We start from the raw sequence: 144,179 nt of genomic DNA, 5'->3' as shown, positions 1-144,179 counted from the left end.
TTTGTAGAATCCTGTCAGATTTTTCCTCATATCAGGAATTGATTGTCTAATAGTGTTCACTTCCTGTCGGGAAAACGGGACGTGAACAAATTGTGATACATAATGTGCGGGAATGTCCACAGCGGGTGCGCCTGTCCCAACGTTAGCACGAATCTCTACCTTTGGGACAAATGTCGGAGGAACCTCTCTCGTAGGCAACTGAGATATAGGTAACTCCGACCGCTTCCTAAGCAACAGAGCCAGGTCGAGCGCTAAGGCAGTTGAAGAAGTGTCGAGCGAGAAAGCCCTCTTACAAATACCCAATAACTCTCTGGGACAACTAACCTTCTTCCTTACACATTCATCCTGCAGGTACTCCACCATTACCTGAATCATCTTCCTCTGCATTTCTACTGTATACTGACTATACGTGTCATACACTTCATCTGGCGGTATCGATGAATCCGAGATCCATCGAATCGCATCTTTTGTACAGATTCGTACTTCCTCAGATGCTGATTTACGACACGGAAGGAATCGTTTCTGTACATACATACTGTCGTCTTCATCATCCTCATCCCGCAAATTTTCCTAAGTTCCTCCTATATTCAAATAACCTCTCGACATGTCCATGTACTTTCTCCTCAGTGTCCCTTGAAAGCGCTAGAGTATTCAGATCCCTCAACCCTTGTGGGAGATCTGCGTTATGTAATCTACCCCACATTACACATAAATGAGTCCCCAAACCTTCAATAAAAACATTTTTCTCAGGAAAATTGTCCATATTTGATAATGTGGAAAAAACATTAGCTTGATCATCTCTCTCCATACAATGTTTAGCCCATGCAAACAATTCCCGTTTCAACTACATGATGACGCCAATCCGGAACCCCACCACACCACCCCAGGTAAGATACAACGCCGCACATATTGCAACCAGGGCCATAGTGGAGCGCACATTCGGAGTGCTCAAGTCACGTTTCCGCTCCCTTGACCACTCTTGGTGGGCAGCTACTCTGTGCACCCCCAGTAGTGTGCAGGATCATTGTGGCAGCATGTGTTCTGCACAATGTTGCAACACCGCAGGGCGTACCGGTGGACATGGTGGTGCCCCCACATCCCCAACGACAGGCACAGGTGCTGCACATGGGAGGGGATAGGGCACGTGGCGAGGCAGCCCGGACCCAGCTTGTGGCCACATTTTTCACCTAAACTCCCAACCCTGCGGACTGCACACGGGCCTGGCACATACCAGGTGACAATCGATGATGACAAAGAGACAGTCAACTGTCACAACCTTACCACCCTGAGATTGTTGCCTTGGAATTGCCACATTGTGTGCATCCCTAGCTACTTAAACACAAGCAATCCTCTGTGACCAAAAGGCACACATGCAAGGTGTCAATCACACAGACCTGCAAAACAGGCCATGACTATCGCTGGTATGTCACTCAAACCCTCCCAAACCACAACATGACATGGCAAGCAATAGCCATACACCAACACAGTACCAATAAGGTACACATTGCCATGTCAAAAATGTAAATTGGCATCAGACAATGATGCCTGACATGGAATCAGATGAAATGACTGACCAACAACCTGCCACCCAAAATAAGTCATACCCAAATGCATTCCAAAAGTTGAAGTTGTAACATAACAATGAATGCCTGTCTACATGCACAATGTGCATTGCAAAATCAACACTGCAGCTTCTGTGTGCCGTGTCCACCTCCTGCAACACACTGCTAAGTGCACAGCACAGTGAACAGCCATTGTGTGTGATGCACACCCTGAGCATCACATCTAAGCGACAAACTAAATCAAAAAGCAAATTAGGCATGTACAGCATCCACAATTGTTCATAGAACATGTGCTGCAGGGACACAGTGGGCACCAGAAAGCAAACAGAGTGTGCACGTGGACATGGAAGGGTGGTTATACATGTAGTGGATAAAAGTGCAAGTGTGTGGGTCAGTAGGGACATGCACTCAACATATGCATGTGCAATCAAGTGACTATCAGTGTCCTCTACACATCACATGTGAACATTCACCATGTGTATACCCCAGCATGTCAAACCACAACTATCCCCTCACACCTGAAATGTAAACACAACACATGAACAGGCATTGATCAGCAGAATACATCATGTACATAGAATACCACAATTACAATGTCAGGGTGCCCATCACACTGCAGGGCAAGGCAACTATCAACAACAAAACACCCCCCCTCACAACTCACCACGACCCACTGAACAACTGCACCTGGGTTATTCAGCCTCATCCTTTAATTTCACCTGGCCACAGGATCACCCTTCCCCTTTGTCACCATCTCCCACCTTGTGTGTAAAAAGTTGCCACCACCCTCCGAGTCCACCTTGATTTGCAAAAGCACCAAATCCAAGAGAACTCACATGCGCATGTCGGCACCACCAAACGTGTCCAGATTCCAGACGTCTAATGGCCCATGTCTCCTGACAAAGGTGGTCTGGAGGCTCATCCCCCTGCAGAAAGGCCATGAAACACATGATTAATGCTTTAGATTCATCTGTGTGTGTCTCTTCAGGCATTTCATGACTGGACCATGTCAGAGACGTACATCAGAAATCACACCATCAGTCCGTCTTTCACAGCCAAAGTGCGGAACACACTATCTACGGCATGAATTGTAACAAGCACATGTACAGTAAAGATAAGAAACATACTACACAATGCATAGCAATGAATGTACACATGAATCATGAAACACCCCATCTAGCAAAAGAAGAACAGAGGTCAGTTACACCCCAATCATCTCCACTAGGGGTGTCAACACAAGTTCCACAGCAGAAGACATGCCACATATATGACAGTCCAAAGCCCTTGTGTAATAGGCTGTTACACTGAACCATCCTTGCGAGCCCATGGATAAGGGAAGCAGGAGTGGCATATGTGAGTAAAGGACCCCAAGCAGAAAACACATACACAAGACAAGTTTGAAGGGCCCAGCTGGAACAGACAGTGGATGCTTTCAAAAGCCACAAAGCACCACACCATCACATGAAAGCACAATAGACAAGCAATTTTAAACTATATTAACTAATTACACTAACTATGAAAAACCTACATTACCTATTTAAACTAACTATCAAACAGAAACTTTAACTAAACTAAAAGAAAATCAAAAATGGCCACATACGACCGGGGGGGGGGGCACCCAGGAGCGTGGAGGTACAGGGTGCTGCTCAACACCCACATGTGTTGATGCTGAGGAAAAAAAAACCTCCATGGGCTCAACGCCTGCACAGCCTGACCTATGCGGGAGATAGATTGTCGTCTGAGTCTGGCTCTTCCTGGAAAGGAGGACGTGGCACAGGAGCATGACCACGCCTAGCCGCAGCTTGCCCCTCGTCGGCAGCAAGTCTGCTGGACGGGTGAGCCTGGTTCTGTGTGGAGATGACAGGTAGGTCTGCATGCAGAACCTCCCGTGATACACGTGCTTCCTCTTGCAAGGTAGCACGTGTAACACAGAGTTCCTCCTGCAAGGCCTGGCTGGACAACCGCTGCACCTCCCGGCAAGCATGTAGCTCAGCCGAGATGGTACACTCAAGCTGTGCAAACCTCTCCTCTGCCCGCTCCCTCTGGGACATCAGAAGGACACCCAGAGTGGATCTGAGGGAAGCATACTCCTCCCTCAGGGCCTCCATGTGTGCCTCTGCGTGAGCAGCAATTGCTTGACGCAGAGATGACATTTCAGCCTGGCGTGCCCTGTCTGAGGCCGCCATGCCCAGCCTGAGCGAGCGGGTCGTGGACCGTGCCGCCTGCTGCTGGAGAAGCACCTGCCTAGCAGGGGGGAGTACGGATTGGGCCACACGCTCCATGCTCTCAGCGATGTTCTCCATTGCTGCCCCCTGGCGTTCAGAATCGGCAGTCATATCTTGCTCCCACTCAGTATACAGCAGTTGCGCACGGCAACCGCGTTGCTGGGCTAGACCCCTGCGGGACCCAAGGACCGGGTGTCCTTGTTGTGTTGGCACTGCCTGCGGCCGCACAACTTCATGCCCCTGTCGACGTGATGTCCCAGGCACATCAGTGACTGGTGTGGAGGGTGACCCTGCGTCCCGATCCACCATGGGCGGAGGTTGCAAGACTGTCTGACCCCTCAGTGCAGGTGTCACGGACAGAGGAGTGTCCACATCAGAATCACTCACCCCTGACATATGGACCTGAGGCTCATCCAACTCGACATGGTCGTCAGAGTGTTCATCATGGCTGGACTGACAGGCAGCCAGAGACAAGATGGACTGTAGCACTTGGGGGTTTTCCTGGCCTACCACCCCACGACCCCCACTTGTGCTGGGTTGATGTAGTGATAACAACCCTGTGCCTGGCATGACAACACCATCCTCCGGCTCCATTGCGTCATCACCTGAAGAAAAGAGAGAAAGAAGGTCACTACACATGTTAGAAGCACACAACACACACACACCCCGACACCAAACACATCAGGCAGACATGTGACACACAAAATAGAACCTGGCATGCATGCTGGGTCAACTTGAAATTGCTTCTGTGATTAGACCTGTGGAAAGGTGGCAGTTTGCACTGAAGTGGGTCTATGCAGTGCAGCAAATATGTATGTTACTCACTATCTACATGTACAAGGACTTCATGGTGTGTGTCAGAATATGTGAAGGCAGTGCAAGGTCAACTTCAGGCATCACGTGCAATGTGCATTCAATGGGTAGCATGTCTACAAGCAAACCATCCCTCCCCCCAAGTTCAAAAGCAGGGATGACTAGCGTGGTATCAAAAGGCTGACCATAGACTTGTGTATTGACAGACAGTTTTGACTAGCATCAGCAGCATCATGTGAGTCAAGTGACAACACAGCAAATGATGATGGGACAGTAAACAGGACACATGATGAAACCTCTGGAGTACACCTACGTGTGAAGAAGACACTACACCAGTTGGACAGAGTCATTGGCCATTAAACAGGCTGAAACCTATGACCCACACAGATTGTCAGACCCTAAACATGTGTGCAACGCAGTACTGAGCCACAGTTGACATGGGAAGGCAGGTGAAATGCCATGCAATATAGGTCATCCAGGACTTGTATTACAGTGATCATCCAGTCATGGACACATAGGGGCATGCGTGGAATGCACATGGAGCATGAATGGGCACTCATGTCCCTGCGGGGCATCTGACCTCTGCACAGTCCAAGTGAGACACCCTGCATCAAGTACTAAGGATGTACCACACAGCATATGTCTGGCAGATTGGCCACTGGATGTTAGCATGTACACAGGAGGCATGAACAGGGAAGTACCCAATGGCAATATTGTAGCAGACCAGTGCTAAAGTGGAATTGGGGTGCAGAGCGGGGGGTTGAGGGGCAAAGGAGCATGCCTACATTGAGTACCCGCTTGCAGGCAGAGGACAAATGCACGTCAGTCATGCTATGCATAGTCCCTGGGCTGAGACGAAGGTCACCCCACGCTACATGCAGAAGTGCCAGTGAGCTGGAACATGGACCGGAGGGGCATACTGGTAACCAGCATTTGAGTAGGGTGCAATAGTGGTGATGTGGACAGTCCCCGTCTGCTCCACATGTCCACCATCCAGCAGAGTAGACATGCATCAGGGAAACATTGCATTACTTGCACATCAGAACCATGTACACGTGACATATAGTGGCAGTCATGCACAACACATCACACAAGTAAAACACACACGTCCTCGACAAACATGCATCAACACTCACTGGACTGGGCATCAAAGTCCGGCATCTCTCCCACTCCTTCGACCGATTCAGATGGTATGAACTCCGCAACGAGTGACTCATGCGGAGTGAGGGCTTCCTCCTCTGGTGCAGGCTCACTGCGAGTCACCAGAGTCAAGTTGTAATTTGAGGCACGCTTAGCCTTAGCGCTGCATTTGAGGTCATTCCAACGCTTTTTGCACTCTTGCACCGTACGCACCTCATGTTCCGCAACTTGCTTCCAGTGGGTATCACGGTGGGCAGCCGTAGTCTGACAATTAGCACCCACTAGCATGTCACGGCTGTGGTCCCGCACATAGTCCACGAGGAAGTCCAGTTCCTGTTTGCAGAAAGACTTCTTCCTCGACATGCCGGAGGTCGTGGCTGTGTGTGGGGTCCAAGCCTGTGCTGCAGGTGCAAACTTCCTCCTCTTGGATTGTGGCGCAGACCCTGGCTTGCTAATGCCGCCCTGATCAGTATGGCCAGTGGGTTTGGTGGATTGAGCCAAGGGAGTGGCAGGTGGAGGGACGACCAAAGGCCTGACTTGTGTCAGTGGCAGCTGGGTGCCCTCTAATGGACCATGCGCAGCAACATCTGCTGTGGCAGGGTCATTGACCGCAACTGTCCTGGTTGGCAGACTCACAACTGGGTGTTGTTGGGTGCATCTGCCCCTGCACTTGCCAACACCCGGCTGTTCGGGGCAGCAGATGACATAACTGCCCCAGGGACACGTGTCTTGGTCAGGGCATCCCTGTGTGCCCCTACGGTTTCCCTCATGGCCTGTTGGAAATCTTCCAAGGGCTCTTCAAGTGCCAACGCAGCCTGCGCTGGCAGACCCTGAGCCTGGGTGGTGGTGTCCACAGCTGCACCTGCAGCTACCACTACCCATGGGCCCGTGGCAGTCGATTAAGCGGACTGCCGGATCACACGGGCGCCAGTGCCAGATGCAGAAGCTGCATCTCCCGGAACCACAAGGGGTGGTGGCATGACTGCACTGACACATGGCACAACATCGTGCTCAAGTGGTGCACCCCTGCCTCTTCCCCCTCTGCGGCCACCCTGGGCACCCTGGAGTCCCCCTACTCCCTGGCCACCCTGGCCATGTCCCCGACCACGCCCGCCATAAGGAGGATGCCCAGCTGAGGCGCCCCTCACCTTTGGTGGCCTCCCAACCATGTCACAGATGTAGTAGTACTGGCACAGATGGAGTAGTGTCAATGGGAGGTGTACACCACAATTGACCTGGGCAATTGGGGTGAAGGGGGTGGGATGCAAGATGTTAACAGCCCCCATGCACCTGCAAGGCTGTATGTGACCCCGGTGATGAAGTGATGAATCACGCAACGCTCAGGCACCCCAAAACTGCAGTAAAACCGTGCACGCAACCCTGCAGCCTACATGCGTGGAATCAACCTCCCGCAGTACGCGGTGGCACCCAGTAACACGAAAAATGCATACGCGTGGGACACGCAGGCTACTATGACCTCAAAAATGGGTGCGATACACAGGGGCACCTGCAGTGGGAAAAATAGCATGCGCGACTCACCGTCTGACTAGCGCGATGTAGAAAAACACACGTAGCCAATACCCCCGGCAAAAGAAGAGATACATCCTTGATAGCTGTGAAGTGGTGATGGCGCGCGAAACAACACGAAGCAGCAACACACGTCGGTCTCCACGAAAGGCACGTACAGCGAATTGCTGGCCCCGCTCACCTTTAACCCGTGCTGAGGCAAACGCCCGCGCGCGTCACGTCATTTACGCGCGTAGGCCCTTTCCTCGGATTACACGCATTCACACGCGGACATGCAGTTTTTTCACGCGCGCTGAACCAGTATGCCCACGTCACGAGGGAAACGCCTGTGCGAGTCACGTCACAGAAGCGCTTACGCGCTAAGGACCTTTGGTCCAATGAAACCGCGTACGTGTACTGACGCACCTACGCGCGAAGGGCCTTTCCTCGAATTACACGCTGACGTGCAAGATTTTCACGTGCCAAATCACTCCGTATCAAGCTGGCCACGCAACAACACACGGAAGACCACGCTCCTCCCTAGAAGGCTGAATTACTGCCCCCCAGAGCCCCGAGCATGCTCCCACCTGCCATCTGCTGCTGCCTGACTGCCTGCTGCCCACGTGCCCTGCTATTTGCTGCCTGCACGTCAGCCAGGGGTGCAGTTGCTGTGACCACCCTTGCTGGAACCGAAGACTCCCGACTGGGATACCATCGCTCCACAGCCCAGCCCCAGGACCCAGTTGCCCACCCACTCCTGCCTCTGGGGTTGCCATGTCGGGCACACCACCATCTGGCACCACTGACAACCCCCAGCCAGAGAGGCAGAGGGCCACCAGCTTCAGTGCCAGGGAAGTTGGTGTCCTGGTGGAGCAAGTCCTGGGGCAGTATGATGCCCTCTTTGGAAGTTCACGCGCCGACAGTGAAGGACGGACCAGGATCTGGATGGACATCGTGACTGCCATCAACGCGGAGGGGGTGGCAGTCCGCGATTTACAACATGCCAAGAAGCGCTGGGAGGACTTCAGGTCCAGTACCCTCAACCAGGCCCGGCGCCTCTTGAAGGCAGCGGAGGCCAAGGGGCGCCGGGGCCACCTGTCTGACCACCAGATGAGGGTCCTGGAACACATATGCTCAGCGCTCCACATCCAGGTCCTTGAGAGGCAGACCCGTCTGGAGTCGAGCGGTAAGTGTACATGCATACTGATTGGACGCTGTGCGTGTGGTGGTGTGCCAGTAGTGTGCAGGTCGCACATGTGTTTTCGTAGGGCCATGTAGGGATGTGTATGAACAGGGGTGTGAGGCTGCCACATGTGAGTCCTCTTAGGTGTGAGACACATCGATGGTGTATGTGTTGGTAAGCATGCTGTGCAAATGCAGGTGTGGTAGCACAAATGTTTGAATTTCTGTGTATGTACGTTGGCATGGATGTGGTGTCACACATGGATGGTGGTTCCTGCTGCATGCATCTGCACTGTGTACATGTGCATGTGTGTGTATTTGACAAGTGTGCAACTGTGATGCAACATGGATGCACGTGACACTGATATGTAGAAGGCTGAATGCCAGATGTGACATGTATGGCGATCGCATCACTGCGACAGTTGGAGGAGATGCAGACATGCATGTAAGTGTGGTGGCGTGTGTGCATGTTTAGTGCACTCCCTGTGTTTCATGTGATGTCAGGCTCGCCTTCGGCTGTTTATGCTGTTGTATGTGTATGGATGTTGCTGCCTGGTGCAATATTGCTGTGGAAATGCTCATGTCTGTGAGTTGAAATTACATGTGTGTCGTAGAGTGTTATGCCATGTTTGACTGCCACTCATGTGCAACTGTCATGTGTGTATCAGTCCATTGTACAGTGCCCTGATGTCTGTGTTTTATCTCTCCCTGTCTGCAGCGTCAACTGATGAAGAGGGCAGAGAGGGTGCTGTGGAGCACAGCGGCAGGGATCGCACCACCAGCCGGAGACGCAAGGCCCGGCTCCCCTCCCAGATTGTCATCTCGCCGGGCAGTGAGGAGCCTGGTGCCGCGTTCCAGGCCGCAGCTGCCGAGGGTATGTCCAAGAGGCAGAGGTCGGAGGTGGACTCATCGGCAGCAGAAGGAGCAGATGAGACCCCACAGGGTCCAACGGAGGAAGATGGCACGGAGTCATCCAGGTTGGTGGGGGGTTTGGTGGAGGAGGAGGCCACGGAAGGGACACACAGAGGGTCTGGAGGTGGGGATTCCACTGGTGCTAGTGGTGCAGTGCAGGGGCAGGGACAGGAGGCAGCACAGGCAGCTGCGGAGGTGCCTGTTTGTAATCCTGTCACTGATCCAGTCACTGCATCATCTGGCACCAGCAGGGATGCCTACGTCCAGACCCATTTTCAGGGAGGGGATGAGTGCACAACAACTGGCCTTCCTCTCCCTGCGGACGTGGCTATCCGGGACCGTGTTGAGCCTGTCCTGAGTGGGATAGCATTGCGTCAAGGGGGCATGCGAGGTGACCTACAGTCTTTTTGTGGAGAGACTGCACGTCGTCTCACATGCCTCTTTGACCACGTTGACCTACTGGGACGGGTCACCGGTGCTGGATTCCTCCGTGTGCAGGACCTTCTTGTGACCCCCTCCTCACCTGAACCCCCTACGCGCCAGTCGTCCTCCATGCCATCTTCCCACCCATGTATCACCTGGCTACCCTGTGGAGCTGCCCCTGACCCAGCGGCCAGGCTGGTGGAGGACACATCCCTGCCACAGTCTGGAGTCGGACGTCCAGCAGGGGTGGCCACCACGACAACTGCACCCCAGCCGGAGGAGGACATGCAGGCAGCAAGAGCCAGGGCGCAGGCACAGCAGCAGCAACATGGTGGGAGCAATGATGACTCGGGGCCTTCAACATCAGAGGGGCAGGCATCGGCCATAGGGCAGGAGGACCCTGGATTTCAAGTGTCTTCTGTGTGGCAGCGGTTGGGCCACGCCATAGATGTGGAGCGGCAGCGGGCAGAAGAGGCACGGCTCACAATGGTCAGGGCGGAGAACTCCATGCGGAGGGCCCTGAGGCGGGCCGAGTGCCTCGAGGCAATTCGCAGGGAGTTGGAGGTGAACATGTCGTCGTCCCTGCGAACCCTCGGGGCCATGGAAGAGGACCGCCTCCAGGACATTGAGCTGGAGTTCGATGATGCCCTGGCCCGGGACATCAAAAAGTGAGCCGTCGGAGTAGCCCGCTGCCATTGTAAATAGTTAGATAGTGTTAGGTTTCCTTTCTGATTTTGTTTATTTTGGGCCGCTTGGACAATGCACCACATTTTTGTATAAAGTTCATTATTAGGTAGGTTTCATTTCATTTGTTGGGCTCATGGACCCTGGATTGGTGATTGGTATATAGTTGAACAGTGGATGTTTCTCATTTTTATTTTAATTTCACCATGGCGCAATGGATTTCATATATTTTTTTTTTTGCTTTGTTGGACTGAGACTTTGGACAAATTTTCATTTGGAATTCTTTGGATTCTGATTTCATATTTTTTATTTTTTTCTGGACCATTATTGAGTTATTTTCTTTCCATTACATTCATGTTGTGTTCAATAAATTTTAGTTTCATACTTCGATGTGTGGTATTCTCTCATTGGTTTCATGCATGTCATGATATGGGTTTTCACATTCACTTGCACCCATTGTGTGTGTGTGTGAGACGGACATGTGTTCATGTACATACTTGCCATTCGGGTTGTATCATGTAATGGCCATTTCTCTGTGGGTGGATGCAATACTTGTTTGGGTCTTTGGGCTGGGGTGGCGTGGGGTGTGATGTGGGTGGCCATGAGGCCCATGATTGATGATCGTCATGACGTGGGTGCTGGGGGGCATGAGTGGGACATGAGTGGGGGCCTGCTGGCAGGTGCGCCTGACTGTTGGGGGGTGGGGGTGCTGGGGGACATGAGTGAGGGCCTGCTGGCAGGTGCCCCTGACTGCTGGGGGGTGGGGGTGCTGGGGGACATGAGTGGGGGCCTGCTGGCCGGTGCCCCTGACTGCTGGGGGGTGGGGGTGCTGGGGGACATGTGTGTGACATGAGTGGGGGCCTGCTGGCAGGTGCCCCTGACTGCTGGGGGGTGGGGGTGCTGGGGGACATGAGTGGGGGCCTGCTGGCAGGTGCCCCTGACTGCTGGGGGAGGGGGTGCTGGGGGACATGAGTGGGGGCCTGCTGGCAGGTGCCCCTGACTGCTGGGGGGTGGGGGTGCTGGGGGACATGTGTGGGACATGGGTGGGGGCCTGCTGGCAGGTGCCCCTGACTGCTGGGGGGTGGGGGTGCTGGGGGACATGAGTGAGGGCCTGCTGGCAGGTGCCCCTGACTGTTGGGGGGTGGGGGTGCTGGGGGACATGAGTGAGGGCCTGCTGGCAGGTGCCCCTGACTGCTGGGGGGTGGGGGTGCTGGGGGACATGAGTGGGGGCCTGCTGGCCGGTGCCCCTGACTGCTGGGGGGTGGGGGTGCTGGGGGACATGTGTGTGACATGAGTGGGGGCCTGCTGGCAGGTGCCCCTGACTGCTGGGGGGTGGGGGTTCTGGGGGACATGTGTGGGGGCCTGCTGGCAGGTGCCCCTGACTGCTGGGGGGTGGGGGTGCTGGAGGACATGAGTGGGGGCCTGCTGGCAGGTGCCCCTGATTGCTGGGGGGTGGGGGTGCTTGGGGACATGAGTTGGTGATCACTAGTGCAAGGTGACATGTGGCATGGCTGGGGGCATGCCTGTGGTGGATGGGCTGCCTGCGGGACATGACCAGGGGTGCAGGGTAGTCCCCTGTGGTGTGGGCTGCCTGCAGGGGCCATGGAGGGTGTAGAGGGAACACCTGGGAGGACCCACACTGCCAATTCATGTGTAGGACTCCCCGCGCAACCCCGAAATTCACGTACCCCACTCTGACAGCAAAATCGCGTGTGAAACTTCCCACGAAGCCCAGTTATTCACGTACCCCACTCGCACAGGGCCTATCGCGTGTGAAACTTCCCGCGAACCCCCGAAATACACGTTCCCCTCTCCAATCGCGTGTGAAACTTCCCGCGCACCCCAGGAATACACGTACCCCACTTGCACAGGGCCTATCGCGTGTGAAACTTCCCACGCAACCCAGGAATACACGTACCCCACTCGCCAGGGCATTTCGCGTGTGAAACTTCCCGCACACCCCCAAAATACATGTTCCCCTCTCCTATCGCGTGTGAAACTTCCCACATACCCCAGGAATACAGGTACCCCACTCGCACAGGGCCTATCACGTGTGAAACTTCCCGCGCAACCCCGAAATACACGTTCCCCTCTCCAATCGCATGTGAAACTTCCCGCGCACCCCAGGAATACACGTACCCCACTCGCACAGGGCCTATCGCGTGTGAAACTTCCCGCGCACCCCTGGAATACATGTACCCCACTCGCACAGGGCATTTCGCGTGTGAAACTTCCCGCGCACCACGAAATACACGTTCCCCTCTCCAATTGCGTGTGAAACTTTCCGCGCACCCCAGGAATACACATACCCCACTCGCACAGGGCATTTCGCGTGTGAAACTTCCCACGCACCCCCGAAATACACGTTCCCCTCTCCAATCGCGTGTGAAACTTTCCGCGCACCCCGGGAATACACGTACCCCACTCGCACAGGGCCTATCGCGTGTGAAACTTCCCACGCACCCCAGGAATAAACGTACCCCACTCGCACAGGGCATTTCACGTGTGAAACTTCCCGCGCACCCCCGAAATACACAATTTCCTTCTCCAATCGCGTGTGAAACTTTCAGTGCACCCCAGGAATACACGTACCCCACTCGCACAGGGTATTTTGCGTGTGAAACTTCCCGCGAAACCCTGTTATACATGTACCCCGCTTCAATCGCCTGTGACACTCGCCGTGCAGCGGGGTACGTGTATTCGGAGGGGTGTGCGGGGAGTTTTACAGGCCTTTTCGTGGTTGAGGGCCTGTGCGCCATGTACGGGATTTGTGCGCTGTGCATGGTGCACGGGGAGGGGTTGGGGGCATAACTGGCGCTGCTGCAGGGTCTCTGCGCCACTCTGCACCACGGCTGGTTTTGAAAGCTAAAATCCATGAATACGCTGTGCGCGGAAATGGATTTTAGGGCACGCGGCTGGCGCAGTAATTCACACGCGCACACTGTGCGCTAGCCACGTGCGCCACTTGTGCGCTGAATTCTATGAATTACTCCCTTAGTGTTTTTCTGAAGGTTGGTGATCTTTTGTTGTTCTTATTTCTTTCGGTCTTGAATTCCATAGGCGATCAAACAAGAAGATGCGGTTCCTCTGAATTTCCTTTTCTCGTAGTGTTTAGTTTCTTTTTAGAGGTCATTGCTTGATCTTAGGTTTCTTCATGGTTGGTAGTGGTTAATTTTGGCTTGGAGAAATGTGGTCACTTGTACGTGTAGTGATTTGTGAGTGATGCAGAGGGGTTTAAAGTTAATGCATTCTTTTTAAACTGGAAATCAGTCTAGGCATCTCAGAGCTGGTGTGATGTGGTCGCTTCGGTTTAGTCTCAGGGGTAGTCTTGCTGCAGTATTTTGGATGCATTGGAGTTATTTGTGAGGTGTTCTGTCATTCGAAGGTAGAGACTGTTTGCATAGTCTCTTAGAGATATTTATGCAGCAACCATCAATGCAGGGAATTCTTTCCTTACCCAATCAAAAGCACCACACCAATTATCCCTTTTCTGTTCAATCTAGTCCTGTATGTGACTCATATAATACCCTGTAGGTCCTTTATCTGTGTGCCACAGATAAGCCACGAAGCAGGCTGGTGTACAGAAAGAATATATATTTATTGAGAAATAGGAAAACTAATATTTGCACGAAATAGCAACAAACGCCACCTCACTCTGTGGCACAAATGCTTTTCTTTCTTGTAAATTCAAGTTTCACAAATTAAAATCATCACTGGTTTAGTTAATTCAAATCATAGACTCTTTAACCCCACCATATGCACAGTCAAAACACTTTTTGGGGGTTTGCTTTTAAAATATGTTGCACCTTGAAACATGACCAGATCATAAGCCTGGCACTCTATAATAGGAAGTTTAATTTAAGTTATAGGCAACAAAACAATTTCACACATGCAGCCCTTTGTATTTTTAATTTCCCTGCACACTTGAAAATGCTAGCAGTTTTGTTTAACTTAATCACATCTAAAAGCAATTTTTACTGGCGCTGCGTTCTTGACAATGCTGGCAGTTTTATAACACAACAAGCTTTTCAGAACAAACACTTTTGATTTATATTTGCAAACCTTTTTCTTTTACCACTATTCAAGACAAAGGGCCTCATTACGACTGAGGCGGAACGGGTTAACGGGCTCCGCTAAAGGAGGCGGACCCGTGAAACCCATTCCGCCTCATTGCAAGCTCCCATCGCGGGACCCGGTAAGTAACGCGTGGTCAAACCAGACGTCCTTACTGGTTCCCGCAAGGGGAAGAGGCAGCAAACAACGGGGCTCAAATGGGAATGGGGAAGGTCTGGGCCCGGGTTCTTGGAGGGAGGAATTACCGGGCCCTCCGAACTCGGAATGACCCGGTAATTCCCCATTCAGGGAACCCGGACCCGATTTTGGCGGCAGCCATGTCACCAATAGCGGCATGGCTACCGCCAAAGTCGTAATGAGGCCCAAAATCTCCCTTCTCTCAGGAACCACTTTCTCACTCCAATAGAAGGTGTGCTTTGAATCAGTGACTCTACTCTGTTTAACTTTGGGAAGACACTGTCCCGTCCCAGCATACAAACCCAGGTATGCAATTGATCATTTGGAACCCCTCTGCTTTAAGACAGGTGTAGAGGAGCCGACAAGTATGTCACTAATAGACTCCACCCCCTCACCTCCATCATCATATTGGAACAACAGTAGAAGAGCCCTATGTGTGAGACCTGGTATTATCCCAATACCGCACTGAGTTTATGAGAGACGTTATGCACTTAGACAACCGTATAGAATGTGCTCCTGCTCTGAGATGGTAGGAGGATGTCAACATACAGCTCGGCTGCAGAGTGATATCGTGAAGGAAAGACACTAGGACGCGCTGAAACGATAGGCAAATACTTAAAGAATAAAGATGTAACTGAAGTGACAAGAGAAACATTTAATCAAATATGAAGAAATCATGTGAGGATAGACGAAGTGAATGTACTCATGCAGAAATGCAAGGTAGCTGAGACATATAGGAGATTGCAGCAGAAGAAAACATAACATTTCTAAAGCGGCCATGAGAAAAAGATGGACGTTAGACTTGTATTAAACCAATCGAGCTACCTCAGAGACAGTCCAGGGCCTCAGAGTCAGGAGATGCTGGAAAAACAGCTTTGTGTGAGGAACAAAGAGGAGTCTATTGGCCTGGCATCAAGGATGCTACATCAAATAATAATTGCCAGGCATAAGGGGAGTCAAAGAGGATAAGCAATGTATGTAAGACATATTTCTCTTAGATTAAGCAGAAGCGAAAAAAATCTACAAGTGCCAAGTATTGGACCATCGAGGATGCAAAAAGCATATGTAAGATGGAGTGATCAAGTCTCCAGAGGCCAATAAGAGTAATAGCCCACAGCACAATTAAATAAAATGGCAGTAAATAAAAGGTCAAAATTGACAAAATCCTGGTCTCCTCACACGTGACTCATAAGTCGAAAACAATGGCTATTCATTAAGCTGTAGATGAAGATAATGGTGTACTTAGACTCCCTGAAAAGTTCCAGAGCAGAGAACAGACTGCAAGGTCAACTATAAGGAAGACGTCTTGGCTTGGGGCCTGACCGATGTGAGATGATGGACTAATTGAACAAATGGGAAGTAGTCTGATGTTGTTCTCTGCACCAGAGTTTCATTTTGCTTACGTTTTGCTGTTAACGAGCCGAAGGTCCAAGGTTGGGAGAGAATGCCAACCAATCCTAAGGGTCTATTTAGCAACATGCTATACAGTGTTGCACAAACCAATCCACTGCTGTTATTCTGCTACACTCTGTATTATATGTATTTGGAGGTGGTTCGAGTCGTGCCTACCAGATAAGCGGCACCCAGTAATATTACTAATATTTACATGATATATAGGTCCATATGCTCCCTTAACCAATCCCTCTCTTAAATAGTTTTATAAGTTTGCCACATAGGATGACTTCATAGCTAACGTACATTGAGGTATAAAACCTTTGTGTAATCAAAATTGAAGTTTGAGTGTGTGGATTGCAGCTCGTTATTCACCAGATTGCCCTACTTTATTGAGCGGATAATAAAATAGTACTTTGCCATATTCTTTGAGTCTGTCCGGTTATTTGGGTCTGAGATCATTATTGCTAATTCCATCGAGCACAAGAGAGATTCAATGTGCTATTGCACACAGGGTTCAGGGGAATGGGAAGCAGTAGGGAATTTCGTTTTTAATGCACCCCTTCCTTTAGGGAATTTTGGGGTTGGAAAAAATGAGGCGTAAACAATTAGCTTACATACTATATTTTTATCCACATTGTGAGCAATGTTGTTAATTTGAACAAAATCACCCCATGTAATTTGGCTACGTGAGAATTAATTAAATTATTGTTTTAATAAAAATACTAATGATCAACTTTATGTGCCCGCCCAATCAATAATGGGAAAACTATTCACTGAAACAGATCCTCACCAAGCGGGGTGTGGATGGACAAGTTTACTTACATAAATATATCTGGGTTAGCGCTCAGGCAAACGGACATCAAGGCTCGGGTCATCTTACAGGTACAGGACAGGTACCATCAGATACCACCATTAGTCATGGATATTCTCCAGGCTTGATCTCTCTATTTTGCCTCTCCTTGGTCATAGATTCCAGCCTCAGTCTCCTCTTCTGGTTTCCTCCAGCAATCAACAGTTCCAATCCAGGTAATTTCAGGCAGTCCCCCTTGATTATCATTGTGTGTCCCCTTGTGAATCTTAAACTGCACCCACAACAATGTCTAAACAATGACATGCCAGCTCATTGGTCATATATTTTGTACAGCTATCTTCCATCCCCTTATTCAAGCCTTGGCACTTCCCTTTTGATTGGTCCCTTCAATTACCATGTCCACATTTTGTGAGGGATGGGGCCACCCACTTGAATTAGCATTTTTACACATATCAATTTTGCACTTCAAAACTGTAACACGGCAAAACAAATTATTTTACAAATAAGCACTAAAGGATATATATATCAGATTTCATTCCGTCAAGAGAGCCCTCTTGTCGAAAAAGTGAGCCGTACTACACAGCGTGGGAGTGCAACGGGTATCAATACAGGGTTTATCCTTGAAAAGAACAGGTTGCGAACCATCTGTTTTGCAGTACAAAAGTGTCCTTTATTTCACAAAATTCCATTCAATATTTAAAATCGAGGGTTAGCAACCCCAGCCCGGCATCAAAACAATGGAGCCCAACAACGGGACGACACGTTTCGCTACTTCCTGTAGCTTGATCACATATATACACACAAACACACACACACACACATTATATATATATATGTATTAATCTAATCATGTCGGACATAATGAACTATGTCCCTTTTTGGCACAATGTTGCAGGTTCAACTAACACTTTTTTGTGAATTACTCAAAAATGATAAAAGTCAGTTTCACCAAATTTGACATACAGTTAAATTATTCACTAAGCTACTAGCTCCCCAAATCTGACATTTTCTGGGGAGCTAGCATTACATTGTGGGTTGTAGCTTGGGTGCCGACAGTCAACTCTGGATGAGATATGAATCATCAAAGAAGCCTTGTCTTAAGTTTTCCAGCGCTATTTGTTCCATTATTGTGTGATGTATTGTTTCAGAGAAAATCCTAAACATTCGATTCTACATACACTTCTAAACAGAAAAATACATGGTGGGCAAATATGCATATTTTGACTTCAATTGCACATTAGATTTTGTTTCCCCACTGAACATAAGATCCAAGCCATCTGCCTTGTTGTTGACTCTGTCTGCAATTAATCCATTAACATTCTTTCTCCCAGTGCTAAGGCCCATTTAGGTCCTCATCTTTGAGAACAGAAAGGCCAGCTTCACATCCGGTCATCATGTGTTGGTCTCTACAGCATGTCACTTGTCAGGTAAGCGCTGAAATACACCATGAAACACATTTAAATACATGTATTTTTAAGATTTAACTTCCATTAACTGAATTTTCTTTCTATCTAAAGGGTCATCTGTTTACCTCAGAAACCCTTAGGCACATGCTCTGTCCATTTGCTTGGCTCCGTGAGCTTCAAGGAGATCATCTTTCATATAAAGATAGGGGGAAGGTATGCAATGCCTGGGCCTTCAACTCTCATGAGAAATTTAATTTTGGGCTAAACACAGCTTATTTTCATGCGCAAAACTCAAACTTTGAATGTTACAACTACATCACACATGATAATAAAATATAATTTCATCTTGCCATCAATGTTATTTTTTCAAACACTATATATTCACCTTACTCTGGCAAGGTACATTTGGTCTCCGTGTGTTCATTGTTTTAGGCTGTGAACTGCACACACTTCCATGATAGTTGTTTCTGATTTTGTAAAGTTCCACATTCAATAGAAATTAGGCCTCCGGTTTCGGGCCTTTATCATTTCAACACAGGGCCAATTTAATTTTGTTCATACTCTTTCTTGCTCTGTAAAAGCATTTTGATGTGGGACAGTTGGGAATGAAATGCTGCCCTTTCGATGTGATGGTCATCTGTGTGTGTTTTTAATGCTCTGCATTTTAGGCCAAACGTAGCCAAATGCAGTTTCCTTTTTGCCCGGGGCTGCCTTTGAACCCCACAAGTTTAGTCTTGATGTCTTGATAATACTAAGAAGATGATGGTGAGAATTCTGTGTGGTAAGGTGAAGGAAGGAAGTATCCCGCTGATTAATTGCAGGATGTAGAAGCATTTCTTTACTATTTTGTTGACTTGTGGTTCTGGTGAAAGCCCATTGTCCATGAGTATTCCCAGGTTTTTTAATCGCAGTGGATGCCTCTGGTTGGGTTCCCATGCATGGTGGTCACCTCAGGTGTGTGGGTGTTGTTATCCGCTGGGGGAAGTGTGACAAATCAACTTGCGGGGCACAAGGGGTCCAGGGATGAATATCGCTTTCTAAACCATCAATCAGCCCCACACCTCTAGTACACCAGAAGGGATCCAAACAGATTGTATCTCTATCACCTATTTTTTTGGGCAAACTCATGGAGATGCTGGTCATACCCAACTGACCCTCGACACCGAAGTGGCTGGCTGCCTACATGACCACCAGTCCAGTTTCAGGGCAACCAGAGGCACAGAAACTGCTCTCCTGAACACCCGTGAAGACCTACTCTTTAATCTGGACTCAAACACTCCTTCTGTTCTGATCCTCCTTGATCTTTCTTCCGCCTTTGACACAGTCAAGCACTCCATCCTCATAAACGGCTCCATGATACCCTAGGAATCACGGACAGGGCACTGGCATGGCTTACCTCCTTTCGTTCAAACAGAACATTCCAAGTGCAAATGGGTCCATTTCTCTCCTTGTGATGAATCAACTTCCGGGGCACCAGTGGACCAGGGATGAATATCAGTTTCTAAACCATCAACCAGCCCCACACCTCTAGTACACCAGAAGGGATCCAAATCAATTGGAACACAAGTCAATTAAAAACCTCCTAATCCAATTTTTGGTAATGTGGACGGAATGGCAGGCTCATCTCCGCACGGTCGTGGATCGTTGGTTAGTTGCAACACAGCAAAAATACAATTATTAACCAATGTTAAAAGGGACGGTCCAGTCAAGGTTGTATAATAATACCTACTTTATTATTACAATAACAGACAGTTCTAGCACACTACAACATACAAACCACCCTGTAAAGGAACACAGAGGACAGACAGTTTCACGAAGGAAAGGGATGCACTCTGGATACTGATAGGTGGGTAGTTGGTAAAGTAATCAGTCTTACTGTTCAAGGTTATCTGGTTTCAGCACCAAGGGCAAAGAGTTGTAACTGTCTCTAGGGGCCTTCAGAGAAGGACCACGGGGCAGAACCACAATGTACCTGGTGCTTAAGAAGTTCTTGATGCTCGACAGCATCAAGGCAGTTCCAGAGCCCTCACAAGCTCCTAAGACAGAGTTTGAGGCGGGAGACAGCTGCGGGTATCAGGTGGCAGGAAGTTCAGCCAGCGAGGCTGAACAGACGGCTGCAGGCTGGCCGGCGCGGTGACTCAGGGCCAAGAATCTCTGTCTCTGTGCTGGTTTGCGGATCTGTAGATCTGGTCGAGGTGGCTCAGACGGCTCTTGTGACTGTGGCGTGATAGTCAGCGGTGCAGCCTGATGCAGTTCAAGAACTGGACTGTCTCGAAAATTACCTTCAAAGATGGACGCTGAATGATGCTTGTGTGGCACTCCTCCTAGCTTCATCTCAGGGCTCGTGTCCTTTCAAGGCGGACGGCCCAAAGCTCAGGAGAGTGATTGCAGGCAACGGCCTTGTCCTTAGTTCAGATACTATCCGGCACTTCCCACCTAGGAAGCTTGCTGGCAGAACCTGGAGGGCACGTTGTGTGCTGGCTGGGTATCGGTTCTGGAGCTGCTGGATGAGTCCTGTTAGTCCGGCATCTCCCTCTGTTCCCTGGGAGATGTTTAGGGGAGGGATCTTACTTCCCCTCTTGGAACTCCTGGCCTTCCTTCACTGTGCCAGAAGATGTAAGGCAGACTGTACCTTCCGCCCGAGTCCAAATGAGTCTTTCTTCTTACTCTTGTCGAAGTTGTCAAATTATCTGCTAAGTGAGGGATTCAGCCCTCTTTTAAAACCAAATGGGCCCCAGAGATTGCTGCAGGGTAAGCCTACCTTAATGAACCAATCCTGGCCCCTCCTCTGTTATGCATGAGATCAGGACCAGAGTGCTCTGCAACAGGAAAAGGTAAGGGTGACAACATATACCTAAGTTCCACCAATTTTCATGTCTGTTGTAGATCAAAGTTTCTCTCTGGTTAACTGATCCCTCTGTAACTCTTGATTAAAGTGCAGGTCTCCCTTGAAATATGTGGCAAATCACATATTTCTCCCCTCTGAAAGGGGGCAGCTCTGCAGGGGCTTGTCTACCATAAATCGTGCCTCCAGACATGCATTTCACTGCCTTTCATACAGAGGGGTGGGAACTAGCTTCAAATTGACACATTGCATTCCAAAGGGGTGTTAGCCCCACTTACAGTTGTCTGGCCAGCAACCAAGCCTCTTCTCTAGGCTTGCCTTAATTATCTCTCATTAGTATGTACTGCCACCAGTCAGATTAGACAATATGAAAGCAGCTCCATGGGGTCTTTGATATTTAAATTAGGCTGCCCATGGCTGGAGGAAAGTGTGCCTTCCCCCTTCTTGAGATGCTTTTATGTACTTGTGGCTGTCCCGTCCCAGCTGAATATGATAGGGGAAGACAGCACCTTTAGGCTATGTTTTCCCGGAGTAAATTTGACTATGAGTTTCGTGCGGTAAGCAGATAAAATGGGTGCAGAATGGCTTCACACATTTCTCGGAGGTTGATCTCCCATCATTTATTTTTATTATAAAAAAAAAAAAAATCGAAAAAGCCGAGGCGAGCCCGCTCCCCACATGCGGATGGTTGAATTCCTCACAGTCAGATCATTATTTCTGTTTTGGTCGGGTTTAGTTTAAGATTGTTGATCTCATACAGGTGTACATGTCCGTGAGGCACTTGTTTAGGGTGTCTTATGGGTCTTCATTGGAGGTTACCTTGAAGATGAGTTGGGTATCATCTGCATAGCTGTAGGCGGTCAGTCCATGGGTTTGAATACGTTTCATTAGTAGGGACATGTAGATGTTGAAGAGGAGTGGGGAGAGGCTAGATCCTTGTGGTACGCCGCAGGTGATGTTTTTGATTTTTGGTGTAAATTGCAGTAGGTATGTTCTTTCAGTTCGGTTAATCCATTGAAGAGCAGAGTCCATTTTGACGCATTCTTATACCCTCTAGAGTAGTGTTGTGTGTCTGTTTGTCTCATGGTGGCCGATATGTCTAGTAGTATGAGGGCCAGTTGGGTGCTTTTTGTCTGCTTTTATTTCTATGTCATTTCATACGGATAGAAGTGCTGATTCTGTTCCTCTTGTGCATCTGAAGCCAACTTGGGAGTGGTCTAGTTTTCCATGGCTTTCCATGTGGCTAAGTAGTATTTTGTAGATGTGCTCTCCAGTAGTTTCTCTGAGCAGGGAAGGTTCAAGATCGGCTGTAGTTAGATGCGTCTTCCGCAATGCTGTTTTGTTTTTTAGTAGCGGCATGATGCATGCTGATTTTAATGTTTTAGGTACTATTGCCAAGTTTATGAATAGGTTCTTCAGCAGCCGGAAGTATGATCCTATTGTTCTGTGGTTGAGGATTTCTTTGATGATTTTAGGTGGGCATGGGTCACTGGAGGATAACAAACTATTTTAGCAGCGTGTATGTGTATTTTGTCATGTCCTTCTACAAGTGTTAATGGAGCATGGAACCCTATATTAGCCAAGCTCTAATTGGGCCAGGAGTTACATACAAAACCTCCAACCTCCAAATACCTATCTGCCATAACCACAGTGGAAACAATGTTTGCTTCATCAACCTTAATACAGGTAGATGGGTTTTGTTCACTCAAAATAGACCATTCTCCTGTCATTTACTGCATGGCAGGGCAGTTGACAAACTCGGGCAACACGCGCATTCCATCTGCCTGAATCAGCAAAGGTCGAGCCTTGGTAATCCTACCATGGGAGAGTGCACACACCAACGTTGTAAAGTTACAAATTATAAGTAGTTGCCTATTAAACAAAACACACAATCTTGTTTTCGCTCCGGTGGATAGCTGATCGAGTAAAGGGCCAACATTGACCTGCACTTAAAAAGTTGAAAACCCAGTATGGCTGACTCGGCCCTTTATTCATCCGTGTTCGACAAATTGAGTAGCATTAAATTGGGTAATAATAACAGCTACTATTACAGGACTTAGTAGTGGGAGGAGTCCAAAATTAAGCACTATATAATGTCAGTTATGGGTGCTTATTAATGAAATTATTAATGAAATAATCGTGTTCCTTGACTAAACTTGTTTGCAAGCACTAAGGTTTACATTTCTTGAATGCAATAACGTTTTTACATAATATATGGGATAAAGTGCCCCCTACTGTACATTATAATGATATCATAAGTCACTAAGGAGTTTCAGGACCAAATAGAGGAATGAGGCCGAATGCTGAGTTTCTTATAAGGTCACGGAACTCCAAGGTGACTTGTAATATCCTATTTATGTAGGGATGGGGATATTTCATTCCTCTTAATACATGGCTACACTGCTATTCCCTTTAAATTTTCATCTCTTGCATAATATAATGTAAAAAAAATTCCATTTGCTGATCCATATAAACAATAGAGAATCTGGATTTAAACAAGCACAAATGTAGCTCCTATTGTGTTGCAGAAAGCTCGTTCAAGCATTTTAATACATTGGGCCTCATTACGACCGTGGCGGTCCGGAAATAACGGTGGCGGTAAACCCGCCGCCACCGTTGTTTCCGGACCGCCTGATCCCGACCCCTGCAGGCGGGAGGTGATGTTCCCGCCAGGTCTGACCTGGCGGGTTTAACACCGCCCGCCTGCAGGCGGACGAGGAAACACCGGCAGCATTACAAGATGCTGCCGGTGTTTCCATGATCCCGATTCCCATTGAGTCCCATAGGACTCAATGGGAATGGGGATTTACACCATTCCGCCTCCGTGATTCCCGGTAAACCGGGGTTGTGATGCCCCGGTAATTCCGGGAATCACGGAGGCGGAATGGTAATACGAGTCCGGCGTTAACCAGGCGGTTTTACCGCCTCGGTTAACGCCGGACTCGTAATGAGGCCCAATGCATCGAAAAAACGTTTTCAATGTGTGCTTCAAAATAAGTAATGACATGCTGATTTTTGCTCACATGTGTTTAATTCCAACAGTGCACAAATTAAACATTTTACTATACGCATGTCATGCCTGTAAAGAGACACAGGGCCTCATGCCAAGTTTGCCGGTCTGGAAATAAGGGTGCCAGTAAGGTCACCGGCACCCTTGTTTCCAGACCGGCAAATTACAGGTTTGCCTGCTGGAGCCGATGTGCCAGACAGGTCTGACACTGCCGGGCACATCGGTCACGGTAAGCAAAGCCACCACGGAAGCACCGGCACTGTAAACAACGTTGCCGGTGCTTCCGTGTCCCCACACCCATAGAGGCCCACTACTGGCACCTGACTTCCCACCCACCGGACATGTAATAGCCCGGTGGCACCAAGAAGTCAGGCAGCGGTAATTTTATACAGATCCGGCGCCTACCCGCTGGTAGCACTGGCAGGGTTACCGCCGGACCTGTAATGAGGCCCACAGAAAGCTATTTTGCAAGCAAGGAATTTGAAATGCTTTCCATGGCTATAATTGAGTGCTGCAGTGACAGCTGGAGTTCTCTCTGCTGGCTCAAGCAGCAGGCATTGTGATGTCATAACTGTAGTGCAATAACTGATCACAGAGCAGTTGTGATGTCATTTTATCATTACATGTCAGTTGTGATGTCACAACTAGCCAGTAATAGAAGCATTAGTGGCAGGCTTTTATACAGAAATTGCAGGCTGCCAGGTATTATAATGAAATTGCGTAAAGTGTCCAAGGTCGTGGGGAAAACTCCTCCGGGGCAGAGATTTGTTATGAAACACTTGTGTATAGGCGCGTTATAAATGTCATATCATATCATATCTTGAACATTAAGAAATGACCCCAGATATCAAACCCAGGTGAACTTTATGCGGGAGGGTTGTGCCAAACAGAGGCCTCATCAGGCAGTGCCTCTGCTTCTTATCAGCAAGCATGCCGCCTTGGTCTCTGTTGCAAGCAGACCTGAGTGGCGCCATCTATATCAGTAAGAAATAATAAAACAAAGAAAAGTGGCTCTGGCTAGGACGTCTGATGCACTACCTTTCTATCTCCAAAGGAGTCCAAAATGTTTCTTTGGTAGCACCATTTGGGAAGAGGGGCATGAAGGTGCTCCTATCATGTGTTCTTCTAATGCAGAGTACATTCTGTTTTGTCCCGATCTAACTTTATATGATTCATTAATACATATGATTGATCATTGACTGATATATTTTCTTTTCACTGTCCTTCACTTTTTTCCTTATTTGTATTTATTTATTTATTTGCATGCATACATAGCTGCACACATCAATACAGGGAAACAAACTCTTTTGGTCACAACGGAGGGTACAAAAGGTAATATAGCAAATACATGGGAGGCAGTGAACCACTTACAATGGGGAGAGTTTGGGTGTCATGAAGACCAGGTTTGAGATGGGGTGTATTGGACAGATACTTGGAACAATAGAGTGAACAAACTTAGGACAAGTAAGTTTCATTGAGTAGCCACTCTAGCAAGCTAAGCATGAGCTGTGACCTCAAACTATTAAGTACTAGTGTGGTGGGAAAAAGAGAGAGAGAGTTCAGTTAGCAGTGAGGGAAGGTGTAAGTAGTAAGACTGGAAAGGTGAGTCAAGTGTATAGCTCAGATGGGATTTCAATTTGCTTTTGAACCCATCGATGTGGACCATGCATTGTTTGTAGTATAGAATTATTAGATTTTATTGTATGACGTGTTCCTATTTTATGAATCTTTTACAACATTTATTGTTGCTGTTTGATGCCAGTTGATCTGTGTGAGAAACCTGAGTGTTTTCTCACTCCTAAATCCCCTGGATACTCTTCTCAGGTGGTATGGGAAAGGCCATTGATATTGGATCCCGACCCTGGGTGTGGAGAGTTGAGGAAATCACCTAGGTGGAGGGTCCTCTGAGTTTGGGAGTAGGGTACCCACGGGCAATACATGGTATCCCCCCTTTCCCTAATCTTGACCAACCTAGCCCTCCTTGTGAGGAATTCGACCATCTGCATGGGGAGAGTGCGCTCGCCTGGGCTTTTTGATTTTTTAAGTATGAATGATGGGAGATCAACCTCCAAGGACTGTGTGAGTCCATTCTGCACACAGTCCATCTGATTCCCGCAGAAAATGCATAGTCACATGTACTCTGGGAAGACACAGACTACAGGCGCCGTCTTCCCCTGTCCTATTCAGCTGGAATGTGACAGCCCTGGGTACATCAAAGCATTTCCAGAAGGGAGAAGGCATACCTTCCTTCAGCCATGAGCAGCCTAATTTAAATACCAAAGGCTCCATGGATCTGCATTTCCTTTGTCCCCCGGCTGGTGGCAGTGCATACTAATGAGAGATAATTGGAGCAAGCCTGAAGGGGCTTGGTTGCCGAAATAAACAGGAAAGCTGGGATTAACAACTCTTTGATATGCAATGTGTCAACTTGAAGCTAGTTCCCACCCCTCTGTATGAAAGGCAGTGAAATTATTGGTCCACTATTTACCGTAGGAAAACCCCATGCAAAGCTGACTTTCAGAGGGGAGAAGTATGTGGTTTGGGGGAGTAAGGGAGTCTGCTCCCAGCACAAACTCCAAGGGAACCCTGCGCTTTAACCAAGAGTCACAGAGGGCTCTGTTAACGTGAGAGACACTTTGATCTACAACAGACAGGGAGATGGATGGGACTTGTCACACCCTTATCTGTCCTGTTGCAGAGCACTCTGGTCCTGACCTCATGCATACCTGAAGATTGTTGGAGGGGACCCAGGATTGGTTCATTAAGTAGGGCTTAGCCTGCACAAATCACTGGGGCCAATTTGGCTTTCGAAGAGGGTGAAACCCCTCACTTAGCAGATCATGTGAAGATTTTGCGAGGAGTAAGGAGGACTCATTTGGACCCGAGCTGAAGGTACAGTCTACCTTACATCTTCCGCCAGTGAAGGAAGGCCCGGAGTTCCAAGAGGGAATCAAGATCCCTCCCCTAAACATCTCCCAGGGAACAGAGGGAGGAACCAGACTCAGAGGACCCACAAGTAGCTCTAGACCCAGTACCCAGCCAGCACACAGCATGCCCTGCTAGGTTCTGCCAGCAAGCTTCCTAGGTGGGAAGTGCCAGAGAGTATCTGAACTAAGGACAAGGCTGTTGCCTGCAATCACTCTCCTGAGCTTTGGGCTGTCCGCCTTGAAAGGATACGAGCCCATCGATGAAGCTAGGAGGAGTGCCACACAAGCATCATTCAGCGTCTGAACTGCATCAGGCTGCACCGCTGACTGTCACGCCGCAGTCACAAAAGCCGTCCGAGCCGCCTTGACAAGCATTCCAGATCCGCCAACCAGCACAGAGACAATGATTCTTGGCCTGGGCCACCGCGCCAGACAGCCTGCAGACGTCCGTCCAGCTTCGCTTGCCGAACTGCCTGCCGCCTGGTACCCGCAACTGTCTCCCGCCACTAACTCTGTCTCACGGGCTGCAAAAGTGCCCTGGAACCACCTCAATGCTGTCGAGCACCAAAAACTTCTTCAACACCAGGTACATTGTGCTTCTGCCCCCTTGGTCTTTCTCCAAAGGCCCCTAGAGACAGTTACAAGCCTTTTCCCCCTTGGTGCTGGAACCGATTAACCTTGAACTGTCAACTGATCACTTTACCAACTACCGTCCTGTCAGTATCCAGAGTGCATCCCTTTCCTTCGTGAAACTGTCTGTCCTCTGTGTTCCTTTATAGAGGGGTTGTAACTGTAGTGTGCTAGAACTGTCTGTTGTAGTAATAATAAAGTAGATATTTGTATACAACCTTGACTGGACAGTCACTTTTATCATTGGGCAATAATTGTATTTTTGCTGTGTTGCAACTAACCAACTATCCACGACCTTGCAGAGATAAGCCTGCCGTTCCATCCACGTTACCAAAATTGGACATGGCTGTCTTTTAATTCACTTGTATTCCAGTCTGTTGGGATACCTTCTGGTGTACTAGAGGTGTGGGGTTGATTGATGGTTTAGAAACCGACATTCATCCTTGGACCACTGGTGCCCAGGAAGTTGATTCGTCACACTCCCCTAGCACCTTTATGGGTTATTGCAAGACCTCTCCCCTCATTTCCCCACATTTAACATTTGAAAATACTGGGAGGAGTAAGAGGAGACTAGGAGAAATGAACACTACACCTTCATTTGAACACTCTGGTTTTGAGACAAGGAAGCTGCCTGCAAAGTATAGAAAGAGACAGGCATGTGCCCTTAATCATGATCAGGCAAGTCTAATTAAGCATCCACACTTGCAGCCTGTCAAGTGGATGCAGTTGTATGGAGGGAGACCACTGAAGAGAGAGAGAGAGCGCAACAGGGAGACCTGTGTAGGAGAGACTAGGGGACCCTTTCAATGAAGAGGCAGCCATGGTGGGACCTGAAGTGTGACCAGGATGCCGGCTGACATTCCCAAGGTGTGGGAGCCTCCATGAGAGAGATTGAACAGCTGGGAGCTGCGAACCATCAAAGGAGAAAGAGAGAACGCTGTCCAGGTTCCCCCAGATGCAACAGAGTTGCCGGCGCATGCAGAAGTCAAACCGCATGCGAGCGGGGCTCGCAGAGGTTGGAGCGCCAGACTGGGAAGCCAGTGGAAGCAGCAAGAGCCACCAGAGCAAGACGCAGCAGACAGGTTAGTATTGGGGATAGACACTCGGAAACCGGGGCGCTCCGGGCGGGCTGCGCACAACAAATGACATGCATTATGAATGAAAGCATCAATGCAAGATGAGTTACATACCGAAATTAATGTACAGTTTTAAATAGGGTTACAATATATATATTTTGAATACCAAACTGAATGGAAGATAAAAATAGCACTAAACTATACTTATTGAATTCCAACTGAGTGGAAGTTGAAAACAGCACTAAAACTATATTGAATACCGAACTGAATGAAAGTTTTTAAACAGTGCTAAACAACACATATGGAACGCTGAACTTAATGAAAATGTAAAATTGTACTAAACCATGCAGATTGAATACCAAATTGATTAAAAATCAAAGCAATTTATGGGGAAAGAAACAAGTGTGAAGAAGTACAATCAAAGGTGGGGCATGAACAAGACCTCCACCAATTGAACTTTTTGAGTAAATGCAGTGCAGCAAGGCCAATGACTGGAAAGAGGTGTGTGACACATTATGGCAGAGCCACACGGCTAATCGGGAGAAGCCAGAGGAGTGTAAATATTGCACAGAAATCCAACAGGCCAACAAAGAGAAACTAAAGGAACATGACTTTGTACACAGAGGCAAATGCAGAAGAACCTGTGTGGGCCGAAGAGCCAAGGGATCCTGGTTGCGTGACCTGTGATTGGTGGACCATGTGGTCTGACAACTGCCCCTAGACTAGTGAACCCTACATCGAGACATGGTGAAACTAACCAAGATATTGATATTGATATTTTATTTCTATCGCGCTCGTACACAAGTGTTTCAGAGCGCGACAAAGCAAGGTAGGGGAACATGGGAGAACAAAACAACGATCTTACTAGGCCCAGTGGCATTGAGAACGTGCAAGTGCATGGGAGAGGGGGGAGGGGAAAAGTGCATGGAGGGGGGGGAGAAGTGGAGAGTGCGAAGCAAAGGAGAAACAGATAAATAACAAAAAATAAATAATAAAGGCAACAAACGGTGGTAGTGCAGCCAGCAATTGGCCAGTGCTGGGTTCAAGGCAGCAGACAGGCAGCAGACAGGGTAGGTCTGATAAGTGCAGGAAACAAAAAAGGGGGGGACTGTATGGGTACAGATACAGACCCTAGTGCAAGGGGTGGACTGGAGTCAGTGCGGGAGGGTGGCAGGGTGAGCAGGTACATGGGCCCAGAGGACAGGGTGGCCAGGTGCACGATGCCAAGAGAGAACAGATCAGCAGGGGAGAGGGGGAGCGAAGGCAGAAGCAAAGAGTAAGGTCTTGAGGTGCTTCCAGAAGCGAAGATGGTTCTCCTCAAAGTTTAGAGTGGCAGAGAGGCTGTTCCAGAGGAAGGCCCCAGCCGAAGACAGAGATCTACCCCCAGCTTGTTTCTTTAAAAAACGACTGATCCTGAGAGAGTTAGAGGTAGAGGAGCGAAGAGCTCGAGGTATTTGCGGAGGGATAGCTGAAGGTATTTTGGACCCAGAAGTAGCGCTACAAGTGACCTGGTGAGGCAAACCAGGAGGAGGGTCAGGTTGACCCAGTTTTAAGTGGAACTTTAAAAGACTGAATTACACATTGGTTGCTACATTGAAGTATTGGGGAAGGGAACCATGAGACTTTATGAACTACAAGACCCTTTTTGTTTGAACTGTACTTTGAACTTGGGAAAGGGAGCCTTGAGGAGTTTATGGAACTGTTTGAATTTGAACAAGGTAAATCCCAAGACTTTTTTGTGGAACAGTCTTCAACTTGGGAAAGGGGAGCTGAACAATAAGCTGAGAGCTGGAAGGAGCTCAGACTTTGTGTTCATCACCATTTCATTGATTATGGACATCTCTACACATTGTTTAGCTTCAGTTGCGAAGTCAAGTATAGATTTTGGATGCAGACAGACAAGTTGAACTCTTTGACTCAGACTTCCCTTAGTTTTGTTCAGGTACAGAAATCCCATCTTAGCATTGGGACTGTTAGGCCTTCTATCATCCTGACATTTAAGCTAATAAAGTCTGTTGTCTGTGTCTTGCTTCATGATGCCTTCACATATGGCACATTTTTAAGTTTCAATCAAAGGTTTCAATGCAGTTCTGGGAAAGGGTTTGTGAAAGATTAAGTTTAGTCTTAAACATTGTGATCCACATGAATGCTTCTTTATTGGTTCTAGGCGATAAATCTTTGCTGGATGAAATTGATTTTGGCAGGAAGGTATGGTTACTGCGCGCATGCATGGTTTCTAACAAAAAATTATATTGAGGTCCTGGAAATCAAGTAATTTGTTTAATATTGATGACTGGGGGTGGGTGAGCTTCTTACTGTCTCAACGTATGAAAAAGCCATTTACAAAAACATAGATGAAAGTTTTGGGACATATGCTGCATTCTGGATGTCTATGGATGAACAAGGGCTTTAATTCGGGAACAATACGCCTCTAGCTTTGAATATTACTGTTGTGTATAATTATTTATTATTTTATGCAATGGTTTTGTGATATTCTTGTGCCTGCTGCAAAGATTATTTCAAATGTAATTTTTAGTCCTTGGCTTCAATGCTTTCTTTCTTTAACTTTCTTCTTTTTCCTCCCTCATATACTTCTATTCTTTTTCTTGTATTTGTTATTAAGAACTAGTTTGTGATGAATTATTTAATATGTTTTGACTTTGACTGACTGAGTGCATATTTAATAGATTAATACTATATTATGTTCTTATTGTTATTATGAAAATAGAAATTTTGAATACAAAAAATAAAAAAATAAAAAGTTTCAACTGCATTAGAAAAACAGATGTCAGGAACACCTTCATGTTTCTTGATTCTAATAGCCTGAGTTTCCTGTCTTAATATGGGCACCCTTATTCTGATAGCCATTTCAGCATAAACGCTGCTGGGGCAACAACATGACCCCATACCAAATGCACTAAGCAAGGCTAGATCGCCAATGACAAAGAACTACAACTGCTCTCCCTATGCTTGATTGATCTCTAGTTACAGGCATGGCACAATACGGTGGCAGTGCCATGGGTCAAAGGGGAAAAGTCCAGTCTTGGTTTTCATTCGTAAAGTTGCTGTCCTAGCAGGAGCCTTGGTCAGAGAGTGAGTGCTAGTGAGGTGGGCGTATTTTATCAAAACGGTACATTCCTGGTACGTTGGAACATACAAGAAGGTAATGAAGCCACTCAGTTGATGGGGATCCAGCAAAAGAGCTGGTAATCCAGTGTCAGAGCTTCCCAGCAAGCCATGATAGAGACAATGGGCTTCATTATGAGTATGCTGGTCTGGTAACAATGGTGCCAGTAAGCTACTGCGACTGTTGTTACCGGATCCGCATACTCTGATTTCTGCGAGCAGGTGCCTTTCCTCCCGTCAGAACAGCACCTGCTCGTAGACCTTGACGTAGACCTGACCGTTGCATACAGTGCCGGTGCATCCGTCCTCCCCATTCCCATCGAGTCCAATGGGACTCGAATGGGAATGGGGAGCCATTTTTCCCGGCAATGGGGAATTACCGGGACCTCTGGGCCTGTAATGCCCCGGTAAATTCCCATTGCCGGGCGCCGGAAAGAAAAAGACTCTGGCAGCAGCCGTGGTGTTTTTACCGGCATGGCTTCCGCCAGGGTCATAATGAGGCCCAATGTGTGAATTGAGGTTCTGTCTGGCGTGTGAAGGGCAGAATGTGATGGTGTCGTAAGCTTGGCCACCAAGCACGAGGAAGAAAGAAAATGGCCAACAGGGAGGTACTTGCATCCTGGGCCCATGAATTGAAAAGGACACACTGTTTCGTAAAAGATCCCTAACCTTGACACCCAGAAGTCAATCACAACTTTGAAAGGTTCAAACTGTGCCAGGTGCAACAAATACTTGATGAATTGATTGACAGCTTAAGTCTGCCTATCAAATTACTTTCGAACACACATCCTTTGATATCCCCAGATTTATCCTTTGAAGGCCTAGATGTGTCATGCGGTGCGCACCCAAGCCTCTATTTACCACAGTAAAAGGGTTAGATTAGCTAAGAGTCCACTAGAATGCATCTCAGAGAGTGGTGAAGCAGTTTACAAATGTCTTCCATAGATCCTGGAGCCCGGTAGACTCTGCAGTGGCTGATTGACCACGATAACCGGGTCCCCCTTGTGAGGAGTCAGGAATGAAACTCAGAAACAAGTTTGGCATGTTTTTTGTTAAGACTTTTATTGAAAATAAAAGGTGTTGGGGAAAGGCCTCTCGGACCCTGCTCCAAGAGGAAGTTCCCAACCTAAACAAAAAGTAAGGCTCTGTCCGTGTCGGGATGTCAAAAACAAAACTGTTCTGTGTCCAGAGTTCTATTCTGACCCTCACACTATAAAGTTAACTTAAGGTGAAAAAGTAAATGTCTTTAACCATGTGTGGTTTAGAAAAGTGTTCATAAAGGAAGAATGCATGACTCAAACAAAGGTTCTAGCAGCATAAGGTTCTCGGTTCCAGGGGGTAGTTCCCTTCCCCTGGATTCTTCAATACTCCTTGAGGTTTTCACACACGACAGTATTTTGGACCTCTCAAGGATAAAGGCCTTGTTCCAGATGGTGGTTCCCATCCTCTGATTCTTCTTTACTGCTTGAGGTTTTATTCACAACCGTTCTTTGGGCATCTCTTGGCCAAGTACAGCACTTGCACAACAACTGTTTGGCTACACAATATTGGTTTCTTTCAAGACACCTCGTATTTCTCTCTATCAGGTGGTGTTGCCATTTAACACAATCCTTTTCAATTGCCTGGTATACTCCCCTGCCAGGGATTCTGTTTTACACACATGAGATTGCCTGGTGTATTATCCTGCCAGGACTTCTGATTCACAAACTTAAGATTGCCTGGTGCATTCTCCCGCCAGGGCTTCTGGTTTTCACACACTTGTGACTGCCTGGTATACTCTCCTGCCAGGATTTCTGTTCATTCAGTTTTTCGCCTGCTCCCACCGTTGTTTGTATATAGTATTTGATACTTTATCTTCCTGATATATTACCTTTTCTTTGCTTCTTAGGTATTTAAACTGTGTACATTTACACATTAGAAAAAGTATGTTTGTGACTTAAGTTCCCTTTTTTCAATATGACCATGTCTCTTCTCTCAGTCTCGGGTAAGTAACTTTCAATTGTTCGCACTCTGAGTGCTCGCCGATATGCCCTGATGTCCCTGATGCTTCTTTGAGGACTCACCGGTTTTCATAGGTGTTGGTATCTTCTCTTGTGGTCGACCGGTGAAGGATTCCCTCCTGCTTCCTTCTCACAGCCGCCTTTCCTTCGCCGCCTTTCCTTCGGTTGCTGGTCCTCGGCGGCTTCCACTCAACATGCCTGCTTTCCTCTGGGCTCCGGTAAGCGAAATTCTGCTTTGCTTCGTCTGCGAACGCTCACAAGTTCCTCACTGGCTCCTGCCATTCCTGCAGCATCTCTTGGCTCAGCAGGTCCTTTTGCCTTTGTTGGTGAGCCACCTGGCTGCACCACACCAGTTCCAGCTTCTCGGTTCTCCACTACTCGTAGAGAGGTGCAGCTCTCTCTCTCTCCAGTTACCACAGCAGCTGTTCTTCATTTTCATTTTGGGCTGCTTACATTTCCTGGGCACAGGTGTGTGCCAGAATATGCTAGGGTGTTCACTGGGATTGCAGTCTCTTTTGCTCCACATTGGTCTATCCCTCTTCTTCTTCATCACAGTATTTTGAGAATTCTGGGAACAGAAGTCCATTGTTAACAATTAACTTATGGAAAGTGGATAAGCATTTAAAAAGGTTTTGATGGCAAGTCCGTTCTGAATGATTGACAAGTGAAATTGAAAAAGGTGATATCATATTGGCAGAGTAGACCAAAGTTGTAAGGTTAGTTCGTAGATTTGGTTAAAGGGTTTTCCCTGCTCTTCATAGGAAAAGGGCTAGATGTATGATTAAAGGCCATCAGGTTTTCAGAAATGGGGAGGTTATTTTCAAGGGCTAACGGGGGATACCATGTCACACCTGATGGAGCCATGACATCCCCCCAGAGGCTGTCTCCTCCCATATGATCATCCTCCTATAGCTACCCCTATGGTCAGGATAAGGTAGCAGCGCCTTCCCCTGGCCATATGGGAGGAGGTTACCACCGGGAAATCAGTGATGACTCCACCAGATTCATAACACCCTCATTAGGTCATTCACACATTCCACGATTAACTCGCGCATTTCTCTCAGTCTGCAGGTCCAGAGAGAAACCCAACACATAACGCCACAAATGAGACTGCCTCCAGATAGACATGGCTGCCAATGACAGTGCAGAGATTGTTCAGAAGCTAAAGACTGATCCATCAAGGACATTCTTATGGTTATGTGGGTGAAAACAACCTCCGAAATGAGAGGCACAAACCTCCCAAAAGCTGCATTTTTCTTGAGGATGAAAATATATTGGCCCTTTTTGATTTGGGTGTGCCTGTCAATGTCCTATCTGAGAAAAGGTTTTGACGCTAGTCCCAGTCCTGATTTTACAACCCACAAAAGTACACATCTTTGCCTTTCAGCGGCCCCTCACAAATCCCCCTTCTAGGTGTGCTCACTCAACAAATTGACAGTCGCCTGACTTTACGCTGACAAAAAAACACATTCCTCAAGGGCTGACTCAAGTTCTTCAGACACATGTTCAGGAGCAAATGCATCACAGTGCGTTCTAAGAAAGTCACATTAACAAGTCACTGGGATCCATTTTAGAAGTGCAAAGCTTGCACTCCTCATGACAGTTCCTTCCCCTAAGCAGACAACTCTCACAGAATAACTACGTGATTTGACCAAGACCATAACTGAGTGGAAATTGACGAACAGAACAATGAGGCTTTCCAGCAGGCCAAAAGCTGCCTTCACCCCTAGGCACCACAATTCTGGCTAATTGCTGTCCACACATGAACAGACAAATTTGCAAAATCTTGCGGTTGCATATGCCACCAGAGTGCTCTTCCCCACCGAACAATGATGCTCAGAGAGAAAAGCCATTGTGGTGCTAGGGTGTGTCAAACACTTTAATCTATACATGTACGGACAGCACTTCAATCCCGTCATGGATCACAAGATACTTGTCCCTGTCTTTCAGGGCACTGCTCCTCGGACACCGGCCAGGATCTTGAAGTTGATGCTCCAGCTTCAGAGCGTCACCTTTGAACTGTAATGCTGCTGTGAGGAATTTGACCTTCCGCATGGTGGGTGTGCGCTCACTTGGGCTTTTTTTAAAATTTTATACGAAATTGAATAATGGTAGATCAATCTCCAGAAAATGTGTGGGGCTAATCAGCACACATTTTCCTATGCTCACCATACGACATACACATAGACCTGTGTACTCTGGGTGGACACAGCCTACAGGCGCTGTCCCCCGTCATATATAGTTGGGATATGACAGCCAAGAGTACAGATGTCATCTATCAAAGGCTCCATGAATCAGCCCTGTCCTTTTGTTGAGTCCTGCAGAATGATGGTAGCAATTAACTTAATTAGCATACTAATAAGAGTATACTTCAAACAGGCCCACATGGGGCCTGGCTGCATAGGTGAACAAAGGAGACAGGAAACCCCAACAACCTTTGATATGCATCTGTGTCAACCTGAAGCCAGGTCCCGCCTCTTAGAATCAAGGGCAGTGAACTATCATGTCTGGGACAGCTGTTTACAGTAGTCATCCCCGCAGGGGGACCCCATTCAGAAGGTATGAGAATGGTGGATGGCAGAAGTCAGAAAGACTGGTCTCGCTGCAGCTTCACGGGAGACCAGACGCTTTAATCAGGAACCAAAGAGAGCTCAATTAACCAGAGAGACCCTTTGATCCACAACCGAAAGGAAGATGGGTGGGACTTAGTATTACATGTTTTCACCCCTTTACCTTTTCTGTTGCAAAGCACTCTGGTTATGACCTTATACATACAGGATATTGTTGGTGGGGACCCAGGTTTGGTTCATTATGGTAGGCTTATCCTACACCAATAACTGTGGCCCATTTGGCTTTAAAAGATGGCAGAGCCCCTCTTTTGGGGAGATCATCTGAAGACTTTGCAAGGAGTAGCAAGAAGAACTCAGTATTTGACCATGGCTGAAGGTACAGTCTGCCTTACATCTTCCGCCAGTGAAGGAAGGCCTGGACTTCCAAGAGGGATGCAAGATCCCTATCCTAAACATCTCCCAGGGAACAGAGGGAGATACTGAATCCAGAGGACCCACCAGCAGCACCAGAACTGGTACTTAGCCAGCACACAGCGTGCCCTGCTAGGCTCTGCCGCAAGCTTCCTAGGTGGGAAGTGCCAGAGAGTCTCTGAACCAAACCAAAGACAGGGCAGCTGCATTCAACACTCTCCTCCAACTTTGGGCTGTACACCTTAAAAGACGACACAGGCCCATTGAAGAAGCTAGGAGTGCATTGGAAAACATCTACCGACTTTCGCCTTAAAGGCAATTTCAAGCCAGTTGAGCCCCTCAAACTGCAACTGACTGCACTGCTGACTGTTAAGCCACAGTTGCTAACGCCGTCCGAGACACCTTGAACAGTGCTTCTGACCCGCCGACCAGCACTGCGCCAACAAATCTAGACCATGAGCCGCCGTGTAGGCCAGCCTGCAGCTGTCCGTCCAGCTTCACTCGCCGAACTACCTGCCGCTTGATACCCGCATCTGTCTCCCATCTTGAACTCTGTCGCAGAAGCTGCAAAGTGCCCTGAAACCGACTCTTCACTGTCGAGCACCAAGAACTTCTACAAGCCCAAGGTACAGTGTGTTTCTGTCCCTGTTTCTGTCTCTTAGTGACATTTTATGACCCACTGCTCACTTTGTGTTGAAACCAAGTAGGTGGGTTGTATTTTGTAGTGTTGCTAGAACGGTATGTTGTGATAATAATAAAGTAGATGTTTCTATACAACCTTGACTGGACAGTCCCTTTTATCATTAAGTAATAATTGCATGTTTGCTGTGTTGCAACTACCTAACGATCCACGACCTTGCAGAGATAAGCCAGCCGCTCCGCCCACGTTACCAAAATTGGACAAGGAGGTTTATAATTTACTTGTGTTTCCAGTCTGTTCGGATCCCTTCTGGTACACTAGAGGTGTGGGGCCGATTGATGGTTTAGAAACCGATATTCATCCCTGGACCAGTGGTGCCCCAGAAGTTGATTGGTCACATACCCACTCAGCAGCACTGTGTGGCCATGTACAGATGTTATTGTCACTGCTGTGGCCCCAACTACATTAGCTTCAGACCCCACGTGTTAGACAATCCTGGTTACGCCTCTGGAACCAAGTGAAGACAGACATTCCGGCGCATCACTTTTGCTGCTGGCCTTTAGTGCCGGCCCCAGTTCTGCCACTCCCCAACATTCTGACGGCACCAGTCAGGGCCTCACTGAACCCTGGCATCAAGATCTGTTTGGTTAGCACCGAAACAAAGGGGCTGGCGATTACTTTTGTTAAACCGATCTTGGTCATCAGATGCCCATTTTTAGGAATGTATAGGCAATTATAATTGCAATGGGACATTTATAAATGAAATCCCCACACAGCCCAAATTACCAACCCAAATATGTGCGCCAATCAACAGAACTGAGCCCCTTGCTGTTCTTCTAAAGGGAGTTTAAGTGCCACGATTCATTACTGGGTGCTGGTCCAGACCGATACTTAGGTTTACATGACACTGAGCTGGAGGCAAGGCACCCTTTATTTGCTGCGCAGGAGGGGTGGGGGCCTTGTGCAGCCACACCGCCGGGGCACACCGTGAGTCGGGGCTGCTAGCTGTTTTAGCTCCGTACCTTCGGCCAAGTGCCCTTTGGGGTCCTGTGCACCTGGAGAGTGCTGTTTGATCAAAGTACATTGTCACCCGAAGCACAGAGCATGCAGTCAAAGTACAGCTCCATGTACTGAGCTGGTAGTGTTTGCTTAAATATCATGAAGTACGAAGCACTCCATTTTTTTTTTGGGTGATTTCGGTGACAATATATTTAAATCTCTGATGGCTTTGGTGACTGCAGCGTGACAACAGTCAGTGGTGCAGCCGGTCATGGTGGTTCGAGGGCTCGTCTGCCTCAAAAATGTCCTTAAAAGATGGACGCTGGTTGATGCTTGTTGTGGCACTCCTCCTAGCTTCTTCGCTGGGCACCTGTCGTCCTTTAAGGCAGATGGCCCAAAGCTGAGGAGAGTGTTGGCGGGCAACAGCCTTGTCCTTTGGTCAGAGACTCTTTGGCAATTCCCACCTAGGAAGCTTGCTGGCAGAACCTATCAGGGCACGCTGTGTGCTGGCTGGGTACCGGTTCTGGACCTGCTGGATGAGCCCTCTGGGGTCGGTATCTACCTCTATTCCCTGGGAGATGTTTAGGGGAGGGATTTTGCTTCCCTCTTGGAAATCCTGGCCTTCCTTCACTGGTGGAAGCTGTAAGGCAGACTGTACCTTCAGACAGGTTCCAAATGAGTCCTTCTTATGCCTTTTGTTGGATGATCTGCCAAAAGAGAGGCTCAACCCTCTATTAAAGCCAAATGGGCCCCAGTGATTTGTGCAGGCTAATCCTACCTTAATGAACCAATTCTGGGTCTGCACCAACAATCTTATGTTATGCGTGAGGTCATAACCAGAGCGCTTTGCAAGAGGAAAGGTAAGGGGTGACAACATGTACTAATAAGTCCCACCCATCTTCCTCTCTGTTGTTGATCAAAGTGTCTTTCTGGTTAATTGAGCTCTCTGTGGCTCCTGATCAAAGCACACGTCTCCCTTGAAGTTTGTGGTGAGATCAGACTTTCTGTCTCCATCAAAGCACATACTTCTTCCCTCTGAAAGGGGGTCCCCTTGCAGAGGTTGCCTACTGTAAACAGTTGTCACAGACATGACATTCACTGCCCTTCATACAGAGGGGTGGGAGCTAGCTTCAAGCTGACACATTGCATATCAAAAAGGTGTTGGGTTTCCTACCCTTTTTAGTTCTGTTAACAGGCCTCTTTCTAGCCCTGCTTCAATTAACTCTCATCAGTATGCATTGCCACCACACAGAACTACAATGAGCAGGGTGGATCCATGGAGCCGTTGATATTTAATTGGGCCTCTTGATGCTTTTCAAGTACACCTGGCTGTCACATTCCAATTAAATGTGACAGAGAGGACTGTGCCTGTAGGCTGTTTCACCCCAGAGTACACTTGACTATGTGTCTGTTGTGCGGCGAGCATGCGAGCATAGGAAAATGTGATATGATATGATATGGCATTTATAATGTGCCTACACACAAGTGTTTCAAGGCGTGACGAGGCAAGGGAGGGGGAACAGAGGGAAGACGGACAACGATCCTACTAGGCTAGGTGTCATTCAGATCGCACAAGTGCATGGAAAGGGGGAAGGGGCAGTGCAGTACATAGGATAATAGAATAAATAAGTAAGGTACAGCCAACTGGTGGCGAGTGCAAGGGTAAGTGCAGACATCAGGTGGCAAGTGCAAGAGTGAGTGCAGACATCAGGTGTAAGTGCTGCTATTGGGACTGTAGGGATACAGAAACAGTCCCAAGTGCAGGGGTTACCAGGAAGGCAGTGCAGGTGTGCGACTGGCGGGGGAGGGGACCTGGACCCGAGAATAGAAGGTGGCCAGGTAACCAGTGCAGATTCAGTTTCAGCCAGGAAGTCAGCAGGGGAGAGGAGGAGAAAAAGCAGAAGCAAAGAGAAATGTTTTGAGGTGCTTCTGGAACCGGAGATGATTCTCCTCAAGTTTCAGGGGGAGGGAGGCTGTTCTAGAGGGAGGCACGCGCCGAAGAAAGAGATCTACCACCAACTCGTTGCTTGGAGAAGCGACTGACCCTGAGGGAGTTGGAGGCAGATGAGCGAAGAGCTCAAGAGGGAAGATATTTAGGAAGTGAGAGTTGAAGGTATTGAGGCCCCAGACCCCAGAAGGCCTTGTGGACAATGCAGAGGGTTTTGAACTTTCTCCTCGCAGCCACTGGGAGTCAGTGCATAGATTTCAGGCCTGGAGAGATACGATCCCTGGGCTTGAGGCCAAGGACAAGTCTTGCAGTCCTGTCCTGGATGAGTTGCAGAGGGTGGAGAGTAGAAGCAGGCAGATTTAGAAGGAGGCTGTTGCAATAGTCCAACCTAGAGAGAACCAGAGCTCTGCAGACAGTGAGCTTCTGGGGTAAGGAGAGGAAAGGAAGAATACCTCTGAGGAGGTGCAGCTGGTAGTGTGACTTCTTAGAGACGTCAGAGATGTGAGGAGAGAAGGAGAATGTGGAGTCGAAGATGACCCCAAGGTTTTTATGCTCACAGGGGGGAGCAGGGAGAGGGCCAAGAGAGGCTGGCCAGAGAGTGACAGGAAAGGAGGGAGCGGGCGTGCTTATGAGGAGAATCTCTGTCTTACTGGAATTAGGGCAGAAATAATTTGCGGCACACCACTCCTGGATGGTGGACAGTCTGAGATGAGGGTGAAGAGGTGGCTGAATGGAGCCTAAAAATGAGCTGAGTGTCATCTGCATAGCACTGGAAGTTGGGGCAGAGCGCAGCAATGCGGTGGGCAAGAAGTGCCAGGTATTGGTGGAACAGCCAGGGAGAGAGGTTAGACCCCTGGGGGACACCACAGGTAGAGATAGAGCATAGCCCCACACATTTTCCGAGGTTGATCTCCCATCATTCAATTTCTTACAAAATGTCCACAAAGCCCAGAAGAGCGCACAATCCCCATGCGGATGGTCGAATTCCTCAATGGGTGAATACACATTTTGAGTGGTACTTGCCTGCTCAGGCCCTACCCTGTATACGCCTCCGCTTGGTTCCTGCATAGTTTCTGGCCCTGCAACCTGCTCTGCAAAGTGTGCTTGCTGTGAGTTTGACCCAGCAGCTTTGCTCAAGCCTCTATGTGGAAGCCCGCGAAGGATATTTATAATGTATACACTATAGTCGGTGGGGGAAGCCTATAGCTCTCCCGATTTTTCTATAAAAAATGGTGTAATAATTCAACCCTCCCCCCCCCAAATCAATCCAATTGGAACATTCAGTTCTCTCAATTTCTGGGCCAAATATCGCTCCCGGGTGCTCCTAAACGTTGGAATGTATGTGGAAGCTTCTACTGCGTGTAGTGGTTAAAGCCACCTGCGAGCCGGGCACTGTCTCTTTAAGGTCGGCCACGCCAGCCTCGCATTCCTGAGGGAGTGGCCTGAGTGACATCCGCTGCAGGCATGAATGAGCAGGGCAAACCCAGCAAAGTTCAGGAACTTTGTGCCGGAGCCATCCACGGAAGCGGCAGCAGCAAGGGGGCTGGCACCGGAGGGGACGGGGTTCACGTTAATCGGGGGCTGCTGCAGCTGGACCAGCAGGACCTAGACGGGAAACCTGTAGCTGTGCGAGACCACGGGACTTGGGGAGGAAAAGGGGTGACTCGCTGGATAGTCCTGGAGGAACACCGAGGGAGCGTGGCTCAGCAACGCGTCGAGAGGGAGTCCGAGGGGCTGGCACCGCTGGAGGAGCGTCGAGCAGCAGGCACGGGGACCGCGGAACCGAGGGGAGGCTGCCGGGGCAAGATGAGGGTCCCACGAGTGCTCGGCCTCCTCTTCCTCGCCTTCCTCTCCCCCGAGCCTGTTCGCGGGTCACCGCAGAGCAATGAAGGTGAGCAGGGCGCATATCCGGCTGGAGTGTGTGCCGCCGCGGGCTGGAACGTGGCGGCTGAAAGTCTAGGGGTGGACGAGTCCTGTAGCCTGGTGTTTAGTGGGGGGGCTAAGGTGGCTGGGGGAATCCCTGAATAGCTGGGGATTCGCGAGGCGTCGGTTCCCTTTAACTTTTTTATATACACATGAGCGAGTGAGTGTAGAGTGGTGGCAGTCTTTAAATGTCTCACATCTGCTTATGAAAGATACTGATTGACCCGTCTCTTGGGTAAGAGTTGGCATGGAGTGATTGCCCCTTCATGCTTCGCAAAGTTTGCATGCTGGAGTGAAATTGCTGGGTGAGGGGACTCTGGGGCGACACACTTCACCACACACCTGGCGGGGCTATTGATCTGTGGACAGTTGCCCCCTCACCCACTCACCCATTAAAAGACGAATTAACCGCGGCTGAGGGGGCTCTTGCCAGGCACAAAGAACGGCTGCTCCTTCTGGGGGATGTTCTGACCCACTTGGTGTACTGCGCTTGTTTTGAAGTTTGCACCTTTTCTGTGCTTGGTGCAATGGTGGGGTTCAATGCTGGCCCATCGGCTGGATCAAAGTGTTGCTTCTTTGAGTCAGCATTTACTAAATCCCCCGATAAACTAATGTACTGCAAGGAGAAGTCCCGAAAAAAGCTCGCGTGATAATGCGCCCAGAGGTGTCTGTGTAAGTTAGCAGCGCATCATCCCCCCCCGAAGCGCTATATGATGTTGCTGAATCGTGGGTCTTTGTAATTTTCCAGTGGGGTCTGATGACATGGGAACTTTTGGGCACCCCACTGTCTTGGGGGGGGGGGGGCGGAGGGGTGCCTATTGGCGATATGTGCTGACCTGCTCGAGGTTCGAAATTGCTGGGAACTACTCAGCTCCTGCACGAAGCGCCTGGTTAGCTTGAAACTAACAGCTTCCAGGAGCTACTTTACTTGCTACGGGTGCTGTGCAAATACGCATATGTGGCATTCACTTTGAGTACGGTAATAAAGAAAAATCACAACTCATCTGGTACACTTTGAAACGCAATGGATGGGAAACACGTTGAAGTGGGTACCTCACGTGCATTTGCAATGCGATGGGTACTCGCCCCTGGTTTCCCCAGTGGCAGCTCATGTCTATTCGGCGAATCTTAGTTTCGAGCCCTGCATACTGTGTGGCACGCGTGCCGCAATGGCATAATGGGGGTTCGGGTGCAAGCTGTCACGCTTGCAGGCTTGGCTCATGTTTGCTGTGGAACATGGTCATGGGAATCTTGGCTCAGTTGGCACATGGGCTGCAGTGGCTGCCATGGTGCATTGAGCATGATGCCGCCGTGGTTACGTTGGTGTCAATGTCTGGGATGGCACGTTGGTGCTGCAGTGTAGGACACTTTGACCATGCTGGGCGCTATTGGTTGTTGGGGCAGAATAGTGCTTTGACTATGATGGCCCATTAGGACACTTTGGGCATGTTGTTTTAATGAGTGCATGGTCACTTTTTGGTCTGCGAGGGCACATTGATTTCACTGGTATGTTGTCTGCGATGGCACAGTGGCAGGTGATTGGCTGGACGGTGTTGCTGGTTGGGCCGTGACCCTCTGGGTAGGGTGGTGTGATGCCACCTTGCCCACGGTGGTAACAAGGGCACATGGGTTAAGGTAGCATGCTGGTCCTGGGGGAACTTAGCCGACATATGCGTGTGCAGTTTCACAATCTGCACAGTGGCTGATTTCTTTGTGGTAGTGTATGGTGGGGGTACTTCACGTGTGCCACTCGCCCTCCACCCCTTCAACTCTAAACACACAGTGTTAAAGGCTTGATTTCCCCCACTGCTACTAGATGACCTAAGATGCTTATGAAGTTGAAACGGTGTCCTGGTCCTGGTGCAGGCCCCCGCTCGTTCGTTGCCTTGAAAGCAGGATCTCTGCCCATCAAGCTAGGAAACCTCTCCGAATTTCACTGGTGATAGTGTGGGGGCCACCCTGTCCTCTACACCCCTGAGCATAGCAGGCACACATATTGCATTGGCCATTTGTATAGCGCCAATGTTATAGTTTCAATGCGCTAGCTAATGTACGCACCGGTTATACTTTTATTATTAGCAGGCGACCGTTATTTCCACGAATTTTGTATATAAATGTCACAGTGGCAAAAGGCCTATATTCCCAAGGACGTGTGCCTATGCGACGATTACGAAACGTTTCAGATGGGTGCATTTCCAATTGCACACAGTTGACGTCACGTGTGTATTGCAATAACCGGGCCCGGCTGAAGATGTATTGGGATCCCCTTTCAGAGTGATGGTTGGGGTCCTCCATTGCAGAAAGCATTTTGAGGCACCAGTGGGGTGCATACATTATAACGGAGACCAATACAGCCTTGGTTTATAACCACCGCTTACTACATGGCCACCCAGTGGGGAGCTGAAACACTAAATGTCCCCTGAAAAGCTATATCTCCTTTTGTCAACAAGTGGCTGATGTGGAGGAACCAGTGTTCACGGGCAACCAGGTGATAACACCTCTGTATACCCTGAGGGAGGTGACAGCCGACATGGCTCCAGCAAACACAGCTTGTAAGGCGAGTGCTGCCAAGCGCACACTCACAGCCCCAGAAGGAAAGCAATGTAGAAAGGAAAAGATTGCCGTGTTAGAAGACTGCTGACGGGCAACATGGGGGCAGTTGCTGCCCCCCCCCCTCAAGCCCGAGGTTCCTTTCAACTGAAAAGGTTGAGATTTGGTACGCCGTCCCTGGCACCACGTGTCCTGAATTCCACAATAGCTCCAGGTACATTGCTGCCCAGCTAGCCTGGCACTTTCTGTAGAACTCTGCTGGTTGGCTTCGGCCTGGTGCCCCTGTAACCATGGACCGGATCTTTCAGGATATCCGGGCTTCGTGTGCACGCCGCCGTGAGTCAGTCCTGTTCCGTCACTAGCACTTATTCACCAGGAAAATTCGCCGGTAGGGCGCGGACCACAGCGTCGGATCCGGGCGGGTTTATTGATTCATCCCGAGGAATGCTGGGGCAGGGGGCGGGGGATTAGCCGGTCCTGTGGTGAAATTAGGAGACCCGAGCCCAAATCAAACATGTTTCTCTCAAAAGTGTTAGACAACTACTTTAACAATACAAATATGGCATCTCCGCCTTTCTAAAACCATACTCAGTTCCTCTTTAAACATGACCTCTAATCCTGGCCTACCCAGATCCCACTAAACTAACTGTGTGATGCTGGGCAAATCCCTTCGGCTCTGCTGAAAAATGCAGGCTCCTTCAATCTGGCGACCGAGGTTGATACATTACATTTTTTTTAAATATATATATATATATATATATATATATATATATATATATATATATAAAAAAGGGCGCTTCGACTGTCCCCCGACAAGAACTACTCTCACATAATGTAGATTTAAATATGCACTAAACGTATGGAGAAGCGCCAAGAAGTGGTCCATTACCCTTCCAGAGACGATGCATGTTGTGATATGCATCGTAGAGGCGATCAGCACGTTAATACTATTAAGAGCACTTCTAAAGCCAGCTCATAGAATAAATCTACATATTTAAACGCCAGAAGATAACCCCGTGTGTCCCGACTTTCGACGATAAAAGTAGGCCTTTTAAAGTATTGCCTCTATTGTTCTATACTCTTGCATTTTTTTTAAACCAACCTTAAGTTGGTATTATTACTATAAAATGGGCCTCGTTGGGAGTCGGCTGTAAATAACACCATGGGTTTGCTTGGATTGCATATTGTAACGGTCGACTTAGCATTTGGTTTTGCAATGCTTACGTCGTATTTGTTCCATTGCAGATACGACTACCACTCCCACAATGCACTAGTTTGTTAAACGAAAGACCGGTTCTGGAAAACATGGTGACGTGAGCTGCTGGGCTTGGGGCAGAAATGATTCCCCCTAGCCCCCCGGTGTAGTCAGAAAAAGCCATAATAGGACTCTGCGCTGCCCTTCGGTGCTGTCCAACAGTACCGTAGCCCAGTCGCAGAACTCCCCCTTCCCCGTTTGCCAATGCCAACCGCCGAATGCAGCAAACGTTCTATTGCAGGGAGCAGAATCGAGTAATGGCCCGATAGCAATCTTCATCACGCCAAGGTTATTCCTCGTCACAGGTATAGTGGTGGAGTGAGTGCACACCCAAATAGAGGAGATGTTTGAAAATATTATTTTGAAAACCACAAGGAGTGGTGTCGATACTTTTATGAGGTGCAGAGGAGGAAAAGAGGGTTTTGGCACAGTCCTTCCCATTTAAGTAAGAACCGCGACGAGGAAGCCAGACGAAAGGGCAATGATGACTTATGTCCATATAAAGGCAGTCCAGGAAACTTTACACAGAAGAGCGCCACCCTACGTGGGCATCCATCAGTGTAGCAGAAAGAGTAGATGTATTAAGCAATCAAACATTACAGCGACTGGAGACTGCCTTTGGGTGGTAGCGGTGCACGCTATAAATCAACATAACTTCCTTTTTCAGTGGAGTGGTTAGAAGTCTTCGGCCAAAAAGCAATATACCGTCCAACCCCTTTCAATAAGTGAGTATCCTTGCCAAAGCAAGGCAGCAGTTGGTGTCGTCTGATGGGGCGCGGATGGGTTTTGTTGCCCTATAAGATGTTTTGGGGGGCCGATGGTGAAGCAGGTTTACCCATTTTTATCCAGGAGTCATATAGACCTCCAATTTTAACGATTACTATTTTTCAGTGGGGGGTGGTGTTGCATATAGCACCCCTGATATCACAATTCTATTCCAGTATTTCCTCCTTGAAAATGGCTTCAGCTAGAACCTCCCCTCCCCCTAGTCTGGAATCTAGTGCTGCTAAGATTAAAAGGTGCGCACCTTTTATTCCCGTAAAGTCCACACATGGAGGAAATGCCTACTTTAAACACGAGGCAGTGGGATTGGTTTTCTGATGGGAAGCTCCGTTGTCGGATCCTTCGGGGTAGCAAGGCCCCTTTTGTCTCCCCCGTTAGAATTCTACGTGTTGCCTTCAGAACTGGGCTCTCTTGCGGAAGCCAGGCCTCCATCACAGGAGGTCTGCTCGCGAGCGTGACATCCACGAGTATATTACCTGGTGAAGGCTCTTGGTATGTAAACGTTCCACCTAATATGCCTGGAGACGGGGCGTATGTTTTCTCATGTTAGCTCTCTTCTGTATATGATTAAAGGGTGCACAGCCCCGTTGAGTAGCACGGTTATACCCCCTATACCGGCTGGGAACAGGCTGCCTCTACTTGCGGTGGGATTAGCTGAGCAGGTGGGCTACTGCGAGAAGGAACCTTGCCCCTCACCCGCACACAGGTGGCCTTCAAAGTAGATTGATTCAGAAGGTTCGTATCGCGACTGAAAACCCAGTTCTTTGATCATTATTTGCTGAGTGTTTCGTTCGTGTGCTGCGATGTTTAGCGCCAAGAGGCTGTCCCAGTCCATAGCGTGTGCAAAATAAGTGAGCACACCCCAATCATTCCACATGAGATGGCCAGAGTACTGTGTTGTCCAACTTGCCTGATACAAATCGGCCCCACCCATTACAACAATTGCACAGGGCCCGGGGAGTTCCCACCCCCATTACTGCACGAAACCCAGGAGGGCAGTTACACCCCAGCTGCACCAGGCGTCCCCCCCATAAACCGACCTGTTGGGGGATTTCAGCATGAAAGGGCCTCCCGTCTGATCTTGACATCCAACACTTTAGGAGGTTTATAGCTTTGAAAACTTGGGTGGGCGGTTTAACTGCAACTTCAAAGTTCACGCCTGTGCGCCCCTCCCTCCCTTTAACACCCGCTCCCAAACTGTCTGCGCAGGTGGACTGACTTGTGTGGATGTGGAGTTTTCCGTGCAGGAAGGATCCTGACTGCGTGTGCACTCAGGAGCTCCCCCTCCCCCTCCCCCTTTACTCGGGATCCTCAACTGACTGGCGGTTTATCCACGTGCCAGTAACGCAAGCCCGCGAGTTCTGCCAGTACGGCTTTCTCGACGAAGAGTGCCAATGGCGTCTAAATGTAGGCTCGGAAACTAGCACCCGTGCCAAGTGTTTTACTAAACGCAGAGAGCTCCGGCCTCCTGAAGGGGGGCTCGTCGCTACCGGAAGGCAGTGTTCTCTCCTCTCTATGCCGAGAACGGAGACCGGAAGTGCCATTCGTGACCTTTTCCAGCAGGGCAAGATCCCACGGAATGCTGAGCGGGTGGCGAGGGCACACCTGGTTTTGCACTTCACCTTCAAGCCCCAGCAGGCAAAGGTCAAATCTTTAAGTGGTGGAAGTTGCCAAAGCTGATATACAGCCACTTGAGAGTTATGTAAATGTGAATTATTTTTCGCTTTCACAGGTTTGTTGAATCATTGTCCCGATTTTTTTTTTAACAGTTCCCTCACGGATTTGCAAGAAATGTTCTATCCAATCAAATCGCCCCTGAGCACATTGTGTGTCGGTTCAGGCCAGGCACTGTTTCCATTATACCTCATCCCACGTCTTCGGGAAGCTGCAGCAGAGGCATCCCATTGGTTGCTTTGCATGACCCCTGTTATCCGTGGTGCTGTGCGGGGCATCACTATTTTTGGGGTGTGAATTGAGTATGATGATCACAAAGCTCAAATGTGATGTCCAATAGACAGCAGAGGAGCCCCGCCCCCCCTCTCCACTCAAAATGAATGATGCACCGAGCTGTGACAAGTGCGACATCTGAATTGTAATTAAATGTGCAGACTGCACCTGTGACGCGTTTCTGTATTGTCACCAATCTGTATACCTTCAAATTGTTGTGAGGTAGTGCTTTCTACCCCACTCTCCCAGAGCACCTATTTAGGCTCAGTCCTGTGCAATCGCCTGTCTCTGATATCAGGAGCCCCCTCTCCTACACCCCCATCCCAGAATGTTGATAGTGATTTATATAGCGCTTTGGCCAACGCGCTGTACATGGAACATTTGCATACAGTTATCAGCCAACTGAAGTTGGTACTCCTTGATTGACCTCGGAAGGAAGAACAGCTGAGTTGGCCTGGCTGGGAATGGCACCCGAGGCTTGCAGATCACACTCGGATCCCAGCAGTGTATGCGCAACCCACTGAACTAGCCTGCCTGCTTAACCATTGTGTGCATCGCCAGTACCCGCATTTTTTTCAACAATGCTCCCAGAGCCGTACATTGGTTTTTGCCCAGAACTATGGGAGTGTGTGCAGTTTGCCTAGTTGCCTGAACTGGAAGCACTGCTCTCAACTGAGTTTCAAAGGCTTTTTTTTTCTTTTTTTCTCCTTTTTTATTTGTGAGATCCATGATAAGTGCATAGTTTTTAAAAAAAATATTGATAAGTGCATATGATTAGCACTTTATGTTGTTGGAACTCTTCTGGTCAAATCGCTTTTCAACACAACTTGGTTTGGTCACGCTGCTGGCCTGGGAAGATGAGCGGAGTATTGGCACTTGTGGGACCTCGGAGCCAATGGCCCTGGGTACATTTCTTCTTTGCATAGATCTCCCCAGAGTTTGATGGGGGGCGGCTTGTGCAGTTTAATGGCAGTTAGTCTATTTTTTTTTTCAGGGCAAATGCTGCATGTTACCTACTCTGGCTTAAATTGGGTATTTAGCCAATGGGAATCAATTGGCTTCCCACAAAGAATAAAGGGGCTCTTGAGTAAAGTAGCCGGCGAGAGGGGCCATGGCGTGAACCAGGCGGTGCGCTTTGGTAAAGGGTTTTGACTTGTTCTCAGAGGCCTCTATATATACCTGCTGCATACATTGTCCAATGATAGTCAGTCACCTGGGAAATGGCCGCCATGGTGCAACATGTATTCTACGATGGGAGTTCATAATATTACATTTTACCCCTCCTAGAATATTTGGAGAAGTATTTTAGGGGTGGGGCGGGGGGAGTTGCCTACCTGGCGACTTTTGCCAGGCGACATTATCACATGGAACCTGGCATACGAGGCTGGAAGTACACCACTCAGAAGTGGTTAATCTTTCCACGCTGGTCATGTCGTTGAGCCATGTTGCTTGCTGCAGGTTCTATTGCTCTTTGCATACATGCAAAATACCTCCTTGCCAATGACTGCCGGCCTGCAGGCAAATCTGAGCTTTTCCAACTGCACGGTGCCTCTGAATGCCAGGTAGGGTCAAGGCTGAGTCATGTTTCATATGTGACTGCCTAGGCCTTTGACATCTAAAACAAACTGGCCTGTAGTGAAATGGCCAGGCCATTTTGGATTGGGCTGTGTCAGTCGCAGGTCAGACACTAAAACTAGACCTGCGACTGGCCCATGCCCACCACAGTCTCTGTCCCCCTGTAAGAAGTACTGGCCTGGCCGTTGTTGTTCACATGTGCATTTTAGGCCAGTGTGCCTCCACAATTCCTAGTTGTTGTGAATGCGGGCAAATTCGGGAACAGCTGAGGATTGGTTAGTTTACACTTTGTGTTGTACAACGCTGCATATCGCATAACGGCGACTCAAGAGATATTGAATGTCTTGTGACCATAGGCATGGCCGTACACCCCGCTAGGTCAGAGTTTGCTCGATGCAGTGCTGTTTAACCCATAAGTAGTCTAGGGCTCAGCTTGAGTGGGAGATGCATACCTTGTGATGAGCAAAATCAATCCCCAAACTGTGTGCCAAAAGGGTGAGCGGTACAGAGAATGGACAAGGCTAAACGATCTCTTCCACGTGGTGATGCTCACTTGGGAGGGTCAACATTCCTTTGTTATGCCTTCTAAACCATAACAGAGTGGAAATGGTGAAATGCTTGTCTGTCTATTGACCCACTGGACAGTCCATCATTGGCCGTTCTACTAACCGTACTGGGTCTGTCTGATTTTTGAATTATGTGTATCTGTCCTGGTACAGAGTCACCCAAGTGTGGTGTTGCATGGTTTAGTTGTCAGAAAGGAGGAGATCGCTCCCCCCAGCCCTCCTCCTTTGGTATTGCTGATTGAGGCCTGGGACTGATATTAAAGCTAGGTTGGCATGCACTGGATGAGAGTATTAGCTTTTGAATTCTGGGCCCCTGTCATGGAGGAGGCTGCAGGGGATACACAGGGCTTCCTTCACGCTGGATCCTGTGCTGGGGAGCCAGTGGAGTGCCTGCAGAGCCTAGATGGGACCCTCCCACATCCAGCCTCTATCCCATCGTTCTAATTTTAGGAGTCTTCCTGTAAAGTTTTGACCTCTTTGTGGGTAGACTGGCAGCTATTCAAGGGCATAATTGTTATGGCTGTTGGCATCAACCATCTGCACAGCGCTGAGGCAGTAACTACGTGGGAAAATCAGGAATGTCTTCTGCACCAAATGGATTTTAGTTGCAAGAAACATCTTAGCGATCTGGGGTGTCATTTTACAGGCAGTCGGCTGAGGGCATTTTCCTGTGTCTTCTTGCCAGGATGGTGATGGGGGATTTGGAGCTGCCCATCATAGGTTCCGCTTTAGTTGATTGGTTGTCAGCCGTGCGTCTATACATAGGCGGTACTTGGCGAGGTCCGGTGAATTTTCAATGTAGCCTTGCGTGAGTTTATAGCAAAAGTGAGTATTGTGTGTGCAATTATAACAGGAGAGACCTGAATTGCTGGTGGTCTCCAAGTGCAGTAATGTATATTTATCAGAGTAGTTGCGACAGGATGGGTGATTTTGCAGGGGGAGAGGGTGTCGTTACGGTAGGTGTTCTCTACTTCGAGAGGAACGCCCCCCCCTTTTTTTGTTTTGTTCAGGTCCAGGAGTATTGTTGTCGCTATTCTATTAAGCATTGGCACAGACCTGGGGTGTCTGTACTACTGACGGGAGCGTTTTATTTATCCTGTCTGAGAGGGGGTAGATTACAATATTTTTGGGGTTGTTTTTTTTCATTTTCTACCATCCCATTTATTTACAGAAATTAGTGTAATTCATTTTGTTAAATCTAAGAAACCCACAAATGCCTTTTTAAAAAATGATTGTCTTCTGTCATGAAAGGTCTGGATTTGGAACTCCAACAGGTATCTTTGAAGAGAGGGGCCTTGCCTCACCTGTTATGTTCTGTTGTGTTGATTTATAACATGCGCCGCTACCACCCACGGGCAGTCTCCAGGCGCTCGCGTGGCTCTGCAAAAGAGGGGGTGTGAGTAGGGTAGGTTCAGAACCAGAAGGAACTGGCGTCAGTGAGTATTGTTTGTCTGTGGGTGTTGGTACGGGAGGGTCTGTGTGTTGTAGCCCCATGGGTAAGACACAGTGCCTGGGGGGTGGGGGCATTCAGTGCTTGTGTTGGTGTTAGTGTGTCGCCTGATTTTGGATGGGTTGTGGTTGTGCGCACTGGTTGGACTGTATCCATGAGGGATCTAGAGTCGTGGGTCGCTGTTGCCGTATGACTATCTGGTGTCTTGGTGTGTACACTCGTTTTATGGACTGTGGCGGGTGGTTTTCTCTAGGTGTGCTTCCAGAATCTCAGCGAGATCATGGGGTGCGATCATTGAATTGGTTCTTGGTGTGTTTTATGTGTAGTGTGGCCAGCCCATGGTCTAGTGTAGTGGCATTATGTTGCAGGAAGGGGACGTGGGTTAGTTAGTACGTCGGTCAGTTTGGTGGAGCTGGCAGTACAAAGTATTTTAATTTGGGTATGTGTTTTCCTGCTTTCCTCTTCGATGTGTGGGGGTGGAAGCCTGTGTGTGACGGTTACAGGTGCCACAGTACGAACAAGTGTTGGCATCCGACCTGTGGCCTTGAGCTGGGTTATCTACTCAAAGGAAGCTGGCACTGCCTCCTGCAAGGTTGGAAGATGCTTTACGCCTGGCCTGGGCATGCCCAGACACGTGCCCTATGGCTGCACACAGCACATCTGCAAGGGCGGCGCTGTCTTACGACCCCTATTTTCCTGGCTGGGGTGGTTCACAGCTTCTGGGTGCCAATGTTTGCAGATCTCGCGCTGTGAGGAGTTTGTGAAAACGGAGCTTTTTTTTTTTTTTTTTTTGGCAAGGAATTCATTCTCAGCAAATGGTTGAAAATAACTTTAAACTTGTTTAAAACTCCCACCTGAAACACTCGACAGCAGTTCACGTTAGGACACACGATTTCCAGAAGACCTTGGCATAATATTTTTGTTTTGTTCTCTTTGCTTTGTTTAATCATCTATAACATTATTTTCTTGTTAGCAATTCGATCATCCATTGATGGACACTTTGGAGTAATTTTGTGCGTTTCATGGAGTTTTTAGGACTACTTTAATGTTTTCAGGCATATGTTACCAATTTCAGGGATATTTACGCAGGGATCGAAATTGAGATTGGATAAGCAGGAGCTAAAAGCAGTTCCTGGGTATCGGGCATTAACCAGTGACCAGGAGCTACCACTGGGGAACGAGGAGTTAGTACATAGCATTCCACAATTCTAACTTCCACTTAATTTAGGACTCCTTATGCTTTAAATGTGTTCTATATGTGCCGTAATGTTTATTTTATAGGTTGTCTGAAATGCACAGAGTTAAATTCACATGGGCATTTGGCATGCAGAGGCAAATGTAGCTCCTTGTAGCTGTTGGTGTCAAGCTAACCAGGCTCTTCTAGACTACAAGCAGGAGCTAAATGGCTTCCAGCTCCCCTCAATTTCCAAGCCTGTTTACGGTGTGTACCTGGTCATCAGTTGTGGAGACGCTCATGGGTTTGGGGACTGGGGATGCCGGCCTCCTCATTGAAGACTTTTCTTCTGGGAGAGGTGTACTTGTCCAGCTCCCTCAAACTGCTCATTGTTCTCCCCTGGCCCGGTTGGCTGCCATGGTGTGCCGTGCGCAAATCCTTGGATGTATGTTATTCTTCTAAAATATTTCACCTAATGGAGATTCCGCCAAAAACGAATCAACTTTTTTTTTTTTTTTTAATATATTTTTTTAAAAATAATGCGGGGTGGGGTGGAGACCCCCTGCATCTTCCCCTCCCTATCCTAACTTATACCCTTACCCCACCTATTATGCATTACACATATAACATTTTCGGTGAAAGCAATGCGGTGAAATCTCATTAGGTGAAATGGTATTCGAAAGAATCTATGGTAACGCATAGCCTCTTACTGGTTGAACCCGTAGAGCTGGTCACACAGATTATTACTTCATAGGACCAAGATCAAATTGGATCATTATGAAAGCACAGCCAAATAGGTCAGGACCATAATGTATTCAGGTGCACCTGTTAGTGGCCCGACTGGGTCTGCTGAGGCGAGCAGAGGCCTTGTTGGGCCTGCCAAGGTGCTGGGAGATGTAGGACAGAACGGCCTCCTGAGGTCCAGGCGCACGGTTGGCCTGGCTGACGTGCATAGAGAAATGTCATGGTTTGTTGAGCTGGCTCTAAAGTGTGTCTCCCACACAGCACTCCTGAACCATATTGGATAAGATTGCATGTCCCCAGCACAACTTCCCCCAAACACTATTGACTGGCTAATGGGGTGTGGTGGTGCCCTGGTACATCTCTCCTTTATGCTGAGGCAGTTAGACCTTACTTATTGGCACATTGTGGGGTGGCCCAGTTTGACCACTTCATCATCCCAGTACACACGCCTTAAAATGCACACTTGCCATTAGCCATTGGTGAGTAAAAAAATTGTGTGCTGTGTGCATGTTGAGGCGGCAGTTTTATGCTGGGTTATGTGCATGTAACTTGAAATGCAATACCCTTGCGGTGCAGCAGACTCTCTTCCCTTGTATCTGACATAGAGGGGCATTTACTGTCTGATTAGAAACCCCAGTGCTTCTCGCTGCAGCTATAGCCATCCTGGCTCGGTGCCCAGACCAGGATTGGCACTTATCAAGGCCTTCCCAGTGGATAGGATGGATCACTTGTTGGGTTTAGTGTTAACCACCTGTTACCTACTTCAAGAGGGCATAACCGCCCTCACACAACACCCTCCTAACCCTCCCCCATGCTATTTCTTTGATAATTACCTCCTTTGTGTGTGTGTGTCTAAATAGATTTGATATCTGCATTACTTACCAGTGGATTACCCCCCAGCTATTGGGCCAAGACTAACTCTTCTGTGAATCTGATTAGTTTGCTCACTGGTAAATGGCATCTGACTGCCTTTGTTTACCTGTCGGCCATTTTGGATTCCTTCCTCTGGATTTAACACCACTGCTATCACAAAGCACCCTCGTATTTTTGATGCCATCACAAAGCACCCACGTATTTTTGAGGCATTTGATAGCTGGAAGGCTTGGCCTGCGCCCATCAAATATTGACGGAGCACTTGCTTGGGAAGCTTCTTGCCTTTGCAGGGTTGCTGAGCCTGGGCATCACTAATGCATTTTCCTTCGCTTGGCAAAGGTGTGGGTTGATGATGAATATTATTATTATTGTTGTATTTATTGAGCACGGGCCTAGCTTCGAGAAGCAACTGAGCGCTTTGCAGAGGTATACAACAATGCAGATCCGTAACGGAGCACTTCACAGAGGTATACATATGCACAACGGAGCACTTTACAGAGGTATACACCAATAAAGATACACAACAGAGCGCTTTGCGGAGGTGTACACCAATACAGATGCTTAATGTAGCACTTCACAGAGGTATACACCAATAAAGATACACAACGGAGCGCTTTGCGGAGGTAAACACCAATAAAGATACACAACGGAGCGCTTTGCGGAGGTATACACCAATACAGATGCACAACGGAGCGCTGTACAGAGGTATACAACAATGCAGATACACAACGGAACACTTCACAGACGTACACACCAATACAGATGCACAACGGAGCGCTTTCCAGAGGTATACACCAATACAGATTCACAACGGAGCTCTGTACAGAGGTGTACAACCATACAGATGCATAACGCAGCACTTCACAGAGGTATACACCAATAAAGATACACAACGGAGCACTTTGCAGAGGTAGCAATGGAACAGATACAACAAAGGGGGGGGGATAGGATACAGAGGCACAGAAGAGGGGTACAGCTGTGCCGGTGGCAGGGAGAAGAGGGGCGGGTGGCGTATAGCGAGTTAAGGGTGCTCAAGAGACGATTGGTACTGGGCTGTTCACTTTAATACACCAGGAATGCACCCCAGCTGAGGACCAATCCAAGCAAGGGCCGGCGGTGGGGTTAGGTTAGTCCCTCAGAATCTGGGCACTGCGCCGCTGGTCCATGTTGGCCTGATGGACACTGCCAAAGGAGGGGTATTCAAGTTTAACACTTTCATTTCAAAGAGGTTGGTCACTTGGGCCTTGCTAATGTGCCAACAGATCCGTGGTACAGTGCCGTGGGGGCATCTGGGGCCATGGGTGGGAAGGACGCGCTTAAACACAGCACGCTGAGTGTTTATTTTTTTTGTACTGAATATCGGGTGTACTTAATATCGGGTGTGCTCCTACACTAACGCCGAGCTTCCTGTTGGAGCGGCAACCCCCGCCCATTGTTCATTCTGCCGCATGTGTTTGGATGGACACACAATCTCCATCGTTGGAGCTTTCCAGTGTTTGGAGATCACGTGGGGCCAGGTGTGCCGCATTTACAGAGTATGTAGGAGTGTGCATGTATTTTTTGTGTGTCTGTTTTTGTTTTTTTAACATTTTCAAACGCACACCCAATATTACTTCAGCCAGGTCATGTGTAGTCGCGGATATAGCCTGTGAAAGTTAATGCATCGTTTCCGACCGTGTGCCCCTCCAACGCGATTTCCCAGGTGCAGTCACATTGCCCTCTCAATTTGCCTGCAAGAACATCTGTGTGCTGGAGCTTTATTTTACTGCGCGGGTTTAACCCCTTGTGCCCATGTGGTTTTTGCCTTGGAAGGAATGGGGTTTCGTTATTGCACCTCAGCTCTGCCATGGAAGGGATGGGGGGGGGGGTTCGTTATTGCACCTCAGCTCTGCCATGGGAGGGATGGGGGGGTTCGTTATTGCACCTTAGCTCTGCCATGTAGGGTGGGAGGCTTCGCTGTTGCACCAAAGCTCTGACCTGGAAGGGACCTACCTGAGTTTCGTTATTGCCCCCCGCCCCCCCTCCCTCCCGCCATGGATGGGGCCAGGGTCGTGTTACTGCACCTGGGCTCTTCCATGGAGTGACCATAGTTTTGCTGTTGCCCCTTACTTCTGCCATGGGTGGTAGCGAGGGTTGTTGTTTCGCGTAAGGGAGCAGGGGTGTGTTATTGCAGAAAGACTCGCTGTGCCATGACGGACACAGGAGCGTCGCCTACTCTATTTCGGAAGGGCGGCCACAGTGTCCTCTTGCGTCGCAGTCAGTGGAGTGGGACCTTAATGGGTTGGGGTCGTTGATTCTGACTGTTTTGAAATTAAGCTGGTTGTGGGCCGGTGCTTGTGCGTCTCTGGTCTGTCCCTTTCCGTTTTATTGTTGCCCTTGGGGGTCTGACGTGTGTGTGGGGGGGGGGGTGCTCGGCTTAGGGGGGTGATTGCGTTTTTATTGCATCTTGGGTGTGCCCGTGTTGAACGGTATGTGTGTTTTATTGCCCTCCAATGTTTCATTGTTTGTGTTCTCTTTGCAGTTGAGCTCCTGAATTTTGTGAAGGCCAGAGGGGAGACTGGCTGGCTCCCCATTCCCTATGGCAAAGGGGTAAGTGATGGGATGCCCTGCTGAACGCGATGGGCCATTGGTTTAGGAGGGGGCGGGCTATGCGCGGGTTGGGTGCCAGTGCGGTGAGATGTGAGGAGGGGGCGGGGGGTGAGGCGTGTCCAGGGGGGAGATTGGAAGCCCAACGCTGTGAATTTGGCCCGATCCGAGGGACTGGCTCTACGTTAGGTGACGCAGCTGTGTGGGGTGCTTGGTTGTCTGAGGGGCCAGGGGCGCACGAGGGGGCTAGGTTGCTGCATTTAATGACCACGCTGCGCTTGTTTCCTTGTCATTTATCGGCCTCCGTGTCAGGAGGTTAATTGCTGTTTGTTTTGGCCTCCTTTATCCTAACCCCGTTGACAGCGTTAATCCTCCAGCCGTGGCTAAACCCCGGGCCCTCCTGGGACCTTCGCATGGAGGCCGACATCCTGAGCTCGTACTGTGAGCCGCAGGCCCGTCCTGGGCGCTGTGAGCCTGCAGCCAAATGAGTGTATTGGAGTGCATGGGCCTGGTCGGGTCCATATACCGTAATCTGCAGCTTTGGTCTGGTCCCTGTGCAGCTACAGGCCTAGTCTTCCCCCGACCCGCTGCCCCTTGAATGGGTCTTACTGACTTGCTATCAAGGTACCGCTTTTGGCCTCCGTGGTTTCTTCTTTTCCCGCGTCCTGCCAGGTCTGCGCCTCTTTGGGGGAGCTTCTTGCTATTCCACCCTTTCTCTGCTGTCTGTACTGCCCCCCCCCCCCGCACCCCCTCGGCAGTACGCCTTTGCTTTATTTTATTTTCTCTGTCACTTGTTATTCTTCCCAGGCCCCTGACTCGGCTTTCCTTTCTGGCGCGCCCCGCAGCCACTGCCTTTGCCCTATTCTTCCCGCTTCTGAGGCTGGGTCCGGTTTTGCATGCATGCCATGACAGGACTGGCCTTCATTCCTGAGCCAGGGTGTGTTGGGTTTGTGTCCTGTGCCGCTAACCTCCCCAGGCATCTGCAAGTGTTCTTCTTAATGCCTGCATTACGCTGGAGACTGCTTGTCTAGGTGTGCTGGGAAGGTTTGTGTTATAAGCCCTGTGTCACTTCTTCAGCCTGCACGGGTCCCTGCTTTTTCTTCCTTGTGGTGCAAACCTCCAATTTTTCCTCCAGGTATTTGGCGATGTGCCTTTCCATGCTTGGGGCAAAGTAATCCCTGGCAGCGGATGAACCCGCCTGGATGGGCAGCCCTCGTACCCTTCAGTGGTGCCTTTTTTCACCCTTGTATGGGGTGTTGTCTTTCTAGCCTTACTCTTGTATGGGGGTGTTGGCTTTCTAGCCTTACCCTTGTAGGGGGTGTTGGCTTTCTAGCCTTACCCTTGTAGGGGGTGTTGGCTTTCTAGCCTTACCCTTGTAGGGGTGTTGGCTTTCTAGCCTTACCCTTGTATGGGGGGTGTTGGCTTTCTAGCCTTACCCTTGTATGGGGGTGTTGGCTTTCTAGCCTTACCCTTGTAGGGGGTGTTGGCTTTCTAGCTTTACCCTTGTATGGGGTGTTGGCTTTCTTGCTTTACCCTTGTATGGGGGGTGTTGGCTTTCTAGCCTTACCCTTGTATGGGGGGTGTTGGCTTTCTAGCCTTACCCTTGTATGGGGGTGTTGGCTTTCTAGCCTTACCCTTGTATGGGGGGTGTTGGCTTTCTAGCCTTACCCTTGTATGGGGGTGTTGGCTTTCTAGCCTTACCCTTGTAGGGGGTGTTGGCTTTCTAGCTTTACCCTTGTATGGGGTGTTGGCTTTCTTGCTTTACCCTTGTATGGGGGGTGTTGGCTTTCTAGCCTTACCCTTGTATGGGGGGTGTTGGCTTTCTAGCCTTACCCTTGTATGGGGGTGTTGGCTTTCTAGCCTTACCCTTGTAGGGGGTGTTGGCTTTCTAGCTTTACCCTTGTATGGGGTGTTGGCTTTCTTGCTTTACCCTTGTATTTCTAGCTTTACCTGTGTCTGGGGTGTTGGCTTTCTAGCCTTACCCTTGTGTGGGGTGTTGGCTTTCTAGCTTTACCCTTGTAGGGGGTGTTGGCTTTCTTGCTTTACCCGTGTATGGGGTGTTGCTTTCTAGCTTTACCCGTGCTTTCTAGCTTTACCCTTGTATGGGGAGTTGGCTTTCTAGCTTTACCCTTGTATGGGGGGTTGGCTTTCTAGCCTTACCCTTGTATGGGGGGTTGGCTTTCTAGCCTTACCCTTGTATGGGGGGTGTTGGCTTTCTAGCCTTACCCTTGTATGGGGTGTTGGCTTTCTAGCTTTACTTGTGTATGGGATGTTGGCTTTCTAGCCTTACCCTTGTATGGGGGGTTGGCTTTCTAGCCTTACCCTTGTATGGGGTGTTGGCTTTCTAGCCTTACCCTTGTGTGGGGTGTTGGCTTTCTAGCTTTACCCTTGTAGGGGGTGTTGGCTTTCTTGCTTTACCCTTGTAGGGGGTGTTGGCTTTCTTGCTTTACCCGTGTATGGGGTGTTGCTTTCTAGCTTTACCCGTGCTTTCTAGCTTTACCCTTGTATGGGGAGTTGGCTTTCTAGCTTTACCCTTGTATGGGGGGTTGGCTTTCTAGCCTTACCCTTGTATGGGGGGTTGGCTTTCTAGCCTTACCCTTGTATGGGGGGTTGGCTTTCTAGCTTTACTTGTGTATGGGATGTTGGCTTTCTAGCCTTACCCTTGTATGGGGGGTTGGCTTTCTAGCCTTACCCTTGTATGGGGTGTTGGCTTTCTAGCTTTACTTGTGTATGGGATGTTGGCTTTCTAGCCTTACCCTTGTATGGGGGGTTGGCTTTCTAGCCTTACCCTTGTATGGGGTGTTGGCTTTCTAGCTTTACTTGTGTATGGGATGTTGGCTTTCTAGCCTTACCCTTGTATGGGGGGTTGGCTTTCTAGCCTTACCCTTGTATGGGGGGTTGGCTTTCTAGCCTTACCCTTGTATGGGGGGTTGGCTTTCTAGCCTTACCCTTGTATGGGGGGTTGGCTTTCTAGCTTTACCCTTGTATGGGGGGTTGGCTTTCTAGCCTTACCCTTGTATGGGGTGTTGGCTTTCTAGCTTTACTTGTGTATGGGATGTTGGCTTTCTAGCCTTACCCTTGTAGGGGGTGTTGGCTTTCTTGCTTTACCCGTGTATGGGGTGTTGCTTTCTAGCTTTACCCATGCTTTCTAGCTTTACCCTTGTATGGGGGGTTGGCTTTCTAGCCTTACCCTTGTATGGGGGGTTGGCTTTCTAGCCTTACCCTTGTATGGGGGGTTGGCTTTCTAGCCTTACCCTTGTATGGGGGGTTGGCTTTCTAGCCTTACCCTTGTATGGGGTGTTGGCTTTCTAGCTTTACTTGTGTATGGGATGTTGGCTTTCTAGCTTTACCCTTGTAGGGGGTGTTGGCTTTCTTGCTTTACCCTTGTAGGGGGTGTTGGCTTTCTTGCTTTACCCGTGTATGGGGTGTTGCTTTCTAGCTTTACCCTTGTATGGGGAGTTGGCTTTCTAGCCTTACCCTTGTATGGGGGGTTGGCTTTCTAGCCTTACCCTTGTATGGGGGGTTGGCTTTCTAGCTTTACCCTTGTATGGGGGGTTGGCTTTCTAGCCTTACCCTTGTATGGGGGGTTGGCTTTCTAGCTTTACTTGTGTATGGGATGTTGGCTTTCTAGCCTTACCCTTGTATGGGGGGTTGGCTTTCTAGCTTTACCCTTGTATGGGGGGTTGGCTTTCTAGCCTTACCCTTGTATGGGGTGTTGGCTTTCTAGCTTTACCCTTGTATGGGGTGTTGGCTTTCTAGCTTTACCCTTGTATGGGGTGTTGGCTTTCTAGCCTTACCCTTGTATGGGGTGTTGGCTTTCTAGCTTTACCCTTGTATGGGGTGTTGGCTTTCTAGCCTTACCCTTGTATGGGGTGTTGGCTTTCTAGCTTTACTTGTGTATGGGGTGTTGGCTTTCTAGCCTTACCCTTGTATGGGGGGTTGGCTTTCTAGCCTTACCCTTGTATGGGGTGTTGGCTTTCTAGCCTTACCCTTGTATGGGGTGTTGGCTTTCTAGCTTTACTTGTGTATGGGATGTTGGCTTTCTAGCCTTACCCTTGTATGGGGGGTTGGCTTTCTAGCCTTACCCTTGTATGGGATGTTGCTTTCTAGCTTTACTTGTGTATGGGGGGTTGGCTTTCTAGCCTTACCCTTGTATGGGGTGTTGGCTTTCTAGCTTTACTTGTGTATGGGATGTTGGCTTTCTAGCCTTACCCTTGTATGGGGTGTTGGCTTTCTAGCCTTACCCTTGTATGGGGTGTTGGCTTTCTAGCTTTACCCTTGTATGGGGTGTTGGCTTTCTAGCCTTACCCTTGTATGGGGTGTTGGCTTTCTAGCTTTACTTGTGTATGGGGTGTTGGCTTTCTAGCCTTACCCTTGTATGGGGTGTTGGCTTTATAGCTGTCATGGTGTGCGGCTTCTTTGGGAGTCCTACATAACATGCAAATAATTGGAGGCACCCAAGAGGAAGGTTTGAAGACTGAAAGGGAGCAAATTGTATTTTTCCAACCATTTGGATTGGTATTGCTGACATTTTACGGGGCTGGGGTGGGTGATGGAAAAAGTGGAGAAACTACCAGCATTTGTATAAAAAGAAAAACATGACTCTCCCCCTAAAACATTAAGCCAATGCTCTTGTCTAGAGCAGGTGTAGACCCTTCTCATTTGAGATGGGGTAGGTAGACTTGTATTCTTCTGTTGAGTGTTTTGGGAGTAGTGGTGAGCACCCTCGCTGAGGCCTCTTATGTATGGAGCAACTCGTTTTTTGACCTCTGACTTGTAACTTCTGGTCTTGAGTTGTTTTAATATGGGGACTGTAATGCTGCCTATAGCAGTGTACTTTCTAGCACAGGCGGTCTGCAGTTATAAGCTGAGTGGTTACTTTAACTCCCCAAGTACTTGTGGGTTTTGGGGGTCCTCCCTTGCCTCTTTCCTTCCCCCAGTGGGTGTTGGGATTTTGAGTGGTGGTGAGTAGGCCTCTCTAACCTTCATTTCCCTCTCTACCTCTTGCAGTGGGAACTCCTCCAGAACTTTGTGAATGGATCCCAAGTCTACATCTACTCTGTCTGCCATATCCAGGAAGGGGATCAAGACAACTGGCTGCGCACAAACTGGATCTACCGCAGCGAGGCGCGCCGCATCTTCATAGAGTTGCAGTTCACAGTGCGCGACTGCAACAGCTTTCCCGGAGGCGCAGGATCCTGCAAGGAAACGTTCAATCTCTACTACGCAGAGTCCGACGTAGACTATGGCACCAACTTCCAGAAACGCCAGTTCACGAAGATCGATACCATTGCCCCCGACGAAATCACCATTAAGGAAGACTTTGCCACTCGCAACGTGAAGCTAAACACGGAGGTGCGTGTCGTAGGGCCTCTTAGGCGTAAGGGATTTTACCTGGCCTTCCAGGACATTGGTGCCTGTGTGGCACTGCTATCGGTGCGCATTTACTACAAGAAGTGTCCTGCACTAGTGCAGGGCCTGGCAGCATTCCCTGAGACCATCGCCGGGGCCGGCTCGCAGCCTCTCACCAAGGTGCGTGGGGCCTGCGTGGAGCATGCTGTGGCCTCCGAAGAGCCCATAATGCACTGCAACGGTGACGGAGAGTGGCTGGTGCCTATTGGACAGTGCCGCTGCCAGGCTGGCTATGAGCGGGTGCTGGACGCTTGCCAAGGTAAAACAGCTTGACTATTTTGTTGAAGGGGAAAGGCTGTGTGCACATAGATGGGGTGCGAGGGGGACCAAAGGAAGAAGTGTTGGGCAGGGGGCTGAGTGGAACAAAGTGAGGTGAGCACCCTCTTAAGGGGGCCATACGGACGTGTAGTGAGGTCATGAAATTAGCAACCTGTAAGTCTTTCTTATACAAAATCACAGTATTCATTAAACAATACATGCAGTGTTCATAAAGGTAGATGCAACATTGTCAATTAAGCTTAGTGAGTCAAAACTTGCCAAAACACAAATACCGTTCTAGAAGGGGCCATCAAGTGTGGGGCGCGACCCCCTAGGGGTCCGCGGGTGCATCCCTGGGGGGGCCCTGAGAGCTCAGCATGAAATATAAAAAAATATATATTTTTTTTTAGATTGGAAGAAATGGGCAGGGGTGGCTCACATGGTCGGGCTGAAGCATGAAACTGTCTCAGGCAACAAGGAAAAAGTAGCCTGCAGTTGTAAATGGATATTCATTCCTTTAGTCACAGACTGGGCCTCATTACAACTATGGCGGTACGGTAATAACGGTGCCGGTAAGCTACCGGCACTGTTGCTACCGTACAGCCACAGTAAGTTGTGCTCGCGGGTGCCTGACAGCCCGCCAGGTCTGACCGCAAGCACAGCTCGTCGGATGCATCGGCACCGTTAACGGTGCCGGTGCATCCGAGCTCCCCATTCCCTTGAGCTCTGTGGGGCTCAAATGGGAATGGGGATCTACCGGTACCGGCACCCGGAAAGGGCAATTATCAATACAGCCTAACTCGACGTGGCCCGGTAATTTCCCATTCGTGGGTGCCGGACCCGGATGCAACTGCTGGTTTTACCGGCACAGCTACCGCCGCGGTTGTAATGAGGCCCACTGTTTCAATATTACCCAAGAGGGTGCTTTGTGTTAAAATGTAAGTAAATTGTTATTCAGCAACAATGGTCAAAATTACTAACTGCATAGTTAAATAACTCATCAAATTGGTCCACATTGGCCAAAATGGTGGCCCATTTTGACTGGCCTACACTAGCATTTTACATTTTTGGTACAGGCATTGCCCTATAGGCCAGTCCGAGCCTGGCGGCTCATCCATAATGGCGAGGGGGCGCCCACCCAGTGGCCCCTCGCCCATTATGGAGGAGCTAAGGAGCCAGCCCAGTGGAACAGTGAGCACTCCTCAGCTGCTTTTTCCAGCTGATGGAGTGCTCCTGGGCTGGCTGAATCTTCAAAGGGAAACGCTGTTTCCCTTTGACAGTTCAGTTTAGTTCCCCAGCCGCACATGCTCACTGAGCCATGCAAGTGCTGGAGCGTTTTGCTTCACCAGCATTGCATAGCTCATTGGAAATGCTGGCTGGGGCACTGCATGTCTGTATCTCCGAGGGGGAGCTCATGCGCCTCCTCGTACATACGGACAGAGCAGCCTGGAGCAGGGCGTTTCAGCACCCACACGCAAGCCAATGCAGAAGGCACGTTTATGTTCATTGTTTTTATTTAAACATGTGTATGGATGCATGTATGCTTATGTTATGTTTGTGTGTATTGTGATGGATGCTCGTGTGAATGATAGTGATTGCTGTATGAATGTGCCGCGCCTTGCATACACCCATAATCATGTTGATTGTGTCAGGCCCAAAGGGGCCCAGGGGACAGGGATGGTATCTTTTTACTGGACATGTATCATAGATGTCCAGTAAAAAATGTCATGCCTGCCCCCTGGGCCCCCCAGCACCAATTGCAAATAGTTTGGCTATTTGCCCATTTTTTTGTTAAAAGTATGCTCTACAATGCAAAATTTTAACCCATTATTTAAAAAAAATTCACAAGGGGGAGACTCCCCCCCCCCCCCCCCCCCGAATCCCCCTTTATTGGTTCGGGCTCTCACTATGCTCGGTTGCTATGGCATTTTTGGGGGAAATAGTTATGCCCCGCCACTTAAAAAAAAATCACCAGTCGCCACTGACCCTCAGACTGTGTTGGGAACAGGATGGGGGGGAACCAAGGGACTATGGTGGGAGCACAATGGGCGGGAACCATGGGCTAGTGGTGGGAGCAGAGTGTGGCGAGCCCAGGGTCTGTGGTGGGGTGGGGGAGAGAGCAGGGACTGGGTAGGAGTGGGACAAGGGAGCCCAGCTACTGTGATGGGACCCATTAAGAGAGAAGATCACTGCCCTAACAAGACCCATTGAGCATCTACTGACCCAGGCTGGTCTAACCCATATTTTAAAAGTTGGCAGCCAACCCTTTCCTTCCTGATGCGTACGTTGGGCACCATACTCTGAACTGGCGCATGCCTTCCATCTTGTCCCATGTAACGCCCCTAACGTAGCGAAGCGTCGCTTTTCGGAACCGTTGCCATGTTCATTCACCACCTGTAAAGCTTAAGTCTTCAGTGCCATGACAGCCAGCCAGAAGTGACACCTCGCCTCGCTCACACCCCTATACAAATGTCCTTGTTAAACCCTTAGGCCCCCGCTGGGCAGACACCGCCGCCATTAGCCATGGCTCGCCGCTCCTGCTGCGCGCCTTCCTCCGGTACAGCTGGCTCTTTCCAGCAGCCCCGGGAGTCGGGACGGGCAGAGTGCGACACACAAACTCCCTGGGGCCGAAAGCCTACAATACGGGGAAATTCACGTTTTATTGGCTATACACACACGGTTAATGTTGGTTTACAAGAAATTTAGGAAGCGAAATGGCGGACAGGAGCGGAAACGCAATCCTTCAACAGAGTTGAACCTGGCCTAACTACATGTATTTAATTTATTTCTAAAGCTCGGGAGCGTGGCCCGTAGCGCTGGGACAGACTAACTCACAAGGAACATGCATGGAGAGAAAGTAAGACTAGCTTCAGCAACACGTAGAGAGAAGTCATTCGAAAAGAATCGTTTTCAATTTGTGCTTGAAGGTTGTCAAGGAGGGGCAGCACCTCAAGTGGGGGCTTTGGGAAGGCACATTCCAAGGGTGCGGGATGCCTCATGGAATCACCCCTTTGCCACCAAAGATAGTTTGATTTTTGGCGTAGGTAGCAGACCCGAGTTGTTGGACCTCCAGAAGTCTATCAGGGAGCCAGGACAACTGCTTAGAAACGGAGCATTCGAGGCTCTGCGATTGCTCCTCACCTTAGATCGGGGTGAGCTGCTTTGGGTCTGAGGAGCGAACCGCTTTGTCCTCTTTAAGTTAGGTTTCCTGATATACCTTGCATTGACGGTCGCTTAATTGGCGCAAAGGAATTTTTACTGCGCAAGTTAAACTCAGTTCACATTAGCATAGCATTGTTTCGGCGCTAGCCCGAAGGAAATTGGTGGGCGCCTCCCAGCTGTTCAACAAACAGGTCGTACTTTTAATTTGACTGGTTCGATATTACGTTCATGGTACTGTGAAGCCGCTTCCGAGCGCTAATGTGTACTGTTCACACCTCGACCAATGTCCCTGTCGCCCCTTGTGGCTTTGGGCGGGGCTGTGCTCATCTGGTGTTGGTACGAGCTCTCTCCTGGCAGGACAACTTAGCCAATCGCTGGTTTATTATCCGTGATGGGGGGCGAGGGGGAGGGCTACAAATCGTAGGAAACGCCGCGGCCAGACACAAGATATGGGGTTTCTTTAAAGTGCCAGGCTATTATGCGAGTCTGCAAAAAAGGACGAGCATACTCGTCCTTGGCACTTAAGGGATGGATTTGCAGGTGCTGTTGGTGGGCAATCGGATCGTACCTTGCACACCTGCATATTCTGGTGGGCGGCAGCGAGTGTCTGGCACAGCACTTTCCGGGAAACGCTGCCTTTTTATTGGCGTCGGAAGGCTTTTCAGCAGAGAAGCGCTGCTGGTTATTTTGGTCGCAGTCAGCGACAACACCCCGTTAAGTTCGAGGCACGCATCCCTATGGCTGAGATCTCATAAGAGTCGGGAGTGTTTGGGCGGGTGGGGGGGGTGGACCTGCACGCCCTGCTTCTCCCTGGTGGCGTTTATGTGCCTTCAGCGAATTCTAGTCTTTTGAGAAAGCCCCCACCCCACCGTGTCTTGGAAACACGTGCCCCCCCTCCACCTTTCCATGCCCCTTCTGCACCCCCTCCTCCCACACAACAGCCCCTCTCACAATGGCGCTCTGTCTGGCCCGGCAGATGGAGGGAGCCTCGGTGGTAACTCCCCGGTGAGCGCAGGCCTGAGGAATGCGGCGCGGGCTAAGGCGCCGCAGATAGCAGAGCGGTGGGAGTGCTGGCAAGCCCCTATCTTACCCGCAGCTCATCTGCCCCCTTTCAGACAAACCTCCAGGAAGACGGAGGTGCGGGTCTTCTGTAATGTAGACATTGTGAAGCAATTGCCTGCCGTTGGTGTGTCCCCGGAGCTCTCAGGCAGCCTGGATCGCATGGCTTTAACAACTTGTTTGAGCATAGTGTGCAAAGGTGCGACCATAGAGATTCAACTTTACTATGCAGTATAATGTGCTGGGCGCCTGGTAGGGCTGTCCTACTGTATGAATGTACTCTGGCTGTGGTGTTTCCATGCAGGACGAGGTGCAAATGTATTCTAAACATTTGTGTTTAGTGCACCTGTGTTTTTCAGTCTAAGCACCTTGAAGTGATTATTAACTGGCACATTTTGATAAATTGCAGTAAACAAGGATGACCTATTCTCTCATGCCAAGTGGCAAAGTGGGAGCATGCAGCCAGGTTGTGCGCTTTCAGTGCAACTCTGGCAGAGCATGGACCAGAAAGTGGGCCCAGGGCTCAGCTGCACTCTGAGCGAGGGCAGGTGCACCCTCCGCCCCACACATGCAACTCCATGCGAAGGGCTAGACCAGGCCTGAAAAAAGGAAGATGGCATGTCTCTAGATAAAAAAAAAAACCAAACTGCACTGTCTAGCAACAGTTGCGCAACTGATTTGAGGTCACTGTGTGTGATGTCTGCATACTCTTCTCACCACCCCACCGTAACTCTGTTCTCCTCACCACAGCACACTGCCAAAGCTCGGCTGCAGAGTAGAATTTCGATATCCTCCGCATAAGGGTAAAAGCTGAGGGCAAATGGGTGCATGAACCTAGGGAAGGGACACATACAAAGGTTGGAACTAATCTACCAGAGGGGAAGAACGCTGGAGGACCCCACAATGCAAAGTGTATTCCTTAGTGGCCCACAGGTGAATCCCTAATGAGTGGTGTGAAAGCTGTGAACCTCTGCAGTGTGCAACTTGTGGGGAGAAAGTGGTAAGGCATATCTATGCACCTAGCAGTAGCCACTTGATGCTTTCCCCCGCCACTCCCACCAGTGCCACACTTTTGCACTCTGCCACTGTGTGCCACCCAGCTCTACACCCACCTTTTGCTGGAAGTGTACCTCTAGTCTGCATGAACATCCCCCTGCCAGTTCTGACCAACCCCTTGGGTGCTCCAATAAAAGGCATGCAGTCTCTGTGGATGAGTTTGGTATGTGACTTTACCCGACTGAGATTGTTCTGGGCTATAATTAGATCCAATCTACCTCTGGACCCTAAGGGCCAGAAGCTGGTTCGTTAAGTGAGGTTCAACAGCGTCAAGGCCTCTGTATAGGGATTTTATGAGCAGATCCGGAGGAGTGGGTGGGGCGGGTGTGTGTGTGTGTGTGTGTGTGGGGCGGGGGGGTGTTAAGGGGCGTTGTTTGGACCTGCAGTAAGTAGTGATTTTTGGTGTCGGTCTCCATGCTCAGAATCGTGAGCAGGAAACACAGTGGAACATATAGTGGTATGGCACTCATTACTGGAGCATGCAATTCTATGGCATTGCCCACTCGAATGTGCAAAGATCCATTACTGCCTATTGCAACAGCCATGATAAGATATGAAATGCCTCTGTGAACCTGAATCATCTCTGGACTGAATGTGCCCTCTCCATTGGACACTGGCAATTGATAATGTACTGTTGGTTTGGAAAACTGGCACACATGCCAGTGGGCGAGTGATTTATGCCAGGCTGGTTGCTAGAAATGTTTTTTTTTTGCACCCAATTATGCCCTCAAAGGGAGCAAACTTGGGGGCAAACGGATGAAGGCAGAAGAGAATTTGAGGAGAAATGACAACCAAGTTAGTGGGCAGTCTCTTTATTGATGATTCTGTAGTACTTCAAATTGAATACAGGAGGTTGGGGGGGGGGTCTGTGTGCTGGGTACTTGAGCTAAAGATGGGTCAAGGATGGGAATGGAAACCGGTTCAGAAGTTGGTCCTTGTATTCTGTATGGTTCCTGTGTACAGTGTTTGGAAATGTCCTTCAATTGTGAGTTTTAAAAAAATATATATATAATTGTATGGCATACTCTGAAAAAATGTGGCTTTAGCTGTGTATGTGCATTCAGCAGACATATGCAGTGTGTGTGTGTGTGTGTTGCAGAGTAGTTAACACTTTTACTATGGTTTTTGCAGCAAATTCCCTCTGGGATTGCATTCCTTGATGCCATTTGCTGGGATCCCTTATATTCCCCAAGTGAACTTTGCAAGGAACCCATTAAGACGTCGAATGACTGCTAAGGTGTTTCCTGATTAGTTATTCAAATATCTTTCACCATTCCATCTGCCTGTTTACAATACCAGCAGCCGCGGTCATTAGTCGGTACCGCTTCCATCGCAGAGCCGCTTCCATGCAGAACATTGCAAGCTTTGCCAGGTGTCACGGGGAGTGGGTGTGCATGTCTGTTCCAGGTCTTCCCCCATCCTATGGTGTACGGTGGGGTTTGATGAGGAGGGTTGGGTTGGAGCAGCTGCCCTTGGCACAAAGTGTTCATTATGCTGTCTAAAGCTCTTATCTAGGTACTGCCCCCCCACCTGAGAGGCCCTCTCGTGGTGTTCAATGAAGAAGCGGCCTGTTCTTTATTCGATGTGCCACAGCTGGGCTGTATAGTTGATAACAATGCACACTCTGATGCTCAGTAATGGCCCTATCTTCATACCACCTGCACACGAGGCACCACCAGTCCACCCAGTTGCAAAGACTGGGAGGATGCGGTCGTGTTGGATGCACCCAACCTTTGGGCTTTACTCGTCATTCTCCTACCACCCATCCTAGTCCCCTGCTCTTACTTGGACCCTTCCTCCCCACTCCCACTCTGGGCCTCTCTATGGCTTTTACTCCTACATCCCGTCCCTGCAACCACTTGTACGTGCTTCTTCTCCGGGCACCACACACTTCTTGTTCCTTGGTGCGCTCCACATATTAACGCAAAAAATGGCACAGATCTACCTATTAGAATCCCTCCTGAGCAGCCTTTTCATGCAACGCGTCAATCGTTTCATCATTGTTACCACCTCATCTGTGATTACACAGTCCTTTCCACCTCTCCACATCAATTGCATGCCCCAATGATTCCAATGTGTAAATCTATGTGGGGTCCTGTGGTATTCTTGTATAGTCTCGGGATGATGGCCCAGGGACAACGTGCTCGCCTTGGAAACAAGACGACGGGAGCAACACAGGTTCGATCCCCGGGTCGTGCTTAGAAACCTCTGGGTCTTAAGCGCATTATAAATAACCTATTATTATATCATATGATATAGACTCTTCCTTGCAATGTGTAGCTCCTAATGCTATCATTGCCTGACTTTTCCCCAGCTACGATTGGTACTTTGGGGGTATCTCCCCTCAGCCCCCCTTATCAATGTCCTCGTGATGTGGCTTGTGGTGTTTCTTGCCTTGGTTTTCCATAGTTCTGATTGTTAGTTTGTTGTTCTTGACAAGGGCTTCCCTGACTGGAGCTCTGCTTTTCTATTTTAATGGGTATGGGTGGTTTTCCGTGGCATTCTTGCCTTGGGAATCCGGTTTCTTGGTTTGTTCTCCCTCTGCTTTGTGTCTAGTTGTCTGTGGCACTTATGTCCAGCTTTCCCAGGGCAGAAGCCCATCTCATTAGCCGAGCTGGAGATGCTTGCAGCTGCTCAAAGCGTGGCCCTGTGCCTTCCTTTTCCTCCAACTCAGATTTTATTGAACCAGAGGAGTCCCAACTGTTGACGTAGCTTCTTTTTTTTCTTTGTGTGTGTGTTTCTAACTCTGCCTCCTTTGCAGGAAAGGGAAATATTTTCTGGTGCTGACCACGCAAAGCAACACTCTGGCTCTGTTTCTCGCACTCTCTCCCATTTCTGTGCCTCCTGACTTTCTTGCTCGCTGACCTTTCCTTTCCCCGGCATCGTACCCCGCTTCCATTCTTCCCCTTTACCTGTCTCCCTCTCTCTGCCAGCTCTTTCTGGCTGTCTCTCACTCACGTTCTTTTTCTGCGGCCCCTTTTTGTTGCCTCTTGTAAGAGGATTCAATTCAACACTACAGCTAAGTCAACGCCTAGTCTATAATACTGAATGAAAACCCTTATTGATATAACTTTATGTCCAGTTCATGCGTTCTGGATGACTACCCCTATATAACACCCCTCCCTTGGAATCCCCCTGACCCCACTGAGCCAAGAAGTAGTTCTGTTTTGCAAGTTTAAAGGTTTATTTGATAACTTAAACAATATATATTATATCACGCTTTATAATAAATTAATAATTGGATTTCACACTTAATCTGGTATGATAAAGATTAACAACAGAGAATCTGGCACTAGCACACTTCTTGATAATCACTAAGGAGTTGACATGAAATGGATAAGATAGCAACAATACTTTTATGGTTTCAAATGGATGCAATGTGGAATGAAATGCAGTACAGAAAATAACTTGATAGGATTTCAGCAAAAACAATGTAATCACTTTCTTGTACAATTCACCCCCCCCTTTTATGCAATGCAAGGAAATGGAAGGAAGGCACACAGTTCTCAGAAATGCAATCAAATGTGATTCAGTTCACCCCAGCAAGCTTAGACTACAGAAGTTGAAAACACAGGCAAAATGCTTTGATATGTGCTGGCAATGAAGAAAAAAAAATATACTAAAATGCTTTTAATTCCCTCTAGAGGTTTAGGGTGAGTGGTATATGCTTTGAATAAGTTCAGGATCACTTTAGCAATGCTCTATAATGGTTGTCAGGTTGCAAACGAATTTTTGCAACGGAAGGCAAGCAGCATCAGATTTTTACACGTGGAGAAATTTGCAAATCGCGGTAAATTCGCGAGTGCGTTTTCCGCGATTGTGGCAAAACTATAGGGGGTAGGAATGCGGTTCTAGGTTCGTAGGAAAGCCACGATTCTAAGCTTTCTGGGGAAAGTTACTGCAAGTCTCTAGCACAAACGGTCACGGAGATATGAGCGATTAAATCAAGGTCGTTTTTCAGATTTGAAATTTTAAAGTTCAAAAAGACAAGTGCAGCTTGCAACTAGAAAATGACAAGTGACAGCTTTACAAATGACAGGTGACAGGAGGCAGTTCTACTTAGATTAAATAGATTGAATTATATTATTTTAACTAAGAGATTTGTTCTGCACAGTTCTACTAGGTACTCACAATATATTTAGAAATATGTCTTGCCACGGATCTGGTCAGGTTTTGGACTGCACTCCGGTTCAGCTCTCTCTGGTTTTGGATACTGCTCTGCTTTCTCTGGGTCTTTCTGCACAGCTTTCTCTGGAGATTGATGGAGGTAAAGTATGGATTTTCCCGGCAGAGCTTCCAGCTGCAAATGGATTTGAAAGTCCCTATCTGTCCTGTCTCTCTGCTTTTATGTGTTTTGAAAATGGGTGTGTGTGAGCAGCATCACTAGCCAGCCCCTCTCCACTTATCATTGGCCAAGCTTTCATTTCTCCCCTGATTGGGGGAGCTAAGTTGTGTCAGAGTGATGTCATTTTACAGCCTGCAGAAAGTCCACTCCTCCTGTCAACTTACACACAAATCTAGATTTGAACCAAATACATATTTGCAGAGGTACATATTGTTTTAAAATCATATGCACCCCTCACATATCACAGGAGGTATCTCCTGTTCAAACTCTGCTCTTCCTGGGAGCTTGCATTCAGAAATGGCAATATTTTGCACTTTTTAACTGGTTTGCAATTCCGGACATTACCCCAAATTTACACACATGTGCGCAAGGAGTATGGACATTAATTGATGAAGTGTCAGATTTTCACATGCACACATTTTGAGTAATATCCTCTTTTCCGCTAAAACCCCCCTGAACATGCCACCGGTTCGAAAAACCTCTTAAAATGTGGGCAGAAAAATCACAAGAATTATGGTGGTATTTAAATAATTTTCACAAGTCCGTACTATGAGTTATTCATCTTTTTCTAAAACCATATTCTGGCTATAGAGGTCTGTCTTTTCAGGTCACATGGTACAGAAACCAGTCTTTCCAGTTTCTGCCAAGCTCAGAGACCCTGCCACTCCCAGCTTCTGCCAAGAGGAAGCTGTTTTACGACATCTGCAATAAAACATTTGCCTGAGTCAGGACAGGGCTTTGTTCAGAGCTCCTGTATTCTGTGGGGCTCCCCTTAATTCAATTATCAGAGAGATGGCATATCCTTAGTGTGACCAGCAAAAGGCAGATAGGCCTGGGAACACAGCTGTGACTCAAGTTTCACTCCTGATGGGGGGGTAGTTGCCAGAATCCAGTTCCTTAAGCCACGTTTCAGATAAAATGTCACTTTTGGTTACCCAGTTTGAGTCAAGACAATGTTTACATATGCAGCTAGAATGCTGATTCTAAGTTCAAAACTATGACATTTAAACAATTGCAACCTATGTGACACTCAAAGTAGGTCACTCATTTCTTTTAAACATTTAGATTTTTAGTGTCTTTCAGTCCAAATTTACTTAAACTGCTGAAATCCACAGCTCAGCCAGTCTTGTTATAAACCTTCAAGTCACTTCAGAATATAACTTTACATTGGATCCACCTCTCAGTAAGTCTTTCTTTGGCTTGCCTTGGGTTCATTTATTCAGTTTTACACAAAAAGTAAAATCTGGTGGTTTTAAAACGCCGGCTTTTGGATAGTGGTGAGTACTGGTACTGCACCCCTTTTTGGGATTTAAGAAAATGAATTCCCAACAGTTATGGGTTTGCTTTTGGCAATCAGCATTGCCATTCCCAATGGTTTCAGACTACTGTGTGGGTAGTCCAATGGTGGTTTTAGGCAGTGTCCTTCTGTGCCCATAACATCGGCAAAAATGAGTGGCAGCCTATTCTTCATGCATTTCCCTGGGCATTTTCTGGGAAGCTCTGGCCATCATGATGTTTTCAATGCCAGTAATGCACAGCTTTGGTGGTAGGGCTTGGATGCATGGATAAAAACATCCCACAAGCCCCCCTCTTGCGATGGCCATTCGGTTTCACTGATGGGACTCGCAAGACCTGGGATGTTTCCTCATCTTCTTCCAATAAATGGCACAGTTCAGCATCTTTTTCTCCATCCGGTCGGATCGATCGGTTCTCCTCGCCGGTCCTGATGGGAAGATTGGGCGGTACCCCGGGCCCCTTGCGTCTCCTCCCAGTCTCCGGATCATCCTCCTTGGTCATTCTCCAGGTTTTCTTTCTCCTAGGACGACAAAGGAAGAGCGGCAATACCTATTCATAGACGTTTTTCCACCACTGTTGAGATAGTGGGGCAGCATATGCATTTCATCATAACGAAACATTACATTCTTATTTTGAAAAAAAAACAGTATAACTAAGAGACAGTTTCATGCAAATCACAATATTTTAGAGACTAGATGTGGTATGTTTTATGGTTGGAACTGAATTAGTCTGAGACAATACCCGCTAGGATTCCAGAGGATTCCTCCAGTTGTTGCAGAGCGTGCCTGGGATGGCAACATTTCAACTGGTTTATGTGGACCCACTTGTCTTCCCCCGCTGCCAAAGGACCTTTGGGGATGTGGATTTTGTAGGCCACAGGGGAGATCTTGTTGATGATCTCAAAGGGTCCCTTCCATGTAGGCAAGAATTTCCGCTGTTTTGCCTGGTTTCTTTGGAAGTTGTATAGATAGACCCGGTCCCCCACCTGATATTCCTTCCTGGAAGTTTTCAGGTCATAGTGGGTCTTCATGCTATCAGCTGATCTTTCTAGATTCCGCTGAGCGTAAGCAAAAGCATGTTGGAGGTGTTTCCTTAAATTCTCCACATACTCATGAGTTGTGGAGGCATTTATTAGTGTCTGCTCTTGGGTCCTGTAGAGCAAATGCTGAGGAAGCACCATCTTGCGCCCAGTCATCAACTCAAATGGTGACATTTTGGTTGCAGATGAAGGGGTAGATCTGATGGCCATTAGGACCAGAGGTAATCGGATGTCCCAACTTGGCCCAGAATCTGCCACAAACTTCTTTAATATGCTCACAATGGTTCGGTTATATCTCTCTACTGCCCCAGAAGAAGCTGGCCGGTAAGCAATGTGTAGCTTTCTCTTGACCCCCAGTATCTCCCACATCTTTGTCATTACTTCACTGGTGAAGTGGCTACCTCTGTCTGACTCAATCCTTTGAGGTAGACCAAAACGGGAAAAGATGTGGTTAATCATCAAGGCAGCTGCCGTTTCTGCCTTGCAATTTGGGGCTGGGAGACATTCCACCCACTTGGTAAACAAGCATGTCACAGTCAACATGTACTTATTCCCCCTAGCAGAGCGAATCACAGGGCCTACAAAGTCGATTTGTAAATCTGACCATGGCAGTGTCATCCCCCTCTTTTGGAGAGGCGCACGGTGCGTGAGGGATGATGGCTGAAATTGCGCACACACAAGACACCCCTTCAAATATTGGTCGAGGTCCTGCCCCATGTGTGGCCAGTATGCAACCTCTCTTAAGATTTCCAATGTTGTGTGAAACCCCCTATGACCGGCGGTGGCCGCATCATGGGCGTGACTTAACATCAGGCTTCGGAATGAGGTAGGAACCACCCACTGATCGTGGCCAGCTTTGGATTTCCTTACCAGCAAACCGTCTTGGATTCGGAACATTTTTGGACATTTCATCAACACTCTTAGGTCCTCTTTCCCAATGTAATCGGTATCCGTCAGGGGAAAGTTCTCAGGGTCCTCAAGGTGCTGGTAAAATTTACCAATTATTGGATCCCCCTTCTGAGCGGTAATCAAATCAGCATCAGGGGTCTCCTTACTCCATTGTGCAATTGAAAGGTCGTTGTGAGCATTTGTCTGGGACCTAGTGATAGCAGTGACCTGGATTTCCCCCAACAGGGACTCAATCTCAATTAGATCCCCTTGGATAGCCCCGGTTTTGGCCAGCTGATCAGCTAAGTCATTTCCAGTTTTGTCTGGTCCCTCTACTTTGGAATGACCCTTGATCTTTTTCCAATAGATGGTCATTCCCTTCGAGGTGACCAGATCATCAATGTTTTGGATCAACTTCCCATGTTTCAAGGGTTTGTTGTTAGCACATAACATGCCTCTGGTTTTCCAATTAACCAGGTGCTCCACGAACCCGTTCCGTACATAATCCGAATCTGTGATTATGACCAGTTCGTGGAGGTGATGCTGGACAGCAGTGAGGATGGCCTGATGCACAGCCATCAATTCTGCCACCTGACTACTTCGGGGACCAATTTTGTATCCAGCGGAGGGTTCTGGGGACTCATTCACCCATGCATTCCCTACGCCGGCCACCAGTTCTTTCTCCCCGTTGTTGTCAACATGGTAAGAGCATCCATCCACATAGACAGTGGGCATTCCCTCACACTTGTCCTCTTCAAAGACTTTGTGTGGGGAATTAAGGTATGCCTCCGTGTTGTCCTTGATTTTTAGACTTTCGTCCTCGAGACAGTTTTCTCTGGCACAATCATGCAAGTCAGCCAGACCTTGCGCGAGGGGACTGTTTTGGCCATATTTGACCTCCACAGGAAAGCCTTGCATTGACAGAATCCAGGAAGTAATTCGGGAATTACTCACATTTCCGGCCCAGATTCTGTCACTTTGGAGATATTGCAGAGGCTGGTGTGGAGTCTCCACTATGATGTGTTCCCCCTGGATAAACGGGCGGTAATTCTTCAATGCCCACACCGTTGCCAGGAGTGCCTTCTCACAATCGTTGAATTTTTCCTCCACAGAGGATAAAGTTTTGCTCGCATAAGAGATTACTTTATTGACCTTGTCATGCTTTTGGTATAATACTGCCGTCAAGCACGTATTAGAGAACCCCGTCTCCAGGAAGAACTCCTTGTTTCTGACAGGGTAAGCTAGGCAGGGCGCTTGTGAGAGGCTTCTTTTGAGTTGTCTTACTGCCTCGGATTGTTCTGGACCCCATTCCCACTTGACCCCCCCCCCTCAGGAGATGAATCAGGGGTCTGGTGATCTCTGCGTAGCCCTCAATGAACTTTCTGCTGTAATTAGTCAGTCCAAGGAGGCTCCTTAGTTCCCGCAGAGTTGTGGGGTCTTTCAGTTTCTGAAGTGCTTCCACTTTCTTTTCCTGGGGACAGAGACCCTGAGGAGTAATCTCATGCCCCAAGAAATTAACACGGGTTCTACACCACTGTGCTTTCTGAAAGGAAAGTTTTGCTCCGGCGGCCCTCAACTTTGTCAGAACATAACGGATCTCCGCTATATGTTCCTCCACAGATGAACTTTTGATGAGGACATCATCTACATAAGCCAGGTTACCCCTCGCACCCAGGTCGGGCATGGCCTTATGTAGGAAAATGTTGAATTCATTGCCGGAGTTGAGGTATCCGAAGGGAGTCCGGGTCCATGTGTACTGCTGGCCCCCAAAGGTAAAAGCCAGTTTGTATTGGTCCTCCCTGCTGACAGGCACGGTCCAGTATCCATTGGTCAGGTCTATTGCAGTGAATACCTGTGACCCCTGAATCTGGGCCAGCCCTTGGTCAATGTAGGGAAGAGGCCATCGGGAAGTATGGACCCGTTTGTTGAGCTCCCTGAGGTCGGCGCAGAGTCTCCACTGGCCGTTTGGCTTTAATATTCCCAGCACCGGATTATTGAAGGTGCTGTGGATGGGACGGATTATTCCCCTGGACTCAAGGTTCTTAATTATTTCAGTAAGGGACTCCATTGATGCGAGAGGCAAGCGATATTGCTTCACAAACACAGGAGTCATGCCAGGGTCCGTGGGGATTGTTGTGTGGATGTCGGTGCGACCACAGTCATATGAGTCTACCGCAAAGAGATCTTGGAAATCCAAGAAAACTTGTTTCAACTTTTGCTTTTGTTCCAGAGTCACACAGGCATCAGCTAGGTTGACTCTCTCTTCCACCATCTGCCTGAAGCCTGGAAAGACTTCTGGTTTGGCTATTTCAGCGGCCTCCTCCAGCTGGGTGGAGAAATCCCTGGTCAGAGTGCTGATTTGGACTGGAGGCTTCAGGTGGGAAAGGCAGCCCTCATGGACCTGGAAAATCACCTCATCCCTCCTGAAGTCACAAGTCACATCTTCCTTACCATAAGGGCAAGAAGTGTACACCAGGAAGTTCCCCCCATGCCGGGTAAAAATCCTGTCTGGTGTTGTATTGTCATCACTGTCGCTGTCAAAGCAGTCCTTGGGGATTGGTCCTAACAGCTCATTACCTAAATCTATGGAAAAATGTCGGTCATCAACCGCCATTCCAATAATGGTGCCTGCGGCTAGAGTAATACTCTTTAAGTCGCTGTTATCCACCTCTATTAGAATGGTGTCATGTTCTGTGTTGACTAATGGTGTTGGGTTTACCCCCAACCCTTGCTGTTGGAGAGCAGCGTTTAGATGTATGTAAGCATCAGGGTTTTTCAAATGTTGTCCTCTTTTAACTTTCACTTCCAGGGAGAATTGTCGGGTCCTTTCCGGGATGGTGACTTCCTCTTTGATCTGAATTTCAACTGCATAAGGTAGTAATTGAGCTGACCTAAATGCTTTTTCTGGATCATCAAAGCCCATGGGATTATCCGCTAATCGGGACCAAGCTTTGAAGTTTATTAGGTCCAAACTAATGGCAAAGCGATTGAGAATGTCACTGCCTAAGTAAAAGGCGGCAGTGACGTCTCGCACGACCCAACAATTATGGACTATGCTCTTGTTGCCAATGGAGATTTTGAGCATACACCTGCTTGGCAGGAGATGTTTGGAATTAGGTGCTTCCAGGTCCATTTCCCATTTGTCTATCAGTTTGAATGTGGGAATGGCTGGATCTTTTGGGAGTTGGCGGAACATGGCTTCGCTGATGAAGCTCTTACCGTTGTTCACACACACTCGAGCGAGAACAGAGTCCTTCCCATCATTTAATTGGACAGGGATGAACAACTGCTCTCCAATTTGCTGAATATCAGCCAGGCTTTGAGCTGATTTCACATCTTTCTGGACTATAGGAGTGGGAGTTTCTGATTGTGGATTAGTATAGAATCTCAGAGTGTTTTCTTCCAGCGTGGAGTACCACTTTAGACTGGAAGGAAGGTTGATTTTCAGAAATAGAGAGGACCCTCCACCACCAGTCTCTTGTCCTACTGCTATTACTGTCACGTCTGGAATTTGGCTATTCTGGAAGTGAAATTCTACTTGGTCAGATTTTTGTTCAACCATGTGGCAGGTGCCGTTTAAACTAACATGGTTGACACTCTGTTTTAATTTTATTGGTCGGCTAGTCTGGGTCCAGAGGACCCTGTTTACGCAATCTATTAGGGGTGACAACCTTCTCAGGAGGTCATTCCCTAGTAAACAAGGGGTGCCCTCTGGGGTCACAACTATGACCGGGTGTTTCAACTTGTGTCGCCCAATTTTAATGTCCAAATCTGCCGTCCCCTCGACGGGAATTTCCTTCCCGTCAAAGTTCTGGAGTTGCCCAGGAAGAGAGGTGAGAGGAATTTGGTAATTCTCTCCCCTTCCTGCATTCAGTTCGTCAAAGGCCCTTCTGGACAGAAGGGTAGCTTGAGATCCAGTGTCCACCAGTGCCAAAATTGTACCCTGCCCCTGTACTTGTACCGGGGCATAATATCTTCCCTCCTTCTCCTCAAGGGGGCACAGATAATGTACATTTTTGGACAACTGGTGGGCTAATTTTCTGGTTTTGGACATCGCTAGCGAAGAGATTTGGGCAGAATTCTGTGGAGAGCCTTGGGAATCTGAAAGAAAAATTTAGCAACTGGAGATCAGAGCCATTGTGGGTTCCCCTGGCTCTGGTTCTGGGCCGCCCCCCCCTTTTTGGAGGCAGTCACCAGGATGGGTTTGAACCAGGGGATTTTCTTGCTGTTGGTTCTGGGATGAGATGGTGGGCGGCGGTAGCTCAGTCTCCACATCTCCCCAGTCTGGATTTGCATCCCTAGGGACCCATTTTTCTTTGGGAGGAGTTCCCCCCTCTCTGAAGGAGAAGATCCTTTTCCCAGGATCCTCTGAGGATCCCTCTCCCTCAAATTGGAAGATCTGTACCTCCTCCTCAAACTGAGTCTGTTTGGGTCTTTTGTTTCTCCTACCACCCCTCTGCTCCTTAGGAGGCAGACTTTCAGGGGCAAGAGATTTTGTTTCCGGTTCCTGGGTTTCCAGGGGCTGTTTACAAGTGAGGAAAGAAGCTTCCTCCAAGGCTTTACACCCCCCTTCCCTTTGTGCCTCCTCCCTGGGAACCGGTGAGTTATCGGGGTGCTGCCCCCGTCATTGTTCTGGAGCACCAGGTCCAGAGTTGGGTGCGTTCTGCGCCGGCATGCCGATCTGAGGGTTCTGCTGAGCCCTCAGTATGTGACCCAGATCCCGCGCCATGTTTTGAACCTGGCGCTCTAACTGGGACACCCGCTCAGGCTGATACGGGGCCCTGTTTTCTCCCCTGGGCTGATCCCGGGAAGGGTAGCTATCCCTTCTTTGGTAGTACCCCTGGTTGGGAAGATTTGGGTACCCCTCCACCCTTGGCCTCCCCTCTCCCGGATTAGGTTGTCTGGGCTCAGGGAATTGGGGAAAGAAGGATGGAGGATTTTGGGGCTGGAAGTTGGGTGGATACCTGGGGAAAAAGTTCTGCCCAGGATTTGGAGAATTTCTGCCCTCCTGTGGGAAGTTAGGAGGGAAGTTCCCTGGGTTAGGTGCTTGGCTGGATCCCCCCCCTTGGGCTGGAGGAGTCCACACATAACCCAGGATGGGTCGATTTCCCTTGTAACGGGGACTTACATAATCAGGAGAGCGAGGGACCCCATTTGTGGGGCTGCCTCCCTGGCTCCCTGTCAGTGACTGGCCCGAGGACCTTCTGGGCCTAGCATTATTAGGTGCAGGTAGGTTTTTAGGCCCCCCCATCTCCAACTCTAAAACAGGGGTGACCTTTACCTCTGCCACCTTGGCAGAAGCAGGGGTGTTGTTGGCTTTGGGGTTTTTGGGCGCATTATTTTTATTTTCTACCGGTTTCTGCACCTCATAGATCCGGGTAGCCTGTTCAATGACCCAGTCTAAAGATCTTTTCTCGTGAAAATCCCTCACGAGCTGGGTCATTATGTATTTGGGCAAGGCATGAAAAAATGTATTAATGAATTCTCTACTGTCTGTGCGCACCCTTCTGGTGGTCTGCGCAAAAGCACGTTTCAGTTCTTGCACAAATTCTTGTGGGGCCTGATCCTCCCCACATTGCAAATTGTAGGCTGCCTTGCGAGCCTCTTGAGGATTTCTATGAATGGAAAAATGTTTCAAGATGGCCGCCTTATAGGTGGACCATCTTAAATGATTTTGGTCCTCCAGCCCCGCAAAGAAACTGGAGTATTCCGGGGAGAAGGTCCACTTTACATATCGAATACAGCTTTGGCTGTCCTTCAAATGGAAAGTCTCCATCATTTGCTCAAACAACTCTAAGTGCTCCCAAACAGAATACTTAGCGTTCTTATGGTAAGGCGTGATGACGCTCCTGATCGCCTTAATCTGCTTTAAGGGGTCCTTAAGCAAGGCCCTTTTTGCCTTATTGGCCTTTTTGGTTCGGGTAACCCTTGTCCATTCATCCTCTGACTCAGAGGCACTGCTCCCAGAGGTTCCTGTCTGTTCTTCCAGGTTTTCCCGGTTTCTGCGAGCCTGGGAATGGCTGGCAGAATGTGGGGACCTGGTCTCCTGTTTCCTGTGGTGCTCAGAGGAGTCCTCAGATCCCTCCTTGCTGCCAGGATTTGCTGGGTACCCCCCCCACTGACCTAACTGGGCAGAGGTTTTCAGGATGCCCTTAAGGGGCCTACTCTCCTGGGGTTCCCCACTGAACTGTACTGTACTTGGGTGCCCATACCCGGATGCCCGCCCCTCCATACCTGGGTGGTACTGGCCTATGAGCCCCATACTTTTGTCTGGATAGTAGTCTGCCATCCCGGTGGCCCGGTGCTCATGTGCGCCGGGGAACATGGGGGTGGCAGAGTCCAGGGACTGAGAGGTATGAGGGCCTCTGGTACTAGGGCTCCTGAGGTTATGCTCCGGAGTTTCCCTTTCCCAGCGAACCTCATCTCTATCCGCCCCTGCTCCCTGTTGCAATGCAAGAGCCTGCATTTGTGCCTTCAGTTCCTCAGTCAAGGCCTTACTAGACTGTATCAGTCTCTCCTGCATCGCTACCTGTTGTTGGAGCCTATCATTGTGTTGACAGAGGGCCTCATTTTCCCTCTGTGCTTCCTGGTTGGTCCTGGAGAACTGGGCCAGTCTTTGCTGCAGGAGGTTTACCTCCTGAGTCCCATCCCTACCGGCCTGCTCCTTTCTTGCCAGAGCATCTTCCACCCTTCTGGTGTGCTCTACCAAGTTCTGGTTTTCTTTTTGGAGGTCACCCAGCCCCTGCAGGGCCAGGTGATTTTCTTCAATTTCCTTTAAGTGGCAGACTTCCTGGCCTAAAGTGTCTCTTTCCTGACTGAGAGCCTGCATCTGTGCTGCCAGGTCGTCCCTCTGCCTTTGAAGGGCACCAGCTTTCCGGCGCTCTTCATCAAACACTGCCTGGGTATCCAGGTCTTTCAGAATCAGTTTATTGCTTTCTGCCTTTTCCCTATCTAGGTGGCCTTGCAGGGTGACTACCTGCTCAGCACATACCCTGTTGAAGTCCAGTTGTTGCTCCAGCTTTTTCTGGCTTTGCAGTAGGGAGTCCAAACCTTCTTGGTGTTCCTTCTGCAAGGCCCGAAATCTGGTATCCTGTTCTGACTTTTCCTTTTGCAGCACATCCATATCCTCCTTTATTTTAGTGATGTACTGTCTGGTCTCATTTTCTGACTCCTGGCTTCTGTGCAGCCTTTGCTCAGAAGAGTCCAGATCAGATTGGGCCTTCTCTAACGCCATCTGTTGCCTTTTTGCCAGATCATGGCCTTCAGCACATTTATTCTGTATGGCTCCCATATATAAATATAAATATGCCGCTATCCTAACAATCTTGTCGTGTTCATCTTTGGCCTTAGGAGCCATATATAGTTCACTCAGGGCCACATGTAATGGACCCTGATCTCTCCATAAGTCTGACCCTGTTTCAGTGACCTGTCGCGTGATGGCCTGCAACCAGGCATCCTGGCCCTGTTAAGTCCATTCACCTCTCACAAATAGTTTATGTAAGAGGTGCTCTCTGGCTATTTTCATGTCTACTAAGGTCGTCATTCTAGAGATTGGTCTCTGTCCTGACTTACAGAAATTAGTATTTTATTTTTGCAAAACAGACCTTTTTCTTAGAGCGTTCCTATGAGGAGTGCTTTACAGCGTAACACAGCGTGGTGATCCGACCGGATATGTGTATCTGGTCAGCTGGCACGCTGTATTAATCTGCACAAATGGTAGATCTAACCCAAACGTCCGGCACGAGCCCCCAATTTGTAAGAGGATTCAATTCAACACTACAGCTAAGTCAACGCCTAGTCTATAATACTGAATGAAAACCCTTATTGATATAACTTTATGTCCAGTTCATGCGTTCTGGATGACTACCCCTCCCTTGGAATCCCCCTGACCCCACTGAGCCAAGAAGTAGTTCTGTTTTGCAAGTTTAAAGGTTTATTTGATAACTTAAACAATATATATTATATCACGCTTTATAATAAATTAATAATTGGATATCACACTTAATCTGGTATGATAAAGATTAACAACGGAGAATCTGGCACTAGCACACTTCTTGATAATCACTAAGGAGTTGACATGAAATGGATAAGATAGCAACAATACTTTTATGGTTTCAAATGGATGCAATGTGGAATGAAATGCAGTACAGAAAATAACTTGATAGGATTTCAGCAAAAACAATGTAATCACTTTCTTGTACAATTCACCCCCCCCCTTTTATGCAATGCAAGGAAATGGAAGGAAGGCACACAGTTCTCAGAAATGCAATCAAATGTGATTCAGTTCACCCCAGCAAGCTTAGACTACAGAAGTTGAAAACACAGGCAAAATGCTTTGATATGTGCTGGCAATGAAGAAAAAAAAATATACTAAAAAGCTTTTAATTCCCTCTAGAGGTTTAGGGTGAGTGGTATATGCTTTGAATAAGTTCAGGATCACTTTAGCAATGCTCTATAATGGTTGTCAGGTTGCAAACGAATTTTTGCAACGGAAGGCAAGCAGCATCAGATTTTTACACGTGGAGAAATTTGCAAATCGCGGTAAAAAAAGTTCTAGGTTCGTAGGAAAGGCACGAGTCTAAGCTTTCTGGGGAAAGTTACTGCAAGTCTCTAGCACAAACGGTCACGGAGATATGAGCGATTAAATAAAGGTCGTTTTTCAGATTTGAAATTTTAAAGTTCAAAAAGACAAGTGCAGCTTGCAACTAGAAAATGACAAGTGACAGCTTTACAAATGACAGGTGACAGTTAGGAGGCAGTTCTACTTAGATTAAATAGATTGAATTATATTATTTTAACTAAGAGATTGGTTCTGCACAGTTCTACTAGGTACTCACAATATATTTAGAAATATGTCTTGCCACGGATCTGGTCAGGTTTTGGACTGCACTCCGGTTCAGCTCTCTGGTTTTGGATACTAGTCTGCTTTCTCTGGGTCTTTCTGCACAGCTTTCTCTGGAGATTGATGGAGGTAAAGTATGGATTTTCCCGGCAGAGCTTCCAGCTGCAAATGGATTTGAAAGTCCCTATCTGTCCTGTCTCTCTGCTTTTATGTGTTTTGAAAATGGGTGTGTGTGAGCAGCATCACTAGCCAGCCCCTCTCCACTTATCATTGGCCAAGCTTTCATTTCTCCCCTGATTGGGGGAGCTAAGTTGTGTCAGAGTGATGTCATTTTACAGCCTGCAGAAAGTCCACTCCTCCTGTCAACTTACACACAAATCTAGATTTGAACCAAATACATATTTGCAGAGGTACATATTGTTTTAAAATCATATGCACCCCTCACATATCACAGGAGGTATCTCCTGTTCAAACTCTGCTCTTCCTGGGAGCTTGCATTCAGAAATGGCAATATTTTGCACTTTTTAACTGGTTTGCAATTCCGGACATTACCCCAAATTTACACACATGTGCGCAAGGAGTATGGACATTAATTGATGAAGTGTCAGATTTTTCACATGCACACATTTTGAGTAATATCCTCTTTTCCGCTAAAACCCCCCTGAACATGCCACCGGTTCGAAAAACCTCTTAAAATGTGGGCAGAAAAATCACAAGAATTATGGTGGTATTTAAATAATTTTCACAAGTCCGTACTATGAGTTATTCATCTTTTTCTAAAACCATATTCTGGCTATAGAGGTCTGTCTTTTCAGGTCACATGGTACAGAAACCAGTCTTTCCAGTTTCTGCCAAGCTCAGAGACCCTGCCACTCCCAGCTTCTGCCAAGAGGAAGCTGTTTTACGACATCTGCAATAAAACATTTGCCTGAGTCAGGACAGGGCTTTGTTCAGAGCTCCTGTATTCTGTGGGGCTCCCCTTAATTCAATTATCAGAGAGATGGCATATCCTTAGTGTGGCCAGCAAAAGGCAGATAGGCCTGGGAACACAGCTGTGACTCAAGCATCACTCCTGATGGGGGGTAGTTGCCAGAATCCAGTTCCTTAAGCCAAGTTTCAGATACAATGTCACTTTTGGTTACCCAGTTTAAGTCAAGACAATGTTTACATATGCAGCTAGAATGCTGATTCTAAGTTTAAAACTATGACATTTAAACAATTGCAACCTATGTGACACTCAAAGTAGGTCACTCATTTCTTTTAAACATTTAGATTTTTAGTGTCTTTCAGTCCAAATTTACTTAAACTGCTGAAATCCACAGCTCAGCCAGTCTTGTTATAAACCTTCAAGTCACTTCAGAATATAACTTTACATTGGATCCACCTCTCAGTAAGTCTTTCTTTGGCTTGCCTTGGGTTCATTTATTCAGTTTTACACAAAAAGTAAAATCTGGTGGTTTTAAAACGCCAGCTTTTGGATAGTGGTGAGTACTGGTACTGCACCCCTTTTTGGGATTTAAGAAAATGAATTCCCAACAGTTATGGGTTTGCTTTTGGCAATCGGCATTGCCATTCCCAATGGTTTCAGACTACTGTGTGGGTAGTCCAATGGTGGTTTTAGGCAGTGTCCTTCTGTGCCCATAACATCGGCAAAAATGAGTGGCAGCCTATTCTTCATGCATTTCCCTGGGCATTTTCTGGGAAGCTCTGGCCATCATGATGTTTTCAATGCCAGTAATGCACAGCTTTGGTGGTAGGGCTTGGATGCATGGATAAAAACATCCCACACTCTGTGTGTATTCCTTTAATGCTTTCTCTCTCTGCAACTTTTGTTTCTCGTTGTCGTCTTGGGCATCTCTCTCCCATTCTCAGTGCCTCTCTCTGGCCCTTTTCCAGTAACAGTCTTGGCCCCTGTCTGTGCCATGCACATCCTGCTCTCGCCACGCTGCAATTTAAGTTTGGATGGGCACCGAGCCTGGGGCGAGGGCCATCTTTCCATTGCCACATCGCTGGCTTTACCCACTGCGAGCCGCGCGCCACTTCCACGCCGGCTGCTTCACGTCTGCGATTTCTGGACTACTTGCACCTAATGCCCAGCCTGGCATCTGCACGGCCTGCCCCTCGGTGTCCGGGGCTGTGGTCTGCTCTCCTGCCCAGACTAAAGGATGGCCTTCACACTCTGATCAGAAATGTGTCTGTGTCTTCAGGGTTACTTTGGAGAGTAACCCTCTAGCATTAAAATGTATTTAGTAGGGTTACTAGCAACTAGTTCCCCTTTCTGAATGAGGTCACCTCTTACTGTGACGTCATGGCAGAGGATTATGGAATCCATAATCGACTGCAATGATGTCACAGTAGTGGGATACAAGGTTTTCTCTGCTGGGGGTGGGGGGAGAGAGAACTCGGTATGTTTTTATCTTGCATATATAATCTCTGAATGCCAGCACTCTACACCCCCTGCAACGATGGTCCTAGGGAAGGGCGCAGTGCTGGAGGTGGGTGGCGAGGGGGTGGGGGGGGCTGTAGTGGGGGTATTAACAATCTAACATTATAGATGGCTAGCTTTCAACTACATGGTGGATTACATCTCGGATCATACACTACTTCTCTCCCCGTCCCCCCTCCCCACGGAATAATCCTCAATTGATTTAAAACGAACCTAAAGACACAGACTTGTGGGTGTCTTGTTTCCATAGTTTCGTTATGGAGTGGTTTTCTTGTGTCCTGGTTTCTTTGAAGGTTCTTTTTTTCATGTCCTAGTTTCTTTGAGTAGTTACAATTCGTATGGAAAGTTGGTCTATTGCATCAAACTTTATTTCGGCAATTTTTTGTCTCATGTCATGGCTTTTTTGGGAGTTATTTTTTTTTGCCAGGCCTCCTTTTGTATTTTGTTTGTGTTACAGACCCGTGCAACACTGGGTGGTACCGCTAATTAATAATAATTCTGGTGTTTTTATACTCCATCGCAATCACCGGGAAACCACTTTACAGCACTTTGCAACCAATGTTAGTTGGCCAATCTAGCAATGTACAACTCTTACCTCTGCGTTCATTGCCAACAATGTGGCACGCGATGCATCATCAACCCAGGGAGTTTTGAGGAGTGTGAAGGGCTGAGCTGGTCCAATTTGGGCACATATATCTATAACGACCCGTATTATCCTGTTCCCAAGGTGAACACATTGCACTTGAGGTAGCCACCCAGCTGAGCGTGTCCCCAATTTCAGTTGTACCCTGATGTTCTTTTTTTTTTATTTACTTTTACAGGAGAGAGTGTGGGGTGGGCAGTTTTTATCTCATGTGTAGGTGGTGGCCCGGAGGAAAGCAGGTGGGTGTTTGTCTATGACATTATTTCTTTGGAGGTGGCTATCATTTTAATGCGACGTTCTTTTGCAGTTTGGGGGAGAATTCCTCTGCATCCCCCCCCCCAGCCCCGAGAAACTCTCCTGTGGTGGGCTTTCTTTGAAACTGGGAGTGGGTGTAATCCGTTAACAAAGTGAGCTGTACTCTGCTTTCACACCCATTCAAGGATTGGCTTTGTCCCCTGTGATTTGCATTCTTTAGTTGAAGGGTGGTGGGTTTCTCATGTGAAGGGTTTTCTCTGGAAAGAAGTGTTGTAATTTCCAGATTTTTTTTTTTTTCTTGTGGTATTTTTCTTTAATCCATGTCCTGAATGGGGAGGGCGGCGAGGTGGCTTGGCTGTCACTCTTATTTTTGGGCCGGCAGAGAGGGGTGATTAGCCCCTGCCCAATATTTGTTTTAGGCAGATAGCCACCCGTGACGCTTTCCTGGCTTCAGTTGTCCCTAGAAGGCCTTCCTTCCACGGCCTACCGACACTCGTCCGGTGCCGATACCATCTCATCCTCCCGGAAGAGTCTCCGCATTCCCTCTCTTCCGGTTGGCTGTACCCGCGACCTCGTGGCGCTTTCATGTTTCCATTGGGCTTTGTAACCTCTGAAGCGCGGGACGTCAGTGATTTCCAATGTAAACGAGCCAAGGGTTAATACGAGCGCTCTTTGCTTTCAACCTCATCTCTTCTTGTACTGTTACCTTAGAAAGTCTTTCTATTTCTCTTTGTCTCCCCCTCCCTCTCTTTACGCAACAACCTTGTTACCCAGTTGCTTATCCTGTGGCCATTTCATTACTCTTCCATTTTAGTTACATTAACTTAATGGTGCTCCTTTAAAAGGATCCACCCGTAACAGGCAATTCACAGATCTGTGATTCATGGTTGATCAGGCTTACTGGCCACCATTTGTACATTCTGTTGACGTGTTGCTCGTCCACACTGAGCACATCTCCTCTGGCCATGGATGCCAACCCAAGCTCAGATTTTCGTTCTGGAAGGTGGTCCCACCCTCTGTGACAGGAGGGAGCTGTGGGCAGAGCAGGGAGGGTGTTGCTCCCTGTTTGAGCACGTTACTTTGCAAACATTGCAGCAGGAAACTGGCCTCATTTGCAAACTGTTTATTCAGAAGCGTTGGCGACGGAAAGTTTTTAATACGTTTATGGCACGTTACATAATCCTGTGTCAACACAGTTTAAAAATGCAATAAGCCATTTTATTAGTATGCGGTGGGAGCGCGTGCAATTACGCCCGATGCCTCGCATACTTTGGACGATTGGAGGGCTGTTGGGAGACCTTTCTAGGCAGGGCCCCAGAGGAGCAGGGTCAGGGCGCTATGGGACCTGAGAGACCAGGCTCCGTGCCATCTGGGATACAGGCTGGGGATCCATGGCGGCTGGGGGGGCCTGGCAGGTTAGGTGGCCAGGCCAGAGGGGGGGTGCCTGGGGTCCTAGTGGGGAAGGGGGGTTCTGGGATCCTGGATGGCTGAGGATCGACTGGGGGCTTGGGAGCCTATGCAGCCAGGGCTCCAGGTGGCATGGGAGCCTAGGCAGCCTACCCTTGAGGGAGAGGCGGGCGTGGGGTGGGGGGTGCTGGGAGCACAGGCTCAAGAGGGGGCTGGGGGCTGCTGGGAGCCCACGCTTCCGAGGCTTAAGGGGGTGGTGGAAACCTAGTGGTCGAGGCTCAAGGGTTGGGGGGGGGGAGGATCCTGGTAAGCGTAGGTGGCTGAGGCTTAACAGGGTGGGGAGGTGGCTGAGGCTTAACAGGGTGGGGAGGTGCAGGGAGCCTAGTTGACCAGACTCCAGGAGGTCTGGGAACCTAGGATGCTGGGGCTCCACTGGACCTAGGGGCTTAGGCAGCCAGTACTCTGGGGGACTTGGTGGGGGGACTTAGGTGGCCCGGCCTCGAGGGGGTGCTGCGAGGGGAGCCTGGGAGCTGAAGTGACCAGGGCTTGAAGGGAGGGGGGGTGCTAAGAGTCTACACTTCTGAGGTTTAATGGGGGCCTGGAAGCCTAGGTGGCTCAGGGGGGATTCTGGGAGCCTCGGCAGCTGTGGCTCCAGCACGCCTACAAGGCTGGGGCTACTGGGGGCCTAGACAGCTGGGACTCAGTGGTTTTGGGAGTCTAGGCAGCCGGGACTCTAGGGATTGATCCACTAGGCAAAAACTTGTATAGAGAACTCCTAGCATCCCACTGGAGGTGCTTTATTTATTTTGTCACCATGTCTCCCTCATGGGTATTACATCCCACTAGCCTTTTTTAATTTTATTTCCAGAGCTGGCAGCGTTTACTGTGCTCTGGAGTTTCCCAGCACGTTTCAGATACACTCGTCTGCTGGGAATGGAGTGTTTGCGTCGGAGGAGCACTGGGCGCTGCTCTTGACCTCGCATGTTTTAGTCGTTCTCACGCTTGTTTCCCCTTGGGACTGTCTAGCTCGCATTGGTAAACAGTTTTTTTTTTGTCTTTCTTTTTCTGGGCCTTCGGTGGTCTCGTCTGGAGTGCTGACTTGTCAGAGCTCTCCATGGCTTATGTGTGACGCTTCTTGGGTTTCCATGGTTTCCACAAGCAAAGGCATGTGGGGTTTGGGTGCGTCACTTAGAGGTGTGGCTCACATTGGGCATTTACTAGCCAATCTCTGCATGAGCGAACTAGATACTTCCAAAGATCTGGCTACCTGGTCATCCAGGAAGTCCACCAGTGCTGCTGCCAAGATTGAGGCATTGGAACAGTGACTCCCAAAAACTTGCTTGGCTTACCTTTGGTAGCAAAATTGAACCACATGGCTGGTGTTGTGCAAGCGGTGGCTTGGTTGGCATGATGAAACAATCTCTCGCCAGATCTACGGTGGTTGTGAAAGGAAAGTTCGTTCTGTGGTTAATTTCAGTGTGGGGTTCACAAAGCATTGTGTTTTTTTTTTTCCGGCTGCGTGTGGTCTGGAATAAGGTGAGGTTTAGCAAAACTACATTTTTGTGGTACAGATTTTCACTACAACTCTTGGCATCACGCGAGTGCCTGTGCCGCAGTATTTCCCCAGTCGAGAATTTGTCTGCTTCATGCATGCTATGTAAAGGTCGAACGTTGCTGTCCTACTACTGGGTTTCCATAGTGGTCTCCTGACCGAAGCACAGCTACATTGTAACAAAATTACAACGCTTTTGTGCTTTGGCCCTGAGTGTTCAGAAACTCCCTACTTAGATCCAGGCTTCCCTGCAACATTGTAACACCTTAAAACAGAATATGACGACTACAAAAATGTTGCCCAACAGCTTTATATCAGACAGGGTATCTGCAGGCCCTACATGCTTCCTTCCACTTGGTTCATTTAACTACAAATGGGACACTGTGGCAGTGACCCGAGTGGGTGTTTAGTTTTCCAAACCATTGCTATCCGTGAGAATGATTGCTTGTGAGGAAAGTAGAAATGCAGCACCTGTTTGCAGCCACCCGGGGCGGACTGTGTATTGTGTTACCTGGAAAAGCCTGTCGTAGCAACAGTGCCATGGAACCTCAAGAACTCCCTTCCCTGTTTTCGTCATGCAGCAGTGTGGTTGTTTACCCTCTAGTAACGGGTAGGGAGTGGATGTTTATGCCATCTAGAGATCATGGAGAGACATAGATGCCTCCCCCAGCAACATCCTCCCAGGTGAATGACCCTTGTGTCCAACGTCTGGTCCTGCAGGCAAGGAATAGCTGCACCAGGTTCCTTGTGCCCTAGGATGCCAAGCTGGTGTCCACCCTTTGAAACATCTAGGTGGAAGATTCCCTTAAGAACCCACTCGCTGTGGCCTTGTTAAGAGGATCATTGTTTGCAAGCCTTTGCAAGGCATTTAACTGGTGCTGTGTTCCGAAACGGTAAGGCACTCTGCACACCCTCTCGGAATCTGCCTGAATGCTTGAACTCGTCGAGCTCCGAAGCCCTGCACGAGGAGCCTGGCATCACTCTTGTCTATTCCATCCAATTGAGAAGGAGTAGAAGAACTTGCAAAAGGCCCATGTGCAGGTTCTTAAGGGAGATCTTGGTTGTTTGGTAAATGCTGAAATCTGTGCAGTCAGGACACTGTCTAGGAAGCAGTCAGAATCACTGGTTTCTCCTTGGTCAGGTATTGCCTAACATTCTGCCTTCTGTTGGTGGAGACAGTAGACATTCTAAGTGTGTTGAACCATCCATATAATTGGAAGAATCTGCAGTCTGTGCACATCTTATTGGCTGGAAAGGATTTTTGTAGATGTTGAGGGCATTGATTTTCAACCTCTTCAACCATTATTGTTCTACAAGGTTGCAAGCTCAGAAAGACCCCTCTTCATCACCCAGCAAACTGAGTGCTGAGTTAAACTCCTCAAGGTAGCCTTTCTAAGTGATCTGATGCTGCTAAATGACGTGTGTCCCACCAGCCTTAGGGGCGAGACTGGCTTGCTGAGGCCCTCTGGTGTTAGACATGTTACCAACTTTTTTTGTCCGTTTTCCTAATTTTGGCTGCACTTTCTTTTAGTGAATCTGTTGCAGGGTCTTTTATGCAAAATTGAATAATTTTCTATACCCCGTTTTAGCAAAACTATTAACTCCATCTTTCCCTTGATTTCTTACATATTGAACCCTGATGGGGTGAATAGGACACCTAGCAGCAAACCCCTTACCTATCCTTATGTTATCCAACTACACATCACTTCCACGTGGTCAGGTCTTGATAGTGATCTGGCTACTCTTTATCCCTGGCCCTACATTACTTTTGGGAATGTACTAATCCGTATCTGACCAACGGTTGTAAATTAACAGCAAACCAAGCCAGGCCTCTACCCATTGCACCGGCAGTTCAAGCAATTCTAGAGCCCATCACGCATCAAACACTCTATGACAATTATAAGATCATTATATATTTGAGACATTTGAGATTTTACCTGAGTTGGGCAACTCGGTTTCCTATAATATATTCTGCTCTCAGTTTACATCTAATGTACATCAGCTGACTAACCACTAATTATCTTTTAGCCTAGAACGTTCTCAAATGACCATCAAGTGAACATACTTCTATCCCCGACTTTCTAAATGTGTCCATCATTCATTGTGCAAGTATGGTGAATGTAAAGAATAGCAGAGCTCTCAACTGTAGACAGTTTGTGACAAATCGATTTACGGGGCACCAGTCGTCCAGGGGTGAATATCGCTTCTAATCGGTCTACTAACCCCACACCTCTAGTACACCAGAAGAGATCTGAACAGATTGGAAACGCAAGCAAATTATGAACCTCCTTGTCCAATTTTGGTAACGTGGACGTACAGCAGGCTTATCTCTGCATGGTTGTGGATTGTTGCAGCACAGCGAAAATACAATTATTAGCCAATGATAAAAGGGACAGTCCAGTCAAGGTTGTATAAATTATTATTATCACAACAGACAATTCTAGCACACTGTGAAATACAACCCACCCTGCAAAGGAATGCAGAGGACAGACTGATTCAAAGAAGGAAAAGGGATGCACTCTGGATACTGACAGGAGGGTAGTCGGTATGGTAAATAATCGCAACAGTTCAAGGATACTTGGTTTCAGCACAAAGGGAGCAATGGGTCATAAAATATCACTCTGGACCTTCAGAGAAGGACATCGGGGACAGAACCACAATGTTCCTTGTGCTGTAGGAGTTCTTGCTGCTCGACAGGGTCAATTCGGTTTCAGGGCGCTTTGCAGATTCTGCGACGGAGTCCAGACGGGAGACAACTATGGGTATCGGGCAGCAGGCAGCTCGGCGAGCGAAGCTGGATAGATGGTTGCAAATTGGCCTACACAGCGGCTCAGGGTCAGGAATCATCTCAGTGCTGTTCAGCGTTTTTGAGGCACCGGTCGAGGGTTCTGACTGCTTTAGCGACTGTAGCGCAACAACAGTCAGCTGTACAGTCTGGCTCAAAAATGTCCTTTATGGTATATCTCGGTAGATGCTCGTCGCTACACTTATAGTTTCTTCACGGGACCTATGTCGTGCTTTAAGGCAGACGGCCCAAAGATGAGGAGAGTGTTGCAGTACACCTGTGTGCTGGCTGGGTACAGGTTCTGGAGCTGGTGGAAGGTCCTCTGGATTCGGTATCTCTCTGTTCCCTGGGAGATTTTTAGGGGAGGGATCTTGCTTCCCTCTTCGAGGTCTTGGCCTTCCTTCACTGGTGGAAGATGTAAGGCAGACTGTACCTTCCGCCAGGGTCCAATGATGAGCTCTCCCTTCTGTTTCTGGTGAAGCATTCAGATCTCCCAAAAGAGGGTCTTGGCGCTCTTTTAAAGGCAAATGGACCACTGGGATTGGTGTCAGCTGAAAAGGGGTGAAAACATGAATTGCTAATTCCCACCCATCGTCCTGCCCCCTGTGGATCAAAGGGTCCCTCAAGTTAATGGAGCTCTCTGTGGTTCCTGATTAACCCTCTACCCTCCTCCTCTCCCCACCCACCACCAGTGGTCGGGAGCGGTGCTTGTCTACTTTTTCTAATTACATTTCACTGTTCCTATACTTTTATTTTAAATAGAAACTGTTCCGGGATGGTTTCGTTTTAAAATAAAGTGTATGTTCCCTTTAAAAAGCGGGCACATTTGTATAGGGGTTTTATTGCACGTTGGAGGGGGCTGTGATGTGGTTTGTGCAGGGACAGGGCAGCAGGGAACATAGTTCCACTACTTATTTTCGTACACTTTGACCACTGTCCACCACCCACAGAGCCCAGGGGTCGAAATTAAGATTGGATTAGCAGAAGCTCAAAGCAGCTCCTGGGTATGGAGCATTAACCAGTTACCAGGAGCCACCACTGTGGACCAAGGAGCTAGTTCCGCAAATCTAACTTTTACATAGGATGCAAACTTAACATTTTGTTCATTACTTGTGACCCAGTATGCTTCAGATGTCCTATAGATGTGGCCTAATGTTTACTTATTGAGTCTGAAATGTACAGAGTTAAATTCATAGGCGTGTGTGTGTTTATTATTTTTTTTTTTCTGCATCAGTTGGCCTGGGGAGCCAAAAGTAGCTGTTGGTGTCAAGCTAACCAGGCTCTTCTAAGCTACAAGCAGGAGCTAAATGGCTCCCAGCTCCCCTGAATTTGGAACCCTGAGTGCCCTTAATGTCTCCTGCAGAACAAAAGGAGAGACAGGCCTGCAGCTCCTGAGCTCTCGGCACACTAGGCGTGGAGCGCCATTGCGCTAAGTGGGGCTTCTCCTGTTGCCCATGGGGTCCCTTGAGAGTCTGCATATGGAGCATGGGTTGATTTTGAAAGCCTAAGCAATTACTCTTTAAACATGTTTCTTTGTTATTAGCCGTGCCTTTTCCAATACGTAAATGTTCAAGTAATTTGAGTTGTGATGGAAGGTTTCAGACTGAAAACCACCCACCACTCCAGTTACCTACCAAACTCCTTATTACACAAGGAAAGCAAGCAGTTTATAGCTATATTTGCTAGTTTCACATGTGAAAAAGAAACTCTCCATGTATATGGATATTCAGATCTTAACACATTCCATAACAACAAACAGAATCCCTGCTACACTGCTAAACCCCAGTGTGTCATCCTTGGCAAATAATGTAACCTGACTGTGCACTGCCTGCAAAATTGGGTAGTTCTCAAAGCATGCCATCTTATCCATAACCCTACTGGTGTCAAAACAGGTCAAATATCAGCCTGCAAATGGTGAGTGCCTTTGAGAGACGGTTGCACTAGACTGACAGAATCCAATGTAAAGGTATGTACATTACAGTAAACCCCTAAAGGGACACGTTGGTTAGAAACACTGAGATGCTTCAGCAGGGCACCCTCCAAAGGCCAGTGTGCACAGAGAGCTAAAGAGGGTGTGGGGGACATCACCGAAGTGACTGAGACATATAGACATGGATACACATGTAGAATGACACGCACATAAAATCTGAGACAAATGGAGGATTGGGAAAATAGATTTGTAGAATACACACAATGTGACATGAATTGAAATGGGTCAATCGGCCTCCAGCGTAAGAGCGATTTTAAGACCCTCGCAGGCTGACCCCCCCCCCCCCCCAGCCCACTTAAAGCCCAGATTGGCGATTACCTGCACTTCTTGTTTGATGGTAGTAACACTGCGATTTGCTTCACTGTACACGTGTACCATGGACTAGGCGCACACCTGACTAGTGGTCCTTGATTTTCAGATGCCAGGGTATTTGAAATGTTTTAGAGGGCAAAGGCACCAAGGTTAACAGAACGGTAATAAATAGGGCAAGGCTTGCCTTCAAATGGAATGGGGGTGCAGGCTGCATTTGATTTCACAGTAGAGCTACAGGTTGGAGTTTTGTGCTAAACCTTTCATTTTGCACACACAGCCAGTGCTTGCCAGCAGACCGGCCTGCAGATTGGCTGGCCTGATTGCCATGGGGACTGCAGTCATTGTTTGGGACTGTTCCTGCATGGGGACTGCTGCTGAAGGGGAAGTTATGCATCTTTGTATGAGTGCTGGAAGTCTGGGACAATCGGGCCCCAGGATACAACGCTTCCTCCTCCGGGGCCACGAGACCTCGCATTGCAAGGCGTGCCTTCCTGCATGCCACATTTCGCGTTCCCTAAGAGTTTATCGCCGGAGCGGTATTTGTGTTTTTATAAAGCGCTATCATGCGCCCTTCCGGGCACGCCCGCCGCTGCGACATGCGCAGCGCCATCTTGCCATTCGTGGCCCACCTCAGGCAGGGTGGCGTCTAAAGCCCGCTTCATGCACTGCTCCATTTCATGACGTGACTGCCTATCTGATCACGGGGCCCCTTCTCTCGCCGTCTATGCTCCCAATTGTAGGGTATACGTGGTTCTCTTGGAGAGCGAGAGAGAGGTGCTTGGCTGCTGTCAAGATTCTGGGGGTTGGGGGATTGTGCCAGAATTCTAGAGGGGGTGGGGTCAAGTGTCAGGATTCTGGAGTAGGCCTGCCGACAGCTGTCTCTCTACAGCGCAGTCCTGTCGACCCCTCGCTGGCTGCTGACAGATGCCCGCATCTATCCTTCACACGCTCCCATGCACCCCCCCCCACCCCACAGACGCGCGGCCCCCCTGCCTCCGCCTCGGCCATTGTACCCCCGCACCCCACCTCCTCCAACTCATTCATCTTGCTAATCCCCTACACTTGTTCCTGTGTGTGCTTGTCTGTCCCTGAATGGGGGTCAACAGGCTCCGACGACCCCTCTGCCAATCTGTCCTGGGAAATGGGGGGGGATCAGCTCTTGTCACCGATTCCATCAACCCCACCCCCTAAAATAAATGTAAGCTGCGAAGACAGGACCACTGTCAACAGAAGCTAAGTGGGCCCGACTTCAGTGCATTAGAAGGATGCGAGGACAATGGCGGGGACTTCATGCATTTTATTTCTTCACGTGTCCCCCCCCCCCCCCCCCCCAAATCCTAGCCTGATCCGGCACCCACTTGGAATGTGATATACAGTCCGCCGTTTGAAAAGAAGTAACCTCTGCGTTTGCTACTCTCAGAGAACATTCTGCGCTGAGTGTAGTCCGGCTGCTGCACTGGGCCCTGGCAGTGAGCCGTGACAGCGATGCTGCAGTGCTGCCCAGGCCGGGTAGCGTTCGCTGCTGCCGCTTGGCGGCAGGCGCTGGAAGCCGCTGTGCCTCTATCGTTACAAATGGGCTCCTTTTGCGCATTTCCGGGCACACACGGGCTGCTGTTCCCGTAAACATCCGTTTTGCACGCTAAGCAGAATACGCCCCTAGATCCAGGGCACAGAGTGGACGGGCCGTGACCTTGGCTGCCGAGAGCGCGTCGGGGTCAACGGCTCCAGTGTTGTTGTTAGGGCGGCTTGGTCGCTTCTCTTGAAGGAGGGGAGGAGGCGGTGGCATGGAGGCGCTGTGGGGTGAAAATAGACCAAGCCCAGTGTGCGCCCCATGAATTGGTGATCCGCATGGGTGGCCTAGCTACTGCCCACATTTAGTCGTGGGGTGCTCAGCACTTTACACACTTTTTCGTACAAGTATATTTACTTTTCTGCTGTGACCTGCTCAGGACTAGTAGGGGAAGGGGCGAGTGTGTGTGGGGGGGGGGGGGGGGGGGGTTGTGTGTCAGGGCTGGAGGCGGACCAAGTATTAAATCAGTCATTTAATGTTGTATGCCTGGTCGGACTGGGCCATACAATTGTCTCGGGCACTTATGAAAAAGTGGCCAACAGTTAAAAATGGCTATTCATTCCTTTTGTGACATGGTTCGATTCGTTCCCAAGTTTTTTTTGGATACAATCTAATGCAAATTGTGCACTTAAAATAATATTTATTCAGCAACACTGGTCAAAACTACTAACTGCATAGTGAAGTAACTCGTCAAACAGGCCCGCATTGGGCAAAGTGGCCCACTTTGACAAAAATTTACCCACACCAGCATTTTGTGTTTTTGGTCCGGCCATGGGCCTATTGCCCCATAGGCCTCATCGAGCCTGGATGTGAGTAGTTAAGATCCAGCACCTCGAGGGGTGTGAGGTCTTCAAGTCCACCGATTAGAACAGGAGCACAAAATGGCTGAAAAGTCTGAACGATGAGTGCGGAAAGTGCAGCGGTTATTAATGACGGGCTCAACTAGGAAAGAAGGTGAACGATGTTTACCTGCAGTGTTGTTCCGTTCTGAAGGGTAACAGCCCATTGGAGACCAGGGAGGGAAAGTCCAACATTTTGAATGGATTTAACCAACATTCCAAGGGTGAGAGGTCAATCGGTGATCTCCGATATCCGATTCCAAATTTCTACCACATTGTTTCCAGAATTTTTAAAGCATGTGTTGGCCACGCAAAAGTTTACAAAAATGGTTGAATTAGCCCAAGTCGGTGGACTGTGAGCTGCAGTGCTCTCCGACATTGGTTAGGGCTTTGTTGCAGCAGCTCAGTCCTCTGGCTTGGGCTTGCTTATCCATTTTGTACTGCAGTGTTTGATATTACACAGGGTGTTTGCACGTGGTGGTACCTGGATTATAAATGCTCAATGATTGTCTAGTGCCCTCCGCAATCCAACCGTTTTTTTTTAAACTTAATTGTGAAGCACAGAACTATGGGACTGCATTCCTGCTTTTGGCCTATGTGCAGTGTTGTAGACAAAACCCCTCGGCTGTCACTGTAGTAATCGCAATTGCGGTGATGGGCATTAATGGGCCGCCAGCCTGTGCCAAAGTAGCCCCTAGCTAAGTGCAGGCACCAGCCCATGCATTTTTGTGAGCATGTAGACTTTTTAAAAATTTTTATAAAAAGGTAAAGCCGTTCCCTTTCAGGAAGGGGCACAGGTGTGCATGCAACATTAATGAAATTGGGAAAAGTTTAAATCAAAGATGGCTTCCGTAGACGTGACAAGGACTCTGGAGTGAGTCTCTTTTCGCTGAAGATGGAGTGGTGGCGCAGGTAAGTACGGGGCGGGTGGCAGGAGTGGAATAATGCCTTGAGAGGCAAACGGGGCGAGGGGCGGGTGGGATAAATGGTGCCTTAAGCATGGGCAAGCAAGAAGCTTCCTCTGAACCTGGGCTTTCATGCCCCGCACTGGTGTGAGCCGATTGGTTGGCTCCCTTGCACCGGGTGCTACTAATAAATTCAATTAAACGCAACACGTTTTTGTGCCATGTAGCATGGAGGAGATGGGTCAAGGGCTTTGTGAGTGAGGTATGCTACCCTGACTTGGATGCTGCCAGCGGCAGGAATTGCAGATGGTGGACACTGGCATGATCTGGTCCAACTGCCGGTCTCCGAAGACCAGTCTAGTTTGCAATAACACAACAGTTTGCTGCGAGGGACGGTCCGGTTAATCCAACCAAGACTGAGTCGTCCTGATCGAGTTCAGATAATAGTCAATTGCCCCAAAACCTGATCCTAGTACTTGATCTCCTCCCGTCTGTCCAGAGGGAAACAAAAGGGGGCGCTGGATCCATTCAGACTTTAAGCATGGGCCAGGAGGGAGCTCAGGGACAACAAATTTGTCTTGGAAGTAAGACTACGCAGAGCAACGCAGGTTCAAATCCTGGTCCCGCGCTTTGAGACTGGTCTCCTTATTAAGTGAGTTTATAAAATATTTAATTAAGTACATTCCATGCCCTTGAATGGGATGAGAGGGGACCGGTGGGTTGCCTGCTGCTTGGGTATGGGGCAGTAACCCTAAGCAGTGGTATGCCCATGTGTTGAGAGCCCAGTTCTCATGGGAAGCTCTTCTACAGTGACACAAGCCCCACCCCCACTTGTTTGGTTAGCTGCTGGTTGTGGTGGGGGATAAAGGCTTAGTATGAAAGTGGGTTGAGAGGGTGGGGGAGGGGGTCCACCTCATTAAAGGCCTGGTAGGATTTGTATGTGGGTGCAACAGGTGCTTCTAGTTCCCTGGTGGAAAGGATAGTTTCTTTTTGAAACTAGACCGTAGGAATGACTGTTACCTGCTGTGAGGTTAGCTGTCCTTTGTCGCAAACTACTTTTAACGTCCATTGGGTCTGATGCTGTTTGCTGCCACAAATACCCCTTATGCCTGTTGGAAATATAATGTGGTGTCCAATTATACCAGGTGTTTGTGTGATATATGCAAAATGTGCTCTAGCCATTGGCTAGTGATATTTCACTCTTGACTAGTAAAAAGTGGGTTGCTGTGTATATAATGGAGGTGGCAAGTGACTTTTAAAAAAATGGCTGGCTAGTAGCTTGCAACTTGAATGTTTGCCCCATGCGTCTAATAAAGATTTATGTGGGGGGGGGGTTGCATCCTTGGCCCCTCGATCATCGCTGGGGGAGATATTGGGATCTGTAGTGATCGCTAAACTGTAGATTGCGTGCACCACACATGTGCATTGGTCCGTTGCACAGAGCTCCCAAATGGGTACATTTAAGTGATCCATTCGTAATGACTCCTGTGTTAAATCTCTAATAGGCGAGGCTGTGTTCCAGAAGTAGGTGGTGTTCCTTTTTCATCCCCATTGGGATAAAAGGCCAAGTCGGCCCTTCTGGGCTGATGATAATGACTTATTTCTTATATAGCGCCGTAGGTCTGAGTGCGCTGAAATAACAGAAGACCTTATAATCCCACAGAGTGGGACTCAATTTGTCGACCTCGGAAGGATGAATGGCTGAGTTGGCACTGCTGGTATCCGGACCTGCCACAGCGGGCTGCGCACATATGCCAGCGGCACGCGCTTACCTCGCTGTGCTATCTGACGGGATATGGTCATGTGACTCGCAGGTTACTTGCAGCGCTTTCCACAGGGTGCCCAATTTACCATGCACTCAAAACAAAAGTCTCTTTTCACGAGGAGGTGGTATTGTCTGCCGATAAGTTTAGGGATGAGCTCAGGGTTTTGAAGGTATAATATTTTTCTCTTCACCCCCCCCCCGGCCCCCCATCTCTAACCTGGCACATGAATCTCAACGCTGGCGTCCTACATTTGTAGAAGTGGTGTGGGTATAATCTGGACATTGTGTTCAAATATATTGCTTCCCGTTTATTTAGATACTGAGGACAGTGAGGTGTGGTGCTAAAACTCCTGTGTATTTATTTTTTATTTTTTTTGTGTTCCCAGATTCTGGAACGGAGCGGTGCTCCGCTAATTTGCTACCATGTTTCAAACATTGACCCATGGTATCTCATATTCAGTGGATACTCTCCTACAGTGCAATGGCAAACAACATGCACTCTGAAAAAAAATGCACCCACTTCCCAATAAATGCCTTCTCAGAAATTGAGCACCTTTGTGCTTGAATTGAACACTTTTCTGGTACAAAGTGAAAGTGCTTATGACACCGACTCCTGATGCCACGGATGTCCAGCACCAATGCAGTCGATGTCCATGTCCGGCCCCCACTGTATTCTTGGCACTAAGCTTTGGCTTCACAGCTCTGCTGCAGAGAACATTACTGCCGGCCTCCCCAAGAGACTGCTTGTTTGCTCTTGTTGCATCCTCTTTGGGGGGCTGTGCAAGCCTTTTCTAGGCTGTCCTTATGGAGCTTCCTGGTGCACAGGCTCGGGAAGCAGTACAGGTTTGGAAAAGAAAAACAACCAGAGGTTTAATTTCAAACCATGGCAATTAATAACTAATTGATTTTATCAGAAATATTTATAAAAAAAAACACACAATTCAATACAGAAGGAAAATTACACACAACCACACACGGCACAATCACCCATATCTATAATACTCCATCACAACCATAAACCATCCAACAATTGATGATGGTTAAAACCAGAGAACACATTTCAAAACTTTTTGAAGTGTAGCTGAAAAAGAGATAGTTTAAAGGATTACCGTTTCCATCGTCGGGCTATTGATCACAGACCCAGTGCAGTCACGTTTTTTTGTTTGATTTTTTTTAAACTAGAAATGACCCGTTTAGTTGCACATAAGAAAAACACACAATAGTATATACCTGGATTAAAAACGCGCCGCTACGCCTCCCAGCATTTCTTCTTTACCATCTGTGAATTACTGAAACCATTCTGGATGGATTGATCTTCTTTATGATCACAATGGCCTCAGCCCTAAAGCTAAGGAGTGTATCGGCCACTTTTACAACAAAAAAAAAAATAGGCTAATGCTCCCCAGAAATAAAAAATAGGGAGTAAAAATACTCCCAACAAAAAATGGGAAACTGACATGGAAGCAAGCTTGTGTCACTGCTACCCCACACAGTTCCATGGATATGTTTGGACAAGTGGTGCATGTCGCACCATGCAAAGTAACCATTATTACTGTCTGAGCCAAAGAGGTAAAAGTGTATCTCTGTATCTGCATGAATAGCTAGGTACAAAGAAATATTACAAAATCATTTTGTTTTAAATTCAAAAACATTTATGCTCTTATAAAATACTCCCATGGGAATGGCACTTAGTTTTTGACTCCCTCAAAAATCATTTTACTTCCAAAAAAAGAGTACTCTCACTTCAAAATCTTACCTGGAGCACTGGACGGCCTATGAGGTTGCTTCATTCTTCCATTTTATTGTGGAATGTATCCCACTCTGATTCAGACCCCTAGTATTTGCTCACAAGTGCCCCACTGTAATTTTTACTCTTGTTTCCCACTGCATATTTGCTCCTTGCTCGGTCCAAGTACCTTTACCCAAAGGGCACCACTATGCAGACCTAGCCACTCTGGGGTACTCCAGCCTCCCACTAACCTCTCCACACTAACATTCTTCACTCATATGCTTGAACCCTATGCATACCAGCTAAGCCGCTAGCAGATGGAAATTAACCCTAACACCACCCAGCAAGCAGAATGCTACACCTCTACAACCCACTGTAAAAGCACAGTCCAGACCATGCATCCTAGCAAAATGGGCACACTAGGCTCCTCTCTCTGGACAAACAGAACCACACACAGAGCTCGGGGTACTTATACAGGAGCCACGCTATCTTGCATTCCCCCTCCTCTGTTCCCCATTAACCCAACCTGCCCCACTCTTTCGGGTCCACCAGCGTGTCTAGAGACCATGTACTGTGAGGTTCTGCCACTACATGGGTCACTGCAGCTTGGGGTCCCACTTACCAGCTGAGGATTGCAGGCTTTGGGTGCACCCCACCTTTAGGTGCACATTATATGCTTCTCATGCAGGCATGTCTGGATTTAGACGGCTGACGCAGGCAAAAAAAAGTTTGTCCTTGTGAGGTGAGCCATGCCTGTGACCTGGTTCGGGTTATGGTACCTGGTCACTCCTGGTACAAAATTGACTTTTGTTAAATGTTTTGCTACAACTCCGCAGAGGCCAGCATAGCAAGACTAATTGAGACATTATTAACCCACTATATACACATTGTTTCCTTGAACTTTGAGAGCGTTCTAGAGTGTGGATCCCCTAGAAATAATGCACCCCCCGCCCCCTTTGTGTGCAAAGGGGGCTGTTCTAGTGCAGGGGACCATCTGCAGCCTTTAGTAGTCGGAATGTTTGTACAACTCCAGTCAGCCCGTGCCAGCATAGTAAATGGTGAGGGTTCATGTGAATCGTGTTCCGAAACATCACAAGACTCACAGGTGTAATGACATAGCCCATCTTGTTTGAAATTAATAAAGCTCAAACTCACCCCTACTAGGATTAGCCCTTTCTGTGACCCACCATCGTGTCAATGGCGAAATCTGTGGCACAGTTTTCCCTTAACTAACTATAAATATTAAAGCTTGGTCATCCCTTGTAATGCCATGTTGCCTTCTCTTTCCGAACAGCCTGCCCGCCTGACTTCTTCAAGGCCGATGCATCTGACAGTGCCTGCTTGACGTGCCCACCAAACACCATGCCTTCCGCGAAGGGTGCCACCTCCTGCCCGTGTGAGGAAGGCTATTTCCGGGCGGCTGAGGATCCTCTCTCGTTGCCGTGTTCTTGTAAGTTCTCTTTGTTTGCTTTCGCTGTCGTATGCTTCACTGGTTACTCGTCATTTAGAATGTGGTTGACTTGTGATAGAACTTTGTAGCTAAGGTATTTCAGCTTGTGCACTCCAGGATCGGCTAGATGCCCTAACCAAAAAGGCTGGTGGGTTTTGGCGGGGATGGAGCTGGGGCGGAGACTTGCCGTTCAATGTTAATCTGTGTTTCATTGATTCGCTGCAGTACTTCAACCCTGGTGTGGGGAGTGGTGCCGATCAGGTGAAAAAAAAAAAAGGTTCTTGCCCATCTAGATTCTCCTTCCTGCAAAAGACCACTTTTAGAAGCCCCCTGAGTCTCAGCCCGTCTTCTTTAGGCAGCCGTCAATAAAGAGAAGGGAAGAGGATCAGATACACAGCAGTGGTACACAACTCTTACTTGCCCTCCCAACACCCGCTCAACTGTGTCTCGACCAACCTCATTGCAACAGGTGACCCAGGCGAGGTGGGCAAGGGGCACGTTTGTGGCACACTGCAAGTATGGGCGAGTAGTCCCTGACTGGTGTATTGGCTTAGACAGTCTTGACTGGGAGCTCCATCCTTCTTCCAGCGTTGCTCGCTGCCTTTTTGTTGTCATTGTTTGCACTGCATCTGTGATCTTTCTACTGTAATTTGTTCCCCTCTATTGCTATAGTTGTTCGGGGTTCACCTCCTCTGCTGGGGCCCAGCATTTTCAGTTGCAATTTGGGCTTTTCCGCTGACATTATTTTCTTTTCTTCCCGCAGGGCCCCCATCACCACCCCATGCCATCTTCGCCATCGGCATGGGTGCCAAGGTGGAGCTGAAGTGGTCGCCGCCGCGGAGCTCTGGTGGCCGGAAGGACGTGACGTATACAGTCACCTGTGAGCAATGCCGTTCTGACTCCCGGGAGTGCTACCCCTGCGATTCCAGCGTGCGCTACTCCGAGGCACCCCAAGGGCTAAAGGGCACGACACTGACTGTCTTTGACCTGGAGCCCTACATGAACTACACCTTCACCGTGGAAGCGCGGAATGGGGTATCCACCTTCAGCTCTAGCCGCAGTCTGGGCACTGCCAGCATCAGTGTCAATCAGACAGGTAAAAGTGGTGACGTGGGCACTCGTGTGACCCTAGGGTGCTGTCCCACTGACCTTTGTGCTTCTGTCTACACATTCGCGCTGAATGGCGGAGACTTTACCACTGCCTTCTGGTGGAGGGGTTGGGGGGTGGTTGGCTATATAACAGGGGTCTGCAATCCTTGGCTCTCCAGATTTATTGCTCTACAACACCCATGATCCCTCACCATTGTCCATGTTAGCTGGGGCTGATGGAATTTGTAGTCTGAAACATATGGAGAGCCAAAAGAGAGGGAACAGAGCAAGGAGTGCAACTACAGGCTGCTCCTGGGTGGGATGGAGAGTGTAGGAAAGCAGCATAATGTTTTTCAAAGGTGAGGGGATATGGATCATGAATTGTTGTGCACACTTAACATTTGCATTCTTGTCTTTGCCTTGTGCATCCCACAGAACCCCCAAGAGTGACATCGGTAAACCTGGACAGCCGAAGCAGCAGCACCCTCAGCCTCTCTTGGACTGTCCCCCAGCGCCAGCAGAGCCGAGTCTGGAAGTACGAGGTCACCTATAGCAAGAAAGTGAGTGGTCCTCTTCTCACCCAAGTAGACCCGCTCCACACCACATCACTCAAATGCAGGATCGTCTCCCCTGCCCATTCAGTCGTCCCTCTGCATCTGCCAGTTTTTCTGCTTCATGCTTCTAAGCGCTGTTATTTATCAGATATAATATAGGTCTAGTGAAAGACAGCAGCCAATTGCATGGGATCCCTGAGCACACTTCAACAAACTTTATATTGTCTCCGCTAAGAGCAGCACATAATGCACTGTTGTTAATGGACCCACTATCTTTCCCCCATTAATGGCACTATTGCTGTTGTGAAAGGTAGAGTTTGCAATTTGCATTCGGTGATCTACGATCAGCAGTAAACTTCAACTAGCTTTCCTCTTACTCGCCTTCGTGCAGCCTTCTTTACCAGAGTACTTTGCAAATGCCCAGGTGACAACAGGAGACGCTCTTTTAGTCCTGCACTTCAGTTACATGTTCCAGCCTCACTGGCACCCTCTCTGCTGACCTTTCTACTCCTCCTGCACAGCCACTGCATGATCTATCCTCGGGTTCCCACATCCCTCAATCTAGTGGAGTCTCTATGGAGCAGCTGAGGTCTGCACTTCGGCTCTGCAGCCCACACCTGGTCGTACCAGGGTCACAAGGCTTCCCGTACCATTCGGGGGAAGGGTGACCTCCCTCCCACTCCAACGCCCTTGTCCTCCCTAGATGTGGGTCTGCCTAGGGAAATGAAGGTGCATTAACTGGCATGGTCTCCAGCTCACCCTCGCTCTAGCACGAGTTCTGAACTCTACAGGCAAATATATCCATTTGAGGGAGAGCCAGTTAAAAGAACAAATAAAATTGGGTTTTCATAGTGCGTTTTATGTTGGCGTCCAGGCTCAAAGCAAGAGACCTGGTATTGAACCCATTCTGCTTGGCATTGTTTTGCTTCCAAGAAGAGCACTTTGCCCTTGAGCTATCCTTCCGTCTCTAACCCGAGTAGGACTTTTCTACACACAGTGGATGGGGGGGGGGGGAAACTGCACTCTTCACCGGGCACCTCTTTTCCAGTCCCCATTTTAGTACTGCTTAAGTACTAACTCTCTTTCAGTGCCTGATGTCTCTTCCAGTTTCGCCTCCTCTTCCCATCTCCCCCTTCTTCTTACTGTGTCCCTTTTCTCCTCCACACATATTGCCGAAAGGGCCTAAAGGCAGTATTGATTACTTTGCAAAGAAGCATGCATGCATGCATGCATACATACAAGCATGCGCCACCCGAATGTACGTACGTATATCCATCCATCCATGCATACATGCATGCGTGCATGCATAGATAGAAGCCGGAAAAGACCATGGGGACTCTTGTTGCTAATTTCTTTAATCCTCTATAAACCACACTTCTTCGATTTGTTTATCTGACCTGACCAGTCCCTTTGTTTAATTTGTATTATTAAATTATGCTGGGTGCCCTCTAGTTGTATTTTTATTCAAGTAGGAGTTATGCTTCTTACTGCTCATCCACCCCTCTCTCACTCTACCAATCCTGGTGTGACAAAGATCCTTCAAAATTGTACTTGCTCTGCAGTTTACAAAATGGAAATGTACTTGCCGGTGAACGGTGCTTCCATGGTGTAACATTTATTCTAATCTTATTTCTTGTGCTCTTCTCACTTTACAGAATGATCAGAACAGCTACTCCGTGCACCGCTGCGAGGGAACCTCTGTCACCATCCCAAAGCTGGCCGCGGGCACCATGTACGTTGTGCGTATCCAGGCCCTGATGCAGGAGGGGCAGGGCACCCTCAGCAAGGAGTACGAGTTCCAGACCCTCTCAGAAGGTGAGTACCGGTGACCTGATTTCCAAGGTCCTGCCTAGCCTTAGCAAGGATGAGCACTTCCAATGGAAACTAATATGAGTTATCTGAAATCTTCAAGCCATCAAGTTACTAGCAGGGTTATTCAGACCTTCAATGAGAAGAGTGACAATAAATAATATTTAGGAGAACAGAGTTGGCAAAATGAAAGGGTCGTTTTTACACTAGCCAATGAGGAAAGCAAGTGTGCACTTGTGGTGATGCCTCTACTGCACATGGTTTTCATATGCATGCACTAAATTTAACTGACATTGGAAAGCATGATGTCGGGAAGCAACTGTAAGAGTGCAGAAGGAGGGGAGTGAAACACATGTGGCATTGTTATAAACTTGTATTATTCAAGAAAAACTAACTTTCCCTGTCCCTAAAAGGGGTTTCCCTGCCTCAACTAAAATACTATGGGTTTGGTCAGAATGTCAGTGTAAATCAATAGTCCACCATTGTGTGTCAAAAAGCCTGTTTCTGTCCCTTACACTTAAAACTAAACGTAAGGTAGATCTTCTTGGTCCACAAGAATGACTCCCTTCTTTTGGACTGGGGATAAAAGTTCACTTCCGGGTGTTGGTTTCTTCTTGGAGGGAATTGTTCCCTTCCCAGAGTCAAAATTGTCCCAACACAAAAAGGCAAAGTTCAGACACGCGGTCTGTCTCTTAACACTTTGTACCAAAACGTCTTTACAGTTCTTGTTACCAGAAGAATGCCTCCTTTCACCTGCTACCTGGATTTTACCGTTCAACACAACCAGGGGCAGTGACTACCTTCCTCTGTTATTTTGGTTTCTGGCTTTAACAACGCCATAGGGAGCATCCCCCTTCCCCTGGCCTTTCTTCCACTTGCTTTTACTTCAGGTTCGCAGCACCAGGGGGGAATGACTTCCTTCCCCAGCTTCTCTTTATATTTGGTTTCACAGTTGACAAACACCAGGGGGAAATGACCCCATTTCCCCTGGCATCTTTTATGCTTTAGCTTTGGCAGACCTGGTTCACTCTCCTGCCAGGCACTGCCACGAAGAAAATTACTTTGGGTGGATCTTCTTTTGTGGGGGGTACGAATCCAGACCCTTTTTCTTTCTGTGGCTTACCTCAGGCAGACCTGGTTGACTTTCCTGCCAGGTACTGCCCTGTAGAGGATTTCTCTGCCTTTTCTTTTGAGGGTGATGGCCCCAGAACCTTGGGTGTGCTGTTTTCTGAGGGTTTCTCCCCCTCAGCCCTGCTTGTTGAGTTCAGTCCTCCATTACTCCTTTACGCCCAACCAACCTTCCCAGCAACCCTGGTACTGTTTGGGTTCTTGCTGGCTCTCTCTGGTAGGTCTGGTCTTCTCAGAGCTTTAGCTTCATTAGCTTCATTGTTTTCCCCCGGTTTCTCTGGCTGGTTGTGTCCGGTGCGCAGCCTGTACCTACTCTTGGTGTGCTCGCCTGCACTTGTGTGCACCGGCCATGCTCCTCGCATACCTGAACATTGTTCTTGCCAGCTCTCATTCTATGGCGGCTGCGGCGGCTCCACAGCATACAGTTTCTCTCAGCATGTGCATCTGCACTTGTGTGCACCGTCCAGGCTCCTTGCAGGCCTGGACCTGCGACTTGCCAGTCTTCCATGTGGTCCGTCCTTGCTGGACTGAAAGGACGTTGCGACTCCATTGCTTGCGTCCCGACCAGCAGTCTTTGCTCTGTACTCTGCCAAACCGCTTACTCTGGAGGACTCGATTCTTGAAGTCCTTCCTTCCTCTTTTTTCTGAATGGACACTGACAACTAAAATGTTCATTTAAGTACTCACTGTGGCTCTTGATTGTTCCGCACCTCCTTCTTGTCTCGCCACTTATCGAGGGAGTCAACTTTAGGTATTCCCTACTCTTCCTTGTCTTAGTGGGTCTTACGTCACTAAACCTACAGAGGTATATGGGGTACTAGATGGAGTTTTAGGGTCTATGGGGTATAGAGATGGGTAGGGTGTTTGGAGAGGGGTGTCATTCCACATTCTCTCAAGATGTCCTCCATTGTCCCCAAAGGGGGTGTCTCCTCCCATGAGCTCCACCCCCAGGGGGACTATCGGGGTAGCAGCCTCACCTCCCTGGCCTCATGGGAAGAGGCTCCCCTCAGGGACAAGTGACGACATCTCGGAATTCTTCAGACCTGAGCTGAAATGGGAGTTAGTTGAGATGGAATTTGGCAAGCTATAACATCTCAGTAGTAAAGATAAATGACCAAAAGCTGGATCAATGTTTTAGGGGCGTGGATACAATTCAATACCCTGTGATATCACTTTTTGAAATATTAAACCATACACAATAAATTGAATGCAGTATCCGTCAGACCCACAATGAAACATACTCCTGTGCTGACAAATAACTTGTAGCAAAATAACCAGTACAGCGCTTGTGCCATACCATCACCAGGCAGTTTCTCCAGTCCTGGTGTATGCTAACTAGCACTTGCCATCTGAAATGAGGGCTACTTTCATTTCTTTTTTCCCTTTTTAAAATGTTGGAAATGCATGCATTGCAAGTTAACAGTGGTTTCCTATTGAATCCAACAAGTTGTTTGTTGCTCTTCTGGAGTGAAGAAAAGAATGTATCACGTTTTAAGACGTATTAGTGTGTAGTTCTTCACAAGCTAAATAGTGGGTTGTAGTGAACTAGTGTTTAGCCCTCGGATGTAAAATACAGTATCTGCTGTCTTTTAATGTTAAGCAGGCTGTAAATCTGTGTGCTGCGGACCCACATAGGGTTTATTGTAGCAACCGAGAAGCCAAAGTGTAGCCGATCCGTCACTGGTTGGTGCCTGTGCTGCACCATTAGGCAGTGAGCACCCAGATGCTGTGTGGGGCTACATGGCCTGATGCGACTTACCTTGCATGGGCCTGAACCGCTTCATCTACCCCTGGAATAGAAGGATTTCCTGTGGTGCATCCACAGCAGGGCACTTCGTCTACACTCCACATTGTTTCCCAGCATGCATTGTGCCTCGTGTCCGATTTTGTTCCTGGAGCTTGACCTGTGAAGCACTGTTATGTAAAACATATATATATTTTTCTGTTCCTTCATGCAGTCTCGACCGGGGCAGGCCTGACGGCTGCTATTGGTGGCGCGGCAGCAGGTGTTGTTGTGCTAGCCCTCCTGGTGGGCGTCGCCATCTGCCTTCATCGCAGGTAGGTGAAGCTAATGTCTTAAACCAACCTGTTGCCCCTTCCTGCCCCCTTTTCTAGGAACCACTTGCGTGTTCTCTCTGACCCAACTATGATTCTGCCCCCTTGGCCACGAGTCCTCCACGCTACCCAATGATTCATGCCTGTGTTCCCCTGTGATAGGACAGTGTCCGTTTGGCTGCCATGAGAGAACTATGGACCACTTTCGAATTAGTTGGCACACCATGACCAATGTTACTGGTCCAAGATGCTTTAAAACCTACCACCTCTCCAATTCCCCCCCAAACTGCGCCCCTAAGTAGTCGCACAGTTATGTCAAACATAGTCACACTTTGTATTTCTAAATCTAGCGCTTTTTGTACCCAACTATTTATTTATTTATGTATTTATTTATTTATTTATTGGCCCGTTTGGCCCTTGCTTCTATGCTCACACTCTGTATATGGGGAGTTCACGCCCAAGGCACGCGGAGAATGTGGCACCATACCATCGCTGTGTTGTTTTGAAAAGGCAACCGGGCCAGTTTGTGTCTGGGGCTTCAGGGCATTAACTGCAGCGGGGTCTGCAGATGCGGGCAGAGCGCTCGCACTAGTCCTGGAAGGGGAGACCAATTTTTTCTCTTCCAAAAGTCACCAGCCTGTGGACTACGCCCGCCTGGCATGACGGGCCAGCCGTAGCCCTGCTAGGGTTCCACAGTCTCTGCAGGATTTTACACCCACCTAGAACTGACAGTGGAACGGACTCCGCGTGGCTAAGGCCTGAGTCTAATGAAGGCCCCCGACCCTGTGATTTCACTCTTCAGATCCCCCTAGGCCCTCCTCTAATCCCACCGTTTGTAATGAAGGGGTCTCCTGTAACTCTTTCCTCTTTCTTGGTAGGAGGAGGAACTCGCGGTCCCGGCAGTCTCCAGAGGATGTGCGCTTCTCAAAGTCTGGTGAGTGTGGGTATGGGCAACACACCACACCGTTAGGCGTGTCGATAGTAATGGATTTACGATAGTAGGGGTTTTATAATGGTGCCTAGTCTTTCTGTCTATTGTTTGATCAAAATGCTGTCTAAATTTCCTAACTTGAACTGTGCTTAGCAAATAATCCCTGCATAAGAAAGGCAGCAAATCCCCTGAACTTCAATGCAAAGTTGGGGGGAAGGGGGTGGAAGGGGCGCTTGTTCCGCTTTTGTGCATGGGGGCTCCTGTTAGAGTGCTCTGTGATAACACGGGCAGTTCTCTTCTCCTAGGATGGGGAGATACCATGGCTCCCACTGCCTCCCTCCCAGGAAGTGGCCTAGGGGCATGGTCCGGTGTTGGGCTTTTTCAGCTCTCCTCTGCTAAGCAGTGCCCTGATGTAGCGGCATATCTGATGCCTGCTTGGCTAGTGCCCCACTCTCAAGCAATGCCCTGCTGAGGGTGGCCTATTGTAGTCTCCACATCTTCGGGCGAAGTGCCCTTTTGTAAAGGTATCTTGCACCTGCAGTGCCGCTCTCACTGGAAGAGCCAATGCGATGGCAGGAGATCTGGTGCATGAGACATTGGTTACACACTATTGATCACTGTTTTCCTTTTCCTCTTCAAGACCAATTGAAGCCTTTGAAGACCTATGTTGACCCCCATACCTATGAAGATCCCAACCAGGCCGTCCTGAAGTTCACTACAGAGATCCAGCCCACCTGTGTGACGCGCCAGAAGGTGATTGGTGCAGGTAAGACAGACCAAAAGTCAATTCAAACTTCACATCTCCTCGCCTGTGGTGCTTGCAGTAGCAAAAAGCACCACTGCTTAAAATGGAATTCTGCATAATTATAGGGGCGGGGGGAGGGTGGACAACCACACATACAGCTGTGCTGATGCACTTCTTTACTGATAACAGCCACTGCAACACCTACTATTCCAGTATCGGGGGGGGGGGGGGGTGGGCACCTACAGCTGGCGATGCACCTCAGGCCTGACCTGCAGCTCATTACATCCCCTGCATGGCATATCAATTATACCCACACCCAGGTTGTGGTGTATAGGCACCTTGGCTGCTAGTGCTTGGATCTGGGTCACATGATGTGGAGTGTGGACCCCTAAGTGTGTGTTGGGGAATGAAAACGAGGCACCCGCGAAATGAACGAGCACATTTGTTCCTGTTCAGTTCCACACCACGAAACACTCACTGTGATTTGTGGGGGCTAGAGGAGAGGCAACCAAGTTAATAATAAAAGCTGCAGGGGAGCGGGAGGGGCTCAGCAGCTTGTCCCGCTGAAGTAGGTCTCCTGTACATACTTGGAAAATATATTGAAATGGATGTTCCTCCTGAGGAAATGCATCTTGAAAGGGGTGTGGTCTGACTGTATATGAGAAGTTTGTTAGTCTGACTTGGGAATAAGCCTGTGTTACAGGTTCTTCAGAGGTATGCATCTGATTGAGTTGGGAGGTCCTCCTTGTACATGCTCATGTCTCGTTTGGAGTTGGCTGGGGGTCTCCACCGAATTTGGAGGTCTTTTGGAAATCCAGCTTGAATATGTTAAATTGAGGTGGGAGCCTACCCGCTCACCATTTTTCCTGTTTTTCCTTTGGCCTGATGTTCTCCGTGACTAATCCAATGCTCTGCTACCTCCCCCCCATGTTAGGCGAATTTGGTGAGGTGTTCAAGGGAATCCTGAAGCTGCCCGGCAAGAAGGAGTCTCCAGTGGCCATCAAAACCTTGAAGGCCGGATACACCGAGAAGCAGCGCATCGACTTCCTGAGCGAGGCCAGCATAATGGGCCAGTTCAGTCATCACAACATCATCCGACTTGAGGGCGTGATTTCTAAATGTAAGTGCGTGTGTTGATTTTACTCTCTTCGCTCAAGATTGTGGCCCTCCGTCAAACCTCGACCAGAATGGCACGGTCTCCATATATGGGTGTACCCCCTGTCTCGCAACTAATCTCCCTTGCACACCCACCCTTCTGCCCTCAGTAAACCACCTGAGGAGTGTAGCCTCCAAATGTGTGCGCCTCATGTTGGAGCCCATGCCTACCCACGTGACCTGATCTAGTCCAAGTTTAACTGCATGCAGGAATCCTGTGCAAACTCGCACATTGGCCCGCTCATCCATGCAGTCTACATGTCCTATAATGTTTGGCCATGCGTACCCATTATCTTGCTTCCCCAGTGCACCTTTGACTCGGCACCTAAACCTCAGTGCTACACTTCCTGCACCAGATTTTGTCCTGAAACCTTGACTTTTGTGCAAACCCCTCCCCCCCCCCCTTACCCAGCACACGGCACCTTGTTATCTGCGTTGCTCCCTTTCATGCGTCCTAAATCCACTTTTCCGACTTAAGCGCTCTTGGCCTCCTTTTAGGTTTGTTGGGCCCCATCCCACACTCCACTAACCTGACTAGCCAAAGTTTTGCAATCCGAGCCTCTGATCCTCAATCCCTCTGCCCCCATGCCTCGCTGGGCCTCGGAGGCCCTGTCCGCCCCCCCCCCCCCCCTCTGGCTGTATAGTTCACCGAGCCTGCCTGGCCCAGCAGCTCGCTGACCGGTCCTCCACTTGAATACTAGCAGCGCGTTGACACTTTGCTTCACTCATTCACCTTTTCCCCCCTCAGATAAGCCTATGATGATCATCACAGAGCACATGGAGAATGGCGCCCTCGACAAATTCCTGCGGGTAAGCACGGCTGCCACCTTTTTTATACTTTCAAGTTCTGGCTCTGTGTCGCCCGCTACTTGGCTGAATACTTTTGCGTAAAGTTCACCCGACACCACCCTTCAAAGCAATGGGGGTGTGGCCATGCCAACAGAGTAACACTGGCCACTAGAGGCAGTGCATCAACTGGGCCTCCTGTGTCCAGAGGCACCTTTGTGAATATGTGGTTTCAGTTATTACTGACGGGTTTGGATGGTGAACTCTGGAGGCTCTAAAAGCTTCTTGGATGACGATGGCCTCTTTCGAATTTACAGGAGGTCCTAAGCAGCCACTGCCATTGAGGATTGAGGGGCTGGCTGCACCTCCATCAATGGTCACACCTTTCGGGGCACACTAGTGATTGGCAATGCTTGTGGGGGTGGGGCTTTTTGTTAGTCCGGGTTCATACCTCATCGAGCTGTTCTTTACTGGAGTCTGCTCTGATGAAGGATTGTAGCATGCCAACGGGGGGGGGGGGGTAGTGTGTGTGTGTGTGTGTGTGTGTGTGTCCCTGTGTCCCTCTGCTGCATTATCATTCCAGTGCCATTTTTTTTACCTGGGAATATTGCTGATTGTTTCTCTTTACAGGATAATGATGGCGAGTTCAGCGTCCTCCAGCTCGTGGGCATGCTGCGTGGGATTGCCGCTGGCATGAAATACCTCTCTGACATGAACTATGTGCACCGCGACCTTGCTGCCCGCAACATTTTAGTGGACAGCCAACTGGTGTGCAAGGTCTCCGACTTTGGTCTCTCGCGTGTCCTGGAGGATGATCCCGAAGCCACCTACACTACAAGCGTGAGTCCCATAGGCGCCCCTCTTCCTTGGACCTATTCTCCCAGTGCCTCAGGCGGAGCGCTGTTCATCTCCGGCCTCAAGCTACCCCCACCAAATAATGACCCATGTTCTGCCAATGGGGGGTCCACTTACTTGCCTGTAATATAGCTTGGGATAAGTTTGGGTGTGAGAGGGCTCTAGTCCTTTAAAAACAGATGTCCGCTGCACTGAGAATCCTAGGCATGGCTTCCTTTGCGATATTGTCTTTCTTCTTCTAGCTTTTTGCATTCAGTGCAGCAAGCCTACAAGATGCAGCAAGCTGGGCCGAGAGGTCTCTGATTATGCAGTTTGACATGTTTTTTAAAAAAATGTTTATATATCCACTTTCTCTGGCTTACCTTGACACGTTCCTCTTGTCTCTGCAGGGAGGGAAGATTCCAATTCGCTGGACCGCTCCAGAAGCCATCTCCTACCGCAAGTTCACTTCCGCCAGCGATGTCTGGAGCTATGGCATTGTCATGTGGGAGGTGATGTCCTATGGGGAGCGGCCCTACTGGGAGCTCTCCAATCACGAGGTAAGTCTCATTCTTTGTGAAAGGTGCCTTGCTTTCCACTGTTGGCAAAGGGGGTGTGGAGGAAGTCTAAAGGAATTAGTAGAGCTCCCCCTTCGTTTGGTCTCTTTAAATCGTTCTCTCACTTGGTTTTGGATAATGGCTCTGAACCTCAGCTGTGTCTTCGAAAGATGAGTTGGGAGGGTGCTCTTGATTTGGCTTTTTGGCGCAGCAAGATTTCCACTCGCTTGGTAGCAGGAGCGCCAGCAATGAGGGTATAGGAGGAAGTCTGCAGAACCAACCATAACGCTAACTGGGAAGGCGTTATCCATGAAACAGGATGGGGAGCCAGGACGAAGAACAATGATGGTGGGGGAGAGATTTCCATAGCAATTGCATTTGGTTTCTATATCCATCACTGTGCTCAACATCTAATCTGGTCCTCCTCCCCCGCAGGTGATGAAGGCCATCAATGAGGGTTTCCGCCTGCCAGCGCCCATGGACTGCCCGTCCGCCATCTACCAGCTGATGATGCAGTGCTGGCTCCAGGACCGTAGCCGCCGCCCCAAGTTCCCGGACATTGTCAGCCTCTTGGACAAGCTCATTCGAGCCCCAGACTCCCTGAAGACCATGGCGGATTTCGACCCCAGGTGGGTACTGCCTGAGTGCTAGCTGATTATCTTGGGTTTGAGAGGGATGCAGGGATCCACTCGTGGGAATCAATCACCAGGAGGCTAGCGGGGGTGGAGGAGATGGGCGTGTTAGTGACTTGCAGTACCTGCTCTTTACCCTCTTGCTCTTTCGACCTCATGACTCCCCATCAGTCTAACCCCAGAAATCGTGAGCTACCCCAGAGTAACATGGGCTCATTCTTGCCAGTAAGAATAAAACAAGCAAAGGCAAAGCCAAGTGTGTGGGAATTTGTAAAGGCACTGATTTAGTGGTGTTAGCTGGCAATCCATGGTAGCAGCTAAAAATGGTGTTCCTGGGCATACAATAGCAGTGCAAACTAATACTTGTAATCAAGTCAAAACTGTTGGCTTTGCCATATAAGACTTCAGTAAATCGAGTGGCTGTACGCAGACCTGATCAAGACATTTGTATTACACGAATAGTGCGTTAACCCCAATAAGTCTCGGAAGACTGCTTTGAAAAAATACTGGCAGGCACTGTGACCACAAAGTTTGATAGTAAGGCTTGATAAAGTTGGCTCAAAGAGTTCCCAGGAGGATGTGTTTTAGATGGGGAGGGATAGGAAGTGAGTGGGAATGGCCATAGGGATTAGCATGGTTCATGGGCAAACAATGGGTGGGTAAATAAACAAATCTCACGTACAAGCGTTGTGTCCCTCCTCAAATGCCATTTCTCTCTAGCTGTACTCAAATTGAGTAAATCTGGAGAACTAATTGGAGCTGTTATGCCTGGCTACCATCTCAAGGAGTTGGACCTACTCGAGTTCAGAGGTTGAAGAGTCTCTTTAGACTATGATCAAATTCCACCTCATTCCACTTTGCTGGCTCCCCATAAAACCACACCCTGAAAAGATTGTCCTTCTTGAGTAGCTCTCTCATTGGGCGTTTCAATAAAGGGCACCCCCGCTTCAGTGGTGCATCCTTCAGTCGCCATGCCAGTTGCTCATATTTGTAACTGTCCTTGGGCTGTTCCAGGGCGTATCTTTGTCGTCTTTATTGGACCGCTGTATGCGCCTGGAGTCCCATGCCAAAGCTGTTAACAAATGACTGTTCATTGTCTCCAAAGTGAACTGGTGTCAGGAATGCCTATGGAAGACCACTTTATTCTTAATTAAAAGAACCTGGGCCCGCTGAGCTTTTTGTGCTATTGTGCCTTAAGATACCGGTTTGCTGGCAAAATGTTTACATTTAACCCTTCCGCTGCCAAGGTGCCTGGGCATGTACTTGTCGGATGCCCTTTAGCCTCAGTAGTAAGATCTACATTTCTCTTTTTTCCACCGGCACAGTCTGTGGGCTGCATTACTTTAACCTTCGTCCTTCCCTGCCTCTTCCCACCCCCGGTCCATAATTTGGTTCTCTCCACTATGCAGTGTATGGCCAAAGTGGTATTGGAATTGTGATGAGCTTGTAACACAACTGCAGAATATTTTAATTACGATATAGGCTTACATAAAACGAAGGGATCATCTGTTATCCCGAAACTGGGAATAGTGGCCATGTTTGTTTTTGCAAGCCATGTGTGGGGTTTTCTTGGGCTTGTGGTATCGGAGGGGTATGGACCAGCCATGGGTTGACCAGATTTTCGTAGGGCTTGTGATGATAGGGGAGGTAATGATCAGCCATGTGAGCTCTCGCTGCCTGTAATACAATGCGCTATGTCTTGCTGTACGTCTCTAGTGCAGTGAGCTCTCTGTCACTAGTGCAGTGAGCTATGTCTGACTCGTCTCTTGTGCAGTGTGCTGCTCTCTCTGCCTATCCGTCTCTAGCTGTGCCTGCCTCTGTCTCTAGCACCGTGGGCTATGTGTGCTCGCTTCCTCTCCGTCTCTAGTGCAGTGGGCTATTTTCAGCCCCTCAGCCTCTTGTGCAAAACTCTCTGCCTCCTTGTCTCGTGTGCAGTGAGTTCTGTCACTAGTACAGTGGGCTGTGTCTGACTCCGTCTCTTGAGCAGTGTGCTACTCTCTCTGCCTATCCGTCTCTAGCTGTGCCTGCCTCTTTGTCCCTAGCACAGTGGGCTATGTGTGCTCTCTCTTCCTCTCTGTCTGTAGTGCAGCGGGCTGTTAGCCTCTCTGCGTCTTTTACAGTTCTCGGTCTGCCTCACTGTCTCTGGTACAGTGGACTCTGTATGCCTCCCTGTCTAGTGTGCTCTCTGTGCCTCTCCGCCGCTAGTGCAGCGTGCTCTGTCTGCCTCCCTGTCTCTGGTACAGTGGGCTCTGTCTGCCTATTTATCTCTATTACAGTGTGCTCTGCCTTCCTGTCTCTAGTGCAGCGGGCTCTGTCTGCCTCTCGGCCTCTTGTGCAGTGTGCTCTGTCTGCCTCTCGGCCTCTTGTGCCGTGCTCCGTCTCTTGTGCAGTGTGCTCCCTCTGCCTCCCCGCCGCTAGTAAAGCGTGCAGTGTGCTCTCTCTGCCGCTAGTGCAGCGGGCTCTGTCTGCCTCTCGGCCTCTTGTGCAGTGCTCCGTCTCTTGTTCAGTGTGATCTCTGCCTCTCCGCCGCTAGTGCAGCGTGCTCTGTCTGCCTCCCTGTCTCTGGTACAGTGGGCTCTGTCTGCCTATTTATCTCTATTACAGTGTGCTCTGCCTTCCTGTCTCTAGTGCAGCGGGCTCTGTCTGCCTCTCGGCCTCTTGTGCAGTGTGATCTCTGCCTCCCTGGCGCTAGTGCAGCATGCTCGGTCTGCCTCTCGGCCTGTTCTGAAGTGAGGTCTGACCCTCTGCTCTCTGTCCCTCAGGATCTCGATCCGGCTCCCCAGCAGCAGTGGCTCGGAGGGGATGCCCTTTAAGAGCATTGCGGAGTGGCTCGAGTCCATCAAGATGCAGCAGTACACCGAGCACTTTACGTCCTCCGCCTTCAGCTCCATGGAGCGGGTCATCCAGATGAGCAACGAGTGAGTAGCGCACTCCTGACCCTGGATGTGTGCGACTGATGACCCTGTATTAGGCCGAGGCGAGGATTATCTGAGACTTGAGCAAACATGTCTGTCTGGTCAGCAGAGCGTGGGTATCTGAGGGAGGGAGGCTGCAATGTTGTAAGGAGGCAAGAAGACTGGCTTCTCTGGGGATTCCGGCCAGGAAGATGGGTGCAAAAAGAGGGGTTTCCATGTTAGGTTGGCGGTGTGATGCCATGCACCACCCTCTTTCTCGACACCCTTCCGGAATCCATTTCTAGGCATTGGTGGTGAAGGCTACAAAGGGGCTCGTGAAAAAGCAAAATGGCTTTGCTGTTGTGTTGGTGCAAGTGGTTATCCCAAATCCGTGTTACCTGGAGGGAAACTATGCTTTTGGACTGCCCCATGTCTTGGGTTTCGCGTTCCCCCTTTCTATTTGTCTGCCTCCAGTCTTGCTGAGGCCCCTGAAGCATCCCTGGGATGAGGAGGAAGGATGCACTCCTGTTGTCAGTCATCATTCCCCAATTAGTCTCCCCTGCCCCATCCATGGGTTCTTCCTCTGCTTGGATCTGGGTGATTGGAGTTTAGCAATCCCCCCACGTAAATGAAGGATTGCAACCCTGGCTGATTTTATCCTGATGGACACCACCACCACCACTCCATCACAGACCATCTAGCATAGCACCCCCAAACACAGCAACCAGTGACCCACTCAGCCCTCTTGAACGGTTACAGCGCTTCACTACACCACCACCACTCTTCCCTCTTTCAGTCCACACCAGAAACCAGAGACTAGGCTCTCGTTTCCCTAACCACAAAATCACCTCTAAGCCTAAAAACCTCCAACATGATCCTAACAGAGACACAGCTTGCCCTATCTCCCGGAACATACGCCCACACCTAACAATACCACCCCACCATCCTCTAACATCAAAGGAGCCCTTATCAATGCTCGCTCCCTTGTCGCCCATGCCTTAGAGATCGCAGATCTTATCTCAAATAGCCTGGACTTCCTGGCTGTTACAGAAACTTGGCTACACCATGCCGCAGGACCAGCACTCTCCCTAGCCCTACCAGAATGCTTACCAGAATGCTATACCATTATCAGGGCCGACAGAACGTCAGGAAAAGGTGGTGGAGTGGCCTTCATTGCTAAAACCCACCTAGCCCTCAGAGCTATTCCCACCTTCAGCTTCCCCTCTGCTGAGCTCCTGTCAGTGAAACTAACTCTTTCACCCATCCAAACAATACTCTTGCACCTTGTCTATCGGCCTCCCGTCCCTTCTCCCTCGTTTTGAAAATGACCTCCTAAACCTCCTCTCCACTCACACCAAACTTAGATCCCAAACTATCCTCCTCGGAAATCTGAACCTTAGCCTCCAGGACCCTAACGATTATCTTGCCTTAGCCGTTGATAATACTATCTCTAACTTGGGATTTACACACACAATCACAACTCCTACACACTCCAAAGGCAGAACGCTGGACTGGGTGTCAGACCTTAACTGCTCGGTCTCCATTACCCAAAATGAACCCGTAGCTTGGTCAGATCACCTCATCCTGTTCTCCATCCCTGGACCATCTCCCACTAAAGTGACATTAGCACCCACCTCACTTTCTGGAAATTGTTGCAACATCACCATAGACAGCCTCCAGCCTCTCATTAGCGACATCCTCAACAAGCCTAAATTCAACAAGCTCGACCCTTCTAATTTGGTAGACCTCTATAACAACACTCTTTAATCGGCATTAGACACCTCTGGCCCCCCTGAAACTTAGGAAAGCCAAACCCTTGGCCCATCTCAATAAGTGGTTCACCCCATAATTAAAAAGCCTCAAACACTAAAAGATCTGCCGAATCCATTTGGCGCAAATCACCACCATCAACAACAAAACCGCATTTACGTCAGCCTCCACTATTTACAAAGCAGCTATCCTCTCTGCAAAAAAAGAAACTTATAACTCCAGAATCCACAATGCCAAATCCAGTACTAAGGAACTCTTCAGCATCTTAAAAGAACTTGAATCCCCTGCACCACCTACACAAGACTGAATCAAAAACGCAGAATGGTGTTCAAAAATCCAGAAAGCCCTTGCAGATAAAATCACTCTACTCCAAAATAAAATTGAAGCCAAAAAGGCAAGCCTTACTATCGACTCCCAGTCTGCCCCTGACCCAGCGAAAAACCCCACAGCCCTGCACTCCCTTCACTTTCTCTCAAGTGACTCCCAAAGGAAGTTGAAGATATCATAAAAAGCCTAAAGGAGATATCTGCCCAGCCACCATCATTAAAAAGGAAGCTTAAAAACCTAGCCCCTTTCATCACCTCCTTGATAAATTCTTCATTCTCCACCAATCGGGTACCTAACCACCTCAAGGAAGCTTGGGTTATGCCTTTACTAAAAAATGCCCAACCTCGACCCAAATGTCCTCACTAACTACAGGCCCATCACTACGGTCCTGTTCCTTCTAAATATCCTTGATCAGCTGGTTTATCTGCAAATCCAGAAGCACCTAGAGGAAAACTATCTCCTAGGACTTAGACAATCAGGCTTCAGACCCAGACACGGAACTGAGACAGCCCTCCTAGATATTAAGATCCAAATGGACGAGGCGAAGGACAAAGGTAAGCTAGCAGTCCTACTCCTTGACCTTTCTGCGGCCTTCGACCTCGTCGACCACCAAATTCTTTTAAGCATCTTGAAACAGCGGCAGCATTCTCCACCAGTGCATCCGACCTGGGTTAAATCCTTCTTATCAAATCGGACCACCAGAGTCTTCTCGGCCTCAACCGATCCCACAACGATACTTTGTGGCGTCCCTCAGGGTTCCTGTGTGTCACCCACATTATACAATATTTACGAAGCTACTCTTTGATTGCATGGACAACCTGGGTGTCAGCTACACTAACTATGCAGATGACAACCAAGTCCTCATCCCCCTCACTGGCTGTTACGACCAGGACTCCAAACTGCTAAGCATCTACAGTGAAATCCAAGCATTGACAGCCACCAACAGTCTATGCCTCAATGACGACAAGACCGAGTTAATGATCGTGAGTACTCTGGCATGCCTGAATAAACTCGACACCAGATACACTTCTTTCGTCATTGATGGTGATATTTCCAAAGAGATAAAAACATTGGCAGTCTACCTCAACTCTTTCTCTTAGAAGGTCAGGAGCGTGGGGTCCTCCACGGCCTACACTAACAAACTGATCTACAGCTGTAAATCTTATTTATCCACAAGCAGCTGTCTAACGCTAGCTAGAGCACTCACTTTATCTCAACTTGACTAGTGCAACACACATTCCTTGGTTCCTCTGAACACAACCTAAATAGACTCCAGGTACTCCAAAATAACTGACTGAGAGCTGCACTTGGTCTCCCTAGATCCTGCCATACATACAATCAGACAAAACGCCAACTGGCTGCCCATCCATGACAGAATCACACTACGCCCCCTGGTCATCACGCACAAATGTCTCTCAAACTCGGCCCCAAAATATCTGGCAGATAAAATGTGTAAACCCCAACCTGCACATACCACCAGATCTTCCATCTCCCATAGCCTGGTGGTACCAAGGTTCACTCTCAAAACTGCCGGAGGAGCCAGCTTCCCCTGTCCAAGCTGCCAAACGATGGAACTCCATGCCCATCCCGCTTAGACAGGAACCTTCCTTCCTCACCTTTTAAAGCCAGCATAACAAATTGGCTGAGCAACATGCCTCATCACTAGGACACCATCAAGGTGTTGTCCGTTCACTGACTAGTGATGTTACCGCTCTTCATCTGTTGTTCAACTAGTTTACTGCACTTCTTCTCCTGTTAGCTGACCCACCTGTAACCAAGGTCCCACTTATTGTCTTTACACTTGATTGTAACTTGCCTGCCTTCCTATGTATGTAACCTCTAAGTTTTCAAACGCCCAGTCACCTCAGGGTTTGGTGCGCGATATAAATATTAAACAAATACAAAAATACACTGAGTAGTCCGTCCCCACAGAGAGGCCATTGGTTGACTGGGACACGCCTCTGCTTTCTCCGTTATACCCTAGACTAGAGTGAGGTTGCCCTCCAAGACTGGGGTCAGTAGCGGGGGCAGCTTTCGGTGTCGGGGGAGGTGGGGGTGGATAATAGGGGGGCCAGCCCGAGGCAATGGGACGCACTGGGCACCAGAGGAGGTACCGGTGGGGGTGACCGTCGCCACCCCCCCGCACACCACTGCCTTCCTGGCCCCCACCACTGCTGGGGGTGTGAGGGGAAATGTGATCTGCCACTGGATGTATTGTACTTGTTATTCATTGGGGGATTTCGGCAGCTGGTGCTTTCGATTAAGTTTTGACCTTGTGATTTTATTTTTTATTTATTTATTTATTTATTTATTTATTTATTGGTTCTTACCTCTGAACTCTGGTCTAGTATTCGCCGACGCTTTCAATGCGTTTCCCGGATATGTGCCCAAGCGCAACTTTCCTGGGAAGGTCAGATCTGTGAACGTGGACACACAGGAAGTCGAGGGACATTGTCTGCGTCACATGCAGCGCTTTTTTTTCCTAAGTACAGTTTCCTAAGGACGATTAGAAGTCCAGGGTGGATGGCGGCCCAGGGCAGCAGCGCAGTCTTTGAACTCGAGATGGATAAAATGTGCTTTTGTTTATTTGGGAAGTCCGATGCTGGGCCCGGAAAGGGATGCTCTAAAGCTGTCTAAATAATAGCCGAAAGGCCGACCCACTGCAGAGGGCGACCTGGTCTCCGGCAGCGCGCAGGCCACACCTGCTCACTCAGAGTCCTGCCTTTAATGCTGATTGGTTTTCTGTTTTTGAATCGGAGAACTTTTTTTGTTGAGACCTCTTCCTACGGGCGCTGAGCAAGCTCTGGCATGGCCGGTGTGCTTGTTTTCGAATGTGCTTTCATCAGTTTGGGTGATCTGTTATTCTTAAGCATTCTATAGTAGATCAACCACATTAAGGCACGTTTGAAGGTCGTGGCGATACCACTTTGTTTACCTTTTGTGAAATTGCTCTTCTAAACTCAAACATGCGTGCATACATACATGCACTGTCAGTGTATTCAAGTTAAGGCAGAAAGAGTGCATTCTGCTGAAAGGTTCAATTTAACGTTAGTGGCGAACCAATGAAGCGCTCTAAATGGAATGGGTGTAAAAGTACTGACTTGTGGTGTGTGTGTGTGGGGGTTTCTGGGCTTTCAAGAGTGTAATTAAGGTATGTCTCTGGAATATTAATTTTGATCCTTCTAACGTTTGCCTTTTCCTCTCCCCAGGGATATTAAGAAACTGGGCATCCGCCTGCCCGGGCACCAGAAGCGGATCGCCTTCAGCATCCTTGGCCTGCAGGAACAGGCCAGCACCATGGGCATGGCCACCTAAAGCGTGACCAGTCGGACACAGCGTTATTGCTATCATAGAAGCCAATAGGGTTCCACCTTTTGCCTGGGGCGTGATGAAGGACTCTGTTCATTACGCATCATCAACACCTGGACTGAAAATACTTGAAGAGTGCTAGTCTGGCGTTAGAGGAGAACATGGCAGACGGATGCTGTTGTCCTAGAATGGAGGACTGCAAAAGAACTGGACCCTGGCAGCCGGAACTGCCATATCTGCAATACTCCGCCACCCTGTTGGTTCACAAACTGAACTTCTGCTGAGCCAGAATGGAAGCAGTGGGGGTCCTGCCTGCCCAGTGCGAAACTAAGGAGCATTGTACCTGCCCAGAAGGGGGCGGGCTGAGCCTCTGTGGACCCAACGTGAAATGAGTGACTGGCATCTGCCCATGAACTGCTGTGCTGCCGCCATTGTGGGCTTGTTTGTATTTATATTGTTGCCGAATTACTTCCACAGGAAGGCTGCCCAGTGGTATTTTGTTACTGGGGCACTAAGGGAGATTATGAGGGTGTTGTGTTGCCTGGAAATGGCAGACGTTGCCACAATGCTTTTGGACACATGTGGTACATTTCTTGTTTTTGATCTCTCACTTGCTGCCTTTCCATGCTGTACCCCCCCCCTCACACCAGTTGTTTTCTATTTTATTTTTGAATGCTAGGTTTGGTCTGTTTGCTTGTTCTAGACAGCATCAGGTCTAAAAATCTGCGACCCTAAGGCATTTAGGGGGAGTTGAGGGGGGTGGGAGGGTACTTTTTGTTTCAAAAGCAATTTGGGAGACTCTCCTCCCAAAGTCCTATGTGGGCTTCCCATTTTCGGACGTGCTACCAGTTCTGTATTTAAATCCAAGTTGGACCACGAGTTCCACTTCTGGATTCCATGCAACAAACACCAGCAATCCTCTCACCACTCCCTCTGAAAAGTGAGAGGCCGTGGACCTACAGGTAGGGGCAGCAACAGTAACCCTACACCTTTGACGCATGTACAAAGTTGAGCGTGGCATTTGTTGTAAAATGCCACTTGTATTTTCATCTCCTCCATAGTTGACCCATATACCTTTTAAACTTTCAATAGTTTGTTTGGAGTCCTGGAGAAGAGAGCTTCTTGATGGGTGGGTGGACGAATCATGGCAATGGGAACCGACCGGCTGCTGTGGGTGCATTCTAACAAAGAGCAGTAGTGGGGTCGTCCTGCGCGTCGGCGTAACCATAGCACAGTACATCCGTTTTCCCGACGTAAGACATGTGGCCTATAAAGAAGAAAATGGTTATGTCCCACTGCCAGGACATGGGAAATGTGGGGCTCACTGTTAAGCAATTCTATGCTTCCATGGCCGCCTATTCTGTGGGAAGTGGCTTCCATTGCCCTACAGACGTTGTGGGAGACTGAACCCTGAAGAGCGGCCGGGTTTCCAAGCTTTGCTGCCTGAACGTTCTTCATGATCTTGGGCCTTGTGTTGAAACAATGCATGGGTTCTGTGCTTAGTAGTCCTGTTGACGACTAAATAAGGGTTCCATCAATCCCAGATGCGGCTGCACACACCGCGAAACAAGTTTTATTTAAAATCAATTTAAGAGAAGTGTGTTGTCCCTCAAACCAACTGGTAGATGAGAAACCTTGGCCTTTTAGACAAAGTATGAAATTTGGTTGGTACTAACGAGTGAAGGTCGTGTCCTGAAGGGCAATAAAATCTTAGTCTATAGCAAGCAAATCCCCAAGCTGTGGACCCTCGTTTTAATGTTCTCCCTAATCCCCCTCATTTTGATGTGGTTCTGGGCAATATGCAAAATCCCTTTTTTCAGAGCACTGTAATTTTGTAATGCCCCCAAAACTGGCTCTTCCTCAAAAGCACGTAATTTCAGCCTTCCTGCACAGTGACCGTTTCGACCCCATAGCTCTTTAGATGTGTAATGCCTCCAGCAATGTGGAGACTAGTGCCTTCCAAGAACATTCCTCCTTTGCAAGGAATGCAAAGTTTCACTGTTCTTTAAACTCCTTTTTTTTTTATTTATTTATCCCGCTGGGATTGCATCCCTCCAGACAGTCTTTGCTATGATAAAGATGTGGCTGCTGTTCAGTCAGTGTTATATTTCTGTCCCTGTGATAAACTTAATAATATTTATTTTTTTATATTTATTAATAGAGATTACGAAATGTATTCTACTTTGTCCGAATTGCCGTTCAGAAATAAATCTGCAAATAGTTTTAAAGAGAAAACACGTGTAAGCTTGTTCTTGAGTCAGGCTCGATTTGAAGTTTGAGTTCATTAAACACAAAATGGGTGATCTTTATTGTTTTAAAGGCAGTGAGTGAGCTACTATTGGCTGGTGTGGCGAATGATTTGGAATGAGTGAAAACCCAGTGATGTGGCAATTAATGAGTTCCTATCCAAGTGTATTGGGGCATGAATAAATCAACGGGCATGAGGAAATATCAAACCCCAACTGTTGTCCTAGATATTTTTCAACTTTTCCTGTGGTGTTTAAAACACGAAGCTGCTGTCGCTGCTGCACAGGGCCTGTAGTATTTTTCAGTGGTTCACCCGAGCGCTTTTGGTGTTGCAGTTTGGGGATGAACACTACCACTTCTGAGGTAGTAACTCAACCTCCAGCTGCTGCTGTGGTGGTGGTATTTATACAACACACAAAGAATAGATTTTATGTGTGTCAGCATTTGGCGGCAGTGACCGTGTGTTAACAAAAAAGCCCATCACAAGAATGATTTTGAACTTGAATGTTCTTCTGAAAAGCTTTGAAAATCTGTAATTACTTGTGTTTTAAATGGGCAAAGCCAAAGGAATTCTCACAAATGACAGATCAGCGAAATGCTGATGTGCTTTATAGATGGACTTTAGTTGAGACCTTTTTAATATATCCACTCCAAAGCAACACTATCTTGTAATCTTAAAACAAAGATGTGCTTAATGTCACACAAGGCTCAGAAAACATTCGGAGTTCCCGGAACAGTTCAAAGGTTTTTATTAATATCTTTGGGGAGCCTATAGCACATGCTTTTCTCCCATCTTTCTCTCGACCCTCCTCTGTAGCCTAAGCGTCCATAACCCTGGTCCGGGCTGTGGACCTTTTCACCACTATGGTCCAATCTCTGTCTTCTATTAATGATGAAGACCTGAATGCTCCCGCCAGGGACTTCCAAAATGTCCCTACCCTAGCCAAAGGTTACGGATCGGATGGAAAATTGGGATAGTGCCTTGCACTCAGTCTGTTGGATTCCTGTTATTTCAACCATGCCCACTTTCCTCCTTTCTACTATTACTAATTCCTCCCCTGACTCAAATCAATCTCCTGTCCCTCCGATGTTTCATTCCTCCTATCTCTTACCTCCACCCTTTCATGTACACTCTCCTCCCAGTCCTTCTCCCGCCACTCATACTCTTCTTCCCACTCCTTATCCCTCTACTGCTCCTCCTCCCACTACCACTCAAACACTCGTCCTTCGCCCAGTTTCCTCCACTTCATACCACTATATCTACTTGGCCAAAGCGTCCCCTGCTCCACAAACGCCCCCCACAAACCACGTCGTGCTAGTCTCTTGGTCGTCCTCCACATCTGACCGCACCCAATAAACCCACACTTTGCGTTTACTGTCTCTTGTTTATCCCTCCACCGGTGCTGGTTGGCCATCTTTCCCTACCCTGTATGGCCCCGTCTCCCTCTGCCTAGGGCCTGTATGTGCAGTGAAAAGTCTCACAAATCCCCACCCACCTCCTTACAGGCTCACCACATAATGAACATGGTGACGTAAGAAGTTCAATGTTGCAGTTCATGTGTCTGGGTCTGCTTCCCGGTACAGTCTCGGTAAGTTTGCGGAATGGTCATTTTACTCTTAGTCCCTGTTGGTTTAGTGGACCATTGGTTTCTGGTACTGGATTGCGCGCATACTCCACTGGTCCCACACAGTCTGTTACCACATTGTAGTGGCGCTTGAGTGCATCCTGTCTCTCGCTAGCCGGCTGCTGTGATCAGGTCTCTGCAGTGCAGTGGCTATACTTGTTGTTTCAGTTCGGTTTGTGTGGCATGTGAGTGGCTAATCTTGGCTTTCTGGTTTTCTCTTCTCTGCTTTTACCCTTCTTTGGCTTGGATGTATCTGAAATCGAAAGAAAAAACTAGTGAGTATATGCACCAAGAGGCAAGACTGGAGATGAGGGTTTGCAAAGACACATGATGGCACAGAAAGGAGGAGAAACGGGCATTGGAGTGCTCTTTGCTGGGACCGTCATCAGGCCTGGCTCTGGATTTCTCCCTGCCCCCCCACCTTCCCAGAGAGGGGTGCTCAACCCCTGTTGGCAAGGCCCAATGAGTTCACCTTGCCACACACCTCCACCCTTTCCTTCAAGATTTCACTCTGCCCCTGTTTGCTGGTTGACTAATTTCTCTTCTCACCCGCCTACCACCCTGGAAAATTATCTTTTGATCCCTGAACGCCTCAGAGACATCGATTTGAATAATTATTATTAAAATATTTATTTGTGTATGGTTTAAAATAAACCTTTACAAAAGTTACATCAAACTTTTTAAAATGATCATTCTTAAAAACAAAACGTTCTCAAAGTACACAAATACACAGGATGTCATCATATTAAGACCCATCTCAATAGAAAAAAGAACATTTTAATAATCACTAAATAACAAGTATACAAAACACTTTAATAGCTAATCATAAAATGTACAGACAATTTCAAAGCAACTGATTTACCATTCTAGATGTTCTGCCACATATCAGCCTGGCGTGAGTGGACTCTATCAGTAAATTTACCAAAATAGGCAATATGTTTGACCTAAAGTGGTGGCCATATTGTCAGCAAATGATGGAGGGTTTCTTTCTACTGGATGATTTTGCAAAAACGACAGGTGGCAGAATCTGGGAAATAAAGATTTCTAATTCCAGTTTACATAACAGCTGGGTACAGTGAGCCATAAACTAACTCATAGGGCATTCATTACACCCAACCAATTTCCCCAATTCCGCATATAATCTCTGGTTGGGGGAGCGAAGAAGTTTATTATAGAGAGCTAATTGCCTTGACCATACTTTGCTCTGCAGCGATTGTAAACCCAATCCATAACGTAGTGCTACAATCGAGAGACTATGGGGGGTAAAATACAAAATGCTTCATATGCATCCCATTCTGATAACAGCCACATAGGGAACATTTCCAGTCCATAACTAAACTTCAGAATTACCTTTTGGGTAGAGTTTCAAGACCGCAAGCAGTGTATTTCCCATATTTCTTTGTCTATCTTACACATTTGGTTAGCTAGCATATTTGCTTTTTCTTTCAAAACATTTCTGTAAAAGGCTTCGGAAGGGTGAGTTACAATAGGATAGCCCAAGTACAGCAAATGTTCTCTAAACTGTAGCTTGGCACGATTTTATGAACCATGAAAAGGTATTTTTCTTTCCCTGTTTACAGAATTTTAAGATTAAGACTACTGTTTTCTGAGGATTAATCTTGAGCCTATTTTCTGAAATAAAGTGAGTAAAGGCATAGATAAGTCTCTGCAGGCCAGTTGGAATGCAGTCAAATAGAACAAAATCATCGGCATATGGAAGCCAAGTAATGCATACACCTCCAATTTTGGGAGGTACAAAAGAAGCCTTAGATAAACAACTTCAGTCACATAAAGATTAAAAAGGCAATGGACCAATATGCATCCCTGTCTAAGCCCATTTCTAGTTGGAATACATTTTGACACTGCCCTTTCATTATTTAAACACATTTGCACTGATCATCTTTCATGTAAATTAATCGGGATACTCAATAAGCCTTTTTTGAGGCCTCATTTATTTAACTTGGCCCCGATCAACTAAATCAAAGGCCATTGATGGAGCAATAGAAACGGCATAAATGGGTAAAGTATAATCTTTCCAGGCTAAATTCGGTATACAAGACATTAAAAGACCCCCAGAATCTATACCGATCTGTTTTCTAAAGCCTATTTGGAACATATGTAGTTCCACTCCAAATCAATGCTGCAAAGATCTTGGAATCGGCATCCAAAAGAGTAAATGGCCGAAGGTTAGTGAGGGACATTTTGTCCCCCTTTTTTTTCACTGTCTTTCATGAGGATTGTGAGGTTATAGTGACCTGAATCTCCATAAACAAGATGTACAATATACAAGCCCATACACCTGCATAATTCTTAAATATTTTATTTGCCAGATGGTTAGGACCTCCCGCCAGAGAAGGGCTGGCCTTAATTATTAATCTTTCAATATCCTCTACTGTGAACTCCAGTGTCCAACCGTAAGAAGAGGATGATTGCTGACCCCTGGAACCACTCACCTTGTTTTAACTTTGTAAATGGGAGATCCATATATCTTCCGAGTTAGGGTTACTTTGAACAACCATTTGACTTAATTCCAAGCCATTAATCGAAGACCAAACGGTTTTAGAATTGGCCTTGTTCAAAGTAGCTAACTTTGCCTCACCATCCTGTTGGTCCAGCTGATGTTGAAAACATTTTAGGCAATTTTGTAAAATGTTGCTTTACTTTTTTTATCCTCATGATTTTCTCTGCCATATTTAATGAAGACTTTTTTATCTAGAGGATAGATTTGCTTGTTATCCTTCTAAGAATCTGAACTCAATGATACATTTTATGAATATTGTTTCAGAGACAGATTCTTCGCATGGGATTTATGAAGTGACTCAACTGCAAGCTCAATATGTTGGGTAATAGTCTTGGTGGTGTACCTAGACAACTTAGCTTCATACAAGCAATTCACAAATACTTGCACCATTGCCATATTAAAATAATTAATATTGCCCTCATGTCAACTGAGCCGATTACAGCTCATGCTTACAAACGGGGTATTCAAATTCTTTAACAGGAGATGGTCATTGCCATTCCCTTCAAATACAGATACCAACATACTATGGTCGCCAAGTTAATTTGGGACAATTTCAAATTGTATACAAAGACCCAATCAAACCGTACTTACAAAAACATAGTCAATGGTAGATGAGCAATTTCCTTCATGCCGCATGTTATTATCTTCACGTTGCCCCCCAATAACTCATTTTAACATATTAAGACCCCAGCATTTCAAATTTCAATGCCATTTTATCCCTTGGAATATTTTCCCCGGAATATTTTTCTCTGGGCTGTACACACACCCCTCTACCCCTCGATAGTCTAGATCAAGGCACAGAGAACTATCGCCTTCCTCATTGAAATCCCCGGCCACAATAACCAGTCTACCTGGGAAGGGTATGAGCCATCCTCAAATAGTATGTGAAGCTTTCTCATTGTCTGGTTTATGTCCGTATTAGGTTTCCAATAGATATTGACCAGTAAAATCTGTCTAAGTGCTCCTTCAGCTTCATTCTTAATGCCTACCCCCTTAAAGAGGTCCACTTGTTTGGAGACACTATAGCCAATATCGTTAGTTACAGCCACAATCAATTCACCAGCTAGGCGCCCCGTAACCCTTGCATTGCCGGCTTGGAGACGATTGTGAACCCATCAAATATGGGAGGGTTAACTAGCCATGTTTCCTGAAAAAAATATGATTGGAAAGGTTTGCAGAAAAGAAAAACGGTTGGCATCCGTCAGCAAAGCACCTCTCGCATTCCAGAAAATACAAGAGAAGGTTTCCTCTGCTGGGATTTCTCCTTCACGTTTTAATTTCTTTCGAGTTGTAAGATTGCTTCTCTCATAGATTATGCCAATCATCGCCATTCCCCTTCTTCAACCCCATGAGTTACTTTCCCTTAATGTTCTTCTTTCTGACTGCCAACCATCCCTTTATTTGAATAAAGGAAATTCAGTGCCAAGTAGAACTTCTTCCGAGAGTATATCAGGAGATGACAAAGGCTGATCATGGTAATGGCCAAAGTACTCGTAGGATTACTATTGCTTGGGGGTAGAGATCAAAGTGTCCACGGACACAAACAATCTGTACAGAACTCCCAGGGACCAGTTCCTTGAAAACAATTAGATTGGAAAATATCTTTGTCTTCTTACTCCCCAAGTCTAAAAGAGCATTGCCTGGGATACCTTGAAGCTCTATGGGAATGCTACATTTCTGATTGGTTTCTGCCATACTGGTGGTGCCCCCCCCCCCCGGTGAGGGATTGTCCCACCAGCATGACCTCACAAGGAGTGAAGATATGTCTCTCATCCAGAAAAATGTCCACAGGTTTGAGCATAAACTGCCGATGGAGCATGCCAGAGGTGGCCGAAGCAGAGGAGAGTAAGAAAGCAGCTCACCCAGACTCTTTCACCAACAATTCCAACCCCTTCCACCCCTGCTGACAGGCAGTCCAACACCCTTGCTCACAACGTCCCTGGTAAGTTACTGCACTAGACCACACTGCCTTGGCTCCATCTCGCTCCCTGTGCAGTAGGTTCTTGGTGAATTGTTCTTGAGATTCTGCTGCACCTCCCACTTTTCCTCAAAATACAGAGTAAGAATTCAATTAGTTATGTTGGTCAGGATACTTCACTAGCTGCCCATCAGCCGACTGGCTTCTTTCAATGCCATGTGTATTACCCACACCACCGTCCACATGAAAAGCTCCTAAATCCCTCCAAAACAAGCTCACACACTACCGCCCCGCTAGAATCCTCAGATCAGGATCGGCACACCTCCACCAAACCCCCTTCAGGTTCTCCAGACTAGGACGTGCCTGTTACTAGGTCCTTGCACCCACCTTCTGGAAGTCCCACACCCTCGCACTAGGTCTCATAGAGGTTCACCTAGCCTTCGGGAAAGTCCTCAAAACCTGACTGTTCTCTCCCACTTCCTGATCCTCTCCTCCCCCTTACCCCTGCCCACTCCCCCTCGACTCACACACTAACTTCATCCAGCAGTCACCCCCACCCCTGCGCACACTCCCACACATCCCTCTCTTGGCTACTTACCTTACATCTCCTCCATTCTCTGTGCTCTGCCACCTCAAACCCCACCTGGTGGGCTGCCAACTCATACAGAGGACTGAAGAAGGTATTCCAGTAACTTCCACATGTTAAGAATCCTGGTGGTGGGCCAGATATTGCACTCATATGGGTTTGGAGGGTGGGAAAAGCATTGCACGGAAAGACATTCTGATCTTCCAGTAGGAAGACACTCGGGCACCTCGGATCCCTCTTTCGTAGTCTGCACTGTATGTAAATATAAAGCACATGAGACTGGGTCATGCTTCCGTAAGAAAACATGAAAGAAGGGCCTTGTTCCCACTGGAACAAACTTGGGATGGCAATGTATCACCGTAAGATCCTCTCGGAGGGTGAGTGTTATGTATTCATTTAGCACTTAGATCGTCTGTGAAACATAGCACTGTTCTTTTCACATAAATTGAGACCAGGATGTATACATTGTTGTCTGTACAGCTAACCTATTTTCTCCCATTGCACACTGCACCTTTGTAAAATAGCAGAAGGCACAGACTCATTTCACACACACAGCACTTCCATACAACACAAACACTACTGCACAACACCTCTGCCATTAGAATGAAGCTACCTCTAAATTTCGAACATGATTCTCGGTCTCCCTGAACACAATCCAACCCTTTTTAGTTCATAGTTTACCTCTGTTGTGAACATCCACACTCCATTCAGACATGGGTGTCTATCAGGTTCCTGGCCACCCTCACACAACTATAATGGCTGAAATGTACACACGAATAATAGCACCTCCCAATTCTCCCAAATTTGGACTCTGGTCCCTCTGTGGGTGTTCAACCAGCGTGTTGAGACCATAATTATAGGGAAAGGTGCATAAATGCCAGTATGAATGAATAGCACACACCGTCCAGGCTCGTATCTCTGGTTCAACATCTTCCGCTGGTTCAACATCTTCCATATATCAAGATTACGATTGATTTTGATACACTGTAGAGTCTTCTATTGTTTGATCTAGGACTTTTCCTGGCTGGAGAAGTCCTATTTCCATGGGTTCTTTAGTTTCGCTGGACAGAACCTAACTGGATGTCCCATCTTCCCACAGGTATAACATCTGCTAACCTTCAGTCGAGTAGGAGGGACTGGTTTCTGAGTCGCCATGAGACTAGGGGTCCTGGCTCTACCCTCCAATGGTATTGGAGTGCCATATCCATGCAATCGGACAGCTGGATTCTCTTCTCTTCTCTTCCTCTCCTTGATGGTTTTACTTTGATTTCTTGCATCCCCCTACTAGTCAACCATAGGTGGTTTACATCTCTTAACCATCACACCCTTTAAGGTGGCAAGAGTTTCCTGGTGTCAGCTGAAGTTCACTGGCCCTTTGACCAGGGCCTGTAGCAGGTCCTCCTTCTTAGTTTGGTTTGGACATCTAGTAGTGGTTGATTTAATCCTAAATACTGAGTGAGAATTGATATCTTTGTCTTCTCCACTAGTGGGCTCTCTCCACTGTCAAAGTACTTTCTCCAGAAAGATTTGGTAACCCACTTCCATTAGCTTGAGTCCTTCTCCAAGTACTTGTCTTCTCTCTGGCCTCTCAATTGTTCCAGTAGGGTGAGGTTGGATGTCTCTGCCAGGATGTTCTGTTCCTCAGGTGGGTAGCTCCGGGTTGGTTGTTTGTCTGCCTTGATCTGACCAGCAGGATCCTCCACCTCATCAGGTACCAGATCCAGGCTTAGGAACTCTAACTCCCCCCATGTTTCCCACCTCTCTCTGCCCCAAGGTTCAGTACTGCCTATTACTCAGCCATCTCACTCTTCTGATGACTCGTTCATTTTTCTTTGTGTATAGACAGATCTCTGTATTGGGGCGGGGGTGGGCCTAAGGATTCCACTTATGACACTGTGTGTCACAAATGGCACAGAAAAATTCTCAAGAGCAGTTCAAGGGTTTTTATTACAATCTTTGTGGGGGCCTATGATGTGTTCCCTCTCGCATATTTCCTTTAACTTCCTCACACAGGCGTCCGTAACACTGGTTAGTGCTAACGAATGTTGACTCCCCATCACCACGTTGCTCCTGTCTAATCTCTGATTTCCACTAATCCGGACTCCCTGAACGCAGGCTAGCTAACTCACTCTGCGACTTAGCTTTCCCTACTTTAACCAGAGGTAGAGTGGAAAATTGGGATAGAGCTATGCACTCAATCTGTTGGATCCATGCTATTTCAACCATGCCCATGTTCACCTCCTTTCTACTATCACTAGTTCCTCTCCTCCTGACTCCTCTAACCAATCTTCAGTTCCTCAGATGTTTCACTCCTCCGATCTCATACCTCCATCCTTTGATATTAACTTTCTTCCCAGTTCTACTTTTCCTGTTCCCTCTACTACTCATCTGTTAAGGTGGGTCCAAAGGTCCCTGGTATGTCAGAGGTACTGGTGTTAATCCAAAACCAGACTCAAGAATGAAAGAGACAAAGTGCAAGGCAAAACCCAGCTTTATCATCTAAATAAAGCAGGGACAGCATACAAGAATTTAAATCTCAAAGCTCTCAATTAACGTATACAAAACAACTTTTTAAGTATCTTGAACGCTTCATATATGGCATTATAACTTCAATACAATTACCTAATGAGATCGGTATTGGTGAATGGGTATCGTTGTATATAGATCACATAGGAGTTTAAACAGTTAATTTGTTTAGTACTATCTGATGGCTCCACCTGAGACCATCCCTATATTGATAAAGGTAAAAATACATCATCTCTATGCTGGGGAATTGGTTGCCATATACTTGAATGGGTGGCATGACACTATGGATTTTGATTGGTTGGCTTTGTTCTAACCAACATGGACATATGATAGATCTTCAAGATATGTGTTGACAGTTTGGAGGGCGAGCAAGGCAGATGGATTGTCCTTTGTTCATTAAATAAAATAACATCCCTCATCATCGGACTGAGAAATTACTTTGGACTTGACCTTGCAAGCTGGCTTATGTCTGTGTGTACTTTAAGGGAGTCTTGCAGGTGTCCAATCATATCCTGGCCGCTAATGAATGGCTAGTGTTCTCCAATTATGAATTACGTGTTAGAGGACCTTAAATAAACTGGAATTGGCTCCCATTTATTGGGATGTTAGCTCATTTTAACATGCATGTCATGTTTTCTGTTTCCACCAGGGAAACCTGAGTTATTGGATTGCTATTCTATTGCACCTGGTAAAGAAAGACTGGTTGTATTCTTATAACCTTTTATCTAATTCAGGAGTATCCTGCTTGCATCTGGGGAGTTGCTATCTTGTGCCTTCCTTCTGACGTTCCCATCCAACCTATCTCATGCTGACCTTGGCACTAACTGCCAGCTACTGTCTGAGCTATGCACAGCTCTGTATTTCTACAGATTCAGTCTTTTGAGTTTTCTGAATGTTTTGAGGCCTTTTGTCTATTTGAAAGCATGCTGTGGCATCCATTTGAAAGGAGATGGCTGCCCTATTACCCCCTGAGTTCTACATTAGAGAGCTATACTTGCGTATTGTTCTTGTTGCATTTAGCATATACATTAGTTCTGTTAGTGTTCTGGATGCTATGTTAATATTTTTCATACATTTGACCTAGTGTTCGTGTTCTGCATGTGGAGTGCATATTTGCATTGTGTCTGATGCATGCACGTTACTTGTGCAACAGTAGCTAGACTGCCCTCTTCAGGTTAGATGGTCTCCGTCTTGTTGTACCTGCCTGGGATAAGGGCGGTATGGTTGTCTTAGCGAGTACCACTTCTCTCCTGTGTGATAATGGACATGGGGCTATGGATGACGCATTCATCTGCCTCCCAACACATCCAACTACTATTCCTCCCATAACTAATCCTCCTCCAACTATTTATCCACCTTCAATACTCCACCCACCACTAGTCTTCTCATTCTACCACTACTCCCTTCCTAGCACTACTAAATTAGTCTTTCCCCCATTTCGTCCACTTCACATTTACCCCTTACTCTACCTCCTCTATTTACAAACATGCACACTGCAGAACCACTATCTCACCTAAGCCAATGCCCCACCTGCTCCATTAACTCCTTTCCACAAGCCACTGTCCCCTTTATCGTCCAGCTGGTCTATTGGTCATCCTCAACTTCCATATCTGACTACACCTGATAAACCCTATACTTGTAAGGGTCCCCAGAAACGCATCCCCCTTAGTGAGAGGCAATGAAGGATACACCCCAGGAGGGAATGAGACCAAGACCAAGTGCGGGTGAGATCAAAAGGGTTTTTATCTAAATCAATATAGCGCAGGCAAAGGGCTCTGCAAACTCCGAGAGCGCTATGTCTGACAATAGCAAAGACAGGCCTGCTTATTTACAGAACAACGTCATGGGTGACACAAACTATAGGGGGCACATAATCGTGGGGATTGGGTGGTGATGTCTAGGGGGTATACATTGTAGATAGTTTCTCTTTCAGGATTGGCGGACGTTGGTGCAGCACCACATGGGGTTGGAAGGTCAGCTGGGCTCATCGGGGTGGAGTGCCGGGCCGGACATGCCTTGTAGTGATGATTGGTAACTAAACTGACATTTGCCCTTGTGGCCACACATTCACACCCATTTGTTACACTTCATGCTTCCGTTGGCTTATAACTCTTGTAGCACTGACCTTAAATCAATAGGCAGGCAGGAACATTGATATGCAATAGGAAGTGTCCCAATACATCAGTTATAAAGATACCTTCGGTACAAACAGGCTAGTCCCATGTGCATGGTCAGGGGCATGGGAGGGGTTACTCGGTCACCCTGTCTTGTTAAATTCGGTGAGGGATGGTATTACGATCTGTTAGTACAAGGGTGGGCGCCCCCCTTTTCAGGGCCATTAACTTGGGGTCGGCGGAGATACCACTGGCCCGTGGGGAGCATGTAACTGGTGCCTGAGAGACAGTGGGATTTAGGACCAGGTAGCTTGTAAGTCATGGAGTCAGGCTGTGGCGGCCTCTGACATGGGGGAGGCGGATGCTTGAAATGGGTCCAGCAGGGTCGGGAGGGGAGGCGAGGCTGTGCTGTTCGAACACCAGCTATCTCTGGAGGGCCTGGGCGTGAGGAGGGGGAGATGGCCTTGCATCTCTCTGCGCGGCATCCTGCACAAGGCAGTGTACTGTCCCTTGGGTGAGGGGCGAATAACAACACTTGGGGTCTCTAAGATGTCTTGTATGTATTTTCCTCTGAAGGGATACTAACTGGGAGCCATACCTTTTAGCACAACAATTCACATCTATAGTTGACATACAAACATGAGGTAGTGTTAGGCAGGTGTATGTGTAAAGAGAGCAACATATTTATTGCATATTGTCATCAGTTAGCCAGTTTTCATACATCTTCACTTTATTAACAATATCAGTTGCATATTACTCTTTACCCATTCTTCTTCACGTTAGCAGCGAACGTTAGTCAACAAAACATATATTACATACATGGTTTCTACATATTAAAAAGAGTTCTCGGGGTAGGCAGGGGTGTGTGGCACCACACAGTCTAACGCTGGGGGCTTGGTACAGGGTCAGGGCATGCAGGTTTTGGGCTGGTTTCAGTTACTTCCTAATGTTCCCTTTCATGGCTGGGGCAATGATGTACTGCGGAAGGTTAACAGCTACAGTGTTTTATTTTGTTGTTTGTTCGTGTCTGGTAGCTCGTGAGAACAAGGAGTGGGGGAAGTGTGGGCCTCTGTGAGTGCAGTCCAGTGGGGGTCAAGCTGCAGCTTTCAGTGTGCACGCTAGCTCTGCCTGGGTTAGATCTAGAAGTTTCTAACAAAATGGAGTTGGCTTAGTACAAGATGGCATCTGTACTCTGCCACATAACATGGCTTTGCAGCCTCACGTGTCGGTCTGCAACCGCCCTGCCGCCTGGGACCGGGGGCCGGTGGGCTGCCGACGAGTCATGAGTCTTCACCAGGGTGGGAGATGTAGTGGGGAGGGGGATCCTATTGACCTATCCTCCCCTACATTTCCCCCTTTTGTTACTTAAGTAACGAATACCTTAGCTCCCCCAACTGCTCATGCTCCTTCTCAGCTAACACTGCCTCCTCCCAGGCCGGTGTTCCTTTTATTGGCATCCAAGCCCTGCAAACCCCCCGGAGGCTTTCCCCCCTTCTGGCATACTCATCTGGTGTGCAGGTCATATATATATATGCCCCATCTTCCTCCAGGTCCACCCATACCTCTGTGTACCATTCTAGTTCCAAGGGCTCTTTTATTGTGGTATGATATAACCTATCCACTATATCCCCGTCATAATATATGGGTACCATTCTAAACTTGGGTTCTGACTCCTCACCAGTTTGTAGGTGTGCTTCCTGTTGTATTTGTGCCCCTCCTCTGGCACTGCCCATTGTCACCATCATCATTGTTCCATTTGGTACTGCGTCTGCGCAGCATCGAAGACCCAGCTGGCACACACAAAAAATCACAAGCAAAAACATGATGAGGGGCATCAGTAGTTTCATCGTGAGCCCCATCCACAATGGCACCCATGAAAAAATGTTGTCGAACCATGTGCTTGATTCTGCACCACCTTCTTTCTTCATGCGTTCCCCTAAATTGTGCACTGCAGCGATGACGTGCGATAGGGTCCCATTATCAGCATATTCAGAAGGTACAAAAGTGCAACAGGCACTTCCCATTTTTCGGCAAACACCTCCATCCATCGCCGTCAACAGGTCTAGGACATACCTGTTTTGCATTGTCATTAGTCTCAGAGCCCTTAGCTCCACCTTGATCACATTGAACCCTTCTTTAGTGTCGTTAGCCAATTGGATCAGCTCCCACCGTGTTATCTGCAGCCACTTTGCATTTGTCCATGCCTGAATGCTTGGGATGGTGGGAGGCGAAGAAGGTTTCGGCTGATCTGAGCAACCTGTACCTGTCTGGGATCTGTGCCAAGAGTTCTGAGGAGCCCCTTGATATGTAGTTTGACGACCTCCGTTTTCTGTATATGATTCCTTCGGCGTTCCCTTCTGACAGGGCATACAGTGGTGGCTCTTCAGTGGGTGGGGCGCTGGCTGCTGCTTGGGGCATCGTCCGGCCCCCTTCTCCGATGTGACTTTCCGGTATTACCATTAGAGCTGAGTGCAGTGTCGCCAGGTATAGTGGGAGGTGCATGTACACCCGTTTGCCACAGACCCAGTAAGTGTCCATTAATGCTGCTGTTCCTTTCTTCATATCTGGGATCATCAGGCTTTTACTGCAGTTCGTGTTTCTTCCCATGTCGATTTTCCCTTCTCCCAAGAAGCAAAGTTAATTTGAGATTTCTTTCTGTAGTTTGAATGGTTTTTCTATAGCGCTCACCCAGGTCCATTTGGCTATATGTTCTGACCAGACTGTGGTACATGTTTTCGCAATCCATTGTAGCTTTTCGGTCAGTAGCCCTTGCAGTGCTTCAGTCTTGCACGTTACCACATCTTGTTTCCATTTATTTTCCGAAAATAGTGTTCCCTTTATTATGAAGAACGGTTCTTTTAAACACACCACTCCTTTGGCTCTGGAGTAGCACGTTTTCTTGTTCTGCAGCATTTCAAAATATGCCGTGTGTGCCTGGAAGGTGTTCTTAATTCTGCACAGGGTGAGATGGAGGAGACATTGGGCATCTGCGAGAGGCAATTCTTGTGGCATTAAAACTTTAGGCGTGCCTGAGGCATGGGGGATCAGTGAGCACACGTAGCAACTTTCATTAGTCGTTCGTTTAGCTGTGGAGCTCATGTCTGCATACCATTTATTCGACTGGTGTGGGTGCCTGGGATCTTCTATTGTATCTAGTCCCAGGCCAGAGTATTCGTCATATCTCTTCCTACCCAACTCCCTCCTCCTTCTACTGCTTTTAAGAATTGTTTTCGCGTTCCTGGCTGCATGTAATAGGGACTCCCTTTCCCCCACCTCCCCTTCTCCCACTCCGAGTACAGAGCCATAAAATTGTTGGCCATTTCAGAATTTTCTTTCATCTTTTCTGTGGTGTCAACCTTTTCTATGGGAAGATCGGTTGTGGTTGTAGGCAGGGTAGCAGTGGTGTCATACAGCCATGATATAACAGAGGGATGTCGGTCGTTTAGCTCATGTACACTGAAATTTGTTGCATTGTGTTGGGGCTCTGGAGGGGTGATTGACTTGTTGTTAGTATCATTCTGATGTTTTGCCTGGTCTGGGTGGGAGCCGTACCCCCATACCAGCTGGAAACCATCCCATATTAAATAATTACCCCCCTTAAACGGTTTGCGTGCTTTTTCCATGTTGGTTCCATTACCTCCCCCCTCATTTATCTCAATACAGATAAATGCTATTATCCAATAGAGTACCAGGCCAAACATGAGTGTGAAAAATATAATTGCACAGACAGTCAAACCGCATTCATATGAATATGTATGTAAATCAAAAGTAACATTTCCATTGTCCCTATTTCTAGTTGTTGCAGGCTGCCTGTTTGGGGAGGTGGGAGGGGAAGGCGAAAGGAAGAGGGAAGGGGAGATAGAGAGAGAGAAGAAAAACATGTCATTTTCATTCAATAATGTTTTACTTCTCGCTGTAAACATCGTTATAATACATTTGTTATTCAGTAAACCCTGCATGCTTATGTGCGTAAGTTTTTTTTTTTTTTTCACAGACACTGCTCTATTCTTGCGTGTTTTCCCTATCAGGGCTCTCTGCAGCTTCTGTTGGTCCCACACTGTCATAAGCTTTTCGGACGTCTGTCAAATGTATCCAATATCTCAAGCCCTTCACTTTTACCGCTGTGGGCATGCAAAACACTACTTCGTATGGGCCATGAAATCTTGGAGCATTCCACCTACGAACGAAACTCCTGACATAGACCATCTCACCTGGTTCTAGCTGGCCTGTGGGGTTTCCTTGTTCTGGCGTAGTTCTTTCACTCGCCCCCTCAATTGTGAATGGCGGTGCGAGTTGTTTTGCTATCATGGGGGGCTGCCTTAGTGAGTTTTGTCAGGTATTCATTGAATTCTTCTCCTAGTACAGTGGCGCTTCTGTGTGCATCCAAATGTCTGCGGAGAGGGGAGTGTGCTGTGTGCATTCGTCTCCCTGTCACAATCTCGTGTGGTGACAAATGGTGGTCTTTGCTGGGCTGATTTCTCAGTTCGAACAAAGCCAAGGGGAGACAATGCACCCAGTTTTTAAGAGTGAAACACAATTTCTTAAGAGTGAAACACAATTTACTTTGAGGGTGATAAATCGAGCATAATTTGTGTTTTATTCCTACCATTGATGTTACTTCTTTGAAGAGATCGTTCACAAAATGCGTGCCATTGTCAGAGCGAATTACGTCACAAATTCCCCAGCGGGGGAATATTTCCTGAACTAGAAACTTTGCAGCGCACTTGGCATCTGGCCGGGCACAGGGACCTGCCTCTACCCATCATGAAAAGGGGCAAACGACCACTATCATATACCTTGCTCCATTGCACCTTTCACCCATGTCTGCATAACCTATATGCAGCTCTCTGAATGGACCTACAGGCTTGAGTATCGTTCCCCTCAGTGTCCTTAGAGTCATTCTGGAATTGTATATCTGGCACGTTGTACATTCCATTGTTAGCTTGGGGAGTTGTTCCTGTAACCCCGGAATGAACCAGTGTTCCTGTAACTCGGCAGCGATGTGTTGTCTTGCATTGTGCGCTGGGAAGTGTAGCTTCTGGAATGCTATTTCTAATAACTTAGTTGGCATAACTACCTTACCTGTGTTGTTTTGCCGCCATAATAAATCAGTGTCTGACTGGCTGCACCCCCTTTTTGTCCAC

The 144,179-nt window shown here is 48.2% G+C and overlaps 1 protein-coding gene across 2 annotated transcripts; it reads left to right on the top strand.

Annotated features, from left to right (window-relative positions):
- The first annotated feature begins 41,954 nt into the window (after positions 1-41,954).
- Positions 41,955-127,733, top strand: EPHA2 (EPH receptor A2). 2 transcript variants are annotated; one of them, XM_069611101.1, is made up of 17 exons: positions 41,955-42,383; positions 57,854-57,921; positions 62,929-63,589; positions 104,768-104,923; positions 105,687-106,019; positions 106,448-106,572; positions 108,222-108,381; positions 111,462-111,561; positions 112,437-112,492; positions 113,130-113,255; positions 114,169-114,354; positions 115,138-115,199; positions 115,806-116,015; positions 116,420-116,569; positions 117,002-117,195; positions 119,961-120,116; positions 125,399-127,733. In XM_069611101.1, the coding sequence occupies exons 1-17, from the start codon at positions 41,957-41,959 to the stop codon at positions 125,502-125,504; spliced, it is 3,276 nt and encodes a 1,091-aa protein (XP_069467202.1). In that variant the 5' UTR covers positions 41,955-41,956; the 3' UTR covers positions 125,505-127,733. The 2 variants fall into 2 exon arrangements, with proteins under 2 accessions (XP_069467202.1, XP_069467203.1); XM_069611102.1 differs by lacking the exon at positions 119,961-120,116.
- Positions 127,734-144,179: the final 16,446 nt, after the last annotated feature.

Source organism: Ambystoma mexicanum, chromosome 8, assembly GCF_040938575.1.
Source record: "Ambystoma mexicanum isolate Mex_15411 chromosome 8, UKY_AmexF1_1, whole genome shotgun sequence".
Taxonomy (NCBI): domain Eukaryota; kingdom Metazoa; phylum Chordata; class Amphibia; order Caudata; family Ambystomatidae; genus Ambystoma; species Ambystoma mexicanum.
The sequence above is the reverse complement of the archived record's forward strand: the minus strand, read 5'-3'. Positions and strand labels throughout refer to the sequence as shown.

Coding starts and splice junctions, on each gene's coding strand:
- EPHA2 (XM_069611101.1), top strand. CDS start 41,957: ATGAATGAGCAGGGCAAACCCAGCAAAGTTCAGGAACTTTGTGCCGGA. Junction 116,016..116,419: donor AAGCCACCTACACTACAAGC/GTGAGTCCCATA, acceptor TTGTCTCTGCAG/GGAGGGAAGATTCCAATTCG. Junction 120,117..125,398: donor GTCATCCAGATGAGCAACGA/GTGAGTAGCGCA, acceptor TCCTCTCCCCAG/GGATATTAAGAAACTGGGCA.